This window comes from Myripristis murdjan, chromosome 14 (assembly GCF_902150065.1).
Source record: "Myripristis murdjan chromosome 14, fMyrMur1.1, whole genome shotgun sequence".
Lineage (NCBI taxonomy): Eukaryota > Metazoa > Chordata > Actinopteri > Holocentriformes > Holocentridae > Myripristis > Myripristis murdjan.
In genome coordinates, this window is record NC_043993.1 from 4221877 (window position 1) to 4366055 (window position 144179).

At 41.0% G+C, this 144179-nt stretch overlaps 1 protein-coding gene and 2 long non-coding RNA genes across 3 annotated transcripts; 2 read left to right on the forward strand and 1 right to left on the reverse strand.

Annotated features, from left to right (window-relative positions):
• The first annotated feature begins 1097 nt into the window (after positions 1-1097).
• On the forward strand, positions 1098-89595 carry grk6 (G protein-coupled receptor kinase 6). Its single transcript, XM_030068874.1, has 16 exons — positions 1098-1329; positions 18732-18827; positions 41417-41529; positions 47671-47748; positions 49255-49355; positions 52245-52337; positions 59938-60001; positions 61500-61640; positions 65882-66072; positions 67768-67805; positions 71374-71463; positions 72309-72517; positions 74114-74251; positions 83125-83262; positions 86681-86815; positions 88000-89595. The coding sequence occupies exons 1-16, from the start codon at positions 1278-1280 to the stop codon at positions 88048-88050; spliced, it is 1728 nt and encodes a 575-aa protein (XP_029924734.1). The 5' UTR covers positions 1098-1277; the 3' UTR covers positions 88051-89595.
• On the reverse strand, positions 62360-66828 carry LOC115371473 (uncharacterized). The gene is made up of 4 exons (XR_003929370.1): positions 66726-66828; positions 65903-66046; positions 63311-63397; positions 62360-63007 (listed from the first exon to the last, which is right to left on the reverse strand). It is a non-coding gene; the product is annotated as an uncharacterized LOC115371473 (long non-coding RNA).
• A 22920-nt stretch (positions 89596-112515) lies between the features above and the next one.
• Positions 112516-126886, forward strand: LOC115371823 (uncharacterized). The gene is made up of 3 exons (XR_003929394.1): positions 112516-112599; positions 115619-115622; positions 126875-126886. It is a non-coding gene; the product is annotated as an uncharacterized LOC115371823 (long non-coding RNA).
• The last annotated feature ends 17293 nt before the right edge of the window (positions 126887-144179 follow it).

Here is a 144179-nt window from a genome sequence, read left to right on the forward strand (position 1 = left end):
TGCATACAGGAAGAATTACATCATGATTTCAAATGACTGACAGGCAAATAAATTAATAAAATAATAATAAAACCATGAAGTATGATAATGTTACTGTTGAGATTTATGCCGCCAAAGATCGTCTATTGAAAAGATTTATCACTCGGTAGAGTCAATGACTTCCAAGAGTTAGTCTATAATCTACTACCATGCACAAACACTTTTACATGTTATCCTCTGGGATGTACATATTTTACATGTGTACATACACATGTTTAAATTCGGATTATTTTAACCTAAATCAAATCAGACGGTCATAACTAATTCTTAAGTTTCCTTCAAATTTAAGTGCTTTCCCATGTAACGTACACCTCCGCCTGAGCTGGTTTACTGTGAGACGATGATGACCAAACTTCATTAATTTATTTATTTAGAGTGGGCTATTGAGTTTCAACTCTAAATTAAGAATTGCATCAGTTTATACATTTATTTAGATCACCTTGCCAGACTGTTCTGACTCTGGTATCTCTTGGTGACACTTATTATGCAAATGATAAATGATAAGCTGTATTTTGTGCACTACATGCTTAATGGAATCACGAATGAGAGTCTGGATAAAACATGTTGCTCTAAAGAGAATTTTGAAGATTGTAGGAATTAAATGATTATTTTTGATTTTTCATGTGAGGGGGAGTATTGGAAAGAACATTATTAAAATAAGTAAAACTAAACTAAAGAAGGAGAAGACGTATCTTTTAGTTACTCAATAAATACAAGCACACAAACAAATTAGTTACACCCAAATTAGTAGACTGATCTCTGGTCGGTCGCGCTTTCTGATGACGTTCGTAGTGATCGCGGAAGTGAGGCAGAGTGAGATGTCTGTTATCAAGTTTTCTTAGTTTTTTAATTGCTTCAGTTATGATATCATTATACAGTGTTTATTTATGTTCTGTCTCGAGTATGCATATGTTATCCTTAAGTATGGTACGTTCATCTTCCCGCTAACTTCTTGATTAAAAAAAATAATAATAATAAATAAATAAAAATAAAACAGTAGTCGGAGTTGGGCGCTCCTTCCTGCTGTCAGGCCGGAGAGGCGGAGGGAGGTGCCGGCGGAGGAGTGGCGGAGCTCCATGGGCGGACCGGACGGTGCGAAAGCAGAAGCGGAGGACTGAATTATCCCTCCTCGCCTGGGCGGTGGGAGCTCCGTGATTCGGGGAGGATAAACTCAGGCTGAAGCCGCCCTGCAAGACCCGGAGGTCGGTGCGAAGCTGCTGCTGTGACCCGCAGACATCATGGAGCTGGAGAACATCGTGGCCAACACGGTGCTGCTGAAAGCTCGGGAAGGTAGGGATGGAGATGCCGGATGTCAGGCGGGGTGACAGCTCCTCTCTCCCGGTACCTTGGTACAACCTACGGGAGGAGGAGGAGGAGGAGGGGGCTCGGTCGGGACACCGGTGAGACAAACTGCTGCTGAGCCTCTTTCTTGGGCCGCTGATCACACCTCCTGATGTCGCCTCTCAACATCAGTTACATCAATAAGTGGCGTTCACTCCACCTGCGCGCCAAACTCCATTTGAAAAACTGTCAATTTATAATGTTCTTGCTTATCGGCAGAGATTCAAACCTGCTAGTAAACTGCTTAAGAGCTCCGCTGAACCGGCAGAGGGTTCTTATCAGTTCGTCCCACAACTGCTTCATAAACCGCACGTTTATCCCCCTAAAATCTCAACTTTCAGAATGTGTTCATGGTTCTCGCTAGCCGACCTCTGCCATGTATGTAGTGGGTGCACACTGAATTCAAGAGCGGGACCTACAGGCGTAAAAAACGACGTGAGTTTTGCTCTGCGGTGTGTGTATGTGTGACGGCAATCAACGCCGCATTAATCGGCAAATTTCTGAATGGAGCCCGGCCAGACATCTGCCCCTCAGTACGAGAGAGAGAGAAGGAACGGAGCGTTGGTCGGGGCTCCGGAAGGGGATGCGACTGTGAAATGTGATTGCAGCGGCACATCAGATTTCCCTTGCTGATGTTGCAGCATCGCCGTGTCTTTTTGCGAAACAGGATGCGGAGGCACAGCGGCTGTGCCTCGGCTTGTTCTGTGTGCCCGCAGCTGGCCTTGCATGCTTTGGAGTGCCTCAGTCCTCCAGTTGAAGTGACATTAAATCTGATAAGCAGCCCAGACTAGAAACATTCAGGTTGAGGTAGACTGTCAACACCTTGTGGTTGAGTTGAGTTACAGATTGACATACTGCAGGTCCTGTGGCTCGTTTGTAATGACACTACTCTCTCAGGCATATCAGATCATATGTGTTACTGCAAACAATAGACACAGCAGCTGCGTAACTGTTATTCTAAACAGGAAACAAAGATTGTGGTGACTCATAATCCTGAAGCCATCTGCAGAGGGACAAGAGAAGATGAGAGTCATGATCCCTCACTGTCAGCTTATCTGCTGCATTCAGCTTATCTGCGGTGTGTGTGTGTGTGTGTGTGTGTGTGTGTGTGTGTGTGTGTGTGTGTGTGTGTGTGTGTGTGTTGGGGCGTCTGATGGTCGTATTGGTCCTGGGTCCAAGCCCCTGTGTTGGCAAGCATCCGTCGTGCTGAAGCGTCCTTGAGTAAGACTCTGAATCCCTCGCAGCTCCAGCAGTGCTGCTCTGACCTCTGACCTCCCTGCAGGCCGAGGCAAGAGAATTTGCAAACAGGGATAAAAAAAAAGTATGATATTATTGTAATAGGATATTGTGTTATCATAAGGTAAGATATTATCATAGGATTTGGCCAGATTGTTTTCTTATTAGTTCATCGCCAACACTTGTTGTAGGCTTTGGCACTCTCCTTGAGTATTTCCATTTAGTGAGACTTTCTACCTTTCCCGCTCTACATGTCCGACAGAAATCTTGTACGTTTTACTGCACTATATTTATCTGATGGCTGGAGTTACTAATTACTTTGCAGGTGACGCTTTTCCATTCAAAACATGAAATGTGCTGCATTGTGAGAGTGTAAAGTAGCCAACAGGATGTGGAGCAGTTAGAGCTACAACATGCATCAATAATATAATACTCCGACTGGAAGCATCCTTTTACTTTTCATTCTGAACTACATTTTTATTGGTAGTACTTCTGTACTTTTGCTGAAGTAACATTTTGAATGCAGGCCTTTTAGTTTTGCTGAGTATTTTTTCCAAGTAAATGTTTTGAGTACTTTTCCCATCACTGTAAATTTGTCTTTAAGTTTGGATTTGAAGTCATTTAAATGACACAGAGACATGCCAGGGCGATGCAGAGTGAAACCTGCAGCCACATGATGTTATCATCTTAGCTCCCTGCTCAGCAGGAATTGTGATCTTTAACTATATCAGATGGCTGGGAAGTTGTATGCTCTTGTTTTGAGAGGGCCCTGTTGATGCAGTTATATACAGAGCCAGCAAAACCCCTCCGAGAATGAGTCTGTTGAGTTTAAGAGCACATATATGCTTTTCCTTGACATGATCATGTAGGAATTATTAGTTTGAGCCTTAGCTGTCTGCTTTCTGTTAATAGTATAATAATAATAATACTAGTAATATATATGTAATAATAGTATAGTACACACACACACACACACACACACACACACACACATACGTGTGTATGTATGTATGTATATATGTATGTATGTATATACACACACACACACACACACACACACACATATACAGTACAGTACAGTACAGGCCAAAAGTTTTGACACACCTTCTCATTCAATGCGTTTTCTTTATTTTCATGACTATTTACATTGTAGATTCTCACTGAAGGAATCAAAACTATGAATGAACACATGTGGAGTTATGTACTTAACAAAAAAAGGTGAAATAACTGAAAACATGTTTTATATTCTAGTTTCTTCAGAATAGCCACCCTTTGCTCTGATTACTGCTTTGCACACTCTTGGCATTCTCTCCATGAGCTTCAAGAGGTAGTCACCTGAAATGGTTTTCACTTCACAGGTGTGCCTTATCAGGGTTAATTAGTGGAATTTCTTGCTTTATCAATGGGGTTGGGACCATCAGTTGTGTTGTGCAGAAGTCAGGTTACTACACAGCCGACAACCCTATTGGACAACTGTTAAAATTCATATTATGTCAAGAACCAATCAGCTAACTAAAGAAAAACGAGTGGCCATCATTACTTTAAGAAATGAAGGTCAGTCAGTCCGGAAAATTGCAAAAACTTTAAATGTGTCCCCAAGTGGAGTCGCAAAAACCATCAAGCGCTACAACGAAACTGGCACACATGAGGACCGACCCAGGAAAGGAAGACCAAGAGTCACCTCTGCTTCTGAGGACAAGTTCATCCGAGTCACCAGCCTCAGAAATCGCAAGTTAACAGCAGCTCAGATCAGAGAGCAGATAAATGCCACACAGAGTTCTAGCAGCAGACCCATCTCTAGAACAACTGTTAAGAGGAGACTGCGCCAATCAGGCCTTCATGGGCCAAGAAACACAAGGAATGGACATTAGACCAGTGGAAATCTGTGCTTTGGTCTGATGAGTCCAAATTTGAGATCTTTGGTTCCAACCGCCGTGTCTTTGCGAGACGCAGAAAAGGTGAACGGATGGATTCCACATGCCTGGTTCCCACTGTGAAGCATGGAGGAGGAGGTGTGATGGTGTGGGGGTGTTTTGCTGGTGACACTGTTGGGGATTTATTCAAAATTGAAGGCACACTGAACCAGCATGGCCACCACAGCATCCTGCAGCGACATGCCATCCCATCCAGTTTGCGTTTAGTTGGACCATCATTTATTTTTCAACAGGACAGTGACCCCAAACACACCTCCTGGCTGTGTAAGGGCTATTTGACCAAGAAGGAGAGTGATGGAGTGCTGCGGCAGATGACCTGGCCTCCACAGTCACCGGACCTGAACCCAATCCAGATGGTTTGGGGTGAGCTGGACCGCAGAGTGAAGGCAAAGGGGCCAACAAGTGCTAAACACCTCTGGGAACTCCTTCAAGACTGTTGGAAAACCATTTCAGGTAACTACCTCTTGAAGCTCATGGAGAGAATGCCAAGAGTGTGCAAAGCAGTAATCAGAGCAAAGGGTGGCTATTTTCAAGAAACTAGAATATAAAACATGTTTTCAGTTATTTCACCTTTTTTTGTTAAGTACATAACTCCACATGTGTTCATTCATAGTTTTGATGCCTTCAGTGAGAAAGTACAGTGTAAATAGTCATGAAAATAAAGAAAACGCATTGAATGAGAAGGTGTGTCCAAACTTTTGGCCTGTATATATATATATATATATATATATATATATATATATATATATATATATGCACACACACACACACACACACACACGTCCAATAATAATATAGCACAGTATTAAACTCATGATATTGCGTGGTTTAGTTTCAGGAGGGAAAATCAAACCTCTTGAATGTCAGAAAGGTCAGAGATATCGCCATTATGCTGCCAGATGAAGTGGAAAATTGAGGCAGAGCTGATCCCATGAACCCTGTTTGGTAGCAGAAATAAGCAATTTAGCTCTGTTTTGCTGTGGTGATCCTAAACTTTTGTCCCATTTACAGTACAAAGAAGCATCTTTGTGTTTTCCTTGGGGGCTTCCCACGGCATCAGACACTTACTTCTTGCTTGAGTGGATATGTGAAGTTCAGCTGTTCTTGAAAATGTTCAGCCATTTGCCCTCCTGCTGCTCTTTATTAGATTAAATTAGACAAGAAATGTTTTGAAGTCCTCCAAAGGCCACCCAAACACAAATATGAATCAGAAATAGTCAAGGTAGCAAGTCTGCTGTTGTTGCAGCAGTGGTTACAGAGTTAGTGCACAAAAATGCTAAATAAGGCCAAGTGTCACTGTGCCATGCCAGGGAAATGGGTTGTACATGTGATAGCTATTGTAAGGTGTGTTAAATAGGCCAGAGATTGTTCAGCTCAGTGACGCTGACGTCTGAAGTGCCTCTGCTAACAGCAGGAATCCTCCTTCAGATCTTCTTGCACTGTTACAATATCACCAGACTGGGGTGTGCACCGCAGTGTTGTGTTGTAATGAAATGTTGTAACTTATGTTTTTTATTTATTTATTTATTTATTTTGGTGAACCCACTTCTACTCAAATCTGCCTTGTGGACTCTCCTACATTTCCCAGAATGCTGTGTGTTTGACGTGTATGTTTTATACCTGGTGTGAACATGCATCTCATGTGGGGCTGCAGCTAATGACAGTTATTTTTACTTTTTATTATTTCTGAGTAATCATTTAGCATATGAAGTGTCTGCCTGAGGAGGACCTGTGTGGTTAAAACATGTAAGATTGTCTTTGTCTGTTTGATTCACTATTTGAAGATCTACATTTGTTTAAGACTAAGGGCTTGAATGTACCATACTTTTTTGGCATTTCTGCTTTGAGAGAGAGAGAGAGAGAGAGAGGGAGAGGGAGAGGGAAAGAGAGAGAGAGAAAGAGAGAGAGAGAGAATGGCCTGAGGGCCTGAGGTCAGACGCTGCGATCAGGACTCAGCTTTAACAAGTGGTACACGCTCTACCAGGTGAGCTACCAGGGCGCCCCCTACTGTAGGCTATACATATACAAATCAGGTAATCTCTCTCTCCGTTTATTTTGTAAATAAACTGTCAAAATTATTGAAAAAATACTATTGTGAGGTGATCAGAGCCCAAAGCGATGTCTTCACATTGTGTCTTTAGTCTGAAGAGCAGCCAAAAAAACCCACCAAGAATTAATTTTATATTAACATGAACAGAGAAAAGGTAGACATCGTAGCATTGTTTTCCCCTCACAGGACTGTTATTTTTATAACCGTCATGTATTTGTGACCTTTACATTTGACAGTAGATCTTAGTAAATCTTAGCGTTTTAGTCGTGCTCTTGCTGCTTGTTTGGGTCCAGGCGAGAAACTCTATTTCTGCCAGTGAAGCTGCGTTCACACTGTTTCCTCAACGTCTTCTGTCCTCACCTCCATGATCAGGGGCCTCAACACTGTGTACGCACAAAAGAGGGCGTACGCCACTTTGTAAGCAGCGTTTGGGATATATAAAAAACAAACTTGACGGGAGAATGTGCGCACCTCCATGGCAGCTCTTACCCTGCCGTACGCACAAAATCTGGAGAAACGGGAAACTGGGACGCCAACAGCAGAAGGATGAAATCACAGAAAATATGTGAAATTGATACTTTTGTGTGAAATAATCAAATATTACCCATCACAGATTAAATATGAAGGATATATTGGAGAAAACGAAGAACGAGGCATAACTGATATAGATAATCCTGGGAGTGCACGCCCATGCACGCGCACACACACACGCCCAAACAAACGTGCGCGCATACATTATTGTGAAACTAAAATGTTTGTATGAAATCCATTCACATAGCCTAAACAGTAAGGCAGACAGTAGCCTAACCGTGTTCCCAAAATGTGCCATAACGTTTAAAATGAATAACAATTGTAATTAAAATGACATGAAGCGCAAAACTGCTTATCAATTAGGCTACAGCACCTGTTGCTGTTCAGAAAATCAAGTGATGGGTGGTTATTAAAGGGCCCTCACTCACAATGTGTAAAAACACACAATGGCTTATCTGGCCCTGCTGGAGGACTTGGTGCACGGGAGACTCCGGAGGGAGCGGCTCTTCAGAGACCGGCAGGATCTATTGGCTCACGATGATGAGTGACTCTTGCTCCATCGTGTATTTGCATATTCATCGAGGGTGTTCCCCTGACCTTATATAGGCACCATGTGGGCGGGGTAAAGTGCTTCCTCACGTTTTTGAGCGCACGCATTTCCTAGAGCGTTAATTGATTCAAGTTTTGATAATCAAGAAAAATGCTCGCCTGGTTTCTAAGGCTCAACAATTAATTGAAATATTATCGAAATCACAATATGTCTGAGTGCAATATCCAAATCACAGGAGATGCAATTTTTTGAGAACTGTCAAACGTGTGACAAAACATCGTCATAAATAAAGTGTTATGGTGCTACATTTATGCCATGGTCTACAAATTGTATTTTCCAGATGTATGATGACATGTCTGTTTGGCCCAGACTCCAGAAAAAAAACACACCGTCATCATTTAAATGGGCTCTCCAGTGACAATGAAAATTCTGAGGCAAAAATGATCATTCCTACAAAAATCACAAATCATATTGCACCAGTATAAAACCAGTAGCAGACGGTTAACTGACTGCGTCATCAGGCATCACCGAAACAACAGCAACTGATAGACTGGCTAATTGTTCATCTTTTAATTTGTTGATGCCGTAACATTTCTCAAGATCAGGAGAGATTGTCGAAATACTTTTCACTGCGCACTGTGAAGGCTTCATCAGAGAGTTTGTTGACTGGCTGATTATGATCAAGTCTACCCCCAGGAATGAGAGCGTTCCCAGACCTCAGGAATCACCATGTAATTGAAAACTGTGGGCCTGGTGATTCACGAGGGCTGGACCCGGGTTAGAGAAATACCAAACGTTTCACTAAGATACTAAGATTGTCTTTTTTTTTTTTTTCAGAGATTACTTTTTGGGCTTTTCTGCTTTCTTGATCATGACAATAGAGAGAGTCAGGAAAGGCAGGGGAGAGAGAGGTGATGTCCTGTCAAAGGGTCCGGGCCGAATTCAAACCCGGGCCGCTGCAGTCAGGACTCAGCCTCGATGCGTGGCGCATGCTCTGCCAGGCCTCCGGGGTGCCCAGATTGTCTTAGCTTTCTTCGTTCATATCATTAAAACGTTAATCCTTTGTTTTTTTTTTGGCTGCTAGTCAGATTAAAGAAGCAATTTGAAGACATCACTTTGGACACTTTGGCTAACCTCCATTGAAACTTGATACACGAAATGATTTAAAAAAAGATAATAAACAATGAAATATTCATTAGTTGCAGCCCGAAATGCAAGGTACGCCACCAAAGCTCATTTTTTCTTGACAGTGCTGAAGAGTTTTAGGGATGGATTTGTGCTTCTCAAAGCTGCATTATATAACTTTGTCCATACGGCAGAGAGAGGTAACATGTTGTTTGAACTTCAGTACCCAGAAATCCTGCACGGTGATGTCAGTGAACTGCACACATCTTGCTCAGGTTCAGCAGCCTGGCCAGTTTGTGATGTGTGCACGATGTTGGGTCCAGCTCTGTGCTGACAGGATTTCACTCTGAAGTTTTGATTCGCCACTTCCTGTGGGAGGAGATGAGCCGACACCCAACAGGGTAGCGGGAACGGGGCGCTCCTCTCTGCCGCAGCGCACTCGGCTCACGCAGGTTCAAACCCAGAGCTTCTTCATATGAAAACCCTCCCGTCACACGCCTTGGAGCTCAAGCAGGATGTCTGGCTGCGGTGACGCGTTGCTTTCTCTGCACACCGGTTTTCGCTTTTCACATCATTATGTCCTGTGTTGACAGCAGAGTCAGCCAGGTATGTTACACTGCAAAAAGTCAAAATCTTACCAAGAGTATTTGTCTTATTTCAAGTAAAAATGTCTTATTATTATGTCTTAAGCAAATTTTTACTTGTGACACAAGTGAACAAGTAAAAATTTGCTTGTTCCATTGGCAGAATATGTTTCTTGTTTCAAGTTAATTTTAACTTGTTTCAAGTAAATTTTCACTTGAAACAGGTGAAAACTGTCTAAAGACAAGTTACTTCTGAGGTGATCATGTCTTATTTTAAGTATAATGAGATATTTTGACTAGAAATAAGACATTTTTGACTTGAAATAAGACAAATAATCTTGGTAAGATTTGACTTTTTGCAGTGTAGAAAGCAGATGTGGCTGACGTTTTTAGAGGCAGGCCAAGATTTAAAACAGATTAACTCCAAAGTACTTATCCAAGAAATATTGGATGGAGAAATCCACCTCTGTATCTTGCAGATGAATCTACTTCTTGTTTAATTCCATTTGCTCCTGTCATCAAAACGTTGTAATTAAATGAAAACTGAGCCCTAGCAGTCTGTATCTTTATTATAATTAGCATTATTATTGTTATTGTTATTATTTTTGCCGTATCTTCTCCCTTATTGTTTGTCTGAGAAAATATCTAAACGCTGCCCTCTTGGGATTGCTGTACCTGCAGCAGTTTGTTGGACTCAGATTCAGATTCACTTAGAAGTCCTCATCCTGGTGGAAGGTGTTGGTGTTGATGGTTAGAAACAGACGTTTCTCGCGCTCAACCAAAAAGTGAAAAGAGGGCAGTTTATGATGCAAAAGGCAAGAAAAAGCTTCTTCTATAAACTGAGATTTCACAGAGAAATCACAGATCACATGCTTTCGATGAAGACTTTCAGCTCAGGCTGCACAATTGCAGCAAAATGGATAATCAAATTATTCCTCATATTTGTTATAGCCATTATTAATCACATTTATTTGTCTGAGAGACAACATAATTTCATTGTGCTGTTGCACTCGAACATAGTTTTCCCTTTTCCACTCATTTCAGTGCAATCTTTCTCAAAGAAGCAGCTTGCTTTCACTATTTTACTTTTATGGTGTTATTACAATATTCAAGTAATAAATAATTAGTACTTTATTACTATGTGGTCAGCTCTGGATTTGATTATCATCTGATTTAAAACTCAAATGTCTCCAGTGTCTACGATGTTGGGCTGCTCCAGTTTCTTTCTTTTCCACTTTTCTTATGGCTGCTGTCTGCCTCAGTTGATCCGTGTGAGCTTCCTCTGCTGCTTCTCCATCTGATCTGAAGTTTTGGTCACATGGCCGCGCGTCGCACATGCAGAGGTTGTGGTGACAAACACTTCAGTATCACCGGATTACACGCTTGGTAACTGAGGAAATGTAAAACCAGTTATCTGCGATTGATTGTGCAGCCTGTATGTGTAACCCCCCACATCATCACATGACCAGGGCTATTGTGCTGCTGGGAGAGCTATCAGTCACCGACGCTGCTGCTGTGTGTGTATTGCACGCTGCAAAATGAGTGTTAGCCTCTTAGCATACATCGAGGTGTTTCAAAAGCCGAGTTGAAGCTCATCACTTGCATAAGTTTCATGTTGAATATTGTTTTTTAATAGTGGTATCACAGACTGGCCATAAGAGAGCATTTTATCTTGTTTTATCATCATGGTTTTAAAGACATGCAGAAGTTCTCAGTGAGAGTAGAAATGAGCAGTAAAAGTCATCCTGGCTCTCTCTGTCACTCTCACTTTGTTAGCTTGCAGACTGTTCATATTTCTATTTTTTATATATTCCTCGTTTATAGTGTATATATTGCTTGCTGCTATTTATCATCTGCTTATACTGTGAATTTGGACATTGCCCACATCTATGCACATTGTATACATCGATGCCCACTGTTTTTTTTTTTTTTTTTTTTTTATCATCTATTTATCATCTGGGTGCTATTTATGTATCATCTGTTTATACTGTAAATTTGCACATTGCGCTCATCTATGCACATTTTTGCACATTTTTTGCACATTGGGTACTTAGATCTTTAGATCTCGAGTGTCATCTTTTATTCTTTATTTTTGATTTACTTAATCTTGTACTCTGTGGATACTGCTGAAAACTGTGAATTTCCTTCGGAATGAATAAAGTATCTATCTATCTATCTATCTACTCACTTCAGCTGAGCGTGCACTGTTGGCTAAAAGTTGGGAACAGCCTTGTCAAAATATCAAGATAAATCAGAAACATTTGGCAATAAAAGTGCATTAATCTCTTCAACGCTGCTGCTCCCAAGGGTTGCTTTTGTCATAACAAATGCATGCTGCACGGCTGAGATTTTTTCAAATCCACAGAACTTTATTTGAAATTCTAGTGGAGATCCCAGTGTTTCCAACGATCCCAAACATGGGCTGCTGAATTCCAGGGAAATGTGTATAAAATGATGTATCTATCTGCTGTGACGCTGCTGCCATAAAACAACGGCACCTTGGCTTTGAATATTTCACTCAGTATCAGTGTGATGGAGCCTCATGGAAGCTGTAACCAGCAGAGACACAATATGGATGGGACTCTATTGTACAGCATTGAAAAAAAAATTTTCTAACTTTGAAACATAAGGGGAAATCAGCTGGGTTCGACGAGGTTACACAGTGTCAACTAATGCTAACATGAACTCATGCTGGTTGTGACGAAGTGGCTTCAGTCAGTGGCACGACATGTAACACTTGCAGAATTAGTGTTTCAGACTTGTCTTTAATTATATAGAATCCAGTTACATCAGTTATGATGAATAGTTAGAAAGGGGTAGGTATAAAAAAGTGTATACTTCTTCCTACTCCTTTTTCAAACAGGATACACTATGTTGTTTATCTGTTTCTCTTTTTTATCTGTTTCTCTTTTTGTTGTCCTTTTTTTATTTTTTGTATTTATATATGGAAAACGTACACACACACACACACACACACACATATATATATATATATTATATATTTTTTGTTGTATACTTGTTTGAAAATAAAATTCTTCATTCATTCATTCATTCATTCATTCATGTTGTGTAAATAAGACAGCTTCACAGTTGCTGTAAGGTTTATTTTTTCACTTTGATGGAGCCAGGCTAGCAAATCCCATACATTTCAAGTCTTTATGCTAAGCTAACATGAAATGCTACCCATAGGAACTGAACCACTGGGGCAGTTGTAAAAAGGGGAGTTTACCCAAATGTGTACTCCTCTAACAAATGCATTACAACATTCATTTGTGCAGTTGTTCATGTGCATTTCACATTAATTCATCTTTGTCGATGTTATATTTAATTCATGTCAGTAAATGCATTAGCTAATGGACACTGGTGTTACCAGATCATCTTTTTCTACAGTAAATCTCCACTCCCTTTCCTCTGTTACTGTGTATCCTCCTGTGTGTGTGTGTGTGTGTGTGTGTTGTGCTTCACTACCTCTCTGTCTCTCGCTGATTTGCTGACATTTGCATACTGTTTGCTTTGCTTTGCATGTGCACTAGCATCCAATAAGACGATCCAGCAGCCCCTGTGGTCATCAGCCAGGAGACATGAATGATGCTCTCAGGATGCTGTTTGCATTGTGTTTTTCCAATGATGACAGCACTTTTTTTTATTCATCTTTGCTTGTCACTGACATTTGAATAGCAAATTCTCAAGCCAGGCATTGTGTTTCTCCTTCTTTCAGCAACACGGGCCAAGATGCCTCAGTGCTGTTGGCACCAAAACACTGTGATGTCAAGAAAAAAACATGTTGCTCACTTTGTTTTGTGTTTCTGTGAGTGTTGTCAGGCTCAGTTAACCTCCAAAACGGCCAGGCCTCCTCTTACTGAGAGAGGTTATGGTATGGCTTGGTGCAAACTGGTATTTACAGCTGCAGAAACTGTATTGAACTAATGCCAGAGAGATCTTTACATCCTGGTAGCAGGAAGTGATGCAGTTACAGAAAATGATCTCAAATTTTGGTGTGTTACTTACTTTGGTTGTCAGCGCTTGTGCAAGCCATCATATCGACATCTATTCAAAGTGTTTGCTGGGCTCTCATCCCAATTTCACAATGTTTAAGGCTTTCCAAAAAAGCTGCAAAAACACCTTTGATCACAGGGCTGGCTGATACTGACACAATCAAATATCACAATATCATCACCAAATACCTTGATATTAATATGGACATCATGACTATACTATAGTGGTGATTGGTGCTTTTGCTACTACTACTACTACTACTACTACTACTGCTGCTGCTGCTGTGGCTGCTGCTGCTGCTAACAACAACAATAATAATAATAATAATAACTTTTTTGCATAGCACTGTTTAAAAACAGTTACAGAGTGCTTTACATATATAAAGTGGAGTAAAATAATGAAAGACACGAGAAAAAAAGACAAAAATGTCAGTTAGCAAAACAAGTATGAAATGGGGCAGTTACAATATATAGATGGATATATATAGATCTGAGGAGGAGATTGAGGTCACTGAGACAAGGAAGCTCCTCAAAATGCATGGAGGGTTTCACCCCAAGTCCAGCACCTTGAGGCTGTTCGCTATGCGGAAGGAGGGAGGCAGAAGACTGGTGAGCATCAAAGCCACCATTCAGGATGAAACAACAAAGATCCAGGAATGCATTGGGAAGATGGCCTCCAGTGATGACCTGCTAAGTGAATACCTAAGGCAGCAGAAGCCTTGAGGAGGAGGAGGAAGAGGAAGAGGCGCTATAATGGAAGGACAAGCCCCTGCATGGTGTGTACCTCCAACAGACAGCAGCAGTGTCTGATATGGAGAAAACAGCAGTGGCTGGAAAAGGCTGGACTGACAGACAGCACAGAGGCTCTGATCATGGCAGCACAAGAACAGGCCCTAAGGACCAGATCCATACCAGGTCCACCAGACCAGGCAGGAGCCCAGGTGCAGGCTGTGCAGAGGGGCCCCTGAGACAGTGCAGCACATCACAGCGGGGTGCACGGTGCTGGCAGGAACGGCAAACATGGAGCACCATCACCAAGTGGCTGGCAGAGTGTACAGGAACATCTGCACCGAACTGGGGCTGGAAGTCCCTCCAATGGAAGACGCCTCCAAAGGTGGTTGAGAACAACAGAGCCAAGATCCTGTGGGACTTCCAGATCCAGACGGATCAGCTGGTGGTGGCTGATCAACCAGACATCGTGCTGGTCGACAAACAGCAGAGGAAGACAGCAGTGATAGATGTAGCAATCCCAAGCAACAGCAACATCAGGACGAAGGAACATGAGAAGCTGGAAGAATACCAAGGGCCCACCAGAAAATAGTTATAGCAAAACAATTGTATTTCCTCATCCTCATTATTATAATCATTTGCTCCTTTCTGATCTGTTGACCAAATGTTGTTGCTCAAAAGGCAGCTTAATGTCTTTCCTCTTCATTTCTTGCACAAGCCTCCGCTGTGTTAGCAGGCTGAAGAAGCTGAGCACAGACTGGAGTGCTGTGTTGACCTGACTTATAAGTGCAAGTACAAATACTGTTGGAAAAACAAGGTGAGTCATTCACCCTGACAGACGAGGCAGAGATCCTGATTGTTATGAATAATACAAACTGCTGAAGTTAACAGAGAGCATTATTGCTGCTGTGTGAGGTCAGCGGGTCCACTCTGAGTCAGTGCAAAGAAGCAAAGGGAGGGAGCTGACAGTTTCGCCTGTCCACACAACTAAAGATGCCATTTTCAAAAAAAAAAAAAAAAACGATATCCTGGAAACTGTTGCTCAATGACAAAAAACATTGTTTTCCCGTGGACAGAAGGCCAGAACAGAGAAAAGAAGTTGCATTTTCAAAAACTGTCGAAAATCTGTGAATGAAGACAAATGAATGGAGCCTGTCTGGACAGAAAGGAGGCTAACTTAGCACACCATGAGGAGATCGATTTGTAACACTTATTATCTATTAGTTAGTTGTTTATTAGCGTAAGAATTAGCTCTGTATTAGTCATTATTAACTACTTATTAGCTCATTTGCATGCCTTATTCTACACACTCTAAACTATCAGGGGCTTCTTAAGTAGTTACAGCTGGATTAAACCCTTTATATTTGCTCAGTGTGGGGTTTGAAAGGAATTAATTACACAATAATAGTTACTCTCCTGTGCTGAGACGTAATTAATCTTTTTTTTTTTAATGCCTAACTAAACACTGAAGCATAGATGTTAATTGTATCCAATTAATGACAAATAAGCCATTAAAAATCCCATGTTAGCATTCAGCTTGGAGGCCACAGCTGCAGCCTCGTGTCTCATCGACGTCCCTTTGGCTTTGCTCATCATAATATTGTAGTAGTTAATACTTTTGTGATGCTAGCAGGCTTATAGAGAAGCTTATAGCTGTAAAGGCTGTGTGTGTGTGTGTGTTACAGTGTGGATACCCGAAATTATGTTCCGGTATCCAAACGTTTACTCTAGTGTAAAATAAATAAAAAGGCTCAGGCTCGGGTCGAGTTTGGACAAAAATATGTGGCCTGATCAGCACTGTAGTGTGTGTGTGTGTGTGTGTGTGTGTGTGTTAAAGCACATTGTGCAGCAAGCGAGAGGGAAGAGGAACTTCCTTCAGTTTCTCTGTGCCCGTCATCGGCATGATTGCGTCATGGCCGCTTACTCCCCTTGTTCACTTCTCCTCAAGAGGCTGTGGGGCTGCACCACACACACACGCACACACATGCACATACACACACACACACACACTCACTCCAAGTACCAAAGAAAGGGCAAAGTGTACTGAGTGAGTGCCTTGTTAATGTAGGATTTGATACACACACACACACACACATGCACACACACTTTATATACACACCAACCAAACAATATGGCAAAATACACTTAAATACACAGCAAATACACACGGCACGACCGATTTGCGTCACACTTGCTAAGGAATCTAAAGTGCTGCTTTTCTCTTTTTGTTCATTCATTCTTTTCTCTTATCCACTTCTTCCTATTCAGGGTCACGGACCGGAGTCTATCCCAGCATGCACTGGGCAGTGGGCAGGGAGATGTACACAGTAACCAGACAGACACACACATTCACGCTTGATGAGCAGTCTGGAGTCCTGCAGTGCCGAGTCTGTGTGTTTTTTAGGGACTTGTGAGAAACAAACTGCGCACAGAAAAGCCCAAACCCGGGAATCGAACTCGCAACCACCAAACCGCTTTGCCCCGCTCATGTTGTTTTACCAAGTGCTATTGATTTTTGAAAAACATTTACGTGGACGAGAAGCTTCTTAGCCAGTACTTTTAAGCCGGCTTTACACTGTGCAACTTTCATACAATTACCTGCAGGTTGAAAATAAAATGTTTACTGTTGCTATGACACTAAACTTGTCCAGAACATTCCAAATAATTATGCAAACCCAGATCCTGATATTCATCGGCCTGTAGACGAGGGCTGAACTATATGGTAAAAAAAAAAAAAGTAATTACTCTGACAGATATTGCATTTGTGTAACGGTTCACAATTCTTGTGGGAATGCAGATTGTTGCATCATAATTGTCATTTTCTTTGGAAAAATCTGTTAAAACGATAATGACGTGAGTTTTGCCGGCAGCTCTGCCAAACAAACCAGTTTTTTCACATCAGGAGAATATGATTAGTAAGCCAGGGCGTCTCTGTGGCACCATATTGCTTCATTCAGAATGATACGTTGTCATGCATGGTATCTTTCTCAAAACATCGCAGCTCCTGTGATTAGGATATTGCACTTGATCATATTGTGACTTCAATAATATTTCAATTAATTGCTCAGCCCTACTTGTAAGAGTTAGTACCGTTTGGTGCTCTGTGAAACCATCAAGGTTTCGTTCAATTTGGTGATTGATTATGAAAATATAAAAAAAACTTACAGTGCCTTGTTATTTGTTTTGTCAGTTTATTAAACAGGCTCAGTGCACATCAGTTAACATTTGTGTACTTGCTCCAGAGTTTTAATAATAATAATAATAATAATAATAAAACTTTATTTGTATAGCACCTTTCATACAAGAACTGCAGCTCAAAGTGCTTCACAATAAAAAGAAGAACATTTGAAAACGCATTAAGTAAAACATTAAAAAGAATAAAACACAGCACAGGGTGGAATTAAAAAGAAAAGGCTAAAAATTGAAATAAAATTTGAAATAAAACAAAAGATGCAAGTAAAACAATAAAAGACAACAGTGTGGAATAAAATAGGAGCTAGTTAAAGGCTAGGTAGGAGCTAGTTAAAGAATACTCTGTATTCTTTTCAGTTCAGGCTCAATGCAGTGCTGCTTTATTGACATCGATCCCTCATTTGCCAATTCAAAGCAAGCAGCTGCATTATTGTGTAGAAAGAAGAGATAGGCTAAAGGTTTAAAACGGGGGTAAAAAGAATAGAATATCAGAATACAAGGCAAAGAAAAAGATACAAAAGTGGTAAGAAAGAAGGCTGTGCCATATCAAAATCACAGTATGAAAAGGACAGGCTTATGCATAATGAACCTACATGCTGTGTAAAATAACTCTGACTCCCTTTACATTTACTGTTCAAAACCAAACTGTGTGTTGTGTCTGCTGGCGTCTCCAAAGTCCCCTCACACGTGCTGATATCAGGGTCACTGGAAACAGCATATACTGGGGGCTTTTTGTGGTTTGCCAGTAATTTTAATACTAAACATGACCACTGAGTCAGAAAGGGTGGGACCGTGGGACCGTGCACATGTGTTGCCACCCTTAGCTGAAAAATTTGCATTTGGACTGTTAGTATACCTTTTTTTTATCCCTGATGGAGGCCATGTGCTGAATAAATACATTTTTCTCTTCCTGCTGTTTTACCGGTGTGGCTGGAATCCTCTTGTGTGTCTAGTGCTCTTGACTAGTTTTTGGAATGAAGTTTTGCCAGGTCTTAATGTGCTACAGTTAGACAAAAAGAGCAGTTCTGGGAGAAAGGTGCATGCAGCGACTTCTGCTTTCAGCCCACACTGAGAATAGCATTTACAGCCATGCGCTGTGCAAGTGCAGAAATGCAAACACCAGTGAAAAGCAGACAAAAAACACGGCTATGGTTGTGGCATTTTTCTTATGACGCCAAGATGGCTGGAATTAACTGTGTCATATCTTACTGCGAGGAAACAAACCATAAAACAGATCCAAGTGAAGTTACTGTGGGGGAAGTGTCCTGTCAAAATGCCCTGTAAATGTTCGAACCCCACTCCGATACCAGTAACCAGAGTGCTATGTGCTGTGTAAACCTGTCATGTCCTGATGCTACAGATGGCCGTAAAGGAAACATGCTGCTCGTCAGCTTCAGTTTTAAACCAAGCCTTTTTCTTTTCCAGGAGGCGGCGGAAACAGAAAAGGAAAGAGCAAGAAATGGAAGCAGATGCTGCAGTTTCCCCACATCAGCTTGTGTGAGGAGCTGCGACAGACCACAGGTAGGACCACGGCTCTTCACCTCGGTGTGTCTGTTTTTATTTGAATCCGGCCCGGGACCCCATTCCCTACCCCCAGTGTGTCCCGTCTCTCTCCAAAAACACTTCCAGTAATAGTCTAGAGCTGCAACTAATGATTAATTTCATTGTTTAATAATTTATTGTTTTTTTTTTTTTTTTTTTCAATTTATCTGTTCATCAGTAAGTGTATAAATGGAAAAAAAAATAGTGCCATACTCTCATGGGAAGTGATCAGAGCCCAAAGTGACATCTTCAATTTGCTTCCTAAGTCAGACCAGCAGCCAGTGATATTGAAGTATAGAAATGATATAACCATAAGGCAATATAGCATCTTGGTGATCTTAGTGAAGTTGGAATCCGCAAATGTTTGTGTTTTTTACTTGATAAATGACCAACACAATTAATTGATTATCAAACTTCCATCCATCCATCCATTTTCTATACTCGATGAATCTATTAAGTTTCTTTTAATTGACTACTCAGTTAACTGACTAAATGTTTCAGCAATACATTGTAACTAGAGATACATGATAACACCAACACGTCATTGACCAATATCAGCTTTGAAATGAAATATCGTTTTTGCCCGAAATGAACATTTCTGCTGATACGACATGCTGATATGTGAAATAGGTGAGATTTGCCCGGGTTGTGGCTGTTGTCCGGATTGTCTCAGGGAGAGCATCATCCAAACCTGTTTCAGTAGGATAAAAATGTTATATAAAAACAAATATGGCATTTTTTTAGATAACCTAAGCCAAAGTCGTTGTCTTATGTTGCCCAGTGAATGTGTACATTTTGAAAAGAATTTTGTATTTTGTCTGATTCTGCCAGTGGGCCAGAAGAGTAGGCATAATAAAATGTTAATTCCCCTACAGGAGAGACTTAATTTTCTGCAAATAGGTGAAAGAAATATGGGCAACAGAGTTATTAATATATAAATAAATATTGGCATATAGGATATTTGAAAAAAAAAAAATCCAATCCTTCCAGCTAACCCAGATACACCCCAGAGACCGATCACCCACCTGTGCCGCACAGCGTTGGGTTGCTGAGGATGTGATGCTAAGTGAAGGCAGCTGACCCTTCTTCTCTCTGGAAGGAAAGTCCCAACATTTATCCTCCAGACAGGAAGACTCATGTCTAATTCAGCGCACAGGGTGGCTCTGTGTGCAGCTCCATGCCTCCACTATGCAGTTATCTCATCAAATGCCATATTCAATCACCTCGTTATTTCAGCCATACTGCAGGAAATGCAGAACTTCCTGGGGTTTCCATATGGATCGCACCGCAGCATCTGCTGCTCTAAGAGCGAATCAGCTGTAAATCACATTTTTAAGATGCAAACATGGTTATATGGCGTCTGTATACTGCTCCCCTCCTGTTGCCTGTTGCTACCCATTCCACTTTTTCTACTGTAGTTGAGCACTTTTTTGGGGGAACTTGCAGCCTTAGGGCATTTTCTCACCTCTAAGTACATTTGGCTGGTCAGAATAAGAGTGAAATTGATGCTTTTGCCTTGTTTTCTGTGTAGTCCAATTAGGTTTCACACTGCACATTTGCAGCTGCAGAAAATGCAACCAAAACTGCACCCACCTACCTGGACTCCCTCTTCCAGGTTTATACTCCCTCCCGTCCTCTTCGCTCCTCCATGGAGCGGCGCCTGGTGCCTCCAGCACAACAAGGCCATAAATCACTGGCTAGACTCCTCTCCTCTGTGGTTCCTCTGTGGTGGAATGAGCTCCCAAACTCCGTTCATCCCACAGAGTCCCTCTCAGTCTTTAAGAGAAGGCTAAAACCCAGCTCTTTAGGGAGCACCTGCTCACCTAATGGACTGTGTAAAAAACAACCAAACAAAATATTCTGCCTCTATGCTTTCTTCCTTTCTCCATGCATTATATGGATACTATAGTATATCACTGTATACATTCCCTCTGTGCATTGCCTTGTAGCTCCTCTGTCCTTTGGAGCAGGCTGTAAAGGTTACTGTATAGTAACCTTTTAATTCACTGTTATATAGTAACCTTTTAATTCAAGGTTACTATATATATAGTAACCTTTTAATTCACTGTTTAAATGTCTCTTCTGGCATTTATTCCTGATATTCCTTATTAGCGCATATCAAATCAGATAATGTGTGATATGCATGTGTAAACAGAATAATTCAAAGAACTTGTAATTGACTTTTTTTCTTGTCTTTGTGTGTGTAATCATCTTGTGAATTTTTATAGTGATATCTGAAAGTAAAATTTTGAACCCCTTTCCCCTGTGTGTTAAAAACAGTGTTTTTTTGGTAATATGTGGTCATAAATAGGTGATTTTCAAAACTTTCCACCAATGGGATTTCTTGGGACTTTTTTCCCCTCATTCAGGACAAACTGAGGATACAGAATTAGTTGAGTTTGCTTCTCTTGCAATTTGTCCTAGGTTGACCCCAATTTTGGCCTAAAATTACTGGACTATGCTGTGTGTTTGCATCACCCCGTGGCACGTCCCAATAGTTCAGATCTCATGGTAAATTCCAACATTTTGTTGGTAACATTGGGGCAAAATGTGCAAGCGTGTCTATCCAAATCGAGTTGTCGAGTTGATATAGTATAGTTAAAAACCATATTTTGTGTTTTTATTAATAAATAAATGCCCAAGAATTTTCGAGCTTGCGCCCTCGCGGGCACTTGCATGAAAATGGGACCACAGCATGACTACACAAAAACGTCACCGCTCACCACTGGGTGTTAGATATCGTAATATTGTGATATGGTGTAAGTGTTGTCTTTTCCTGCTTTTAAAAACTGCATTACAGTGAAGAAATTCACATTTCTAAACTTATCTGACTGTTCTAGCTGTTACTCAGTGATTATAAAGGCATTACTGATTATTATTTATCAAAAATCTCATTGTGAAAAATCATTTCTGAAAACACCAATAGCCATCTCCATAATATTGACACAATATGAATATCAAGGTGTTTGGTCAAAAACATTGTGATATTTGACTTTTTCCATCCTGCCCAGCCCCAGTAGCTTGGTAAGACTCCAAGTGTTGAGTAACTGCATTCACCCATCTTATTGGATACACACATATTGAAATGTGATCTCATCACGCTGTAGTTCCCCCATATTTATTTATATTTTTAATTTGGAGAAATAAGGCTATATGATTAGTTTAGATTTTTTTTTTTATCATGCAGGGTAACATTTTCCAGCAGTGGAGGGCCAATGATAGATATATATTTTGTGATCTAAACTTCAGTGTTCAACATGTCTGGAGCACAGAGCATCCAGGCTGCATCCATCAATAATTTTTTAGGATGAGGAATTTTTTTTGATAGAATGATGTATTCAGAAAATGGGGATAAAATAGTTTTGTATTCAAATGTAGCCGGTGTGGTTGTGAGTGTGGCACTTCCCTGTCATGGATGAGGGCGGATGGAGAGCGTTGTGTTTTGTAATCATGAGGTTTGCACTGCATCCTGTGATAACATGTGGACAGTGAGGATAGGCCTCTGTGGCAACTTCTGTTTTTCTTCTCCTGTTTCTTTTCTCTCTTTAACCCGAAGACTCAAAGGCACTTGCAAGAGTGCTACTGCTGAACAGAATATAGAGGAGTCTGATTAAATTATCAGTCAATCACATTTTCCCCACGTTCCCCCGTGGGAAAGCTAGCGTTTGCTCAAAAAGCAACAAGCAGCCAGTGCTTTTCTAATCTCTGACTTGGCCTTTCCTTTCTCCTTTCGCACAAGTTGACTGTGTATCCTGCTCAGAAAACTCAAGTGCAGATCGAGTGTGAAGCCTGATGAACTGAGGCTGGCTGATGCTGCTATGACTTTGATTAAAATTGTGCCAGAGAGGAAACTGCGGCCTGCACAGAAAGAGGAAGTAGACTGGTGTTTTTGCTGAACTCGCGCTGCTCTTCTAACCAGCAGAGCAGTGACTTTCATTTTAATAACAGGTCACAGGTTTGGGGCAGACTCGTTGCTGTGAGAAGAGGCAGAAGAACACAGATGCGGTGAAGCGAAGAGCAAATTCAAGTTCACACCCTGAGAGGTGGCTGGCGAAAGTGCATAAAACGAGACGAGGACAAAAACTAGTGGGAGCTGGTGGCATTGTTGGATTGAGTTAATCTGAAGTGAAAAAACTGGATTTGAAGTTAAACTGTGTAAATGTGTTTGAACCCTCGCCACATGCCTTATGCCTTTCTCTCTCAGCAGCCTGTCTTGCTCCAAAATCTAAGGAAAAATGTCAATAATAGTTCAGGGCTGCAGCTAATGATTGTTTTCACTGTTCTTTTTTTTTTTTTTTTTTTTTTTTTTAATCGCTCATTTAGTTTATAAAGTGTCGAAACAGTGACAAATGCTTATGGGAGCTCAGATTGCTTTAATAGTATGCTTTATCATCAATGCATCATGCAATCATTTATAAATCGTTCAGTTTCAAATGAAACTAATTTTTCCTCTGAATTCAACAGTCCAACATGCACATGACAAATTTAAATGTATGTAATTTAAATAAAAATCTCTGCTGGCACTAATATTAAGGGAACAGTTTTGGCTGCGTTACCACAGGGTTTTGACTTCTGCAGCAACTAGAGTTACGCACAAAGGCAACATTGATTTCTGCCAAATCAAACAGGCTTCTATTGCATGTTTTTATGGGATATTTCCCTCCTATGTCTTGAGGCGCTTGTGCACAGATGCTGGAACCAGACAGTATATCTTCAGTTGTCTTCTGAAGGCCCTGGGGTTGCTCACATACACAAATCTGTAACTTTTCTCTTCGTTCCATATTGTTCTCATGGTCCATAACTGGAGCACGGCCACAAATGCAGCTTTCACAGTATTGTAGGGTTTTTTTCATGAGGAGCAATCAAATGGGGGGGATGCTTTTTTTTTTTTTTTAATGTTTGTTTTCAGCGTTGTCGGTGCCACCGGAGTGCAGAAACAGCTTGGTACAACCAGGAAGTCAGTGAGACGCCTCAGAGTGTCTTTAACAGGAAGAAAGACAAGAGAGTAAGAAGAACAGAATGAAAAACAAAGCAAGAGAGAATGAGGGAAGAGAAAACAAAAAGTAGGAAGAAGTTGAAAATTAAGTGAAAAAGAAAAAGGAAGAGCAGGGAAAAGAAAGGGTGGGTGGATGTGCAGTGTTAATCAATCCATCAATCAGATATTCTTTACATGACACATCTGTTGCATTGATAATAAGTGCAAAGAGCTTCAGATTGGAGAAGAAAAAATAACAAGCAGTGAGCATCATGAATCCTTTTAACATGACCCTGGATGATTTTATAAAGTTATTCACAGATATGCACAATAATATCAGCACATCATCGGTATCAGTCAATATCGGCCTTAAAATGAAATATTGATTTTTGGCCCAGATAATACACGTCGATATGTGAAAAAGGTCAAATTTGCCCGGTTGTGGCTGTTGTCAGGATCATCTGAGGGGAGAGCATCATCCAAGGAGGATTAAGTCGGATGAATCTGACAGTTTTGTTTGAAATAAAACATTGTATGAAAATAAATATGGCATATTTTATATAAACTAAGTTGAAGTAGTTTATTTTTTTATTTATTTTGCCCAGTAAATGTGTAGATTTTTGAAAAGAACTGTCTGCATCGGCTATTGGGCCTTCACAATAAGAGGCATAAAAAATATTAATTCCACAGCAGGAGAGACTTGATGTTCTCTGCAATTAGGTGGAAAAAAATTGTGCATATATCAATATCGGTATTGGCATTCGACCAGAGGAGTTGGAAAATATCAGCATATGAGATATTGATAAAAAAAAAAATCCAATATTGTGCATCTCTGGAAAAAAAGTCTTATGCTGAGTATGAAATGAATTATATGCGGTTGTTTAGTAACTGATCTACAGTTTTGTTTTGAACTTGCATTAAACTACCAATGTGCCTGGAGACAATGTTTTTTATTTATTAGATTATTAAAATTTATGTCAGTGGATCAGCTGCTTAACTTCCTTGGAGCCTTCAGTAATGCTAGCTAACAGGACTCACGGCTGGTTCTACACAGACACATTTCGACTAGGGGTGGGGGAAAAAAATCGATGCAGCGTGGTATGATGATATTTTGTGTGGCAATGTTGTCTTGACACTCAGACGCTCAGTATCAATATTGTATTGCCAAGTATTGATGCAACATTTCTGACAGGTTGATATGACGGAGGTGGTCAGTCTGTCTGCTTGACAGTCCTGTTTTGCTGTAATAAAAGTGATTGAAGAGAGATGAACATCTGTTTTATCTTATCGGATAAAACAGATATTTTCCTTTGGTGACATAATTTGCAGGTGAAAAGGAGAAATAAATTGCATTACATGTTATTGCAATAATCAGAATCAGAATCAGAATCAGAATACTTTATTGATCCCCCAGGGGGAAATTACTTTTTGTTACAATAACAACTCCCACTCAAAGTGTAAAGTAAAAAGAGCAATTAGTCAAGAAAAATAAAGAAAGGAATATAAATATAAATATATATAGAATAAAAAGAAAGAAAAAATATATGTACAAGTGCATGGACATGGACAGGAGTTATTGCACTATAGGTTATTGCACATAAGTATGGTATTGAATATGGATTATTGTACAGGTTATTGCACATAAGTATGGTATTGAATATGGATTATTGTACAGGTTATTGCACATAAGTATGGTATTGAATATGGATTATTGCATATCGTTTTGTGACTTAGCCTAAGTGTCGTGGTGGACCTCTGGTGATTTCCGCCCCTCGTTTCAATGCCTCCGGCTTACTTTTAGATCACAAACATTCTCAGATCTGTTGGTTTTGCTATTTCTGTAATGGCTCACGCTTCGGGTAAAATTCCTGTTATCATACAGAACGTGGCAAAGAGTCGTGATGACGAGCTTGTGTTGCTTGTTGTGGAAGCCTTGATCACCTGACTGATCAAAGTGGCTGAAACAGATTCCAGATTCGTCAGAGAGAGAGAGGACTTTCCCTCTAACCTCCTCAGCCGTGGCGGAGCCGTCTGTGCTGGTCTGACGAGGTTTAAACCGTGGTGCCAGTGTGATGTTGAACACCAGCGCCTTGAGGATGTTTTTACTGGGCGTCAGTTGCAATCCCTTGAGCCCAGACATGTCACACAGGCTGCATTGTTAGGAAGACATTCATAAAAGAAGAGCCCTTTGAGGTTCACTGATGGTGAATGATGAACTCACGAAGCAGCACTGCCTTCTAGGGTGATCCATCCAAGGCCTGATTTGGACCGGAAGATTTTTCAGAGGGAAGTGGGTTTTCCGGGAAAAAGTGTGTCTATAGGGTGCTAGAGAGGCTTGAATTCTCTGTGCATTCATTTGTGTGCGGGCGCGCATCAGTGTCAGAAATTAGCGATGACTTGAGGCAAAAAATGCACTTGAAACTTCGTAAGATGCCTGTGAAATTGAAAATTTGGAGGAGAGCTATGCCTCTGATAGGAATGTCATTTCTTGTATTCCACCCATGGGCCACTGCAGGTTATTTCTGGACATCTGTGACCGGCCGATTCCGGTGCGCTCCAGGCGCGATAAATGGAATAAGGCATTTTGATCAGAAATGAGCTGCCACGCATCTGAGAGCAGCAGGAAATGTGGCACCATGTCGGCAACAGTGGAACAAAATACCAACTGCACACAAACCAAAACACTGTAAAATAAATAAATAAATAAATAAAACCACACATCCAACTCCTTTACTTGGATTTATTTTAAGAAATCAACCAGTGTTTTAGACAGAGCCTTCTTCAGGGTGTCTCGACCCAAGTAGTCACAAGTGGCGTGGAAGTTACATCGCTTGTTTAGCCTGCTGTCCATGTTGTTGGAATAAAACAACACGGTCAAAGATCAGGGCCTAGGGTTCATTCACTTAGAATCCAGCTGATGATACGGAAAAAATGCAGTGGCCGTCCGGCGCGAAGTTGAGCCAGATTCAGCTTTTGCCGAAGCAAACCCTGATGTCACACCACAGTGTCCAATCGCTCAGTCCGAGTGGGCAGACAGCGGACAAAGTGCTGTGGCAAAGTGCTGGAATCGACAGATTGTTTGCCTCTACTAGGGAGAATTTTTCAAGAGACGAGCTACAGTAAAAGTTGCCATTGGCTAGTGTCAGCAAACTTAACCCTAACCCTAACCTAACCCTAACCCTAACCCTAACCCTAGCCCTAATCTGATATCCTCTTGGGTTTGGTCTAGGATTTGGTCCGTGCTATTGGTGTATACTTGTCATTGATCCCTCCCTGCACTCAGTGCCACCCAAACATCCTGTTTCAACAGGAACTGCACAAAATCAAGAGAGTAAGAGTCCATTACATGAGGTTTTTAAAAGACCACCGGTCTGTGTTGGGCACAAACACATTAGAACCCATCACAGGTAAATTATGAGCAGCCTAACTGTCTATTGTGTCGACCGAACATTAGTGGATGTGTTTTCTTGCTGAAAAGGTGACCATGAAGGTTCTATTTGCGCTCACGTTGGATACAGTGGACTTTTGGCAGGTAGCAACTTCTATTCCCAGCACTGCATCTTCAGTCTACCGCCTAAGGCATTGTGGTGCTGCTGTACGAGGCACAAGTATTCAACTAAAAGGCTACAGCAGTTTTTCTGTGTGATGTAGCATTTAATGTATTACAAACATCAAAATATAAATATGATGGGGAGTAATCTTAACCATTTTGTGTTGCTGAATCCCTGGGCTAGTGTAGGTGGATTCTTAAGACTCATTTTTATAGGCAAGCCTTTCCATGGATTTCTACCAAAGATCTTTGGAATAACTTTGAAATGTCCTCTCTGTCTGTGTTCTTTTTCTTTTTTCTTCATATTTTTTATGTATTTGTTTTTCCATGCATTTGTTTTTATTTCCCGCATGTGTGAAGCACTTTGTAGCTGTGTGTTGTAAAAAGTGCTATATAAGTAAAGCTTTACTTACTTACACCCCTCCTCAGAAAAGTGCCACGCAAATTTGGACTGTGACTTAGTCCTCTGACAGTGGTTTGTTGCTGTTGTTGCTGCTGTCTGACTCTCACAGCGGAGCAGCCCAGTGCCAACTTGAGCGAAACCACACTTGATTTGAATAGCCGCTGTCAGGAGGGAGGGGAGAAATAGCAATGAGCCAAAAGAAACTGCAAATGAGCAGAATCATTAGAAAGCAGATTAAGAAACAAATGCAGAGAAAAGCACAAATTCAGAGAAAGAAATCTAGAAAGAAAGGAAGAGGATGCGTGAGTACCGTGAGTGTGTTGGAAATAATAGCATGAACTTGACCGAAACCTGTTTATGAAAGCAGAAAGAAGAGGTGAGTGGGAGTGAGACTTGATAGAGAGAAGGCCACGCAGGAAACCCTCAGCTTCCTTGTTCATCAGAAACACGATGTGTTGTCTACGAGTGCATTCAAGGGAGAAATAACCTGCGCTCCACATCCAGCCCCCGTCTGCACAAACAACTGCAGAAGCTTCACGAGTTGTAATGGCATGAGAAAAAGCGTCGCCTCAACTCTCGTTTGTGTGCTGGATTTCCACTGGCCATCTTACCCCCGTCTGTTCACCATCAGAATGCCTTGGCTGAGTCACTTTTCCTTTTGTTTCCTTCTCCATTTCTGTGTTAGTCAGCCTGACAGAGAAACAGAGGCGTCTAGGAGGCTCAGCGTGACACTTCCTGTGTTTTGGACCACTGCTTACACTCAGTGGCCACTGTGTTTGTAGCACCTCACGGACACCAGGTACCAGCTTCTGCATTCAGGACAACCTCAGCCATAAAGCATCTTTGACGTGGAGCAGCACACAGGGAATAATCAAAAATATTTATTATACAGTATAGTATAGTATATTTATCGCTATATTTATTGTACATATTATATTATACATAGAAAGGTTTTTTTTTTCCTCCTTACTAGGGGTGGGACAGTAAATCGATAACGCGATACATTCCTATACTTCCTCGTGTAATACATTATCGATACACTTGTATTGATAATTAATTTGCGCAGATAGCACTTTTTTCCAGTTATGATTTTTATTATTTGATTTACAGACATCCAGAAAGGCAGTCCAATGCATTTTACAGATGGGTATTCACAAAACATGCACACACCAAAAACAAACTAGCAAAAAAAACAACAAACAAAAAAAAAAAACAGATAAAGAAAAACTACAACAGTAGGTACAAAAATAAATAAATAAGTAAATGAATAAACATTCATTTAAAAAAGGCCCATTTGAGTTAAGACTGTTTGTTTCCTGCCTTCAGGGGGGCGATTGCTGCTTGTGCCTGTTCCAGGGTATTCTTTTTTTGTCGTTTACAGATGACGAATCAGTGATGAATCAGCTGATTATCATACAATATCTTGCATATCACAGAATTCCCGGTATAGTGATAACGTCGCTATTGTGGGTAAGATATCGTGACAGTATTGCAAAATAATTCCCACCCCTGCTCCGTATGAGTATAACTCTTCTACAGAGTCATCGTCAGTGATGTTTTCCAGCCCTCTTACTTGGCAGCTGGTGGAACTACTTTGTTCCTGTATCACTGCCCAGCGGCTTCATCTACCTAGGTGTGTCAGACATACAGCGCTCTTGTGAGAGGCAATGGGTCAAACCTGGATGGATACATATGGAGTAGCAAATACCAATGCATGGGTCAGAACCTGACCCATCACTTCAGGCAGGGAAAATGGAAAATGTGAGTCGGGTCACGTCGGGTTCAGGCAGCCATTTCAAACTCATTCTCTGCTGTTCTATATGTCTTTGACTTGTTTGGCGCTGTGAATCCTCGAGAAGTGTCAGGTCCTCCAGGACTGGCCTGCTCAATGTTCCCAGAGACGGAACAAAATACGGTTTAAATTCCAGGCAGGAAACTTTTATATTCTCTGCTGCTCTCCCTTAAACTGATGCAAATTGCTGATCATTTAATTCTAGGTTGTGGATCGTTGTATACTTTCATCCAGACAGAAGTTTTGTTTGCATGTTGATTTTATATTTCCTATGCATTTTTTTTATTTTCTCATTTTTCCATTTTTTTATTTGTTGCATTTTTCTCTTTCTCCCTATTTTTCTCTCTGCTTTTAAATGTCCTTTTATGACTTTTGTAAAGCACCTTGAATTGCTGTTTTGTATGAAGTGTGCTATACAAATAAACAGGCTTTTGCCTTTAGTCCAACAGTAATTGAGCTTCTTGAACATGTGTGCATGCCTTATACTTGTCATTTATTTTTATGCAGTTTGTGTAACCTGAGATGTATCACTAGGACACTGAGTGAGAAGTCCACTTTGACTCTGTCTTCTCTCCACCCGCTATGTTTTCTAATTATCTTGACAGGAAAAACTGCTCATCCTTGGCTCTGTGCTAGTATTCGTCATGGTGTGGAAAAACCATTTTCTACGAATCCTGAATCCTAATTAAAGGAGGTGAAAGTTGTATTGCTGAGAAGAAAACACCAAAACAAAACAAAACAAAACGAAACATCATAATCATTGTTCTGTATCTGCCCGTCTGTCTTAGTGAGCTGCATGTGTTTATCATGTTGATCAAGAGACACACACCAAAGCTGTTTCCTGTCTCCCAAAATGACTGTAAAAAGAGCTCTGCACCGCCGCACAGACTCATACACCTTACACTCATCATTCCAGCAAATCAACAAGCATGCACAGGCGTAACACACACTGCCACAGGGCATGCCGACACATGTTCAACACACACAGACACACACAGTGCCGCACCACGGTTACCATCGTCTCTTGTGTGTGGTCAGAGGCCTAACAGGCCGACTAGAGCGTGTCTGCCTGAGCAGCCATGCACTCAGTAGAATATTTCACCCATTGTGATGTTCAGTAATGAGTCTGTGCCCTTCACTGCTGCTGGGAAATCTCTGCCGTCATACAGCATGAGGAGGATTTATTTTCTTTTTAAATCTGAAACCTGATTTGAAATGAATGGATTCTCCTCTTGGCAGCTCAGAGCTGTTCTGAGGCGCCCGGGAGCTGCAGCTCAGTTATCGCCTATCCGTCCATCAGAGCTGAAGTTTCAGGTGGCATCTTGGTGCTTTGGTCTGTTGGTGTGAATAATTGCACTGCTTAGCCCAGTGGGTGCACTATGAATAAGGGTAAAAACAGTTTTAATGTGAACACCACTGGTTATGCTTTAATGAGACTCAGAGGGATGATGCACTGACTTATGGTGTTAAAAAAGTATATTGTAGGTAGTAGTATTTGGCCTGTTGGAGGATTATTTGGAAGCTTTTTCATGTGTTTGACATGTTTGAGAGAGAAAGGAGATTTTGGGAGACAGAGGAGGAAGACAGGTAACAATGTCCTGCACTGCAAAAACTCAAAATCTTACCAAGATTATTTGTCTTATTTCAAGTCAAAAATGTCTTATTTCTAGTCAAAATATCTCATTACACTTAAAATAAGACATGATCACCTCAGAAGTAACTTGTTTTTAGACAGTTGTCTCTTGTTTCAAGTGAAAATTCACTTGAAACAAGTGAAAATTTGCTTGTTTCATTGGCAAAATTTGTTTCTTGTTTCTAGCTAATTTTCACTTATTTCAAGTGAATTTTTCCACTGGCAAATTTTGCCAATGAAACAAGCAAATTTGCACTTGTTTCAAGTGAATTTTCACTTGAAACAAGTGAAAATTGTCTAAAAACAAGTTACTTCTGAGGTGATCATGTCTTATTTTAAGTGTAATGAGATATTTTGACTAGAAATAAGACATTTTTGACTTGAAATAAGACAAATAATCTTGGTAAGATTTTGCGTTTCTGCAGTGTGGGTTGGATTTGAATGCAGGATGTTGCACCAGGACCCTGCAGGACTCTGAAATCAGTAAGAAGACACTCAGGGCTCTAGTTTCGCAGACCAGGCGAGGCGGGGGCGTAGCGCTGATGCGCTTCGCCAACTGGGTGTGGCCAGGCGGATTTTTCAAGTTTGGCACGCCGTTCTCGGTGGCGCAAGTACTCCGCCGTCCCTCCTACCGGCGCAAGGGAGGAGAGAAGGTGTGGAGTGGGTTTGACACAGCCGATTCACATTTAACCAATCAAATGAGCCCCTGTCCTTGCCTTTAAAATGCGCTGCGCGAAGGCGTAATGAAAGTTTACACAGCTGACATGGAGGTCTATTGCCGCAGGCGGAGCGGAGCTCAGGAGACAGGCGCGGAGCGGAGACCGGCGAGCAGTGCGGACACGTCACCAAAACCTCACAGGCAGGCTTCCGGAATGTCAGGCACATGAACAATGCCGAAAAAAACACTATTCAATGCTAGGATCACAATCAGCACATACATATATCTCCATATCAACTGTCCCGTCACAGCTGATGTCAGATCAAAGGAGATTGGCACCGTTTGTGCTGATTGTGAGGTTTTGGTGATGTGCGCCAGCCAGCCAAACTTCCACTGCCCCAGCTCCGCTCCGCCTTGCGCTGAAAGTAGACGTGGTTTCAGATGGCGAGCTTTTGGCGCACCTCGGCGAAGCCTTTTGGCACAAAACTGTCACTGTGCCAAGCCGAATCTGTCGGCACCTCCCCCCGCTGCGCCGCCACTCCCATCTCGGCGAACCTCCGCCTGCGAAACTTGGACCCTGTCCGCCTCTGCCGTTTCGCCGGTCGAAACTAGCTCTGCGCGGGGTTCGCCTCACTGCGCCACCCCGCGCTGCGCCGGGAAACTACAGCCCTCAGGCCTTATTCACATGAAGACAGATTTTTTTGAAAATGCAATTTTATTCATCTGTTAAAAAAAGGTCTTTGTTGGCAGTTCAAAAATGTCTTAACAATGTCCAGAATTGTAGTGAAAACTAAGTGGAATTATAAAAAAAAAAACAAAAACAAGGCTGAGTGGTTTATATGAACAGCACAAAATGAAAATAGCATTTTCAAAAAATTCCACCCTGGACAGCATTTTCCAAAAATTAGGATCAAAAGCCCCATTTTTGGTCCAAAAATGTAATCACTTCTTGGCCTACCCATGACCAAGCCATACTTTTTCAGTTCTGCTGCTGACAGAATTACAGAAACAAACAGACGGGCAGAGGTAACAGTAATTACATATCTGCATTTCTGATGTTGCTCCAACTCCAGTGCTGTAAGTTAGACTGACATGATTACACTGATTGCTGCAATTGCTGGTAAATTAAATTCAAACATAATACCAAAGTCCAGGGAAGACCCATTTTGGCACTGTGTTGCATTAGTTGGCCTGAGGAGGCGCTATACTTAAAAATCAGACATCAAACCTTTTATCTGGCACTGTTTAAGATCAAAGGTTCCAGGATGAATTCAACACAAAGCCAATTTATCACATGATGGAAAGCCTCTGCACGGACATATCTAAGGCTTTTAGCTGAAGTGACTGACATTTTTTTTCTTTTTTTCTGCAATCAAAGACCAATACTGTTGTAAACTGAAGCAAATGATTTTCTAAACGGACAGGAGGTGTGTGTATTTAGAAATCCAGATGATTGACACCATGAGATATGCACTACTCTTGCAAAGACGATGCAGTATAGTCATACATTTATTATAAAATCCCTTGTGAAGAAGTCACACACACACACACACACAGCAGGTAACAGGTGAAATCAGATGACATGAGAAAATACAGCCTTCATTCATGTAACAATTTATTAAGCATTAGTTCAGCTAATTCATAAATGAAAGAATGTATTTGCCTATTTACAGTGGAAGAGTTGAAGAAAAAGTGGAAAAACCTCAGGGACAGATATGAAGGAGAGGAAGGGAGTGAGAAGAACTCCTGGCAGAGCTCCTTTGACTTAATGACAGGTACATGGTGCATCTGAAGCTGCTGGATTGTCCGCCAGAGAAAAAGTGCGCCAGAACAGAAAACTAAAAAAACTCTGCGCCCGTCTGTGCCATACCCAGTTAGACTGGGTATGGCACAGACGGGCACCATACCCTTTCACACACCGCGCGCTGTGTGAAAGGCCCTTAAAACAACCAGCGGTGAGCCACAATGGTCTGTTAATATGTTATCACCTCAGAATAATCATCTATCAAAGAGATGCAAGGACAAGACGTGGAAGCACACCAAAAAAGGAAACTTTAATCAGAATTTGCACAAACCTAATCATTTGCAGCAGACAGGCGGCAGTGTTTTGGCTCCAGGATCCTGAAACCTTTTCCGCATGTCAGTGCTGTACCGGCAAATTAAAATAGAATAAAACGAAACACTGAAGGAGCAGGGCTTACACATGAATTAGTAGATCAACACAAAAATTAAGCGAGTATCATTTTGATAATGGATGAATTGTATGAGTCATTTATTGAATAAAAACACCAAACTTTTGCTGATAACAGCTTCACAGACGCCGAGAATTGCTTGGTTTTCTCAGTTTCGTTATGTATAAAAGTAAATCTTTGGTGGTTGATAGCCAGACTAAGGAAGCAATTTGAAGACATCGGTTCATACTACAGCTTATTTTTTTGTTTCTTAAAATAAAAAGTAACATAAGTAAAAGTAGCATAAAAGGTGACCTGGTGGGTGTTTAAATGCAGAGTGGCTCACACCCAAATTAGCATGTACGGTTTTGGCTCAGGCCAGCTCTGACCCCATGGAAACTCAGGGTATCCGCGGGGTCTTGAAAAGTATTAAAAGGTGATAAATCAATTTTGGGAAAATTAAGACCCTTAAAAAGTTTTAAAAAGTCTTATCACGATTTTATAAAGTCTTAAATTTTGAAAGTATTTTTTCTGAACTTAGCTGAAGCGTTTAAGTCCCAAAAACATCGTAAAAGTGTGTGAATTTATTCATTTTTATTAAAAAACAAAGATGAACAGGTACATAAAAAACTAGGCTATTGTGGGTGCGTTCGTAAATTGTCTCTGAGAGCGCCGGACTGAGAGGGCGGGCGGGTGGAAATTCAGAAGCACAAAGTACGCTCTGCTGTATCATAGTGGTCCATAGTCTTTATCACAAACTAAAACTGTTAAGTTAAAAATATCACTGATGTAAATGGTTACAGCTTGAAGTGGCGATGAGGCATTAAAAAATATTGAGAAGGTCTTGAAAAAGTCTTAAAAAGGTATTAAAATTAACTTCAAGATTCCTGCATATACCCTGAAACTGCACCCGCACACTGGCAGCGTTGATGCTTCGCTCCGTCCGCTGAGCTGCATGTAGCATCACGACTATAGAGGGAGAGGGAGAGGGAGAGAGAGAGAGAGAGAGAGAGAGCCGGCCGAGCGAGAGGCGAGCAGAGGTCACTAAGGTCATGATCCAGTTTCAAACCCACGCCACCGTGTTGCAGCGGGCCTCATAAAGGGCGTTTTGTGTATGTTGTGTGTGTATATGATCTGCTGTGTTGTACAGGAGCCTCTTTCATAGTCACTGAAACTCCACTGATCCATTTACAAACTCCATTGTTCCACAACCAGATAATTTGGAAATGGTCCTCCCGGCTTTACAGGATGTTATTCATATTTCATGCACTGAGAGGACAAGTAGTTTGATGAATTGTAATAAAACAAATTTATGGGAACATGCACTTTAAGCTATGTTCAGAGGAGTACCAGAGGGATTTTGGCTTTGTTCAAACGAATTGTTCACAAGATGTGTGGTAAAGAGAGCCAACAACCAGGGGACGCTGCAGTCACCACAGGAGCACACCTGCTTTACTAGATGCTCAGAAGCCTACCGGATGTGTTGTATGTCTGTCATCTGTCCCGTTGTCCATTCAGCTCTGCATTGGCCTTTTCTGCGTTCTGCTTTGCTTCCATTCCCATCGTCCTGCTTTGTTCTGCCCCCGCTTTGGCGTGGTCTCCTCTCTTTACCGCAGGAGGTACGGCAGCTCCGAGCGTACGAGAGCCGAACAGCGAAAAGATAATTAGAGTAGAACGGAGGGGAACAAAGAGGACGTCGCAGCGGAGCAGAACAGAGCAGAACAGAGGAGAGTGAAGTAGAGCAGAAAAAAATCAAAGCGGGATAGAACAGAGCATAGCAACCCAACAGCCATCGTGTTGCCCCGTATGAACGATGCTGTTCCCCTCTCAGGCTGTTGACAAATACGCTGCCTTGCTTTGACCTGTAATTGCAGTGCACACCGTGGGCTAATCAGGACTTGATCTTCGTGACAGTGCGTCTGAGCAGTGCATCACATCGGCTTCATGCTTTCTACATTCCGAATGCCAACTCTGTGCATCCAGTCAACATGTAAACAAACCACAAACAAATAAGTGAAAAGTTTGAGACTCAGTTTAGGACTTTGGCAACAGCAGAATGGGTGAATTCTGCAGGGTGAAATGGGTGAAAGCCAGCTTGTTTCCCCCCTGTTGCTACCTGCATCAGACCTCTTCTTAAAAAGTATGCATTTATTCCATAATCTAATTTAATATTTTTTATACAGAAGTGACGGTGTTGACAATTTATGGTTGTGACAGTAGCAGTGTCCAAAAATATGAAGAGATTTAAGAGAAAATAGCAAACTTCCAGGAGCCTGTGCGGTCTTGAAGCATGCAGTAGAGCTGAAGGTTTGAAAAGGGCTCCTCAGGAATGTAACTGACCTTGTAGTTTTTTTATTATTATTTTTTAAATAAATATCTGACGGTGGTGACCAATATGTGGGACACATTTTGAGCAACCACAAAATAATAGTAAATATTGTTCAAAACCCATCGTTTGTAGTTTTTAATACATATATGATGTACGCTTTCATGTGGTAAAGATATTATTCAATGAAATTATTACTTTTTGTTGTTTTAATCAAGTTAAAATGATTTTCTCCTATCCGAGGACAACTGGTTTTGTAGGCCATGGGCCAATATATAATCATTAAATTAATACAAATTAAAAATAAACCTATAAAGAACCTTACAAATGTGCAAAGGACCCCCTGATTATGCCCTTGATTCTTTTTATTCATTAAAATGTTGTAAATTTTCAGCAGAAATAGCATTTTTCTTAGTGGGACATGATTTATCCAAATTCTCAAGAATCAGTAACAGTCAATGTTGATGCTTCGAGAAAGAAGGCGTGTCACTACCCTTGCAGTCAATCTAGACATTGTTATTGATTATAATGGAACTTTCTGTTTATTTACTTACGCTTACTGTGTCAGGGCCCTGCTATTAGGAGATATCTGTGAGGATATTATTGTAGCAGAATTATTTGCAAATGTGTGTGGAGATGTGACCGAGCAGACACACTCACTACATGTTCCCTGCTCCCCTCCCAGTCTCACTAAGTAGTTGATAAACCTCAGTATTATCTCTCCTTCCCTCCCCGTTTCAGTAGTGAGGCCGGTTGTGCACACTTGGTAGATGTGCATTAATTTACACATACATTCACACAAATGTAGTACTCACTCAGTTGTTTCAGTGTGTTGCATATTTGCCCTGCTATGTCAATGAGTCTGGTTGGCAGAATAGGGGCATAACATTTTCCTCTGTTAAATACTAAGTTCTCATCCACTTTCATGGTCATATGAAACTGATTAATTTTGTTTCTGTTTGTCATGCTCATTCTTGCAACAGACAGCCTGTTTTGGTTTAAGAACATTGTTTACAAAAATATAACAAATCCTTGTTTGGGTTAAAAAAGCTGTAAACACTTATGTGCTTTACACATTTATAGGCATTAGATATGAATGGCCGAAAAGTTTGAGCTATTTTGCTCCAAGAGCTGGAAATGCAGACAAGTCATCAGTTACAGTTTATGGAGGATGAAAAATTACAAAACAATAAATACATAAATAAATAACTACGCATATAAATACATAAATGCATAAATAATTAAATTAATTAATATTTCTACATGTATTTATTTATTTATTTCTGTTTTTATTCATGCATTTATTTATTTATTTATGTATTTATATATTTATTTTACATTTATTTATTTATACATTTACTCATTTATTTATTCCTTCTTTTATTTCTACATTTATTTATTTATTCCTACATTTATTTCTGTATTTCTACATTTCCACATTTATTTATTTCTGTATTTTTGTGTCGTATGTTAATAAGGTGGGCGGTTCTTACATTAGTCTTAAGCACGATTGGTCAACTGAGCGAATCAGACAGAAGCAAATGATTCATGCATGGATGAACGCAAAACTGGAGGTAGTAGGTGGGTGTATGATTTACCACATCATTCGCCAGTGACCATATATCACTGACAATGGCTCTCAAAATGCTTTCCATTGCGTATTACACAGTAGCTAGTAGGGCATTAACGTAAAGGTCGACCCGTCGAAAGTGCCCTAGTAGCTAGCTAGTCCACTACTATCCACTACTACTGCCAGTCCAGGCAGTAGTAGTGGATAGGATCACACGCACAAACCAATCGTACTTAAGACTAGTGTAAGAACCGCCCGCCTCATTAACATACGACACAGAAATACAGAAATAAATAAATGTGGAAATGTGGAAATACAGAAATAAATGTAGGAATAAATAAATAAATGTAGAAATAAATGAAGGAATAAATAAAAATCTAAATAAATAAATGTAAAAATAAATATATAAATACATAAATAAATAAATAAATGTAGAAATAAATAAATAAATACATGCATAAATGTATAAATACACAAATAAATAAATAAATGCATGAATAAAAACAGAAATAAATAAATAAATACATGTAGAAATATTTATTAATTTAATTATTTATGCCTGTATATATTTATATGTGTATTTATTTATTTATTTATTCATTTATTTATTGTTTTGGCATTTTTCGTCCTTCATAACAGCTTGGATATGCCTCTTAATCGGCTGTCTTTTTGCATGTGATTTTTGCCTCAAATTTCTTCAGATGTGTATGATATAGGCTGTATATCACATTGCACAGACAGATGCACAAACGGATAATGCAACACCCCTAATTCTCAAAGCTCCATAACAAAGTAGTGAGATACATCATCACCCCAGGTTTCATGAAAACCCAATCAGAAACTGTCCGAGGCGGAAACTCACAGATGAACAGGAGACAGATCCGTCATGCCTCATGGGGGACGAGGACACAGCAGCTGCAGGACAGAGCGCCTTTTTTCGTCTCCTTGCCCACCAGTATAAACTTGTCTTTACCTTGCTGTATTTTTGTTCTAATGTTTTTGTCTGTCTGACATTGTGCAGCCCCTCGGGTAATGCTTTGTTGTATTTAAATGTGCTGTATCAATAAACTGATGTATGATTTGCGCACTGTTGCCATTAATCGCACTCAGCACCAGCTCACACAGTCACATTTGTTTTTGTGTCTGTTTGCATTCAGCTCACTCAAAGATGCTAATAACCCCAACCACCTCGCATTGTTTGCCATCTGGTCCTGCACGGTGGCTGCCGAGCCCAGAGGGCCTTGCAACTCATAAAACGTATTTCCAGAATGATGAACAACTTCCTCTCAGAATGACGCCTTAATGTGCATTTATTGAATTGCTGATTAAGTGACATAATGTGACAGTTTCAAATTCTGGCTGCACCACAGATTTAAAGAAGAAAAGGTCAGAGTAGGATTTGATTAAGCTGGATAGACAGGCGGAGAAGTAGCAATACAATTTAAAGACTGACTTCCTGTGATTGCTGTGTATCTTCATGTGCTGGTGTGTGTGTGTGTGTGTGTGTGTGTGTGTGTGTGTGTGTGTGTGTGTGTCTGCAGGCTGAATAAGTGAGTCGGTAAGCGAGTGTGTGCGTATGAGTGAGACTACTCACGCAGATCTATGCAAATATTAACACTGAGTAGGTGTTAATATGCGCTACTGCATGTGGTGATATTTGATTATAAAATGGGCCGTTGTTGTTGGCAGTTAGTTTGCATCACGTTGTTCCGATCATTGGCGGGTAATGACGCACACCAGGATTTTTATGTAGGTCCATCACGAGCTAAACTGAGCGACAAACCTGATCGTTTACTGTAAAATCTAAATATTCTCATAATATTCTCTCTTACATTTTGCATATCTAGTATTTGCCTTGAGGTTTGCAGTCCTGGTGGCTCTGCTGGCCCACGTGCATGCCACCGTGTAACTGCAACATCCATCACATGTCGTTCCTTTCTCCATCCTCCTATCTCCCCTGCCGAGTAAAAGGCAAAAATGTAAAAAAAAAAAAAAAAAAAAAAAAAAAGAAAGAAAAAAAAAATTGGGGTAATGACAGACACACTTCTTCCTCTGCAGCTGTAACTGCTCATCCTGTGTGGAAAGCAAAACTGATCCCCGAGCTGCATGACAGTGAATTTTCAGTTGCATGACTGATCTTTCTAGCTTCCACATCGACTGCTGTCATGGACGTCAGCTTCAGGATGATGACGATGACAGGATGGGATGAAGAGGTTCTCATGTTCTCAGTAAATAGTGAATAGTGTGAGAAAGCACATTTGTTTCCAGCTCGCTGCCACACAGTGAACTGTCCTGCCCTTCTTGGGGTTCTGAATCTGGGAGCGGATCTGCTGCCCAGGAGCACGCCACTATTAGTCCAGTCATTTTATGAAAAAACCTAGGACAAATTGCAAGAGAAGCAAACTCAACTGATTTTGTATCCTCAGTTTGTCCTGAGTGAGGGGAAAAAAAGTCCCAAGAAATCCCATTGGTGGAAAGTTTTGAAAATCACCTATTTATGACCACATATTACCAAAAACACTGTTTTTAACACACAGGGAAAGGGGTTCAAAATTTTACTTTCAGATATCACTATAAAAATTCACAAGATGATTACACACACAAAGACAAGAAAAAAAGTCAATTACAAGTTCTTTGAATTATTCTGTTTACACATGCATATCACACATTATCTGATTGGATATCTGCTAATTGGAATATGAGGAATAAATGCCAGAAGAGACATTTAAACAGTGAATTAAAAGGTTACTATATATATAGTAACCTTGAATTAAAAGGTTACTATATAACAGTGAATTAAAAGGTAACTGTATATATAGTAACCTTTTCATTCACTGTTTAAATATGTGTTCTGGCATTTATTCCTTATATTCCTTATTAGCGCATATCAAATCAGATAATGTGTGATATGCATGCGTAAACAGAATAATTCAAAGAACTTGTAATTGACTTTTTTTCTTGTCTTTGTGTGTGTAATCAACTTGTGAATTTTTATAGTGATATCTGAAAGTAAAATGTTGAACCCCTTTCCCTGTGTGTTAAAAACTGTGGGTTTTTTTTTTTGGTAATTTGTGGTCATAAATAGGTGATTTTCAAAACTTTCCACCAATGGGATTCCTTGGGACTTTTTCCCCCTCACTCAGGACAAACTGAGGATACAAAATCAGTTGAGTTTGCTTCTCTTGCAATTTGTCCTAGGTTGACCCCAATTTTGGCCTAAAATTACTGGACTATATACAGAGAGCACACTGTTGGCGCTGACAGAAAACACACAGTGTCCACTGTTAAAAAAGTTGAAAAAGTATTTGAATGCTGACTTTACCGCTGATTACCGTTGCAACCACTGAAGCTTTGTGTCGGCCCTGCCTGAAAGCTCTTTTCTCCTCCGTCTGCATTTGTTTGTCTCCCTTTTTCCTCCCGACAGCATCAATGAAGCTTCAAATGTAAGAAAACCACTAACATCTCTCTGTCTCTCTGTCTCTGTCTCCAGAGAAAGACTACAGCAGTCTCTGCGAGCGACAGCCGATTGGACGAATGCTGTTCCGACAGTTCTGTGATACTCGGCCAGAGCTGAGACGCTGCGTCAAGTTCCTGGATGCTGTGGTGAGAGAGAGACTGAGAGAGAGAGAGAGAGAGAATCTTTGGAGAGAGATGGTGGGATATTTGTCTTTTTCCTTGAAATGCTCCTAAACTCCCTGCTGTGGTCAGAAAGACGGGGAGAAAGGGAGAGGAGGGCATTGCAAATGGAACTGTGCATGTGTGTGTGTGTGTGTGTGTGTCTGTGGTGGTTACCAAGGACGTTTGTGTCTTCCAAGAAAGGCTCCTCCTCAATTCCTGGTAAGAAGCAAGTCACAGACGGAGGAAGGGATGGATGGATAGACAAAGTGTATGTGTGTGCGTTTCTGTGTGTGTGTGTGTGTGTGTGTGTGTGTAGGAATAAGACCTTCTGTACAGTAAAAAATAAAAATACATGAAGGGACAGATGGGGGGTAAGGGGTGGGGGTTGGTGTGCTTTACATGCTTTATTTCTTAAAAACAAAAAAGAAAAAAATGTAAATTTAATAGTAATCATACAAAAAGTTTTGACCAGTAAATGAAAAGGTAAGCCAGAAAAATGAATATGCGCAGATTGACAGAATAATGAAGAGGAGGATTAAAGCAGTAAAAAGAAGCCTAGAAAAGTTATTAAAGATTTTAAAGCTGATTTAGAGTAAAAACCTTCAAAACCTTTCAACCTTTTTTCCCCTCTAATTAAAAAAAAACAAAAAAAACAAGCCATCACAGCAATAGATTGACAATACATTGTTGCTCCAAAATCAATATATTTTCAATATGTATATGTTTTAATCAATAACATCAGACACACCAGGCCACATTTCCTCACACAGTGCAATCTAAGGTTTGTTTTCCCACTATGTGCTATCAATTTTTTCATTACTGAAATCAAATTAATCAAAACAACACCACTTCGTTGATCTGTGGCTCTTCTGCTCACTTTCTGGTGTCAAAACAAGTCATTTTTTTGTAAGTAGCTGTTGAATTGTTCTGTGGGATCAGCGTTAAGCAGAGAAATCAGTGTTTTAGTAATCGGATTATTCCTCACAGGGAAGAGGAAGAGGAGGAGGAAGAGGAGGAGGATAATAGAAACTTAATGAATTACAGGAACTCTTGACTTTTGGGAAGGCCTGTAAACTGCGTCAGCATGCCGCCCTCGTCCCCCTCTGCTCTGCCCCTCACACACACACACACACACACACACACACATACACTTTTGTTGCCCTTGTCCGTCACAGTGAATGGCCGGCTGCTCACTGGAGGAATGTTTAGGTCACATTGGTTTTTTATTCCCACCCAGGACATGGGGAGAGGGCTGTGTGTCTGTGCGTGTGTGTGTGTGTGTGTGTGTGTGTGTGTGTGTGTGTGTGTGTGTGTGTGTGTGTGTGTGGCAAGCGAGAGAAACTGGCTGCTTGTGCAAGTCTGTGTGTTTGTGTGGCTGTGTTTCAAAAAGAGAGTGAAATGTGTGTGTGAATGACATAGAGAGATGTCCCTTGTGTGTGTGTGTGTGTGTGTGTGTGTGTGTGTGTGTGTGGGTTGGGGGGGGGCATGCATGGATATTTTTGTTTTCCGAGTACTACTACTGATAAATGATAAACCTTGGTTTCCTCTCTGCAGTATTATGGGCCCGTTTACCACACACACACACACACACACACACACAGGTGTCAGGTTGTGATTTATGTAGCTGACAACACTGCCTGCAGACTCTCCAGTGTGTTTGTTGTTGTTGAGTTGTTGAGTACTTTTATTGTCAGAATCTCTTCTGAAAATTTTCTTGTGTCCGAGACACTTGTTCTTCGTGGCAAAACAGCAAATATCAAATAATATACACACATACATATAACATATAACATAAGACATCCATCAGACATATAATAATGTGCTATAGGTGCAAATGCCTCAAAGTGGCTGCAGTGCCTCCATATCCTTACACAACAAACTGAATCAAAAATACTCACTAGTAGCAGTTTATTCTTATGAATTATGAATTCCTGCACAACTAAGCCCAGACAGTTTGGTGTATGGATGTAAATAACAACCTGGTTCGGTCCACTGTAAATGAGCCATGGTGCGTTTAGTTGAGTCCATGAAATTGGTTCGTTTGAAGAGGTGGGGACATTCAAACTCTGGTGCAAAGACCAAAAAAGTGAACCATGGCCCACCTGGTCTGGTTCGGTTTGTTGCAAGTGAGAATGTAAACAGACGTAACTAACAGGAAGTCAATCAAATTGCAGAGCATAGCCCACAGAAGTCACACACACAGTGCAAATTCATTTATGTGAATATTGCTCGATATGTTGTGTGTGTGACATTGTAAATGTGTGGCAAGTCGTCACAGGTGGCTAACTACTAAGCCATTAGCAATTTGATTTGTAAAATTACACAGATGAGTTTCAGATTATAGAAAAAATGAGCACATAAGATTATTATCTTTCTTTTTTTAATCTAAAAACAAATGTCCAAATGTTATAAATTGGGAAAACTGCATTCATTTGTCTTATAGCCAGTTGATTTTATGATCTCAAAAATGCTACCAGATCAGAAGCAGGTGCTGATAGGACTCTTGAAGAACACAAGTTCCTGTTGTGGGTTGAGAGTGGATGCTGACTCCTGAAGCTGCTGCCAGATAGACACGAGCTGCCAAAATGAGTAAAACAGTTTCACTACATCGTGAGTGTGGTTTGTCTTGGAAGGAATGCAGCTACTACGAGCAGATGTCTGTGACGGTGATCAGATTTCTGTTTGTTGTGGTGTTCTGAAGATTCAACGGGATTGGTGGAGCGATCAGGCAGGAAACCATCTTGGTCTGTTGCCAGGTCCAGAGATATCTGTTGCCTCTGCAGAGAAGCGTTGCTGACAGATGCGCCATTATTATAGCAATCCACCAAGGTGCAAGCACACCTGGCTTTTAAAGGGAATGAGAGATGGCGCTGTGATTGGTTTATTGCATGTTACGCCCCAAAACACACCCATGATTAATTAACAGACTTTGAAATATGCGCCTTTTTTCCATCATAAAAATAGCAAAAGGGGACTTGGACTAAATGAACTTGTGCCGTGCTCTTCAGACCGTGCTTAGATTATTAAAATAGAGCCCTCACTGCAAAAACGCAAAATCTTACCAAGATTATTTGTCTTATTTCAAGTCAAAAATGTCTTATTTCTAGTCAAAATATCTCATTACACTTAAAATAAGACATGATCATCTCAGAAGTAAATTGTTTTTAGACAATTTTCACTTGTTTCAAGCGAAAATTCACTTGAAACAAGTGAAAATTTGCTTGTTTCATTGGCAAAATTTGCCAGTGGAAAAAGTGAAAATTCACTTGAAATAAGTGAAAATTAGCTAGAAACAAGAAACAAATTTTGCCAATGAAACAAGCAAATTTTCACTTGTTTCAAGCAAATTTTCACTTGAAACAAGAGACAATTGTCTAAAAACAAGTTACTTCTGAGGTGATCATGTCTTATTTTAAGTGTAATGAGATATTTTGACTAGTAATAAGACATTTTGGACTTGAAATAAGACAAATAATCTTGGTAATCTTGATTTTGAGTTTTTGCAGTGTAGTGGTAATGTGCCATTGGTTAAGCCACCGCATGCCAATGGTGGCACGCGCCCTGAGGTTGCCGACCCTTGCTTTAGAGTGACCATTAAAGAGAAGAGCCTATAAAACAAAATAAACATGCACATGTTATGTTTCAAAACTATCAAATTTGATCAGCATTTGAGACATTTTTGTGCAGTGTTGGTTAAGCTGTGACCATTCTGTTAGCCGTCCCATTTCAGATCACGTCAAGATTATCAGCCAGCCAATAAACCGATCGGCCTATTATTTTGCGGTGTTATGGTGTGGTGCAGGCACATTGTATGAGAAGGGGTGGAGCACTTAATGAAGAGCACATCCATTACAATGTGAATGATCTGTGTGTGCCTGCAGGCAGCGCGGCTCCAGTCAGGCTGCCCAGCCCACACAACAGTGTTTTACAGCTTTTAGCCGTCCAGCGGATACGACTCGCATAAGAGGCAATTATGTTGTTTTACCTCACGTCTGCTTCCCGTCTTTTGTGGAAGCACCGCGAGAGAGAGAGAAAGAGAGAGAGAGGGAGAGGCAGAAAATGAGATTTCAACTGTCTCCTCTTGTCACTTAGTGTTAGTTTACAGGCACTGCGAGAAGGGAGGAAGCACTTTTGGGTTTTCCAGGCAGGCTCAGCTTACTGCAAGTCATCCAGGCTGGATGGACGGAAGGAGAGATGCAAGGACGAGCCCAAGGATACAGGGTGTCCGGTCGATTCCCGCTAAACATCTGCAGATTATTTCGATTGTTTTTAAAATGTCGAAATGTCTGAAAGTTTTGATTATTTTTAGTAATAATTTTTAATTTCTCAAGAAGACTAGTAACACTGATAGAAACGACTGCGAGGTGGGTGGGGGGTGCAGAATATAACTAAGAGGGATCAGTCAGCAGCTGTCATATATGATCAAAACTGATCCAAGAAGACAAACTGAATACTCAACACGATGATTTAATTCTTGAGGAAACTCAAAATCCAGTATTCGATGCACTCAACACAAAAGCTGACCAGACTGAATGCAAACAAGTTCAGGCTGTATTCAAACAAAATTTTAGTTTGCTTCAAAGTAAGATCTGATACAGGTCAAGTCTGACTGATAGAGCCCGTTCCAAAGATAGCGGGTGTATGAATTCCTTCATCTCATCCTCAGTACAGAAGCTGGTTGGTTTAAGTCAGGGGTGTCCAATCATGTGCCGTGCCATGGAGGGCCAAGAGGCTGCAGGTTTTCATTCCAACCAAGACCTCCACCAGGTGATTTCACTGCTTAGTTCCTCCTCTCTGATACAAGGTGAGGTGATCAGTGAAGTCACCTGGTGGAGTTTTTGGTTGGAATGAAAACCTGCAGCCTCCCGGCCCTCATGGTTGGACAGCCCTGGTTTAAGTTGTTTCCATGAGAATGATGCACTTATCAGATAAAAAAGCTAACGCTGTCTCTCACTGAGATTAAGATCTCTTAAATAAGACGGACCTGGCCAAGAATGCACCAAAAACAAGAAATGCAGGACAACATAAAAGACTAAAGAACCAATATTCTGTCACACACAAACAACCAGTTAAGTGTATCATCATTGTTAAAATATACATTGAAACCACAGGTAGCCATCCAGATAAATGATGAGGTTTAAAGACACTGGCCAGTAGTGTTGCGTTCTCAATGTTTAAATTCAAAAATGAACTTGGACAGTTGTTAGTGATTCTGTGAAGAGTTCCTTGAGAAGAGGGCGGCGTCTCAAACTGAATTATCTAAATGCCTTGAAAGGTCTTAACCATCCTGTTATGTTCACATTTTTGAACATCTTTTATGTTTGGGGTCAATTTGACCCCTGCAGTTTAAACTTCCACATTATTATAACTAACATTGTTATCAAAGTTTATGTGTCAAGTACTTTATGTTTCTTTGTTGATTACCTAAATAGCCCTGTAAATAAAACATAACTCCCTCCCACCCCCATTTATACATCCAGTATTCCTATTAGGCGACAATGGAAAAATATGCAAATCACCATCAAATCTCACTGATTGACCTAAAACTGGAAATAAATATTAATTTTTGGTGTTTTAATGGCTTTATATTATTTCTAAGTACAGATTTTTGTTATATATAACCAATGCGTTACAAAGTGTGTACAGGACATTGAAAACATATCATCATGTGAATTTCATCTTTACCCGGTAGTGCCCATTACATTAGGAACACTCATTAAATATGAAGCAAAAAAAATTACGTTAATCATTTATTTAGAGACCTTAAACATTGGCTGGGGTCAAATTGACCCCAAACATGATAGGAGGGTTAAATAGACACACATAGCCATCATGTTCTAAATCCAGACAAATCCACACACATGGAAAATCCGGACTTGGGTTATGCTGCATGTCGCATGCTGTTTTTGGGTGATGTATCCCTTTAAAATCAGGTATGACTTCTCGCCGTCACTCAGGCTGATTCAGACCTGAAGCACATTTGGCTGGGTCAGACTTTACAAGCAGGCGGCCGTGGTCTGAGTTGACATCATTTGGGGAAATCCTTTATTTTTAAACCCTGTGTCAGACATTGTTGTCTTTGACTTCTCTGAAAGCTTTATCCTGAAGTGTATTTTTCCTCTGCAGGCCGAATACGAGGTGACTCCAGACGAGAGGAGGAAGGAATGTGGACAGGAACTACTGGACACATACTTCAACCCAAAGGTAGCACTTCACTCGAGTATGTCCATCCAGTGAGACTTTCTGCTTGTCCTGCTCTACATTTCAGAGGGAAATCTTGCAGTTTTTACCGCACCACATATAGCTGATCGCTGTAATCACTTACCACCTAGCAGTATAAGCTTTTCCATGCAAAACATCAAAAAACGTGTACTTTTCCATTATGGTATTGCTCCTTTTAACCAAAGTGTGTGCTTTTTCCACCACTGATTGTTTTGTACAAAAGGCAGAGTGAGGCAGCCCTCTTCTTTGTTTTGTGCTCAAGTCAGTCCTACACGTTTCACTCCAAATTAAATATGCAAGGAGCAGCATGTGGAATAAACTACTGTTCACCACGATGGGTCTCATTATCAACACTTCTTCTGTGGTAATACTACAGTATGCTATTCAAATTAATCTGAGAATGGTGTATTGAGGTTAATGGGATAGATTCTGTTTCTTTGTACACTGCAAAAACGCAAAATCTTACTAAGATTATTTGTCTTATTTCAAGTCAAAAATGTCTTATTTCTAGTCAAAATATCTCATTAAACTTAAAATAAGTCAAGATCACCTCAGAAGTAAATTGTTTTTAGACAATTTTCTCTTGTTTTAAGTGAAAATTTGCTTGTTTAAATGGCAAAATTTGTTTCTTGTTTCTAGCTAATTTTCACTTATTTCAAGTGAATTTTCACTTTTTCCACTGGCAAATTTTGCCAATGAAACAAGCAAAATTTCACTTGTAACCTAGGCCATATTAAAATGTAGATGTACATAATTTATAAATGTATGTAGCACACCCTCACCAAACTCATCACCCTGCTGCAGCTTCTTATCAGCCTTCAACACTCACATACAGTCGCACGTTTGTCTTATTTTGTAAGTTTTGAGCAACTGCTCTTTAGCACTGTGTCTGGAACTACTTTTTACAAAACTCACAGCACATCCCATTCCATTCCAAAAGTTGTAGGTAGCTTAGCCGAGCTAAATGCTGTATGAACGCCGTGACAAAGTTTCATTTCAGCACACGCTTTGAAGACGCATTTTGCTGACATTTCACTGTGCTGTGTGTCTCCTGGTTTTGAGAGAGGGTTTAGAGGCTGAGAAGAAATGTCCTGTCAGGTAGTGTTGAAAGCTATGAGCTTCTCCTCATTAAAGCCAGCGATGAGGTTGTGCCATGACTAGAAATGATTTAAACTGACATCTTAATACAGCCTGGAGTGAAACATAATGAGCCTGTCCTTTAATCCTAATGCTGGTATCTCTCTCAGCTCTGTATCTCAACACTGTAAATGTGTATTTCCTGCACTGCACTCCCTTTCTCTCTCAACGTTTTTCTACGTGTATGTGTGTGTGTGTGTGTGTGTCGGCTTGCAAGCCTGCACTCGTTCCTGTTGAGGCTGATCACTCCCCATCATCACCTCACACCCAGCTCACCCAGCTTTTACTTTGTGAACGTAACACAGTTGAGTCATGTCATGTGAATGAAGCGGCTCTGTTTGTGTCGTCTAGTCGGAGGATCACGTTCCTGAGGTGGAGGAGGCCATGATGGCTCAGTGTGCTGACAGGCTGCAGCAGGAGGCCTGCAAAGAGCTGTTCAAGGACTGTACCAAGTAAGAGCATGCACACACACACATTCACACAGGGAGAGAGAGAAAGAGAACGGGGAACAAAAGCACACAAAATAAGAAAGCAAAACACAGCACAGAAGGAACGCAGTCCATTAGATGTCACACTGGATGTTGTCTGCATAACCAAGAGTGACCCAACACGATTCTAGTGAAACTTCCCAAATGGAGAAGTTGAATGTTTGTTTTTCTTCTAATTGTTGGTTTGAATGACTGACTTGAGAGTTTAAGGAAGTTGCTGTGTATAGCTGAGAGTGCTGAGTAATTTGTGACCTTTTAGTTAAATTCCACAGAGACAAAACATACTTATGGTGTTTAAGATTTAAGAAAAATCAAGTGATGCAATGTGTTACTGGCAGAGAGAGAAGATGCAAAAGTCCAATTTGTGCAGGTAAGCTCATGGTAACATGTGAAATGACTTGCTCAGGTTTTCGGTCACTTTTCAGTGCCATAAAATATTCAACAAAAATGCAGTCCTGCAGTCCTGCCCTTCCCAGTAATAAGGATTTCACTGCCAGACAAAGCGAAGGAAAACCAAGTCTGAGGTGGAAAAAAAGAACATTGGAATATTTCCTGTTTTTTTTTTTTTTTTACTGGTGTTCAGATTTACCAGGAACTACACTCACCGTGTTGAGTAACATCCTCTTTAGTCGATATTCAAGCTAATCATGTGGACGTGACATCAGTCACAACAGTCATCTTGTGTTTTGTATTTTTTTTTTAATCTGAAGATAGTGCCACAACACATGAGAGTATATGTTTTTATTATGCTTTAGTAATAGCACTAACCTTGGCAGTGGGTTGTTGTTTATTTGTAACAGGGTACATACATACACTATGTGGACAAAAGTATTGGACTACCTCCACATTACACCTTTTATAACATCCCATTCTAAATCCGTTGGCATTATTATGGAGTTGGTCCCCCACTCTTCCACTCTTCTGGGAGGCTTTCTACCAGATGTTGGAGTGTGTCTGTGGGGAATTTTGCCCGTTCAGAAAAGCATTGAGCTCAGACACTGATGTTGGACCAGAGGGCCCGGCTCCCAGTCTCCGTTCTAGTTGATCCCAAAGGTGTTGGATGGGGTTGAGGTCAGGGCTCTGTGTGGGCCAGTCAAGTTCTTCCACACCAAACTCAGCCAGCCACGCCTTTATGGAGCTGCTCTGACTCGTCCATCAGACTGCCAGAGAGAGAAGCGTGATTGGTCAGAACACGTTTCCACCGCTCTAGAGTCCAGTGGTGTGCTTCACACCGCTCCATCTGACGCTCAGCGTTGAGCTTGGTGATGTAAGGATTGCGTGCGGCCACTCGGCCATCAAGCTCCCGACGCTCAGTTTTTGTGCTGATGGAGCTCTGCAGTTACTGAGTCAGCAGAGCATTGGCCACTTTTACGCACTATGAGCCTCAGAGCTCGGCGACCCCGCTCTGTAACTTTACGTGGTGCTGCCCCCTGGTGGCTGAATTGCTGTGGTTCCTAAAAGCCTCCACTTTGCAATAATCCCACTTCCAGCTGATGGTGGAATATCTAGGAGGGAGGAAACTTCACCAGCTGACTTGTTGCAGTGGTGGCATCCTATTCCATTACTATTACAGCACCATGCTGGAACTCAGTGAGCTCTTTAGAATGAGCCATTCTTTCACTAATGTTGGTAAAGGCAGACTGCATGGCTAGCTGCTGGATTTTATACACCTGTAGCAATGGGACTGAAAGAAACACCTGGATTCAGTGATTAAGAGGTGTGGCCTGATACTTTTGTTCATATAGTGTACCTTTTTCCCCTTCATTTTATACAAGACAAATGAAGGAACACAGACAAATGACAGGGATAGTAAAAATGAAAAGGGGATGTGTTGTGAGAAGACAGAATGAAATAAAATGACAAAAACACGAAACAAACTCCAAACCTTCCTACACCCTGCAATCATTTGTCACAGTGCCCTGTGTGCACAACATTTCATTCAACATTTTCACATAATACTACCACTACTACTGCTAATAACCACCACAACAGTAATAACAATAGTAATAACAAGAAGAAGCAGATGAAGCAGAAGAAGAAGCAGAAGTAGTAGAAGAAAATGATCACTTTTAAAAAGTGAATGTCTTCAGTTCTCTTTCCGTGGCTGTATTCAGACAGTGTCTTTAGCAAGCAGCGCTCTTCTCTGGAGGTCTTTAAGGGAATATTCCATTGTTTTGGGCACAATGTACCTCTTTTTTGAAGGTAGAGTCATTATAGGAGAAGTTAGATGGTGGAACTGTAACCACTGAGTACATTTTTCCTTCCATCTACTGCCACATGTTGGTCTTTACTTGGTCGGTCCTTTCTTGTTGGCTCACAACTAGTCACCAAACAAATCCAAAATATGTAAGCAAAAATATTTATTTTTATAAATTACTTAAAAGTTGCCAAGTGTTGATTTGAGTGACAACTAGTTAGACATAACTAGACCAAAAAAAAAATAAAATAAAAAAAAAAAAACATGGAATAAGCATGGATTTGTCTCAGTGGCTCTCATTATCAGCCTGCCTTACAAACAGATAATGCACTTAGTCCATATTTTTTGTCAGTTGCCTCTGTGTGGTGCTCATTGCACACCTAAAATAAACATCCTGTGTGAGTATTTAGTGACTAAACTGTTGTAGAAAATCCACTAAAGTCAAACCAATGTTCAGTTTTGTGCTTTTTGTCATTCACCATTTTTTTTTCCCCATCTGAGCAAGCCGACGAACAGATCATAGCCCAAAGAGGACACATGCAGGCTTGTGAAATGGGTTTGAGATGCCGTCTTGTTTTATTTCCCATCAGCAGTCTGGGCGCAGCATTCAGGACAGAGTGTAATCTGGAGAACCCGCCCTGTTGTGTGTTTTCCAGATTGATCCACGACTACCTGAGCGTCGCCCCCTTCGCTGACTACCTCGACAGCATGTACTACAACAGGTTCCTCCAGTGGAAATGGCTGGAGAGGTAATTTCTGATGCAATAGGTCTTATTAACTTTGATGAACCGCCCTGTCTCCACCTCTGTCTGTACAGCATTTTTCTTTGTCTTTCCCTGTGCCTCTAACTCTATTATCTCCATCAGCATACGTAATGTCCTCTTGATGTCTCACACACACACACACATACACACACACACAAACACACAAACCACTTAAAAGCTCACTTAGAGACTCACTTAGAGGCCACATTAGCCCAAGTCAACTCCACTGCAGCACAAGTAATAGCATGCTGGGCGAGTTGCTTCATTCTTCCTTTTCCCCAAGTGTTCCCATATCCCCGGGGCTGCAGAGGCTGCTGCGCCCTATCCACAAGCTTCCTCTCAGAGTGACGTCTTTTATGTGTCATTCAGAGTTATGACGATGATGAAAACGGAGTGTCACTTTCCTGGGTCTGTGAAATGCGGAGTCGGCCAAGGGATTCCCATGATTGGGCGTTGTGGGAAGAAGCATCTCGTAATCATGGCCCGTGGCTCTTACACATTAAAACAAAAAAACTTTTAGAGGGTGTTTTTTTTACTGTGGTAAAGGGTGTGGTGGGGAAGCACTGGGTGTGAGGTGAAACACTTAGCAAGGCTCTATAACCACATTGAGCCATTATTCGATATATTATCGAAATCACAGTATGGCCAAGGGCAATCCAAGCTGCAACACTTTGATGTAAAATGCGTGAGGGAATAGCATGACAAATGAAGTATTATGGTGCTACAGAGATGCCCTGGATATTATTCCACGCACCAGGATGATAAAGTTAGCCAGTTAACTGTAGAAAAGATTATGTGATATCCTCGTGATAATGACTTGAATCTGTAAAACAAATGTTGAATGTTAGGTTTAGAATAATGATCCAGTCATTTGTGATGAGGGTTGCTAGTAATAGACAAAATCAGAAAGATATTCAGAAGATATTCAGTCACACTTTGTCAAGTTATCTGGCTAACTTGCTAATCCTGCCTCTTTGTTTTCCAGTGAAAATGAAAAATGTGATACAAATAGAATCAATCCCACTAAAACTGCGCATCATTTCACAAACAATCAATATCTGTCAAAATAATAGACCTCAGAAGTCATGTTGTTGTGTGTCTATGATTTACTTGTGAGTTTCGAGGATTAAAATTATTAATTATTTGAGTTTTCCAAAAGCCCTTCAATGTAATTTATGACATTTGGATGTTTGTAATTGAAAAGAGAAGAAAATGTGCACATTTTGTTATGAGCTGAACACAAATCAGTGCAAATTTCAAAAAACAAATTGCTAACGGCTAAGTTGTTTACCACATGTGATTCAGCGTGTCACAGTTGTTTCAAAGTTGTAGTGATTCTCGTTGTTTTAACGCTTTTGCTGAACAAAGAGAACAGCCCAAAGAACTGGCCATGCACTGCAAAAACGCAAAATCTTACCAAGATTATTTGTCTTATTTCAAGTCAAAAATGTCTTATTTCTAGTCAAAATATCTCATTACACTTAAAATAAGACATGATCACCTCAGAAGTAAATTGTTTTAAGACAATTTTAACTTGTTTCAAGTGAAAATTCACTTGAAACAAGTGAAAATTTGCTTGTTTCATTGGCAAAATTTGCCAGTGGAAAAAGTGAAAATTCACTTGAAATAAGTGAAAATTAGCTAGAAACAAGAAACAAATTTTGCCAATGAAACAAGCAAATTTTCACTTGTTTCAAGCAAATTTTCACTTGAAACAAGAGACAATTGTCTAAAAACAAGTTACTTCTGAGGTGATCATGTCTTATTTTAAGTGTAATGAGATATTTTGACTAGGAATAAGACATTTTTGACTTGAAATAAGACAAATAATCTTGGTAAGATTTTGACTTTTTGCAGTGTGGCAGCTAGCTGGTAGCTGTCAATATGTGGCAAAGCCACTCACAGAACAGCAACAATGTGTTTAATGTGTCCTGTAGTTTTAGCTTTTTGTTAGCAAAATAATTGTTTTTGTGGTTAAGCAGCACCAAAATGAAGTGGATCCAGTCTTACTCAAGAGAGAATTGTGAAGTTAAAATGTCCAAGTGTCAAACGGCAGCTGAAATCAGACAGTGGCAGGGATGATTATGTGGAAAACCCATGGATTTTCCCCACTGAGAGATCGCATTGGATGTCTGACTCCTGAGACCTGTAGTAACACTAACTCATTTTTTCCTTTTACCATATTACTCAGCCCGACTCTATAATCACACCGATAAACATCTATTGCTAAATAGCAATCATGCATAATCCTAAAACTATCTAAAATCATCTGTTATTTAAAGGTAAATCAGGAAAATAATAATCATAGTTTTTTGTCGTTCCTGAAAAGCTGGAGGTTCAAGATTTTCACATGACAGCCTTGACTTTCTCTGATCTCCGCTGCCAAACAGTTACACACCTGGCTGCGTACCTGTGGCTTAATTCGACTGTAATCCCCCCTGTTGTTAGATGTCATTCAGTACAGAGTTGCTGTTGTGTCGTAGCAGCAGCATGAAATCAGTGAAATTTATGATCAAAGTCTAATTGCTGTTATGAGTTCTCTTGGGCTAACCTCAAGTGAACATAATAACAGTGGGAACAGCAATATAATAACAGTTTTTTGTCCCCTGAGGGGTCCCAGACCTCAGTTTGAGAACCGCAGTGATGATCTGAATATTTTCGCCTGCAGTTTGCTGGATGTTTGGCTTCTGTTATTTTGTCCCATGGCTTCTTTAGGAGTTCTGGCTCCGCTCATGCAACTTTCACGGTATGGTTATCCGTCCCCAGGGAATCCCATGTAGTCATGTAAATATATCAGCTGGGCCCTTCCTGTTTATTTACATTCAGTAAGGCCAGAACACAGTCTGAATCACACAAACTAGGGCTGTCATATCAGATTTTCACATGAATTTTGTGGATAGAAGAATTTACCATAACAATTATATCTATAGGGAATTAAAAAGAAAAAAAATAATATCATCTGTCAAATTCATCTTTCACTTTGTTTATTGTATGCTTTGTCTTTTGTCTTTTTTTTTTTTTTTTTTTGGATAAGTAGTACACTCAAAATATGAGTATAGGGAGGTGGAGAGAGAGTCTGTAACCATAAATAATTTAAACCAAAGTCACTGTAAACTGTCCAAAATTCTAAATGTGGTCTTTTTTTTAGGAAATAATTGAATGCATTAGTATTTACATATTTGCTTTGATTAAAAACAAAACAAACAAACAAACAAACAAAAAAACAGCCCTGACATGAGTATTTTCAGTTATGTATGATAAGCTGCTTAGAATTAGTGTTAGGAAGTTAAACGGGTCATAATTCCCCCTGTTGTACTGTAAAATATATTTTATACTGCTGTGAGAACATCAACAAATTTCTCCCTCAAACAACTGTATTAAGTCACGTTTCTCACCAGAACCTAAATTTTACAGGATTATATTTGAACACATCATAATATCATGATGCTATGGTGCGGGTCATGTAACCGCAGCCCCCGGGTTCAAAGACATGTGACAAAGAGACAAGCATATACTGATATAGTGATGCTATATCAAAAACCATAATGTTCTAAGTCCTGATTGTGCCATAGCTCTTAAGCCCTATTCAGACAGGTGTAGTTTTACATGGGGACTGTAAAGTAATTTTTGTCTGAGGATGGCAGTGAACTTTGCACAATTTGCACAAGAAATCACTAATTAAAGAGACTGAGTTAAAGAGATGTGCATGTGCCATGCATACTTGGATGTCTGGCAAAATATGATAGATCTGTAGGAACAAGCCAAACTGTAAGAACAAGATAAAATAGGACGCTGTAGTAAGCAAATATCTGAACTAAAACCACATGTATTGGCCTTTTTACAAAGTAATTTATGTCTATTTTTCTGGTGTCTTATTGTAAATGCACAGACAGTGTCAGGCCAGTATTTATTGACTGAGCTTTGGCTGAGAAAGGCAGATGCTAAAACGTCCTCATGTGCCTCTATACTTCAGAAAAGTCATGAGGAAAGACCAGTTAACTCCTGCAGGAAATGGCAGTACAAATACTCACGTCATGCAGCACAGAATTGGTATTACCTACTTTTTCAAAGTATTTGTAGAAGGTAAAGGACGCTGTAATCTTTACAGGTGTGAGAATGCACAGTCCGTGTGTTACTGACGTGATGGAAAAGGCTAACATCACAGAGGTGCTCTAGTAATAATTACATAATTACTTAATTATACCTCCTTATGTAAAACAAATCAGGCTTTAGGTGGCCTAAAATTATAGTAAACACTGCAATGAGTAGCTTACTGCTTTTATTGTAATTAAAACAGCTCCAATATTCAATAAATCTGTTTATTTCCAGTTGGTGATTGTAATAATAATCAAATGGTAGGCTACACTTTCGACATGCAGTATAGTCTTGTTTTCAGCCAGTGGACGAAAAGAGGGAGCTACTGTATGTATTTAGTTTCGTGTTTTTTACCCACAACACCAGTGGCAGCGGTTCAGATGAACCAACTACATCCTGCCATCTTTCATCACTGGAAAACCTTGTTAAGAATGGCAACACTTCCTGAGAGCAAGCCTTTTTGTCCTCGATGGAGGCACAGGAAGAGAAAAACGGACAGAGAGCAGAGCTGGGAGAAGACAAGCCAAACTGAATGGCAACTCAGACAGCATTTTAAAAAGAGCACCAACTAGTGATTGAAGCTGAAGAGGTTTGGTGTTGGCTGAGATACTGGAGATGGCATACAAAAGCAGCATTGTATGGCAGTGTTATGGCAATTTGTGTGTAGAGAGCAAAAACGAGCTCTCCGAAAACTAAAGCCAGCATAGCGGGGACGGTGGTGGGCAAGCCACAAAAACAGCTTTGCAACATATTCAACAGTGCTGCATACAGATATCAGATAACAGAAGATAATTCACACCCACTACATTCTGAGATCAAGCTGCTCCCATCTGGCCATCACTTTAGGGTCCCAAGAGCCAAAACAGTCATTTATAAGAATTCCTCTATCCCCCATGCCATGCAGGCACTGGGTACAGAGTGACTACAGGGAACACTCAGTCAGATGATGTGTTCTTGCAGAGAACCTCTTTGCTCCTCCTTCCCTTTTTGCACCATTGTAGATTGTAAGAGAATTTGATCTGATCTGCTTATCTAAAACCCAGAGAATTACTTGAATAAAGTTATAATGAAAGAGTAAGTGAGCAAGAGGAAGAAAAAGCTTCTTGTTCGGCTGTTTAAACGTAACGCTCGGGGTTGCTCACTCCTCAAATGAAACTTGACCTTCTCTTCCTGCCTTTCGTCACGGTGGAACATCATTAAACATGACAACGCTTCCTCGGAACAGGACTCTGCCCCATCCTGCCCCTGGTGTCGGGCCAAACGCTGCTTAAAGACTGGATAAAAAATAATGGGCCTGTGTGTGTGTGTGTGTGTGTGTGTGTTGAGCTTCTTGGAAACACCATGCCTGCAGGTGGTTTGTGGCCGACACAGTAATGATGCAGAATGCCATTAGTTTAAATACAGTCATAAGAGAAACGTAGTTAACTGGAGTTATCTCATTAAAACATTCGTAATGGCATTTCTCATACAGTTGAAAGGGAGAGGAAACGGGCTTTGTTCACACTGCAGGGCAAACCTGGTTTGATTCTTGGATCTGTTTTTTACACTTTTGCACCTCAGACTGCAGAAATCTTCTCTGAATCTTGCACAGTGGCCGCTACGACTTCAGTGGTGGAAAGAGTACTACATATTACTACTCAAGTAGAACTCCTGTTCCTCTGCTGCTATCTGACTGCAGTAGAAGTAGAAGTACTGTTCTTCTGCTGGTATCTGACTGCAGTAGAAGTAGAAGTACTGTTCTTCTGCTGGTATCTGACTGCAGTAGAAGTAGAAGTACTGTTCCTCTGCTGGTATGTGACTGCAGTAGAAGTAGAAGTAGTGCAGTAAAAATCTCCTGCAGTAAAAGTCCAAAGTGTGTCATTTCAAATGTCCTGGCAGTAAAAGTGACTGAGCTCCTTTTTCCAAACAGTAACTGTGTTAGCTGGGATCTTTTCCATGCAGTTAGAAAAGGAGGAGAGAACACGCTGCACACTACATTCTGTTAAAGGGGGATTACGCTAAACTGAAGCAACGACTCTGTAGACTCAACTGATACGTGGAATAAGCACAGAACATGGTGGTTGAGTCTCCGTAATTCTCACCATTGAGCAAGTTCGCTGATATTTTCCCCTTTTTTTTCACACTTATTCCATATTTTTTGCCCGTTGAGTCCACATGGTCCTGGCTTCCATTGCGTCACTCATGTCTTCCCCAGCAGCAAATCTGAGGGTCATGCTGATTGGTCTTTAAAAAAGAAAAGTAAACTGCATTTTTATGCACCATGTAGCAAGCAATGGCACAACGCCTAGTTTGTGTATATATGCGTATATACATATATGTATGTATACATATATATATATATGCGTATATGCATATATGTATACACACACACACACACACATATATATATATATATATAGATAGATAGATAGATAGATAGATAGATGCATATATCTATATATCTATATCTATTTATCTATATATATCTATATATATATAGATATATATAGATATAGATATAGATATATAGAGAGAGAGAGAGAGATAGAGATATATATAGATATATAGATATACATATAGATATATATAGATATATAGATATAGATATATAGGACAGAATTGGGTGGTGTGTGATCTCTTGTCTTTATGTGGGACACAAGACTTTGTGCCGTTGTCTTGAACAAGACTGAACAAGGAATGCAATAGTCTGACCATGTGCACAAATTAACTTAGATCCTTGAGGTCATTTAGACATAAAACAAAGCCATTATTGTTCACTCTCCAAACACACAGACACACACTCACATACATATCATTAAGTCTATTTACTGATAGTAGGTCAGTTCTGAATAACACCCACTAAATATCCTCGGTGCTGATTTATGTGTTGTTAAAATAATGCCTGCAAACCTTCCTTGGGTTTCCCTACGTGACAGGGCAGAACTGAATCTTAATTGTATTTACTACTTTCTCTGTGGCAGCTGGGCCTGTCACAAACAGGCCTCTGGCCAGATTTGGGTCATGGCCTACAGAGTGAGAGATTGCACAGCACGCTGCTTTTCAAAGTGGAGTTCTGGAGGCTCCAGGAGGAGGCCTTGAGGGGCCTAAAGAAAATAGTTTCATTTCACTAGAATTTAAAATTGATGGTTGAGTGTACGTGGCTCTAATTGTGGGACCCTCCTAATAAGATGAAAGGGCCTGATGGTGTGCAGGAGCATCTTGGATGAAAGCGCATTTTTGGAGGTTATTGTAGTAAAATGACTTGTAGGTTTCATATTTTTAGAGGTGAAATATTTGCGCCTCATACTTTACACTAAGCGACATCATATCCCACTACACTCAGCTGCTGGCTCCCTGCCAATGTAAGGTTTATAGGTGGAGACATGGTATGTTGTATTTTGCTCTGTTTGTGTCACATGATTGAATTGATATCCCTTGTTTTCTCAGACCTTTAAAGCCATCATTATGTGTATCTTAAGTGCGAGTAAATGTTTCTCTTTGTGTCCAACAGGCAACCGGTGACAAAAAACACATTCCGACAGTACAGAGTGTTAGGGAAAGGAGGTTTTGGAGAGGTGAGTGTCACCACTTTGTTACGTTTACTTAGACTGAGGGCAGATGTGCAAGTGAAAGCTGTCCAAACGCATGAAAAATACAGCCAGTCAGTATCAAGATCATGATCAGACCAGTGGCTGAGCAGTAATGGCCTTTCAGCGCCCCATCAGGCCAGTCAGTATAATTTTATTGACACTGAGACATAGTGGCAAAATGCATCATCCCCAAGTGTTGCAAAATGGGACAGGTGCTGTCAGATAGATCATGTTTAATGAACGGAAGGAGTTGGATTCATACGTTTTGCTGCACGTCAACAGATGATAAACTAACAAAATTACTAGATCCTCAGAGCAGGAGTCAATATCAAAGTACCAAGATAACAACTATCAAATATAACTGGAAAAATGTTAATTTTAACAAGTCATTCAGTCTCATATTTGGTATTGAAATCTTGTTTTTTCTGGTATTAAGTATAAATGTGTTGAAACAAGGCAGCATAAGGCAGATCAGCCCACTAGGATCAAGAAAATGACCCTTGACTCAAGAAAACCTTTTAACCTTGTTTGAATAAAAACATAGATTTTAACACTGAGGATGGGGCTGAAAGAGTCTTCAAACCAGGGATGGACAGTTTCTGATAATTCCATGGCTCATGCTCCTTAATTAAAATTTTAATCCCCTACAGTTGCATTGTTTTTTTTTTCTTTACTAAAACTTGTCAAGTGCCAAGTGACTACAGATGACTGCTCTATTAGGCTCCATTTGACACTCTAGATAGTTTTAATTTCTAGTTTCCATGATTTATTTGTGCCAAGCTTAGCCAACTGAGTACACTGCAGCCTATGGTATCTTTAGTCAGCAGGCATAAGTACAATTTCCCCCCTCCCCTGAAAAACACTTATTAACAATTAAAAACAGGTATCAACAATGCCTCTTCATGTATGGGCCCATATTGCCTATTTTGATGCTGTGTATTACAGCGTAAGAAAATCCAAGTGTGGATGACTCTTTCAATTGAAGCTCTGTTGATGTCCTGATTTGTTGTCCTGTCTCCTGTTTGATAATTCATTTGTTTCTAAAACTGTCGACTTGCTGCAGGGCTGCAGGTTCCTATTACTGTTGGAAATGTGAAGTCACAAGGTGGACGTTGACAAAACAATTTGTGCATTATTAGACAGTGGCTCGGAGAGCAGCTTTACAGTTGTGTATTGTTAAGTGGCATCAAGAATGAACATTAGTTATTGTGTTACTTGAGTCATGAGTTTTATAAAGCAGACTTGTGTCCAGCAGGTTTAGCGATGCATGTGCCGTCTGCCTGCCTGTCTCATTTTCTGTCTCTGAAGTTCACTTCATGGCACTTGATTCAATTTAGCTGCCTTGCAACAAACAAAAAGAACTAATTTAGCTAAAATGCAGTACTTTGTGGTGGTACGTTGCAGAGTTCATCGTGCATCACATTTACGTCAGAAAGAAGAAACCTAACTCTCTCTGTTGCTCTCCTTTGCTTTCACCCTGCAGGTGTGTGCGTGCCAGGTACGAGCCACGGGGAAAATGTACGCCTGCAAGAAGCTGGAGAAGAAGAGGATAAAGAAGAGGAAAGGAGAGTCCATGGCCCTGAACGAGAAACAGATCCTGGAGAAAGTCAACAGCAGATTTGTCGTAAGCATCCAGGTTTATTGAATGAGTGGTTTGGGCAGTGTGGTTGGCTGAACAGACTGATGCTGCAACTGTGCTGGTAGCTTCCATAAAACATGACTACATTTACACTGTACAATTTTTTTTCTTCTTATTCCTTCTGACAAATAAATAAATAATATTGAAACAAACAAACAAACAAACAAAAAATCATGTCTCTCTTGCAGGATGGCAAATTTGCACCTGCCACCTGCTCAAATGCAGTTAAATATTTGCAGTGGCAGTGACTTTTTTTTTTTTTTTTTTTTTTTTAAATGAAACTGTCTGCAGTTCAAAGGTGATGAAGACCCATAAAGGCTCACTAAAGCTACAATAACAGCAAATAATGACAACAAAGTAGAAATGCAGAAGAAGAGAAGATTATTTAATCAAACGTGGCAAAAGGATGAGTGAGGAAGAGAACAAAACATGACTACAGTGTGCTCACTTTGCAGAGCTTATGTCTCAGATAAGGGGCTGGTAAATTCATTTGTCATGGGACAAAATACTTAAAACTGGAAGCAGTTAAATTAACCTTTTGACTTTTGAGCAAGTTCAATCAATTTCTTTCAGAAACATAGGGGGAAAAGGCAAGGAAAAAAATCAGCAAAAAATAAAAAAAAAAACCCAATTGAAATTAAATCAGTTAAACTGAAATGATATATTTACATGTCAGATCAGTGATGCTAGATCGATGTCAGATTTCGTGTGTTGAAATGCTTGTGAAAGCATTTAAGGACCACGAATCAACTAAGGCACAAAAAAATGTGTGTTGTAAATGTAATCATAATGCATATAAAAAAAAGTGACCCTGCCTCTTAGTGAAACAGACCTGGGTCAACAGTAAAGCTGTTATAAGAATCGTCTGTTCAGCATACAGAAAACCTGTTGCACTGTGTTGTGTTTGCTGCTGCGTGGGACGCTCTGCTTGTTTTCTGCACTGGCAAACTGAACATCCCTCGGATCAATAACTGGTATTGTATCTCATCCTAAAAATAGGCACAGTCTATAATAATTGTGCTGAACAGAGTTATGCATACATGCAATACAACATAATGATTTCAAGCTGCTACATTTAAAACCGCACTGTCCAGATGGAGTTCAGTATGACTGGATCATTTGACCACCAGTCAGCCTCCTTTACTAAATCAATCCATGGGACAAGAACAGAGCAACTAATGGGAATCCAAACAAACAAGAAACAATGAAGTCATTTCTGCTGCTCCTCACTAAGTATTTATCCTCTCCTTTCGACACTCTCATCCAGTGAGAATTACCGCGAGTGAACAACGTAGGTGTTCAGGATGTTGCTCAGGGATGCTTCACATTCTTCAGTCTTCACTAAATCAAACCTGCATAAAATAGCATCACAACATCAAGTATTCTCAGTGAACAGATATGAAGCCATGGCCTCCTGGAATATTGTCAGATTTGTTCAGTTTAATCCAGTAATGATCAGAAAGTGCAGAGAATTTGGACAGAACATATCACATGATCTCCAGCTGATCTCAACTATGTCTTTGACTGGGAGTTAAACTCTGAATTGCAGTTGAATTCATTGTTAAAACGTGTGCTTAATGAATAATCCCGAGGTCACAAATGTCACTTTTTTCATCAGAAACAAAAAAAAGAACAATCAGATCACATCATCATACCTTGAACAGACGTTTTTTCTCTCCTCCTCTTCATGGCCAAAAGAACCACGATCCTTCCTTAAGCGCTTGAGTTAAGATTGAGGCTTCCTAATGCATGCGTATGATATTGATGATAAGGTATGATAAGGTTATCTTGTAGATTTATCAGTGAAAATACTATAAACTGCTTTGTAAACAAGTGATGAATATAAAAAGTAAATAAACTTATATAACTTATACAACTTTTCTTAGCGCCTTTTTAATAAACATAAATAGCTTTTACCTTAAAAAAAAAAACTTAAAACAGCTATTTAAATGATCATGAATAATAATAATCATCATCATCATCATCATCATCATCATAATTATTATTATTATGCTACCAACCAACTCGTTCACTCTGATTTGAGTAAGTTGTCACATGGGAACAGAATTAACGTTTCCAAAATGTAGAAATATTTTATGAAGGCAGTTTAATAAAACTTAGAAAGCAGCAAGAGTAATTACGTTTTTTTTTTTTTTTTTTTTTTCCCTTTTAAGATTTGGAACTTTAAAAAGTCTGTTGGCTTTTCTGTTTTCAATTTGCATTTAAATTGGAAGGGTTCTATTGCAAAAATAGATATCTACCATTCGGAAATGAAGAGACACCAACTGAGTCAAATCATTGCTGGGATGAAAATCCAATTCAGTAAGCATCAGAGTATAAGACAGATAACTAGCCCTCTTCAGCTCAACAGTAAGAAACAAACCACATTTTCGAGGGTGTATTCATGTCTCTTCTGAACACGTGGACCAGGACACATCAGGTACAGGCATTTCCCTCTTCAAAAATGGACATATAGAGCATTTATGGTGGGAAATCTTTTGTATGTTTGTTCCTAAGGCAGCTCTGTGTATTTCAGTCTGACCTGAACTGCGTGCAACATTAGCAACCTCAATAATTAAAAGACAACAACAGGGTCGGCCTCTAGTTTGGTTTGACTCCATGCCAGATGAACGTATTTGATTTGGACACCTATCAGTAAGCTGCCGCAGGCTCCCAGGCGGACAGTGGACTTAAAAAAACATTCCCATTTCCCACACGCACTTCCTCTTGGTTTCTCATGTAAAAATACACAAGCGGACAATTTTGTTCAAAATATCATTTAAAGAAAAATAAAATCAGGGGTTTATGAGTAATTCCTTTTCATTGTGGGAACATGCAAGCAACAGGATGATGACACTGAAACGCAACTGGTGTGTCTAGTCCTTCTGGGCCCATTTGGTTGTTTGGTGTTGATGATGAGATGACACATCAAAATAGAATAAAAATAATCCATCTTGAAAATAGGCGGGTGGGGTTTCCCTCTTTGATGACCTTGTCTGTGCAACTCTGCACTGCAAAAAGTCAAATCTTACCAAGATTATTTGTCTTATTTCAAGTCAAAATATCTCATTACACTTAAAATAAGACATGATCAGCTCAGAAATAACTTGTCTTTAGACAATTTTCACCTGTTTCAAGTGAAAATTTACTTGAAACAAGTTAAAATTTGCTAGAAACAAGAAACTTTTTTTTTTTACTTGTTCACTTGTGTCACAAGTAAAAATTTGCTTGTTCACTTGGCAGAATATGTTTCTTGTTTCTAGCAAATTTTAACTTGTTTCAAGTAAATTTTCACTTGAAACAAGTGAAAATTGTCTAAAGACAAGTTATTTCTGAGCTGATCATGTCTTATTTTAAGTGTAATGAGATATTTTGACTAGAAATAAGACAGTTTTACTTGAAATAAGACAAATACTCTTGGTAAGATTTTGACTTTTTGCAGTGTGAGGAGTATTTCTCGGTTTCAAACAACATCCTCTTCTAAAGAGCACCTGTCCAATCCATAGTAATGACCCGCTGCGCAGCCGCTTACCCTCTGTTGTCTCTTTAGACAACCTAGATACAGATGGGTGACAAGTTAAAGGTAAAAAAAAAACACCATCATTTAAAGTGTCTTAAAAAGTTTCAACAGCTTCAACGCACCTTTGCATTGATTCTGCAAGTTTATGGAACGATACAGGCCTGAACCCCTAACCCCTAACCCTATACGGTTAGGAGGTCCACTGGCTCTGTTAAGCTGTGGGGAGGATTTTCCTGGCATGGGTTAGCTCCACTTTGTCCCGTAGAGGGAGGGCTCACTGCAGATCAATGCAAGGTTATTGTATGTGATCCCCTTTATCCTCTGATGAAAGGTTTCTCTTGTGATTGGAGTGGTCTGACAAAGCCCCTGTCCACAGGGCATGAGGGCTCACTGAATGCTTTGATGAGGATGAAAATGATGTAAATTATTTGCTATGGCCTTGGCAGCCACCATATCTCAACTCAGTTGAAGACCTGAGGGAGATTTTGGAATCTACCACCGTCATCCAAACACCAAAAAAGGGAATATCTGTTGGAAGAGTGGAGCTCCATCCATCAAGTGGCGTTCCAGAGATTTGGAGGATCTATGCCAAGGAGCATTGAAGCTGTTCTGGTGGTTTTTGGTGGCCCAACACCTTACCAACACACTTTATGTTGGTTTTTCCTTTAATTGATCACTCGTCTTTACTCTGCTGCTGTGTTTGTAGGTAAGTTTAGCGTACGCTTACGAGACGAAGGATGCCCTGTGCCTTGTGCTGACATTGATGAATGGAGGGGACCTGAAGTTTCACATCTACCACATGGGAGAGGCAGGCTTCGACGAGAAGAGAGCCGTCTTCTACTCGGCGGAGATCTGCTGCGGCCTGGAGGACCTGCACCGAGAGAGGATTGTCTACAGGTCAGCAGGCAGTGACGCTACAGAAATAGACTTGTTTTGAAATCAGAGAGGAGGTTGGAATGCTTCTTAGCTTCTCATGTCAAAAGGCTGTGGTGTTGGGCAATCTTTAGATTACTGAAAAGTCCTGTAGTGATCACATGGAAAATAGAGGCCTCCAGAAGTTAAAATACAAAACAACCAAAATACAAAATACAAAACGAATATATTTTCCCACTTGCCCCTTGTACAATCTATCCATCCAGATAGTTTCATGACTTGGTGAGGTTTCAGATTTTCCCTGACCTTCACTGTCTCCCAGCACCCCATCACAGTTGGGCAGGGTGTTTGGAACTCAAACCATCATACATTTACCTGTAAAAAAACTGTAAACAGTCTCCATAAACAATGATACCTGACATAATCCACATCTCATGGGGATTGGCAGGAAATAGATCCTGACTTTGCCAAGTCACACAGAAACTATCTGGATGGATAGATAGCACTGTGTTTTGGGCAAAGTGTCTTTTTAAAGCTGCACTGGGCACAACTGAACTGCAAGATTGTTTTATGTAAAAATACACCCAGCTTATTGGTTTTCATAATGAAGTGTGGCTGGAGCAAAGACTACCAAGTCAAACCAAAATGAAATTTGGTCTACAGAAAGCTGGACTCACCAGCATTAAATCTTTAACCACTCTCGTCACCAGCCTGGCCAGGTTGGTGAACAATGCAAGCTGTGTGCCATTTACTGGCATCACCATGCAGGATTTCTGTAGCCTGACACAGTCAAATTGTGATTTCCTTGCTGCTTTTTACTACAGGAAACACAGGGCGTTCACAAAAATATGTAGCAGGCTATTGGATCTGTCATCTGTCAATCATTAGTTAACTGTCCAATCAAACACTGCAAAATCTCAAAATCTTACCAAGACTATTATTCTTATTTCAAGTCAAAAATGTTTTATTCCTAGTCAAAATATCTCATTACACTTAAAATAAGACATGATCACCTCAGAAGTAACTTGTTTTTAGACAATTGTCTCTTGTTTCATTGGCAAAATTTGTTTCTTGTTTCTAGCTAATTTTCACTTATTTCAAGTGAATTTTCACTTTTTCCACTGGCAAATTTTGCCAATGAAACAAGCAAATTTTCACTTGTTTCAAGTGAATTTTCACTTGAAACAAGTGAAAATTGTCTAAAAACAAGTTACTTCCGAGGTGATCATGTCTTATTTTAAGTGTAATGAGATATTTTGACTAGAAATAAGACATTTTTGACTTGAAATAAGACAAATAATCTTGGTAAGATTTTGCGTTTTTGCAGTGAACCTAGGCCTACCTCTAACAGCAGAGATGCATTACAATATATCACCACACGATCAATTTGGTTTGCATAGATTTCTGACATGTGCCACATGACTTTCAGTGTCAGATTTCAATTTTAGATTAGATTTTAGAATTATGTTTTACTAATGACCAGCTTTACTCTGCTAATGGCCAAACATCTGATAGATTATGTATTGGTGTATCACCTCTGGGTTTAATCCAGCTGCATTAGATATCAGTGCTGTGGGTTGTGGAGATAGATTTGGGTTTTTGACATACAAAGTGAGGTTAATAGGTCACAAGATAAAGTTCCTGTTTTCCTACTCAACTGCTCATCTAGCATCTCTCTCTCTCTCTCTCTCTCTGTTTCTCTCCCTCTCTCTCGCCCAGGGACCTGAAGCCAGAGAACATCCTGCTGGACGACCACGGTGAGTAGCAGCATTGACAGTAAAGTCCCGTCTCTCAAACCGAAGCTTGTCTGAATGCCATTAACGGCCGCGGCGGCATCATTAGCAGAGAGTAATGGTGACCAGCTGCTGTCTGCAAATCAATACTTTCATTTCTCGCGGTCTGTCTTGCCTCGCTGCGTCTCTCACGCCTGGGAGTCTTCCTCTCACCAGTGTCTTATGACGTAAGCCTTTTGATGGATGCTTTTATCCAAAGAGCTCGACTGTATCACGAGGGCATTCATTGTTAATATTGGTCTCGGTTTTTCATAAGGCTGTGCCATTCAGAAGTGGGCCACTTGTCAAACGGTGCAGCATCTTAAATATTTCAGTCGACTAATGCTCTCAAAAAAAAGCTTTGAATTTATTTATATATTTATTTGCTTTATGCGCTTTGCGTTTTGACCATTTAGCTGAAGTTTAATTTGCAAAAATGCAGCAGTGTTACCAGCCTTCAGGGTGATGGATTACAGCTCGGTGTTAGAGAAGCACTGGGGAACTTTTATCTCTTTATGTGCAGCAGCGTAGTGTGAGATCTCCTACGGGACCCCGTGCAAGTCTCATGTCCTGTTAAGTCCCCGAGGTGTGCAGCGCTGTAGCTCAGAGCACTTTTTGCCGCTCTGCTGTTTTCCTGCAGAACGGCCTCCGTCTCCTTGCAAATGAAAAAGTGCCCAGTCAAAGCTGCATTTAAAAAGGGAAGTGCAACTGTTCTTATGAAATACACTGAGAAGCCGTCATCATTAAACATGCACGCTCTCCCTCAGGGTGTCAGCGGGCATCTTGGTTTTGTCTCGTTCCTGTTGAGTCATTAGCATCCATCAAGGATCGTAAGGGAAGTAAGCGTATTGATTAATGCTTTGAATTTGGAATTGACTTTAAATCAAACCTCTATTTTAGGCATAAATTACTTGAAGACATGCAGATGGCAAGCTCATTTTCCTTTTGTTTAAAAAAAACCCCTCAAAAACCATGTGCTTTTAACTGCTAAATTTTATGCTGACTTGTTCCTTTTTTGTGTGGCTATGTTTTTATTCTGACTGCCTTCTTCTTCTTCTTCTTCTTCTGCTTCTTCTTCTTCTGCACATGGTTATTATTATTATTAATGTTATTATCATCATTATTGTTGTTTTTGTTGCTTATGCCTAATAAGCAACAAATAACAGTATCACAGAATGGGAGACTTTTTTTGGTGGCTGCTGCTGTTATTTGTTATTCCTACTGCAAAACTGAATAGAATCCTCCACTGAGTGAACAAAAAAAAGAGTGTACTTCCATATTTGCAGTCAGGCATGTTTGCCTGGGTTTTCTAGGCTGACATTCCTCTTAATGTTAATCAGAAGGTTTTGCCTTGTATCTGGCATCAAGCTCCGCTATGAACCTTTCACTTCTGCTGAGAGTCACAAGAGGGAGCCCCGACTCCACGGAAACACTGAACAGAGAGGAAACCACCATGAACTCCAGGGAACACATGGAGAGCTGCTCTGCAAACCAAAACCTGTCTGAGCTTCTACCTGTAGCCCAGCCATATGGAAACACTGAAAGGGGATACATGTGGAAATGTCTCCGCTGGGGTCAAGGTGTTGTTGCAGACTGTTGGACTTAAATAAAATATACCACTCATTTAAAAAGCAAGGCAAGAAAAATACATTTAACACCAGCAAACAAAACAACAAAAGTGCACAGGTGAGCAGAATCTAAATGACAACAGAACACAACTTGGAAGAAAATAATAGAATGACAGTAGATTAGCAGGATAAAGAGGAGATGTATTGTGTATTGTGTCAGTGAAAGTTATTGCACCTACTCGGCAGTACTGTTTTCGATTCTCTGTCTGTGCATTACCAGTAACAGTCTCAGAAATTTGGCATATTTCACCTCAACATCTACTGGAGCTGGGCAACAGCATCTCAGACTGTCGAAAACTGAATGGACTTCCACTTGGGATAGTGAAAAGTGAGAAGAAGATATTTATAATTTATCTGAGCTTGGTTGCAAGCAACTGGAAATGATATGGGGGTGGGGGGAACCACACATTTCAGTGTACATGGTCCACACCAGTGGCGGATACAGAACATAGCGAATTCTGGATGAGCCTGTTATTTCATTTTGTTTATTTTTTTAGATAGACATGTATAAAATGATATGATGAAAGAAAAAAAAAAAAAACTCTCGGGCCCGTAATAAATTTTGGTATGCAATTTCCTAGTAGGCTACTCATTTCATAATACTACAGACATATCAGTGAGCCAGTCAGATGACAGACAGTGATGAATCCACCACGGCATAATCCTCGTTATGACAACATAAACAGACAAATGAATGTTACTGAAACCACGGAACCACAGAAATCATAAAATGCCACGGCGGGCCAAAACAAAAATAAATAAATAAACACTGGCTTACCTGCTGCTATGTTGCACAAGGCGGAGTCTTCTTGGCCTTGCGTTGAAAAGGTTAATTATGTCATCATAATCTGTCCTGTCAATTAGTTCTCTTTCAAATGACAACAGTGTCAGATTGTAACGCAACGTATTTTTTTTTCTTCCTTTTTTGTTTTTGCTGTCTAGCCTATATACCTGTTTGCATATTTGTAAACGAGCATAAAATAAACGTTGGAAAAAGGACATTAAAACATTTATTTATTTAGTTCGTTATTTTTTGGTCTTGAATCTGATAGGGTGGGCAAGCTGTCAATCTGGGTGGGCCTACGCCCATCCAGGCCCACCCGTAGATCCGCCTCAGGTCCACACTAGCCCCCTCTTCAACACGGCCCCGACTGTGAGCACCAGTTGTGACGTCACTACTGTTTTGGGCAAACAACGCAAAAAGGTTTCCCTCCAGCCGTCATCGTGCTGCGCTGTGCTGTGTTCTCAGAAATGCTTCAGATCAAACACTAAACTCTCTTCTATCATAACTTGGATCGATCGATCACTGTCTGAGGCTGCCGTGGGGCGTGATGCTGCAAATGTGTCAGCCTTTTTCATAAATCACAAGATATCCACCGCAGTGTTTTCACCCTGGACTCCTCACCAGGCGCGACGTGATCGCAGATGAATGGCTCTGCTTGTCCTCGGTTGTCTGTCTTCATATCTGTGCTGTAAGCTCTGTATGTGGCATGTCATATGACAGTGAGCTGTGGAGGCTCTGGGTGATCATCCGTGCTTGTGTGCTTTTGCATGTGGGCGTGTTTGTCCTCATACTGACAAACACACAGAAAAACAGAATTTTAGAATGATTTACACAAAGATATTTAGAATAACAGCAGTAGAATAATAATAGGAGAAAAAAAGGATTGCATCGAACGACATAAAATCATGACAATGGCATTAATGATTAAAATGTGTAGTAACAAATGTGTACAGGATGTGTGTGAATGCGTGTGTGTGTGTGTGTGTGCGCCACTTATGGAGAACTATCCCAAAATATTGTTCTTAAAGTTCCTTTTAACATAGTTGTCATTTTATTTCACAACTTAAACACAACTTAACATTTTCTGTATGTACCCATTCCTTTGTGTGTGTGTGTGTTGTGTGTATGTGTGTGTGTGTAGGACACATCAGGATATCAGACCTGGGTCTAGCAGTTCATGTACCAGACGGACAAACCATCAAGGGACGGGTGGGGACCGTAGGATACATGGGTAACTTTATTACACCATCTTTTTTTCCTTGTGTGTGTGTGTGTGTGTGTGTGTGTGTGTACTTCTGCCTTCTGTGTCCACACCCATGCCTCTGAATTATGTTTTATACCTAAGAATGCCTCCAAACATCAGTGACAGACACGCGTCCAAGCTTAAGACCTTTTTAAATGAACTGTTCTCTCAATAAAATACAACATAAAAATATTTTCCCACTTTCCCCCGAGTGCAATCCGTTTATCCACATAGTTTCTGTGGGATTTGTCAAGGCTTCCCAATCTGTCTCCCTTAACCCCAATACAACGGAGCTGGAGGGGTAAAAATGGAGGTGAAAAGGTCAACTTCAGCAGTTCTTTCCAAAAAAAAAAAAAAATGACACAGATATCCAACATAATTTTACATCCCTCAGGGATGAAGGGTTTTTTTGGGAAGTATTTCCTGCCAGAGAACACTGTATCTATTCACACCCAGCGAGTATAAATTTGGGACTGGTGGATACAGTTAGCCGGTGTTCTTCGTCAGGAAATAGCTCCGGACAAAAGTCCTGTCCCCTGTGGATTTCTTTGGGTATTGATGTCATTGATTTTGGAAAGAGCTGATGGATACACAGCCACACATGGGAAAATGCGTCAGTCCACTCAAGTTTCACATTTCACAGGATTTTCACTCATCTTCACATAACAGTGAATCAGAATCAGAGATGCTTTATTGATCCCTGAGGAGAAACTGGATCAGTTACAGTTACTCAGACGTGGAGAGTAAGAGGATGTGTATTAGTGTGTATTAGAATTGTCAAAAAAAAAAAAAAAAGTGCATTGTGATGAGAATGCTGTCCCCGTCTCCCGCAGCTCCAGAGGTGGTAAAAAACGAGCGCTACACCTTGAGCCCCGACTGGTGGGCGCTGGGCTGCCTGCTGTACGAGATGATCGAGGGCCAGTCGCCCTTCCAGCAGAGGAAGAAGAAGATCAAGAGGGAGGAGGTGGAGCGGCTGGTCAGGGACGTGGAGGAGGAATATTCCAGCAAGTTCTCAGAGGACGCCAGGTCGCTCTGTAAAATGGTTGGTGGTTGTTGCTGTCGTCTGTCTGAGTGGCTGCCAGGTCTGTGAACTTTTCCGTTTGTGGTCTCAGTTTGTGGGGGCTGCAAGTAATGATTGACTGATTCTTGAGAATGTGGATAAATCATGTCCCACTAAGAAAAATGCTATTTCTGCTGGAAATTTACAACATTTTAATGAATAAAAAGAATCAAGGGCATAATCAGGGGGTCCTTTGTACATTTGTAAGGTTCTTTTATAGGTTTATTTTTAATTTGTATTAATTTAATGATTATATGTTGGCTTATGGCCTACAAAACCAGTTGTCCTCGGATAGGAGATAATCATTTCAACTTGATTAAAACAACAAAAAGTAATAATTTCATTGATTAATATCTTTACCACATGAAAGAGTACATCATAATATGTATTAAAAACTAAGCCATTGACTTGAGTGGTATAAATTTTGGAAATGTATGTTTTAATGAGGCCACTGTCACCACCGTCAGATTAGTGTCACCACCGTCAGAGGCAGTTATATTGGTTTTAAATGAATATGCTTACAATATGTTTCTTTGGTGCTGTTGAGTTATTAAAGTAATAGTCTCTTTAATACAAAAATATGTTTTTCAAATTAAAAAAAAAAACATTACGGTGACAGTGTTGACAAAAACAAAGTAGCCTAATAACTGGAAAAACCTATTTTATGAAAAAAATACAAAATGAGGAGGTTGCACCGGTACATTGCTGAACAGCCAAGACCTTGGCCTATAATGATATACCTTCAGATTTTGTAATTTAACACACTTTTTTTTTTTTTCAAAATTAAAACCTGTTTTATCCAAATTCCCAAGAATCAGTGGATTGTTTTCATTATCGATAAATCTCTCCAACTCTTTACTTCACCGGTGCATCGTTTAGCTGATCAACGTAGCCTCGCTCCTCTTCCAGTTTGGATCGGTTGAGTCTGTAGTCGTCACATCAGCAGATTTTCAGTCCGACGTGCAGCAGCGTGATGGAGTGTCGTCATGTCGGCGGAGCTGCCACAAACAGCTGGAGGCTTTTTGTTGTGGTGGAGCCGTCACACAACCGTCCTTCACTTTCTTCACGCCTGCCCACGCTGGGCCTTTGTGTGGCTTTGATACATAATTGCTACTGATGACATAATTGCTACTGAAAGCAGTTTCCTAGAATACATAGAGCACAGAATACCACCAGGCAGCACAGATTTCTTTCTGTTTTTTTTTTTTTTTAAGGCACCAGAAATGCCTTTGATCGCTGAAGAGCAACAACTACATGGGTGGTGAATGTGAGAAAATTGACATCAGTGTTCATTTGAAGCCTGTCAAAACTATCACAGGTGGAGGAGCAGGTAGAATAGAGTTTAGTAGCATTTATGGGTCTCATTTGTTGAGCTGACATTTAAAAACACAAGGAATAATTCACCCGTTTGTTATCTTTGGAAAGTGAAGCGGCTTATTAAAGTCCATCACATACGCTCAGAACTATCTTCACAATGTGTCTCAGTGTGAGAAAAAATGCCACTAACTTTACTCATATTTCTCATATTTGCTTTCTTGCTGTGGTTTTAACCCCTCTGTATATGTCTGCCCCTCCCAGCTGCTGGCCAAAGACCCCACCGAGAGGCTGGGCTGCCAAGGAGGTGGAGCTTCAGAGGTCAAAGGTCATCCCATCTTCAGCTCCATCAACTTCAAGAGGCTGGAGGCCGGCATGCTGCAGGCTCCCTTCATCCCCGATGTAAGTGATCATTTGCCTTGTGTTTATCATCCTGATAAGAGTATTGTTGGTATCGTCATTCATTTATCCGCACATCTGTTATGACTTGGAACGAAATACCCCTACATATCAGATCGGCCACCTCCGTCACACAATTTAAACGGCACTACACATATTTTCTAGCAATAAACAAAACTTGCACCCACTAGCAATTAAAAACTGATGCTCACCCGTGGTTATCAAAGAGCTCAAGTTTGGTGGATCTCTAAAATAGTATGGCTATATATATATCCATGTATGTATTTACATATGTATGTATGTAGGTATGTCTGTGATATGTACAGGGATTTTAGTATATGTAGACCGTATGCATAGATAATATATTGTATGTATGAGCTATGTATGTATGTACATTCATTGGATGGATGAGTGTAATGTGCATATGTGTTTGTTTGTTTGTCCGTGTGTGTGTGTGTGTGTGTGTGTGTGTGTGTGCTTGTGTGTGTGAGTGTGTGTTTGTGCATGGGTATGTGTGTGTAGACATTAAGTTTTGGTTATAAATGTCTCTGGATGGGTAAAGGTGAAGTTCAGTTGGCCGTAAATCACAACACAGGCCTAAACTATGTACTGCCTCTTATTGTATACCCAACCCTATGCCCATCTGTTCTCTTCTATGTTTATTATGCACTTAATGAATTTGATGTATTGTTTTATCATAGGAACCTGCTGAAAAACAGTTCTTGAACTGAGTCAGGCTAGTCTGCATGGAACTGTAATGCTGCATTGTGACTTTCCTTTAAATAAACTTAACTGTCATTTCAGGTTCATCACAGTGTCTCTAAAATTTAGGACCCAGTTACAAAAATGTCTAATCATTTTGTCATCAAAGTATTTCATTTATCCCACTATTTCTAAAAAGAATCAGAATTTTTTCTGCCAGTCGTTTTGCAAGAGCAGGTGAAAAACAACTTAATTTGCTGTTTGGTTGGTTACAGGCAAGTCTGCTTTATTAATTAGAAGTAAAACTTGATTTGAATGGCACATTTTCTGAACAGAGAGAACCTAATGTGCTTCACGTGTAACAACCTGAAACAGTAAAATAATACAAATAAGCACACAGATATTCATTCATACATAAAAGTCCACAATAAACAGCAAAATTTCAGAGAGTAATTCTTGGGGGGGGACATAAAAAATTGGCTGTCTGGCATGACTGTACCTCCCTCTTTCTCTCTTATGCTCCTTTGAAATTTCCCGTATACAGTGCTGAACCCTCAGCATGTTCATATGTTTTAAATAATGATATTAAAAGCAGTAATCTTCTAACCAAATTTCTTTACTCACTGTTCTATTTCCACTACAGTCCATCAAAGTAGCTTTACAAGAACTAGAAACTCAAAATAAGCTCTAAAACTAGAGAAAATACCTTGAATAATCCAACTACATCAAACTGTTCTTCAAAAAACAGATTTATTGTAGTGTCAACAAAAACAAAGCAAGATATGGCATCAAATAGTGACATACAGTATATGTTTGAGCTGTGCACTGTCCCTTTTAGATTAAATAAGAAAATGAAATGAAACAATGGCACAAAATAATGGTTTAAAATGCAAAAAATAGATATCTATCTAGAGACAAACTGAAAATATCAGTAAAATATGAACTATTTCTGACATTAATATCCTGACAGACTTTTTGAAAGAATAAAGAGCTCAGTATTTGCTCCTCCTGTGGTCTGTCCTCTCTCCTTAGCTTGTAAACAAAGTTAGCTATTAGCTTAAACAGTGAGCTGAAAGAGGCAGGTTTTGGACCAAGCAGGGAAAAATATCGCTTTTCAGCCTTGTGCTTGGTGAACAGGTGTTGTGATAAATGACTCACTGGCTTTCACTTGAGGAGGTTTTCTTGCTAGTTCTCATCAGGCTGCTGCCTCTCAGGCTGACGGACTGAAAGTTACCGAGCTGCCGGCTGCCGCTCTGCCGGCAGCAGGATGCGGACCAAACCACTGTGAGGCATGGGGGGGTCATAACATTTTAACACTTAAAAACACACCATTTTACACTTATAATTAGCACCGCTTGCATTGTGCTTTCATTGAATAATAATATATTATTCAAAATTTATGGATGGAGGGGTCTTACCTGTCAGATCCGGCAGACCTGACCGGGTGGGCGGCCGGTGCCGCGGTAGGAGTCTAACATGGAAGGGCACAAGCCAGTAATTTGGCCTAGGGCGGCAACATAGGCAGAACCGCCACTGTTGTCCACCATCCTTTTTCCATCATCATTGTATGTTACAGGGAAGCCAAAATGCTCCCATACATGCGACTTAAATGATGCAGGAGCTTTTTCAAGTTCCTCTGCTCCTCCGCTAGCCATGATTACTGCAGCGCTTGACCAGTGTGGATTGCGCATGCTCCCTTCACGTGAACGCGCACAACTTTTTTTTTCATCAACCAATCCGCGGACCACGCGCGTGCCGGATCGTGGAGAGGGATCCGTACGGATCTCGGATCAACGATGATCCGTTGCACCACTAATTACAAGCCATCCATTGTTACATGCTGCTGTCCAACCTTTCTCTTCGCCCTGCAGTACGATACATGCGCCATGCCGCTGTTTACTACTGACACAAGCGCTTATGTATATTCTCCCGCTGGTGACGTCATGAGTTAAGACCTTTGTGTCTATGTGTGCCGACCTGTATATTCTCCCGCTGATGACGTCATGAGTTAACACCTTTGTGTCTATGTATGCCGACCTGTATATTCTCCCGCCGATGACGTCATGAGTTAACACCTTTGTGTCAATGTATGCCGTACAGTGGCGGCTGGTGAAAAAAATTGTTGGTGGGGCTGGTGTGCCAACACATTTCCCTGCCTAATCTAGTATAAGCATTCAAATGAACAGTTGGAAAATTACTAACAGTTCCACAATAATATTTAATTTCCTTCTCAAAATCAACAATTTCAAAGATAAAATAACAATTTACAGCTATATTAGACTTCATGCTATCAAATACTATACAATACAATACAATAATGAGATAAATTTACAGAAAGGCATTTCAGCTGAATCTATTCAAATCAGCAGTGTGAGTGAGTGAGTGAGTTTACAGCAAAGTTCTTTTAAAAAATTAAAACATAATCAGATGATTTACCCTATCTGATCAAGAAAAAAATGCAACATTTGCTTGAAGAAAACAGCATCAGTGCCAAAGAAGCAGCAAAATTTGTCAGTGCATGTCACAAACACAACAAAACAGTCTCCACAACTACACTCTGCCAACAGAACATAAAATACACTTTAATGTAAAATATTGAATGTATCTGTGTGTGTGTGTGTCTGTCTGTCTCTCTCTCTCTCTCTCCCTCTCTCTCTCTCTCTCTCACACACACTCTCACACACTCTCTCTCACTCTCTCTCTCTGTGTGTGTGGGTGTATGGGTGTGTGTGTCTCTCTCTCTGTCTGTCTGTCTGTCTGTCTGTCTGTGTGTGTGTGTGTGTGTGTGTGTGTGTGTCTGTCTCTCTCTCACTCTCCCTCTCTGTGTGTGTGTGTGTGTGTGGGTGGGTGTGTGTGGCTCTCTCTCTGTCTGTCTGTATGTGTGTGTCTGTCTCTCCCTGTGTGTGTGTCAATGGCGGTTCTGCCTATGTTGCTGCCCTAGGCGAAATTACTGGCTTGCCCTTCCATGTTACTACTCCTACCGCGGTGCCAGTCGGCCACGGCACCGGTCGGCATCAGGCGACCGGCGCCCCAGCGCCCCCTATGGGCCAGCCGTCACTGGTGTCGTACCTGTATATTCTCCCGCTGGTGACATCATGAGTTAACACCTTTGTGTCCATGTGTGCTGTACCTTCCTGCAGGAGATCAGATCATGGTAATAAAATAAAATGAAAATAAATCAAATTCTTCCGTTCTCGCAATAACATTAATTTTAGGAATGAAACGCGCAGGAATGTCAGGCAGCCAAGTACAGGGCAGACATCGGCTGATTCTGAGCGGATGGGGGCGGGGCTACGAGGGCGTGATGTCACGTGGCGCGTGATGTCATGAGCCACAACGTTATCAAGGGTCAGAAATCCATAAAATAAACTTTAGGACAGCCCGCAACTGCCCCCTAACCATAACCTCGAAATGACTTCCAGAGACAATACCTGCAGTGAACCCATGGAGTCGCTGAATAAGCAACTCCATGAGTTGACTTTAAAACACAATACCTCTGAGCAGGAGAGGGAGAAGCAGACCATCAAGGCGAAGGCTGATGAGGGACAGATCACAGCCCTCAGCCAGCAGGTGGATGACCTCCTGAGGCTTGATGACAAGTCCTCCTGCCCAGAGAGAAAGACAATTGATCAAGAAACAGAGGAGCTCGTGCTCCAGAAAGAGAAGGCCCAGAAGGCAGAGGAAGCACCCCAGCAAAAGCTGGAGGTGCTGCAATGCCTCAAAGAAGAGCTGACCTTGATAAACCAGGAACAGGACAGCAAGTTCAAGGCAGAGGAGGAGGAGAAATACACCCTGGAAAAAGAGAGGCAGGAGAATCACCAAGAAATGGAAAAGCTAAAAAAGGTTTTGGCAGAAACAACAAAGAGCAACAAGGAGCTCAGTGTCAACCTCAAGGAAGAGACAGCCAAGAACCAGGCCCTTCAGGAGAAAATCTTCACACTGGAGGAGAAGGTACAGAAGGACGGAAGGAAGAATGAAGAGCAGAAACAGACTGGGGACTTCACTGACAAGCTCCAAAAAATGAGTGATGAGGTGGATAAGCTCCAGGAACTTGACAACAAGCTCAAGGCAGAGATGGAGGAGAAACAAGCGCTCCACCAAGAACTGGAGAAGGCAAAAACAATTCTGGCAGAGACAACCCAGAACAACAAGACGCTCAGTGTCAACCTCGGATTGGAGACAGAAGAGAAAGCAGCCCTAAAGAAAGAGATTGAAGAGCTCATTGACTTACTGGAGAAGGAGACAGAGGAGCAGAAAAAACTCTTTAAAGAAAAGGATTTGAGAATTGAGGAGCTGACATCAAAGCTGAACACCGAGACAGCTGAGAAGGAGGCCCTTGGCCAAGAGAAGACAGCCCTCTCCAAGCAAATAGATGATCAAGCCAACAGGCTGAAGACATCTGAAATGGAGAGGGAAGCTCTCAGGCAACAGGTGGATGAGCTCCAGGAAACTGACAATAAGCTTAAGGCAGAAATGGAGGAAAAACGGGCTCTGGAACAACAGAGGCAAGCGCTCTACCAAGAACTGGAGAAGGTAAAAACAATTCTGGCAGAGACAACCCAGAACAACAAGACGCTCAGTGACAACCTCAGATTGGAGACAGAAGAGAAAGCAGCCCTGCAGAAAGAGAAGGACGAGCTCACTGACACTCTCCAAAAAGAGATGCACATGGCATTGGAGAAGGAGGTGGCAAATTGTAAAGAGATAGAGGAGCAGAAAAAACTCATTAAAGAAAAGGACTTGAGACTTGAGGAGCTGACTTCGAAGCTGAACACCGAGACAGCTGAGAAGGAGGCCCTTGGCCAAGAGAAGACAGCCCTCTCCAAACAAACAGATGATCAAGCCAACAGGCTGAAGACATCTGAAATGGAGAGGGAAGCTCTCAGGCAACAGGTGGATGAGCTCCAGCTCCAGGAAACTGACATTAAGCTCAAGGCAGAAATGGAGGAAAAACAGGCTCTGGAACAACAGAGGCAAGCGCTCCAACAAGAACTGGAGAAGGTAAAAACAATTCTGGCAGAGACAACCCAGAACAACAAGACACTCAGTGACAACCTCAGATTGGAGACAGAAGAGAAAGCAGCCCTGCAGAAAGAGAAGGACGAGCTCACTGACACTCTCCAAAAAGAGATGCACATGGCATTGGAGAAGGAGGTGGCAAATTGTAAAGAGATAGAGGAGCAGAAAAAACTCATTAAAGAAAAGGACTTGAGACTTGAGGAGCTGACTTCGAAGCTGAACACCGAGACAGCTGAGAAGGAGGCCCTTGGCCAAGAGAAGACAGCCCTCTCCAAACAAACAGATGATCAAGCCAACAGGCTGAAGACATCTGAAATGGAGAGGGAAGCTCTCAGGCAACAGGTGGATGAGCTCCAGCTCCAGGAAACTGACATTAAGCTCAAGGCAGAAATGGAGGAAAAACAGGCTCTGGAACAACAGGGGCAAGCGCTCTACCAAGAACTGGAGAAGGTAAAAAAGATTCTGGTAGAGGCAACCCAGAGCAACAAGGAGCTCAGTGTCAGCCTCAGATTGGAGAAGGACGAAAAAGCAGCCTTGGAAAGAAAGTGGGGAAAGCTCTCTGACACTCTCCAAAAAGAGAGGGACAGGATCAAGAAGGAGCAGGCTTTGGTGCGCAAGGCATTGGAGAAGGAGGTGGTATATTGTAAAGAGATAGAGGAGCAGAAAAAACTTGCTGAAGAAAAGGATTTGAGAATTGGGGAGCTGACCCTAAAGCTTAAGCCAGAAATGGAGGAAAAACAGGCTCTGGAACAAGAGAGGCAAGCGCTCCAGCAAGAAATGGAGATGCTTAAAAAGACTCTGACAGAGACGACTGAGAGCAACGAGGAGCTCAATCTTCAATTCGAATCAGAGAAGAAGCACAATCAAGCGCTCCAGCAAGAAATGGAGATGCTAAAAAAGACTCTGACAGAGACGAGTGAGAGCAACAAGGAGCTCAATCTTCAATTCGAAGCAGAGAAGAAGCACAATCACGCCCTAGAAGAGGAAAATAAAGTACTGATTGAGAAATTGCTCCATGAGTTGATGCCAGAGAGAAACACGGAGCTCAGCGCCTCACCTAAATTACAGATGGATGAGAAGGCAGCACTGCAGAGTGAAATGCCCCAACAAAAGACTGCCATGAGCAAGGAGGAGCTGGCTGCGGTGGACACAACACTGGAGTGGGAGTTCACATCTGATGATGACAACAGTAAACCGGAAGAGGTGATCGAGGTGCTCGAGGTGCCAGACTCTGGAAAAGAGGATGTTGAAGATGGAGATATCCAGAAAAAATCAAAGAGACCATCCTTCTTCAGAAGATGCATCAAGGCCTTGACTCCACGAAGAAGGAAAAAATCAGAAGAAAACAAAGAAAGAAGGAAAAAATGCTCCATTTTCACATGTTGCTTCAAAGCTTGACTCCACAATAGAAAAAAAAAAACATCCCTTATCCCATCCCTCACTCCCTTACCCCATCCCTCACTCCCTTACCCCATCTCTCACTGCCTTACCCCATCCCTCACTCCCTTACCCCATCCCTCACTCCCTTACCCCATCTCTCACTCCCTTTCCCCATCCCTCACTCCCTCTGTCTCACTTCTGGTTTCCTTCAATACAAAACCCCCCAAAATAACACACTGCCTGTTGTTCTATGTCTGTGTCACTGTATTCAACACATTTCAGACAGCAGCAAAGATTTGTAATTTGTATGGTTTTGGAATTAAATGCTGCTCTTTAAGATAGATCATTGTAGATAAGAACTTTTCGATAAGTTAGATAACGCTTCCCAGTAGTAAAACAGCAAAAGGGATCATGTTTCATACGATGATTTACAGCCCTAAAAAACGGTGGTACTTTACTGCATGTTTTATTGTATGTTACCCTGTCTTACTATTGTATAAAAAAAAGATGTAAACTATGGAACCTCCAAAGTATAGTATAAAGATGACTGTTGCGTAAAGAATATTAATAATACCGTATTGATCTGAATATAAGACGACCGTGATTTTAAGACGACCCCTCTTTTTCAAGCCCCTTTTTTGGAAATATACTTTTATATGGACATTCTGCGACACCAGCCCATGCTAGCTTTAAACTCAGCGAGGGGTATGTTGAGTTCTGTGGCAACTTCAAGTGCTTTTTGCTGCATCACAGCCCTCGTAACGCGCAGTCCTTCACGATGTTTCTCATTCACAGAATCGCACACCCTCCCAGGGACGGTTTTTGCTATGGGCAATGTGGGCAACCGCCCGCCTGGTGCCGCGGCCGACTGGCGCTGCGGTAGGAGTAGTAAAATGGAAGGGCGCAAGCCAGTAATTTCGCCTAGGGCGGCAACATAGGCAGAACCGCCACTGTCCCCTGGCAACCTGTTGCAGCGACTGGAGGGAAAAAAATGAGAAAGAGCAGCTTGACGAGATGTTGATTTGATCGTGACGCAGCTGCAGGAGTTTGGATGACCTGAGAGGTTTAGACGGCTCCTCTCAGAAACGTATTTTGGAGCGAGGCCATTTTGCTCTTCAGAAACAAGCAGCAGAATCTGAAACTCACAGCAAGCCGATGTGTTTTTCACATTTTAAACGATGTGTGAAACTCTTCGTTGAATTACATCTGTTACATCCCCGCTGATGAGAAGAAAATGTTTGTAACGTTGCTTGTAACTTTTTCACCTTTTTTGCTCATCCAAACTTACTCACTTACTACACACATATTTCACAATTTATGCCAAAAAATGACCAAAGTTTATTGTCTTGTATTTTTATACCAACTATCTCATGATGTTTTATTACTTATGTAGCAGGGGGTGAACCTAAAAACTCAATAACCTACAGCACCATCATGTCTCTGCACCTTCCATCAAATAAAACCAAATAAGCAATGCATATATGGACAAAACTGAGTACCGAGCTCGATGTCCTTATAAAGAACAAGTGGCCTGTGTTTTTCATCTCAAACTGACGGACTTGAAAAATGACAGTGGAATGATATAAGCAGCCAGATGGCGTACATTTTGCCTACAAACATAAAGTGTCCCACCCCAATATCCTATTTCAACAGGAAGTACATCACATTAAGGAAGTAAGATGATCTCAAAATGCCTTTTGATTGAAACTGTAATTAATACTGCAAACTTTGACTTTGTTTGTGTTTGTGTGTGTGTGTGTGTGTGTGTGTCACAGCCTCAGGCCATCTACTGCAAGGACGTGCTGGACATCGAGCAGTTCTCCACAGTGAAAGGCGTCGAGCTCGAGCCGAAAGACGAGTCTTTCTACAGCAAAGTGTCCACAGGCTGCGTCTCTATTCCCTGGCAGAACGAGGTCAGAGACAGACAGCACACATACACACACATCACTAAACACACACACACACACACACATCAGTATTTCAAATAACTTAGTGACTGGATGCTCCACGCAGAACTTTTTATTAAGCAGAGATTTTAAAGGACAGTTCCAGGTTTTTTTCGTGTTCATGCTGACATTCTGCACTCCACATGTACGTCACATTACTGCTCACCATTTTTCAAAGTGTATCATACTTCTTTAAATGTCTCAGTGGGAGTTTTTGCTTTCAGGTGGTTATTTGTTTCGGCTCATTTCAGTATGGCCCAAAAATCAACTTATTCAGAATTTATGGTGAACACACAGCCATAAATGATTTTTGTCCAAATGACATTACCTTTGTATGTGGTGATTTTAAAAGTCCTCTGGTGCATTCAGGTCCCAGTGGAAACCTGCAACATCTGGGACTTCTAAGCCAGCTGTGAAACAAAATTGTGTTCACATGGTCTTTGTCCAGAAATAAAACCCAGAAGACAAATGATCATCATGATCATCAAATATGGACACACACACACACACACACACACACACAAACACAAGCCAGTAGAGATGGAAAGATGCCCATTTGCAGCCATTAATCCCTGCAGTCCATTTGATTTCCCCTGCTCTCACACTAAAATCCGTCCTCCCTCTTCCTCTATTTTCCCCCAAATTCTTCCAACCACAAAAACATAACAAACAGCCACAAACTTGTGTACTGTCTGCCGTGGGAACTATTTCACAAAGCCACGGCAAGGAACCACATGTCCTCATAAAACTTGTTTACAAGATCTGCATCGTAATGCTTTAGTCATGCTGATGTGTTTGCCTTTCACTGATAGTGTCTCTGCTCAGGAGGAATGTACAGTGCAGGGTTATTATGGAAGCACAGAGAGACAGAAAAGTGTCATGATGACATATAATGAATGGTAATTACCATCTCGTATTAGTGATTCAACACAGACTCCTTGTTTCAGGATTGGCTGAAATGGCTTCATTAAAATGTTGATTCCCATCATTTATAATTAATTATACAAGACAATGTCACTGTCAGCTTTAATGAGGAGAAACTTCCCTCTCTGCTGCTGCTTCCTCAACACAGTCCAGCAGGACAAGAGTCATTATAAACCTCATTTTTGAAAACAGGAAACTCACAGTGCAGACAAATATGTCTTCAAATTGTCCAGCCAAAAAAAAAAAAAACACTTGCAAATTCTCCTTTCTAGTTTTGCTTTCTAACACATTGCGTTGTGTACATCCGTTCTGCTGCTAATTGGCTAAAGCTGCATTCACGGGAACACAGACCTTAGAATTTCCATCCAGTGAATTTCCGTGCAGTGTTGATGGTACGAAGGTAAATGGATGCTCCTTCCTTTGAAATTACCCATTAAGGAAATTTCAGATTTTCTTCTCCTTTTTGTAGCGTTCGTTTACCCCGAGCTGACGCCGTGAACACTGTTTTGTTGCAGGCCGGAAATTTCCAAGAGAGAAATGATAAATAACAAGCTCTAATAATCAAACTTCTCTTAAACTGTTAAGCCTAAAGAAAACAAACAGTATCACTTGATTTGGAGTTGTGATCATAAAACTGACATAACACTGTCATAACCATGACATGGCAGATGCCAAGAACATTAAAGACTGTTTATGACTTCTTGTCATTAAGGGAATCCAGATCTTCAACAGCATTGCATCATTACAATGTCGGTAGTCTGTGCATATGAACAATGTTTATTTTCCCATCATGTTGCCTGCACCCAGAGCTCCCTGTTCACTTTCATTTGTTGTTGTTCATAAGTGAAGACATTTTTAAAAGGGTCTGATGTTTTACTGAGTTTTTATTGCACAATACTTTTCCTGATCTTTTTGCATCTCGCCCAACAAATACCCCAAATAATTAAAAAAAAAAAAAAGACTAAGCTGCTTAAAAAATAAATAGACTGCTTTAAAATGAATTAAAACTACACTGAAAACTGAACTGAAAACAAAAAGTCAAAAAGAAATAATAATAATAATAAAAAAAAAACTAATGAAAAATGCCAAACTATAATAACCTTGGACGGCGACAGTGTTTTATTCCATTCCTGTCATGACAGCGTTACACGGTTTCGTTGAGGCCCGTTCAGGAGTAGCCCAGCACATACATCAGTTTGTCACCAGGTGGCGCTGTCTGCTGCACTGCATTCTGGTTGTTGTAGTTTTTGTACCTTTTGCGCCAAAGCATACCACAGCACTTTTGTTATTGTTGATGCTTTTGTAGCATCACTTTCAAAAATATTTGCACCTTTCTACTGCATGGCTCAGTTTTATGAAAAGTATTCCTTTAAGCGTCATTCGGTGCATTATGTCACTTTCCCTGCAAGGCTGACATCCGTCTTCATCACAACAACTTGACATCAGCTGAGACAATGTCAGCTTTTCAGGTGAAGTGATGGTGGTGCTGGTGATGCTTAGTGTAGGTGTGAAGGCAGCCTGAGTGAACAGCAGGTAGTCCCATCCAGGTGGAGGGGAGTGTGTTCAGAGAAGACAAGATGAGCCACTTGGACGCCGTCTTGCTCCTTTCCCTGCGACTCCACCACTCGGCTGCCTGACTTCATTTAATCAGCTTTTTTAATGGCACCATCATATTTTCACACATCGCAAATTGCTCTCTGGGATGTATTTGCAGAACGACGGGTCTCTGCTGTTGTTTTGGTCTCTCTCTTGCACACAAAGACACACACACACACACACACACACATCCACACACATTCACCATGGTAACTGCTTTCACTGGCGTACGTGACAAAAAAACGATGCGTCTCTCCGGTGCGTCTCTTCATTTGTCTGTCTGTCTGTCGCTCTCTTTCTTTCCCACTCTCTCAGTCTCCCTCTCTCTCTCGCTCTCTCTCTCACACACACACACATGCACACATGCACACACACACACACACACACAACTGCTTTTGTTAAATGTACCCAAAAAATAAAGTACGAGTCGTGCAAGTGTCACAGAGAAAATATTCAAGAGTGACGTTATACTGCAGAATACACACTCCTGCTCTCTCTCTTTCACACACACACACACACACACACACACACACACACAATAGGGCTGGGTATTGGCGAGGAGTCAGAGTCATATGTATTCCATTACTTTGTAATAACTTGCAGAACTGACAATCTATAAATAGAGCTTAAAATGCAACCTATAGAAGAACAACAATAATAATAATAATGATGAACCTTATTCATATAACACCCAAAACAGTATTTTTAAAGTGCCTCACAGAAAAATAACAAATATACACATAAGCAGACATACATAATAAAATGACATCAGATGGATCAGATCAAAACTGACAAGTTAGTTATAATTACAATAATTATAATCACTCCTCGTCTCTAAGCCATGCTGCTCTCCTCCCGCCTGCAGATGATCGAGACGGAGTGTTTTGCAGAGCTCAACGTTTTCCTGCAGGACGGCTCGGTTCCTCCGGACCTGGACTGGAGAGGCCAGCCGTCTCCTCCACCCAAACAAGGCCTGCTGCAGCGGCTGTTTGGCAGACAGGTCAGCCAGGCAACACACACACACTGTTACTTGATCAGTTTTACAATTAACCATGATGAAATATCCAAGGGTTTGTATCGCCGTTTCCTATTTTAATTTGTGGCTGCACTGCCTAGCATCAAGAAGTCAGTTCTTCTCCTTTATCTAACTTGCGAACAGCATTATATAAACAAGTGCATTATGGGAACAGGGAAATACTTTACCAATACTTGGTAAACTTTTTTATTTACAAGCCTTAGTTTGCTTTTAACTGTGCAGCGTGAACCTAAACAATCCAAATTAAAAATTACGTCAAAGAAAATATTTCCTCTGTGGTCCGGGGCAAAAAAACAAAACAAAAACAAAAACAAAAAAACAGACCACCAGCAGCCTTAGATTTCAACCTTTTACTCAAAGTAAGCTTGTGAAGTGTTGGTGAAGATAATATCCTGTAAAACCTGGGTTTATTTTTTTGTAACAGCATTATATAAATTATATTTATTTAACCAGGCAAATCAGTAAGAACAAATTGGCGCTGTCCACTTACCTCCAATTTTGGTGATTTCCATGTTTTTACTTAATTTGAGAATTTACCTTCCCTTCTATCAGAATGTTTTACAACCCTTGGGTTCATTTAGCATTTTTCAGAGCTAAGTGGCTAAACCTAAAAGTGTACAACTTTTAAGCTAGAAAGAAGACTGTTTTTTCTTTCTTTGTTTCTGTATAATTTACATATTTTGAGTAAATAGTGTAGGGCCTAAGATCGAGCCCTGGGGTACACCCGTATCGACCGAGAGGGGTTTAGAGAGGAGATGTCTGATTAACATGTTGGACCCTATCTGTGAGGTAGTGGTAATGTCACTGAGGACTTTGAGGGCTGCAGTGACACAGCCATAACCAGGTCGGAAACCAGCCTGAACACCAGCGTACTTGTAAATAAAACCAGACTTGATTAAAAATGTATGTACCTTATCAGAAACTATGATGTCCACATTAAATGACAAGGTCAACTTGTTTTCAAGATTTCCTCTGTTTTCCAGACTCTTTTTGGATCAGAGCCATAGTGGGAGAATTTTTCTTTGAAATAGCCAGCTCTAACGCCATATGGATTTCTATGATTGTGTTAGATTCATGCCAAAAATCATGTTTTCCTCCTAGTAGATCTCAAACTCACACACTCTGCATGTGTTTGTCTCCCTCTACAGGAGTGCTGTGGTAACTGCAGCGACAGTGACGACGAGCCAACCAGGCTGTGACACACAAACACACGCACACACACACACACACACACACACACACACACACACACACACACATATTTGAGATCTCATTTGTTTACAACTTTTGCACATTTGTATTTGTAAGATAGTATCTCTGAATGTGAGAATGTATATTTTCAGCATAGCCATAATGTTTAATGTTATTTAAAACGGGAGAAGCAGCGCTAGAGACTGTGGAGGAGTTCCAAACATGATGGGTGACAAACAGGCAACTGCTGCCTTTGTTTTTTTTTTTAACTTTATTTATCCAGGAAAGGGTTTGCTAATGCTTTCACATTCATGCAGTCACACACATTCACACCCAGAGCTCCTGCTGCCGGCCACTGAACAGTCAGAGGTGAAGTGCCTTGCTCGCGGGCATGGCGGCAGCGAGCAGCAGTCACTCTCTACATTCGCCCACGTTTTCCCAGTTTGTCCGGGGGATCTGCCCATCAGCCTGCTGCCTTCCTCGAGAATGTGACCACAGTTCTACTTCCTGCCACCAAACTTGTTTTTTTTTTTGTTTTTTTTTTTCTCTATTCAAAATCTGTCTGAAGAGTGAAACTGCTGTAGAAAGTAACTGCTGTTGAAATGGCAAAGCCAGAGCCATGAAGTTATACACATCCACATATATTTTTTGTATCAATGATATTTTTTAATTTTTTTGTTATGGATTTTTAGAGACAATCAATTCAGTGTCAGTGTGGCTACAGTTACACAGTCAGTTTTGAGGTGCGACGATACCCATGAAATTTTACAAGGTGACACTGCTGTGTGTTACCTTCAAATGTTATGTTTCTCCATTTTACAGAAGACTTGAGAGGCAACAAAACTTCAACAAAAAATGGATTCTTGTTGGCTCTGATCACACACCCTTTTCAGTTTATCGTTGTGGCAGTCATATGTCTCCTCCAAACTACATGGCTTATGTTTTAGTCAACTTTTTTTGGTGCTTCCCTTACTTTTCTAAGTTTTAGTTCTGAAAGCATTCTGCTGCACTGCATACTATTTCAATGCAGATACAAAACAGGCTACAGTCCAGATTTTGAACAAGTTACCTCCTGTGTTATTATTAATTATTAATTACAGTAGAGAGTTGTGAAAATCATGAAATACCCTTGTGCTGCATAAGCCCCCAACTGCACTTTGTGTTTGTTATTCTTATAAGTTAAAAAAAAAAAAAAAAAAAAGCAGGTGGGAGATGGCAGTCTGCACAGCGCTTGTTGTTTGTCCTCTGTGGTGCAGGGAGTCAGTCTCCTGAAAGATTCACGTCAAAAACAGATAAAATTCCCATACATGCACAGTATTGTCAACATATTGATTTCTTTCAGTCAACATTTTGATCAATCAGTGGCCTTTTTCAAGACATGTTAACACACAGGAAGTGGCATGTGCTTAAATATAAGTAATAGATAATGTGATCATTGCCTGCAGCTGTGTTTGGGGACTGTCCTTGGAGTTTCCATCAGATGTCAACAAACATACGCATCTCAGAAGCCAACAAAAGTGACACATCTCAGGCCCCGCATACAGAATGCCCCCTGAATTAGAGTTCTCATATTCTGCCCGAACCCGACCCGACCCGACCCGACATTTTCGGGTCGGGTCGGGCCTAAAATTTACGTGAATTGGGCGGGTCGGGTCGGGCTTCGGGTTCTGTGGGGGATTTTTTTTTTTTTTTTAAATAAAAAATAGAATTATGTGTTCTGTTATTGATTATGACGTTTCATTTTTATGTGACTGCTGGAGAGTGAGAGACTGGATTGGATTTGGAGGCTAAACTTTCAGTGACAGACAGACAACCAGCTGTGCGAGCGCAGCGCAAACAAGTGAGAGAGAGTTGCAGCAGTATCCGGCTGTGCTGGCAGACTCGGCAGCAGGGACGGTTTCTGCTATGGGCAGTGTAACTGCCCAGGGCGCAATCTACTTGGGGGCGCACGAGAAAAAAAAAAAAACTCCAGTTTTCTAGGCTACTGTATTGACCCGCACATGCCGCGGCACCATCAGTCGGCATCAGGCGGGCCAGCCGCGGCACCGTCCGATACCGCGCCCACCCGTCAGGTCTGCCGGATCTGACAGGTGAGCTGCCTGATGCTGCCCAGTGCGACCGGCTCTGCTAAATAATGGCGAATATGGCGATTTTTTTTTTTTTTTTTTTTCTCGGGCTTTATCGGGCTGTCGGGCCTAAAGTTCGGCTAATTAGTCGGGTCGGGTCGGGCCTCGGGCTGGCCCAGTCCGGCCCGGGTCGGGTCGGGTCTTAATTTTCAGGCCCGATGAGAACTCTACCCTGAATTCCCATACCCAAAGATGAACATATCTGGAGTTAATCAACAATATAAAGAATTTTTTATCTTTGGCTGTGGGGATTCAGGGGCATTCTGTGTGTGGGGCCAGTGGTACTGCACCATATCTGAGAAAGCTCAAGAAACCTCAAGTGAAGGAAATCAGCGTGTTGGCAGTATGTTTGGTTTTATGTTTTTCTTGCTTCTCAGGGCTTCTGCCTGCATCACTGCTATTTAGTACTGAAATGTTTGGATCGTGTCAGATGCAAATTGCATTGTGAGTGTGACCACTCCTACATCTGGTTTTGAAAATCCGATGGCAGCACAAGGAAATTCCAGGATGTTTTGCATCAGATAATTAAAGTCATACTGAAAGTATAACTGTAGCCGTTGAACAGTGGGGTCGACCTCCTAGGTCATGTGAAGGCTAAAGACAGAGAAGCTGATCTGTACATAACGATGGTGAAGCAAGTCAATGGGTTCACAAAAAAAACAAACAAAAACAAAAAAAACAAACATGGCTTCCTGATGTGATGTTATTAAAATGCAGTACCTCTGATTTTCAGATTTATTTTTGTTATTTCTATGGTCTTGGACAACACAATCTATATTTGTGACAATGAATGACTCTCAGACACCAAAGTCTCAAAACTGTGATGTCGTCAAGATGTAAAATATGGAGCTGCTCCACCTACAGGAGGAAGGAAACTACGCCCCTGTTCTCAAATTTTGGTTTTGGTTGAATTGCTGACAACTATGACGTCAGAAAAGCCCCTTTCACACATGAATATTGTGCATTTACCTGTGCAGGTGGCAGTTCCTGTTCAGACAAAACACGCCTTTTATGCATGCCACAACGCCATCATCTGCAGCATTGGCAACACTGTTAAATTCCTCTGCCATTATAGCCCGGAATTTCCTAGAAATGATGTCTAACCTGTGCATCAGACTCTGCAAATCTCTTCATCAGTGTTGGGGAAACTAGTTACTTTACCAAATTACTGCTTTGAAGTAGTAACTAGCTAGTTTTCTGAGTTACTCTTTATTAAAAATGATTTGTTAAAGTACTTTCAAGTTGCAGGTTAAGTTACTTGTTAGATTGAAAATGTAATCTGATTATGGCAACTCATTATTTAGAAACTCGTCAGCCCAACACTGCTGGAAATTCCTTATTTCCACATCTGTCCAATCAAAATGCTTCCATGTAACTGGTTTGATGGAGCGTCCTAACGTTGTACATGTTGTCACATTAAGGGAGGACATGTAAACGCATATGGTTGGTAACTTGAGCCATAAAAAAGTGGCGTAGCTGATTTTCTGGCATTTTGCCCCCTGGCTGCCGTCCACCTATGACCCCATGTGGCAGCATATTAATGCAACCGCCTCCATGTGTGAAAGGGGCTAAAACGTGTGGCATTCCCCTTTAACTGCGCCACAATGCAAAGTGTTCAGATGCCACTATCATTTCATACAGTTTGGGTATGTTAAGTGTGTGTTAAAGAGTGTGACTGACCCGAAGCAGGGCATGGTGGATTTAAGTAGCACCCGATTCTCTGAAACAGAAAAATAGAGTATGAGGTCAAGCGTGGCTCATTCAGAAGGGTGCCGGGTTACAGATTTAATGAGATGGGTTTTCAGCAGCAGAGGAATGCAGTGTTTCATCTTGTAATTATTCACAGGCAAGGTGTGGGAGGTCATCTTGCTTTCAGGTTCATGACAGCACTGATCTGATCCTCGTTTTCAGTTGTAGTGCCTCAGCTGTTTGCAGATGGAGAGCTTAAAATGAAGCCCATCATTCAATATTTCTAGTCCACAGGGGATGCACTCTGTAAACGTGTCAGTGTTCTGCTAACCAGGAGTTTCACCTTCTATACTTTAAAAAGTGCCATAATTTCATTCATTTTTTTTTTCTTTTTAAATGAACATCTTCAATTTTAGATATTGTTACTGTACTTTTTTTGGCCAAGCTTTGTCTTTTCTTTTTCAGAAGGGGTTCCACTGTTCATGCCATGGCAGCACATAAATGGAACATTTTCAGGGAAGCCTTGAACCGCATCACAGCATGAGCCAAGTGTGAATGGCTGCCGTGGTACTAATCAAGCATCTCAGAGTAATTATGTAAAATCCCTTTTTTGTATAGCTCCTCCTGTCCCCAAAGTCCTATCCTGCTGCTGTTTTCCAATAATACTGCAGCAGCAACTGCAGCCTGCTCTTTCTCAGATATAAATCTTTCAAACTACCACCTACTGTGCCACTCTTTGCACCATCTGATGGCTGAAAAAGAAACAAAATTAGAATTTAATGCACAATTCCTCTCAGACCTGCAGTAAAATGTGTGGTTTTTACAGTAGCTCTATCTGGACAGATTGTGATGATGTAAAGCTGACAGAAGTTCTGCAAGCCTGTATACTGTCTATTAAACTGGACACAGTAAGATTAGATTTTCAAAACTTATTGATGTTTAAGGGGCATTTCCTGGCACTCCTTCATTTTTGAGTCACTGAAAAGATGAGAACATTTGCAAAACAAGAAGACAGAAAGTGTTTTACATCCAGAAATCTCAGCACATGCCAAAATTATTGTGCTTAGTGACAACCCATCAATCCCCTGCAGATATAGGAGAGGAAAAATCTACTAAACCTTTAAACATCAAATAGTTTGAAGCAGGTGTACTCGGAGTGTTTTTGATAAATGAACTACCATTAGCCTTTCTCCTTAATCATCCTCCTCCCACTCTGAGAAGCTTGATAGATGCTAACGCAGCTATTTTATTGTCTTAAAGCTTTTGCCTGTGATAAAAAATGAATCTTGCTGGTTGAAGGTTGAACTGTGGACAAACTGATCAGCCTGATCCATACTCTACACAAACGATCCATGCAACAATGCAAAATGCGACACACAGGGCATTTCCTACTTTGTTGCATAGCAAAACATCCCGTCCAAAATTTCTAATGCGACGCATATGTGATAAACATGCTCGTCCACAGACAGTGTGCCTGAGCCAAGAGTTTCCGTTACAGTGTGTGTGTCTTGTGTGGAGTATGTCGAGGCCCTTAGGTCACCACCCTGGTGGTAACAAGGATGAACTCCATGTAAACCAAATGGAAATTGTGACTCTGCGCAGTGTGTACCGTAACCATCCACACACACACCAAGGGATCTTAGTAATCTGTAAACTCCATTTTCAAAAATAAGGAGAAAAAGCAAAGGTTTTGTCTGTGGAAAAAAAAAACAAAAAAAAAACCTTTATACGTTGTTTTTGTTCAGTTCCACATGCCCTCTTTAGCTGGTGTGGATGAAGAGTCACTGATTGATTGATTTTGTTTGAAAGAATGAGACTTATATGAATATAGGCAGAGCTGGACTCCACAGTGCAAATACTATTGTTACAGTACAGTTTCTTATGAGGATAAAAAAAAAAAAAAAAAAAAAAAAAAAAAAAAAAAATACAAAAGGTCCCTTTATTGCCAAACTTACAAATCATAAACCCCATTCTTTTTCTTCTGACAGACATTGGCATCCAGGTGTCTGCAGCGCTAACGTCACATTGTCATTCAGGATAGATTGCATGCAAAGTTTTAAGAAAAGAAAAGTGAGGATAGCCGAACATCCACCTCTGAATTGTTGGAATTAACTCCCCTGTCCATTTTTAATAATTCTGTTGCCAAAAAGGACATTTTGACCGATCGATCTTCCACTGTTCAGTTTTCTGCCTGTAAAGCTGCTTTAGGCTTGGAGCTTTTGACTTGGATTTTAGCGAAGCACTCATGACCAAAACACATTAGTAAAATATGTCAAATGGCGAAGTCCTTCCCACCCAAGGTGCCTTTGGTCTTTTAAGGTACTCATCTAGTGTCCGCTCGACTCTTTTTATACATCTGTACATGTGTGTAAATGTGACGGAATCCCACAAAGCTTGCTGCGGTAGCTTCAGTTCACTGTCTGTGTGTCTCGTCCACTGTGGTACCTTGTGTGTTTGCCTGTTTTGCTATCTGTGACGTCGCCTCTCTCCACGAACACACGAGGACAGCGAGACTGAGGGACTCTTCGCCCTGAAAGAAAAGACTGCAGAGCTCCGTGAAGCTCCTCAACCGGATAGCTCTGGGCTCGACTGTCTTTCCCAAACCCCCGAACTCTGAACTTGGAACTCCCCCCCACATGATTTTATACAGACTGAGTCTGAGAAGTCAAGGGGGAATATGGGGAAGTCCAAGGATTTCATGAACAAGCTCTGTGGAAAACAAAAGCAGGACTGTGGACTTTGCTGTGTTTCCTCAGTGTACCAGTAACACCTCTTCTCCTCTGATGTTTCCTTTGTGTCGGGGATGCACCCATATTGTCATCAGTGAAAACAGAAGATGAATATATAATAGATACATAATAGAACAGAATCAGATATCCCTATCCAAACATTTATGCATCACCAAAACCTGATGGTGTGTCTAAGTTGAACTAAAGTGATTTGGCTTCCTGCCTTTAACGCTCACACAACACATGTTGGGTGAATTTATTTGATATTCATGATTTTTTTCCCCATCATTTCTGCCCTGTGACCCCAAACTAATCCTCTGTTCAGTAAGCACGACAAGTCGTATTGGGATTTAGTACTGCAGGAGAGTTCGGGTGCTTTCACACCTCCCTCGTTTGGTCCAGTTTACCTGAACCATGGTGTGTCCACTCTGGGCGAGCAGTTCGCTTGGAGACATGGGAACATTCAGCCGGAAAATTCAGGACTTGTTCTTGTTCCAAGTGAAGCACGGTGCAGTTTGTTATAATCGTGCACACCTGTAGCTGCAACATAGAGCCAGAAGTGCTGCCACAATGAGTCGGGACAAACATGGAGTATAGAGTATAAATATGGGCTGACAACAGTGTTTCATGATGACTTGTTTTCATGCGGTCGCCCTGCTGTTCCGATATTGCTGCAGTTTTGTCTGCGACTTGTATTTTCTGTTACCGTGCAAGGCAGCTGGAATCATGAGATCACAGTCAGGCGAGGATACCAGGCTTCAAGTGATGCTCTTGTGGCTGAACCGCAGTGCTTCTGACCAATCAGCGTCCTGCCAGCAGCCACAGGCGTGGTTTATGAAACGGCAACAGTGCCGGTTGCTGAGGAGGTTAGCAGGGTTAGCACAGATGCTGCTCTAGCATCAGTTATCAGAAGTGGAGGGGATTTCTTCATTGACTAGTCATTGAATTCAAAGGTAGCTACACCGGCTTGCTTGCTAGACTGTAGGTTAATTTCCATCCAACTATATCGAAATTTTTGAGCGAAGTTTGTCAAAATGGGCAAAAGAAAATGAGAATTTATGCCTGTTTCCATTAGGTTTGTTTTGCGATTATTGAGAGGAGAGTGCGCCGTGAGATGATGTCATAAGATAGCGTCTGTGTGTCGACTGAACAACAACAAACACTCAGCTGACACTCAACAGCTGATCAGGGACAGATTCCTGCTGAACTTGTCGGCTCTTGGGAGAAGTCGGCTTACTATTTTGGCAGCGCTAACTTCGTACCGAACCATCCTAAATAAGGAATAAGTGACTAATAATAATAATAATAATAATAATAATAATAATAACTAATAGTGTGTGTCTAAAAGTGTGACGTGGTATCCGGTCCAGTCATCGTTTATTCGCGAAACCTGTTTCCACAGCAAAAAGTCGTATTTTCTTTTATCGATACGCTGAGAAATCCGCCCCCTCCAAGCGGAAAAACTTTTTTGCAAATTTTCGGCCGTTTTTCGAATTTCTGGTGTTTCCATCCAAGTTTTTTTTTTTTTTTTTTTTTTTTTCGCAATTTCTGAAAATGCAAATAAAAATAGGTGGATGGAAATCCAGCTACTGGCTTGTGGTTGTTTCCTCTTCTTTGCTCTCCTACTACATCTCACTGCAGAGTATGATGTCGTTGGTTCAGCTGGTTGAAATTATCCAGTGAAAGTCAGGTTCATCCGATCACCTGGCAAGTATCTCTTGAAAGTGCCTGCCCCTTTTCCAAAGAGTTTCCGATGACGACTCCTCAGCTGGTTCTGTGTAACAACCCATCTGGCGAGTCAGGTTGAGTTTCCACCGGCTCGACGGCGTTTTGGTTGGCTCATCACGGCGCTGTGTGAACGCTACCAAGACACGATGACGGATGCAACAAAGCAGCACCTTCACATCTGAGCTGGAACCAAAACAAGCCAAACCTCCTGTAGGTGTGAAAGCGCCCTGAACGCAGTTTAGTACTTGGCTGTGATAATCAGTGAAAGTGTGTGAGACAGTGATGTTGGTGCATCCCTGCTGTGTGTGGCTGTGTCCTGATGAACTCATGTACATTCCAGTTGGCGTGCCGTCCTGTACACTGTAAACAAATGCTGTTTTATTGTTTGGTTGGATTTTTTTTGGGGGGGGGGGTTCTGGGCTTCTTTTAGCAATAATGTTTTTTACTCATTTAAAATTAACAACTGCCGCTGGGAGAGTAGAGCTGTGTGTGTGTGTGTGTGAGTTTGTGTGTGTGTGTGTGCGTGTGTGTTTTGTTTTTGGTTTTTTTTGTTGTTTTTCTGCCGCCAATGTTGTTTTCCTGAGCCAAGCTTGTAAACACTGTGAGAAGAGAGAGGGAATGCTTTTGTTTTGGACCATCAATACTTTCCTCTTTCAGAGCACTGATGGTGTGTGTATGTATGTGTGCGCGCATGTGTGTGTGTGTGTGTGTGCGTGTGTGTGTGTTTGTGCGTGCACAGTGCATGAGCATTACCATAACCACTGTCTCACTGCCTGATGACATTTCCTTCTACTAAGTGAATCTGCTGCCGTCCTGAGAGACAGCTGGATCGACAGACGTGTTCAGACCCGATCATCTCAAAGGAAAATTCACTTTGGTGCAACATTTAAATGTTTCCAAAAGGGCAGAAATAATCTTACTGTTTGTTGCTGTATATTTCAAGTATAAACTGATCTTGTCTGCATTTTTTTCCATTGTGTTAACAGCACTCTGATAATGAACATCTACACAAGTGATAACTAGCTACGCATTAGTTACATGCGTGACAGCTCTGAGCATCTTAGCAAATAATGTAAAATCAAATCACCAATAATAATCGCTTACGCCACCTTTGCATCTTACATCACTTCACATATCTTCACATATGCTTACAATGCCCTGTTATGCTAATGTTATGCTATCAACAAAGGATTAAGACCATTTGATGGTCCAGAAGTCCAAAAAAAAAAAAAAAAAAAAAATGCAAATCCTAAATTAAACACATTAATATTAAAAAGTGATGTGAAATAGCTAATCAGGAAACTTAAAATTCATCTTTTACTCGGACAGTTATCTGCAGCACAGGCATTTTCAGACACTTCAGCAGTTAGTCTGTGGGATTACCTGTCACATTTTCAAATTGGTGCAAGCCTCATCTTGCAGCTTTCTACTCAAAAGATTTAATTGGAGACAGGCAGAATTACTTTGAATTACCTAACATTTTTTGGACCACAAATTAAAATAATATCATTGGGGTCTACTTTTTACTCAGTGTTGTATGAATGTTAAAGTGTCTTTTATACAGCTGACTGAACTAAAAATGCTGTTGCAGAGCTTGATTGCTGAATGCTAGAAAATGTTGGCTAGAGACTATAACATGATCCCGATTGAATTGACTTTGTGTCTAAATGTGTTATAAGTGGCTTTTTTCACATTTTAAAAATGAAAAAGAAAGGTGTATTATGCTGCAGACCGGTGTTAATGATTAACCATTCCTAATTTCCTTAAGAGGTGCACCTTTTTGGATCTGTAAATGTTCTGCCAAAGTGAAATCTCACCTTGAATCAGTGAGGAGAATATAGGGCCCTATCTTGTGCCACCCGCTATCCGCTGCCACGACCCGCTACCCGCAAATTGCGGATTTAGGAGCTTCCGCTATCCCTAAACGGTATCTTGTGCCACCCGCTACCCGCTATCCGTTATGCCGACTGCATCATTTGCGCCTGGAGGTGCGTCGTGGGCGTGTTTCATGCGCTATCCCTAAAGTTGCTATCTTGCGCACACACTTTAGGGAAAGCGGATAGCGGGTGGTCCTGACCACCCGCTATCCGCTTTCCCTTAAGTTTGGGCTGTTAGGAGAGCGCGCCCAGGCGGCTTCAATGCGCGCCCCGACGGAGCCTCACCACGCACACGGTCGGACTGATACCGGGACGCCGCCGGAATGGACTGAGTATATTACTCACATAGACTGTTTAGAGGAAAGACTGTTTTAATTGGACACTTACCCCAGCACGTTTTATTGTTTTATCATAAGCCAGCAGCTGTGCTATATTTTTATTATTATTTTAATATTTTATTTGCCCAATCTACCTTGTCAATAAATTAGTTTACACATAGTTCCACCTCTGCCTCTTGTGTGTGTGTGGTGTGTGACCCGGGGATTTTACTCAATCAGTACAACCTTGTGACACGTCCACTTGGACGCATAGCTCCATCTCCCGAATTAACTTGCCTATAATATAATATATAATATGTATATAAAGCCACCTTGCTTTAGCCTCAGTATAAGCCCTGAGAAAATCTACCTCCCTCTCTCCATCGCGGGTTTAGGATTTAGGATTTAGGATAGCGCATCCTGCCCTTAAAGGCAATGGCACCTGGCACACTGATTGGTTTAACTGGCGTAACGCCCAAAACACGCCTATACATAATATAGCGGGTAGCGGAGGTGTTTTGCGGATAGCGGGAGGTGCACAAGATAGCAATTTCACGGGGGAACGCCTCTTCCTAAATCCTAAATCCGCAAATAGCGGGTTTAGGGAGTCTGGCGCAAGATAGGGCCCATAGTGTCTGAGACTAAGGGCCCTATCTTGCGCCAGACTCCCTAAACCCGCTATTTGCGGATTTAGGATTTAGGAAGAGGCGTTCCCCCGTAAAATTGCTATCTTGTGCACCTCCCGCTATCCGCAAAACACCTGCGCTACCCGCTATATTATGTATAGGCGTGTTTTGGGCGTTACGCCAGTTAAACCAATCAGTGTGCCAGGTGCCATTGCCTTTAAGGGCAGGCTGCGCTATCCTAAATCCTAAATCCTAAACCCGCGATGGAGAGAGGAAGGTCGCCACGTTTTATGGAACAGGAGGTGGAAGTGCTCGTGCATGAGGTGAAAGCCAGGCAGAGGAGGATCTACGGGTCCTCCTCAAGGCCTCCCAGAAGAGATGAGGCAAGGCAGGCGTGGGCTGAGGTAGCGGCGGCCGTTTCCGCGTTCTCCGGTATCAACCGTACTGTTGATCAGTGCAAAAAACGGTTTGATACAACGAAGAGAACGGGGAAACAAAAGGTAGGCTGGTCTCTCTCGCTCTCGCTCTCTCGCTCTCTATCTATCTATCTATCTATCTATCTATCTATCTATCTATCTATCTATCTATCTATCTATCTATCCATCTATCCATCCATCTCATTTATAAAGTAACGGAAATAGCCTAAAGCCTTAATTTATACTAGTGTTTAATCCATTGGGATTTTCCCTTTATTTTATCATACTGCTGTACCTTGAAATTGTCAATAAAATATTTCTTCAATCAATCAATCACTCCCAAGGCCGCCTCTAACAGACGTGAACGGCTGGCCACAGGAGGAGGACAGGCTACGGTGCAGGTTCTTACTCCATGCGAGGACCTCGCCGCCTCCACTCTCTTCCCCGAGAGTATTCATGGCATCGGGGGACCAGTGGAGGTTGGCGGGGGCGAAGGAGGTAATTAAATAATTTTGCCAATTGCACCTGGTTTTGTTTAGGTCCATTTCTTGGCAGTAAGGCCATGCTTGCGTAAATTATGCACAATCATTGGACAGTACTATGCGCAATCTCTGTCATTCCTCATAACACATTAATCAGAGATAGGCCTAATCATTACCGCCATGTGTAGGTGTGGAGGTAGCCTATTCAGGCCAGGTGTGTACACACACAATTCCAACGAAAAGCAAAATAACTAAGGCAGCACACTTGTAATCCAAACGAAAACAGATCAAAGAATTATTCAAGATAATAATCACACGCTAAAACTCCACAAATGAATGTTCATTAATTAAATATAGTCAAAATGGGCATCCACTTAAGTCATTCACAAGCTACACCTGCACTAAGTTAACTCTGAAAATAATGTGTGATCCAAGTTAATTAATTAATGTCAACGCAGAAAAAATCACCATATGAAATCCCATCAGATCAAAATGACTACATTAAACACTGAGGCATAGGCCTCTTTTAAAAAATATATTTCAAACATGTGAAAGCAAGTGGCAAGTATGCTACAGTATCAATTACAAAGGGGAAAAATTAGGCACATGTACAAATTGAATGAACATGAATTATAATTTATTCTAAATAAACAGATGAATAGAGTTATTGATGATTAAGGATGATTTTCCATCATTCCCGCAGATGAACCAGTCCATCTAGCCACCGTAGCTTGTCCTGGCGACGAGGAGGAGAATGTGGACCAGGAAGGAACGGGGGGAGAGCAAGGCGAGGAGGATCCTGGCGAAGGGCCGTCTGGTCCAGCAGCAGCTACGCAGAGACCCCGCCGATTCAGGAACGTGATCCGACCTGAGGACCACCCAATTCTCGACATCCAGCAGGCGGGGTTCCGCATGCTGGAGCGGGAATTGGGTGGCCTACGGCGGGGTCTCTGCCGCATCAATCATGCTATGAGGCGGCATGAGCGACTCCTGGGCCAGGGCGTCGTGGCGCTCCAGAGGAGTGCTGCGGCACTTGAGCGCTTGGCTCACCTGGGGCCTCCAGCTCCGATGGCCCCAGTGGAGCAAGGCGCTCAAGTGGCCCAGCCGCCGGGAACTCCTGCGCCTCAGGCTGCACCATCTCGCTCTCCTCCCAACACCAGAGCGCGCTGCCAGCCTCCCACTTCTCCTCGTCGTCCCTCCTGTGGCCGGCCGTCTCGTCGTGGCCCACGCCTGCGAGTGAGGGGAGGAAGAAACTTGAAGTGACCTCATGCACGAGCATCTTCATTTTTTTTTTTTCTTCTTGTTTTTTATTTTATTTTATTTTTTTTTTCTGGGATTTTCATCAGGGTACTATTATTTTAGATTAACACATTCTTCACTGTTTGGTAGGCTACGTAGGCCTAATAAAAAAAAAATAAATCAATCAATCAATAAAAAATCAAGCCTACCCCTTGTGTGATGGAAAATTAAAAAAAAAAAAAAGAAAAGAAAAGAAAAAATGCGTTTCACAATGCAGTTCCAAGTCCCCCTCCCGTCTGAAATGAAGCATACAACAAAAAACATTTTAGAAAATACCCACAGCCAATTAAATGCATACATTGCCTGCAACAATTTACACTTTATTCTTTATAAAGCGACTTTGAGTAGCCTATTTAATGAAATGCAAGGCCTATATGAATTACATGTGTTATACTGTTAGTAGCCTATACTGATTGCACAAATTACTTACCAGGTAGGCTGCAGATGACATGACTAGTGGTGTACCAGGTCCGCTGCCAGCTGGTCCCTCATTTCCCGTGCTACTGCTGGCACTATATCAGCATTTGGAGTCGGCACCTGCACTTCAGCTTGCCGCCTTCTATAGTCCGGTAATAATCTATCCTCAAACTCCAGCATCATTCCATGGCGTAGGGCAATGTTGTGCAGCACACAACATGCCACAAAGACAGATGCTACTTTCTGAGGACTATACTGCGAGACCCCACCTGACCTATCCAAGCAGCGGAACCGCATTTTGAGCAGGCCAAATGTTCGCTCAATGACAATTCGTGCGCGTGAGTGTTTTCTATTGAAAGCGAACTCACGCACACTTGTTGGCGTCATGTATGGCACCATGCACCACGTCTTTAATGGATAGCCATTGTCACCCAACAGCCACCCATCCAGAGGGGGGTCCCTCTGGAAGACTGCAGGAATGACCGACTGTTCCAATATAAAAGCGTCGTGGCTACCTCCAGGATGATTTGCGTATACATTCAAGATGTAACCCCATGCATCGCAAATCACCTGGACGTTGATGGAATGGGTTCCCTTCCGATTCACATAGGCGCCACTGTTCAGAGCCGGAGCCCGAATCAGAACATGTGTGCAGTCGATGGCACCCAGAACCCTAGGGAACCCATATCTTGCCAAAAAATCCCGCTTTACCCTGCGTTGTCTCTCAGGTGTCACAGGGATGCCAGTGATGTACCTACTGGCATGTCGGACTATGCTGGCAGTGACTGCAGTTATAGCCGAGCTTACGGCAGATTGGGTCATGCCTCCAATTGAGCTGAGTGGGTGTTGGAATGACCCACTAGCATAGAAAAATAGTGCCACAGTAACCCTAACAGCAACGGGCAAGGCATAGGGACAGCTGCCAGCGGTGTCTACATCATCTGCAACCAGATGACATAATTCCGTCACTGCCTGACGGGAGAGGCGCAGTTTTGTGACACATTCTCGTTCTGTGGGAAATAATACTTATGTTGTATTATTATTATGATTTCAGATTATTATATCTAATAGATATCATTGATATGTATTAGATATAATAATTATATCTTATTATAAAAGCGGAAAAATGATTGATACAAAATACAAACAATATAGACTTACCTGACAGGCCCAGGTAGCTGATGCGCCGGCGGTACACGCGTTCTGGGCGTCTTCTGTTAAATTCCTGACGATCAAGGCGATCTAGAATGATTTCTGCCATTTTCTCAGGGGTTCAACTGAGGCTAAAGCAAGGTAGCTTTTTATAGGCGAGTTAATTGGGGAGGTGGAGCCGCATGAGCACGTCCACCTGTGTCCAAGTGGACGCGCACTGAAGCCGCCTGGGCGCGCTCTTGTAACAGCCCAAACTTTAGGGATAGCGGATAGCGGGTGGTCAGGACCACCCGCTATCCGCTTTCCCTAAAGTGTGTGCGCAAGATAGCAACTTTAGGGATAGCGCATGAAACACGCCCACGGACACACCTCCAGGCGCAAATGATGCAGTCGGCATAAGGATAGCGGGTAGCGGGTGGCGCAAGATACCGTTTAGGGATAGCGGAAGCTCCTAAATCCGCAATTTGCGGGTAGCGGGTCGTGGCAGCGGGTAGCGGGTGGCACAAGATAGGGCCCTAACAGTCCAGTTCTGACCTTAACATCACCAAAACACACTTCATCTTACCTCAACTGATGGAATTGATGCTGATGGAATTGGATCGATCACAGGGTGACGCTGACAACCCCTCAGAGAAAGAGGATCATTTTCTGAAATCTGCAAGGGTTTAATTCATGCACATCAGTGGATCAGAATGTCTGGAAATGAAAACTTGTGACGTACTGAACTTGCTTTTATGTGAACTGTGCTCTCTCTCTCTGATATTTCTTTCTTTTTTTTTTTTTTCTTTATTAATGCGTCTTCCTGGCCACTGTCATTATTTGGTTGAAGGTTTCAGGGGAGATAGCTCGGAATATGTCTCAGTCGTGTTTAACTGCTTTAATATTGGTTTTCTGTTTTTACACTCTTGCTACTAGAACATTCTGTAAGCCTAAGAGCCTTACACTGACAAAACAGCCTCTATAAATAAATAGATTGGCATCATTCATTGTGGACGTGGTTCATTTAAAAGGAGAATTACTGCCACCGCTAACATGATGTTCATAGATTTTACTTTTCTAGTTGTTGTTTTTTTGGGGGGGGACACTTTAGATCAGATATGAGAAGCTTTTAAAGGAAAAATCCACTGTAAATGCAGTTATAATACAGCTATTAGCAATGCACCTGTAGAGATGTATTTCTGGACCTGTTGTGTTGTTTGGTGTATTTCTGGCCATTTGTAGAGGACATGATGTCACATCCAGATATTTCCAGCAGCAGAAAAGCAGAAAACGTTTTCATCTAAAATATCAGCAGTAACAGTGAACCATCATACTGGGAGAAATCCATCATAGAAGAGATTTGTCCATCAGAGGAACAGTACACAGAGAAAAATGTGATTATAATATTTTTAACTGTGATTACACTGGTGTTATTCCTAAATTTACACAAAATTTGCTCACCAATCCTCCATTTATGTCATACACTGCTTCAAGATTTCTGACTCCGTCTGTATGGCGGCACAGAAGTGAGGATGATTATGCTCGTTGTTGGTGACGACGGTGATGAAGAGGATTTCAACGACGCTCAACTACTTCAGCTCATAACGATTTTCTGTTAGGCAAGGCAGAGATGTACACACACACACACACACACACACACACACACACACACACACATGAAATTCAGCATGAGCACACCAGCAGACACATGCACTTTCCACAACATACTGCATAGTATGGTTAAAAAAAAAATCAATTTGCTTTGAAAACAACATCTCTGCTATCAGAAAGAAAATCAGCTTCCGATTTCACAAAATGAAGCGAGGAGCTCTGCATTGCTATGGACATCGTCTTCCATTTTGCTGCTCACATCTCTATATTTCTGTGGCTGGTTTCCAGAGTTTTTTTGGCTATGGAGTCTGTGACTGCCAAATCATAAAACACAACGTGGTAGACAGACTGAGCACAAAACAGCATGTTGCAGAACGGAGAGGCTTTATTCTCATGAAGCGAGTTCAGCATCTATCTTTTCAGTAGCTGGCGAGCTCATCACACTTTGCCAATCCAGGATTCTGCAGCCGAGCTATTATTTTTTTTGTGACCAAATTTTTATTATTTTCCACAATTAGTAGCAGGTCAGTTCACATATTTAACATACATAATTCTTATACAAACTCGTCAGTCTCCTATGTAGTACGTGACTGCCCGACATCCCCTTCCTTCCCATCTCCTTACCCCTAACATCCTTAGGTTCCTTGTAGGCACCTTCTCAAAAAAGAAAGAAACATCTAGGCAGCCGAGCTATTAGCGAATTCAAATAATGGCGACTGCAGACTATGAGATCTCAGCAAGTTTACAAGTCTATTGCAAACCACAGTGTGTGACATGGAATAAGCTTCTGTATGACAAAATGTATTTAGACTTTGTGACGATCATACCGACTAAATCTTACTGGCTACGAAAGAAGTCAACATACAAGAAAACATCATCGGCGTACGTGATCCATCTATGTCGCTGTAGTGGTCAGCAAGAAAGTAAATTTTATTTGTAAAGCCCTTTTTAAACACACATTTACAAAGTGCTTCACACTTGTGGAAAGATAAAAAACCATGCATTGAAAAACCAATACATTAAAAAAAGATTTTTTTGTTTCTTATTTCAAGCAAGGGATGGTTAAGAGGTCGAGATGTGATGATCAGCATGGTCGAAAAGTGAGTGGTGTGAGGAATAAGGAGGTCAGCGATAAAACTGCGCTCAAGATCATGTAGTGCTTTGATGTAATCATCAGAATCTTGTAGTTTAATTGATAATTAAGAAGAAATTAATAAACTTGTCAACAAATTAAAACTGTGAGAGGATATACGAGATATATTTAAGTATAGACTTGACAATAAAAAACACTGGTCAACCTCAGACTGAACTAAAAGCATGAGAAAAAAAAAAAGGTGGGGCTTTAATTTGATTTGGATTTGATTTGCTTTAGATTTAAATATGTCAGTGGCGGGACAGGACTTAATCTGGGACAGGAGGTTATTCCAGAGCCTGGGAGCAGTGACAGAAAAAGCCTGATCACCTTTGGTTTTTGAGGCATGAGTGAAGGACTGAGAGGGGCTGTAGTGATCTTGGAGCAGAATAAGGAATTAGCAGATCAGTATCAGATGTATTGTGGAGTAAATCCAGGTTGGGCCTGGAAAAACGATAATTAAATTTTAAAATCAATTCTGTATTTCACGGGTAACCAATGCAAATGAGCCAGGACCGGTGTGATGTGTTGTCTTAACACTCCTGCAACTGCCGGAAAGGACAACTGAATATAAGCACTAACCAAGAACAATAATAATAAACTTTATTTATATAGTAATGACTATGGCACTGATTCAGTTGCCTTAACTGACAAAGTGTCAGTTAAAGCAAGTGATACTAGAGCAATTACAAATATGAACATAAAAACAATAAAATAAATAAAACAAACAGACAAAGGGTAAATAAATCAGTAAAAAAACAAAAATAAAACCATCAGATTCTAGAATTTAAAGCAGCTTTATACAAATGCGTTTTGTGCAGTGATTTAAAATGGGGTGCCGAGCAGCGTGCCTCATCTCCTCAGGCAGGCCATTCCAAAGTCTGGGGGCTCTAAAAATAATAATAAAGCAATAACAGACGGTCACGATCCCTGTCTCGAACTCTGTTTTGGACTTTTTGGTTTCGCTTTGCATATTTTCTGCTTTTTGCCTGTGTTTCTAGCATTTCATGCGTCCCTCCAGGCCTGCTTGTTTGCTCCTCCACACCTGCCCTGAGTTTAGTCTCATTAGTCCCACCCTGCACACACTGCTCTCCCAGCCAATCAGCTCGCCTCATGTTCTCCCGTCTCCTCACCTCTGTCTGTTCTGCTCATTAGTTTCAGTAGTATTTAAATCCTGCTTTCACTTTAGTCTTTGTTGATACATTGTGTCTTGTTTCCTTCCTTTGTTCCTGTTTACCTGCCTTCATTTATTTTAAAAGATCTTCACTTAAAGGCTGCTTGCCTGCCATCTTTTGGTCCTCCTGCTCTGTCTCATGCATCATAAATTGGATTATGCAGGCCAAAACCTATGTTGCAGTTGTTTTCTATATGTGAATTAGAGAATAACTCTGGGAAAAAAAAAAAAAAAAAAAAAAAAAAACAGTAAAAAGTGTTGCTGTCACTGAAGCCAGAGAGGATTGCTGCATTGCTTAGGAATCCTGTGAGAGAATTGTAGCCCAATTAATGGAACGGAACGGTAGGTCTAATTTTCATTTATCTTCATTCATTCATTCATTCATTCATTCAGCTATTGTAAGCTACATCCTATTTGTTAGATGCTGTCTTTCACAGAGTGGGCTGATGCCATACAAACTGTGCTCTAATTAATCATCATAGAAAGCAAAATAGTTCTGCTGGCCTCTAAACATCGCTTCACTTCTTGTTACTATGTGTTAATTCATCAGTTTCTCTCTGTTCAGTTTTTTTTTAGTGTTTGCCACTCTCTTATGAATGAATGAGAATGGTGCCGATGGTGCCAGTGAATGGTGTTTTTGTTCACTCAAGAGCAGATTGATGAGGTGGTGCATTTGTGCATTTTGATCTGAGCCTCAGTTTAACCTGCTCCACAGCATAAACTACCTTGCGATCTAATGAATACAATAGAACAGAGAAACTTTATTTTCCATACATGAGAACTTGAGTCTTTGACAGCTTATGGTATATTCACCTAATAGGCACCCAAAACGGAAGTGTTTTTGTTTAGGTGTAGGGAGAAGTAAAACCTACTCCAGGGTTATGTTATGGCAATTGCATCTAAATGTTTCAACTTTATTTCTGAGGGAAAAAAAAAAAAAAAAAATTCCATTAGCTTGGTTTGTTAAATGGCACGACAGTACCCATGAGCCTCAGCAACTGTTACTACACTGCAAAAACACAAAATCTTACCAAGATGATTTGTCCTATTTCAAGTCCAAAATGTCTTATTACTAGTCAAAATATCTCATTATACTTAAAATAAGACATGATCACCTCAAAAGTAACTTGTTTTTAGACAATTTTCACTTGTTTCAAGTGAATTTTCACTTGAAACAAGTGAAAATTTGCTTGTTTCATTGGCAAAATTTGCCAGTGGAAAAAGTGAAAATTCACTTGAAATAAGTGAAAATTAGCTAGAAACAAGAAACAAATTTTGCCAATGAAACAAGCAAATTTTCACTTGTTTCAAGCAAATTTTCACTTGAAACAAGAGACAATTGTCTAAAAACAAGTTACTTCTGAGGTGATCATGTCTTATTTTAAGTGTAATGAGATATTTTGACTAGTAATAAGACATTTTGGACTTGAAATAAGACAAATAATCTTGGTAAGATTTTGTGTTTTTGCAGTGTATGGTGCAGACATCAGCTAAAAAGTTCAGATAGATTCAAACCTGATTGTCACCAAACATTGTCTTTGGGGAGATGAATGGGTTTTTTACTTCCAGGACCTGGAGCCGCCCAAATAACCCCACCCACTCTGTAAGTCAAGTTCACTGCCTCCAGGTCTTCTGGAGGTGGATGACCTGCAGGCGAGCGGCCACCACCCCTCAGTGACTCTGGACGATGCAGTGGCCAGTGGAGTGAGGCCTCCCAAACACTCTGGAAACCACCCCGCATGATGCCCCACTTGCTAGCCAGAGCAGAAACACCAGGGTCTCGAGTGTGGCACCACATCCATGTCGGCGCTCCTGGCAGAGAAGGTCCTTTAGCACTGCCAGGGCCTCCCTGCTCAGCCGAAAATCAGGCCGCGTGTCCTGCTGGTCCAGAAATCTGTCCCGCACAGACACATTGAGGTTTATCCTGCAGTACAGGGGTCTGGGCTGGTAAACTGTTAAAACAACAAATATCAAGTGTGGCGAGCTTAGATAGAGAAGGCTTGATATCTACACTATATTACCAAAAGTATTCGCTCACCCATTCAAAAGATCAGAATCAGGTGTCCTAATCACTTGGCCTGGCCACAGGTGTATAAAATCAAGCACTCAGGCATGCAGACTGTGAAACAAGACATTTGTGAAAGAATGGGCCGCTCTCAGGAGCTCAGTGAATTCCAGCGTGGAACTGTCATAGGATGCCACCTGTGCAACAAATCCAGTCGTGAAATTTCCTCGCTCCTAAATATTCCACAGTCAACTGTCAGCTCTATTATAACAAAATGGAAGCGTTTGGGAACAACAGCAACTCAGCCACGAAGTGGTAGGCCACGTAAAGTGACGGAGAGGGGTCAGCGGATGCTGAAGCGCATAGTGCAAAGAGGTCGCCGACTTTCTGCACAGTCAACTGCTACAGAGCTACAAACTTCATGTGACCTTCAGATTAGCCCAAGTACAGTACGCAGAGAGCTTCATGGAATGGGTTTCCATGGCCGAGCAGCTGCAGCCAAGCCACACATCACCAAGTGCAATGCAAAGCGTCGGATGCAATGGTGTAAAGCACGCCGCCACTGGCCTCTAGAGCAGTGGAGACGCGTTCTCTGGAGTGATGAATCACGCTTTTCCATCTGGCAATCTGATGGACGAGTCTGGGTTTGGAGGTTGCCAGGAGAACGGTACATTTCAGACTGCATTGTGCCGACTGTGAAATTTGGTGGAGGAGGAATTATGGTGTGGGGTTGTTTTTCAGGAGCTGGGCTTGGCCCCTTAGTTCCAGTGAAAGGAACTTTGAATGCTTCAGGATACCAAAACATTTTGGACAATTCCATGCTCCCAACCTTGTGGGAACAGTTTGGAGCGGGCCCCTTCCTCTTCCAACATGACTGTGCACCAGTGCACAAAGCAAGGTCCATAAAGACATGGATGACAGAGTCTGGTGTGGATGAACTTGACTGGCCTGCACAGAGTCCTGACCTGAACCCGATAGAACACCTTTGGGATGAATTAGAGCGGAGACTGAGAGCCAGGCCTTCTCGACCAACATCAGTGTGTGACCTCACCAATGCGCTTTTGGAAGAATGGTCAAAAATTCCTATAAACACTCTCCTCAACCTTGTGGACAGTCTTCCCAGAAGAGTTGAAGCTGTAATAGCTGCAAAAGGTTGACCGACATCATATTGAACTCTATGGGTTAGGAATGGGATGGCACTTCAGTTCATAGTATGAGTAAAGGCAGGTGAGCGAATACTTTTGGTAATATAGTGTATCTAAATATTTAGTAAACCACCTTCAACAAAAGGTGGCCTAAATTCTTGCAGGACAGGGGAAGGTGAGGACTGAATCGGTCAACAATTAGCCTCGATTGTTCTGAACTTTATGTAATCCATTTATTTCATTGTTATTTCATTCAAACTGACAGAAAATGAGCCAACCTGATTATTGATGAGATTTGGAGAAAAGGATCCGGAATATTTGTGCTCCCGAGCCTGAAAAGAAGCTGTGAAAATAAAACAGCACTTTAATATACAGTGCTTGAGCAGGGAGGCCAGTGCTAACTTTTCCATCAGAATTACTTTGGGTTTTGATGGAAAGTCACATTAGCTTAAAGCACATAGCTCTCTGAGTGTCCTCCACTGTCTGATATATATATTCAACAGTCTTCAGTTCTAGCTTTCAGCAACGCATGCACGCACGCACACACACACACACACACACACACACACACACAGTGTTGCAGGGTTTAATACAGTTGAGATTATATAGTTTGAGTCCCAGTTCTGTAGAAGCTTTTAGCTCCTGTTTATACATGCTGTGTTGTTCTGGTTCTCTTACTGCATTATTAGCACTCTGATTTGCACTGCAATCTGATGGTCAAAAATATTATTAATTGGTTTCAAAATGTCCATGTCTGTCTTGCTCTGTCACTTTGGTTCAGTTAGACTGTTGACATGACTGCTTATAAAAAATATATATATATTTCTGCCAGGCTTACTATTGAAAAAAAATCTCAAGAGCTCATCTCTCCTGCTGTCCTTTTCTGTCCTTCCTTTTCTCTGTTTTTCTTCCTTGGTTCATTTCTTTATTTCATCTCTTGGTGTGGTTTATTAATTCCTTCCTAGTTGCAAAAACAAAAGCATTGCCAGGATTGCACTACTCCAAAATGAATGGAGTAGATAGAGACTGGAACTATTTTATGCCGTAAAATAGTTCCACCATTTTGGGTGCCCAGGGGTTGAAAAGAGCGCTGAAAGTGAAACAAACAAATGTATGTTGTTGTGCATCCCTAAAACAATTTATCAACTTTGTGCCAACACTCAGAATAATCAGTGTTGTTTTTCGGTCTGTATCTACTCCATTCATTTTGGAGCGGTACACTCCCAGTGAAGCTCTCTCATTCTCACGGTAGAGAAGGAGTTTATGAACAAAACATTAGATAAGAGCAGAGAGTCAGGCAACTGGTTGATGCAGTGCAATAAAAAAAAAATTGTCATCAGTGCAAAATGTGACCAGAGGCTACATCGTTTCATGTGACATCATTCCTCCTGTCTCCTGCTCCTCTTGCATCCTCCCTCTCATCTTCCCCTGTGTTACCACGGCAACTCAAACTCAAGAGGGGTTTCAATGAAGTGAATAAGTGTGGAAAACGCACACACACTCTCTCACACACAAACACACACACACACACACACACACAGGGCATGTATTACTGCCATTTATTATTCTTCATTTTGTGCTGAATGTTCTGTCCACTGGCGACCTGTTCTGTCCTGAGCAGGTGAATCCAGGTGAAATCTTGTTCAGGTCTACATTTGGCACTTATTAAATCCACTCAGCGGTGACAAATAGTTCCTAATGGTTCATACAATGGCCCATTGTTAGTCTCTCCAGCCAGCCTCCCTTCTCCACAATCTTCAAATTCTGCAAACCGTTACTTTTGAGTACGAGATGAAACCAGAAGCTGTCATCTTCCAGCGTGGAAGCTATTCAGGCCGGAACCTTCCCTCCAAAACAAACCCAAGCTGGGAGATTACAGTGCTAGCAGTGATTTGCTAATTTATCAGCTCCCTAAATAGTCCAGTAATTTTAGGCCAAAATCGGGGTCAACCTAGGACAAATTGCAAGAGAAGCAAACTCAACTGATTTTGTATCCTCAGTTTGTCCTGAGTGAGGGGGAAAAAGTCCCAAGAAATCCCATTGGTGGAAAGTTTTGAAAATCACCTATTTATGACCACATATTACCAAAAAACACTGTTTTTACCACACAGGGGAAAGGGGTTCCAAATTTTACTTTCAGATATCACTATAAAAATTCACAAGATGATTACACACACAAAGACAAGAAAAAAAGTCAATTACAAGTTCTTTGAATTATTCTGTTTACACATGCATATCACACATTATCTGATTTGATATGCGCTAATAAGGAATATAAGGAATAAATGCCAGAACAGATATTTAAACAGTGAATTAAAAGGTTACTATATATATAGTAACCTTTTAATTCACTGTTATATAGTAACCTTTTAATTCAAGGTCTGGACAACTCTTCCAACTTTTCTAGCAGAACTGAACTGTTTGCTAATCCACCTTCAGCATGGGGATCCTTGATGATTTCTTGTTTTTTAATGAGACAGAAGAAGTTCTCAGAGGGACGATCATTATAGTCAGGATATGGAGAAGTATGTAGCTGCTTTGTGGGTCAGTTCAGCAGCTTGGAGAGGCGAAAATGGTATCAAACGTTTGTCTCGGTCTGGGTAAGATGGAAAAAGGGCATTTTACCCCGAACATTGGAATATTCCTTTAAAATGTTACGTTTTCTAAACTGCTAAAACAATGAATCAGTCCAGATTTCTCCTCACATCACACAGGCTAATCCAGGAGAAATTCTGCTTTGAAACAAAACCAATCTCCAGCTATGGCAGATCGTGTCTGAAGTAAGATTTTCTCATTTGAATCTTACTTCTAGAACTGCCAGATAAACACTTTCCTGCTCCATATCAACTTCCAGCATGGAAAATGCAGATGGACAGGCAGAAACATTTGGAAAAATGTGGCGGCATTAATCTTTTGGCATGTAAGATTTATTTGATAGCGATAGTGATAGAGAGAGACAGGAAAGGCAGGGGAGAGAGAGGGAATGATATACAGCAAAGGGCTCAGCTCAGAATTGAACTGAAGCTACTGTGGCAGAGAGTTAGCCTTGTTGTTCGTGTAGCATTCCCAGCAAAGCGATCTGAATTTCACTGAATGAATGTTGAGCCAGTTTGCCACAGACATGCTGCAGGCCTCTGGAAATTATTTTCACAAATCTGCTACAGCTCCATAGCCCTAAATGGCCAGAGCCTTAATTGCTGCCATCTTGAAACTCACTTTCCAGCCTGTGCTCTTTAGTCAGTGCCAAACCGGATTTTTTTTTTTTTTTTTTTCTGTTCAACCTTTTGTTCATGTTGCAGATCACCATGGCATTGCTTGTGCCGAAATGTGTGGGAAGGGCACCGGCGGGAGTTTCAATATAAACCGGGTGGTGCAGAGCAATACTGATAAAAACAATTAGACCTATGCTTGCTTGCTCTCCCTGCACTCAGCCCGGCATACACAAAAACCTGTTCAAAAATCACATTAACACCTTTTTTCAACACGTCCCCCAACCCATTATGTATAAAGTCTCAATATGTGCATTAATCCTACAAGTTATTACAACAATAAATACAGAAATAAGAAACTGAGCATATATAAAAGTATACCTATATACAAAGGGATACTGCGTGGTTGAGTTGTTGCCACATCCTACAGGTATCCTACAGGTATACATTATTGCACAGTTGTGATTTCTTCTGTTTTTGTTTGTGCTTTGTTTGGAGGTAATAAAAGGTGGGCACTGCCGTGTTGAGTAGCCTTGATGAAGCTCCCCCATTTCCTTGGACTTATGGTTTTCAGAAAGGAGACAATTTTGAGCGTTTCCATTTCTGCTTCTTGCCCGAGCTGTAAAATATGTTGACCCAGGGAACACACAAAGTGAAGTGTGGAGCTCTCAGAGCCAATATTCAATCAATCTGTTGAAGAGGTGTGAAGAGTCTCTCTACTCTGTGTGGAGGAGACAGCCTCCACAATCTACACACGCATACACACTCACCAACACAGAACTATAAATGCTTCCACTGCCATAGACAACTGCAGTGTGTGGTGACCGCCGGACACTGAAACATTAATTAACAGTGTGTTCAGGCTAAGTGAGCTGATTCTTGCCAAGCTGCAACGCAGAGTGGGACACATTTGGGAAAAAAAAAAAAAAAACATCTCCCTTATCAGCCTTCACTTTCACTGAGAACATTACAGCATACAGTGCTTCACAAGATTTTTAAAGCTAACTCCCCTGTTATTTTTAGACATTATTTCTGCACAATCTATTCTCCAGTGGACCTCCATGATGGAGCCGCTAAGAGATTGGTGATATAACTGCAACGTCTCTATAGAAAATGCAGAAATAGTTTAAAAACTAGGACGTGTGTTCCTGATGAACAGCTTTGGCACAATAAAGCACAAGTAGGAGAGAGGAGGCAATTGGCAAGGAGAAACTCTGCCTCAGCACCACACAGCTTTGTATGTCCTTTTTTTTTTTTTTTCTCCGTTGCTTTCTTTTTTTGACCACTGGAGACTGGGTCAGTGATGGGAAGGCCTCTAAAAATAGCCAAGAGATGAAACACTTCCATTTATAGCAGCTTGGTTCATCTCCATTCCCTCAGGCTTTATCATTTATTGGAAAATGAGTTCTCAACTTCACTTGGAGAGCAAAACACGGTGGGCGAGTGGCCATCTACAGAGATGGACTTCTGCCTTTTGAATGAGCTGTGTTTTTTTTTTTTTGGATTTTTGTTCCCTCAAAATAACTATTATTATATCGTACTGCATCAGACATGTTAAATTAAATATACAGTTTGATTGTTGTGTACAACTGTATGGTGGATGTTTTCAAATCAAGTGCTTAGTCATCTCAGTATGATTTAAATGTATGAGCTAAGTGTAGAAATGTTAGTGCTCTCAAGTCAAGGTTTCTTCAGGTGTGCAACATGTATATAACATCACGAAAAAAAAGGCCACACATTCACAAAAACACTAAATGTTTCCGTCATCAGGCCATCACCAGCACAAACTTACACTCTACTAGTTACATGCAGTTAAACAGACACCCAGAGCATCAGCAGTGATGGATGGATGGAATGAGAATGAGGCCAGCTGAGGGAAAGAGAGCCTGTAATTAATTATCTCATAAACAGGCAGGCTACGGACGGATAGCCTGACCAGGAAATAAACATGTGAGCACACAAAAATGTAGATCAGGAGGCAATGATCCACATTCATTTAGCTTTTCAAGAGATAAATTACACAGTTACCCCATAAATACATGGTTGTATATTGTATCAATTTGTAACATGATAGACTCAGATAGCAACTATGGAAACTTTTCAGACATACAGAAATGATCTATACACACACATCTATATGTAGACCTATATGTAGACTTATGACAATACATTGCCTTGTATACATCTACACTGTTCTGCTGCTAGAGGCTCATTTATGCTCCTGTATGAAAATAAATATATACCATCACTGCCCACATACTTTCAAGTGTCCTTTATGTTTGCGTGGATGTAAAGCGATAAATCCACTAGAGGGCAGCTCAGAGTCCAAAGTTAACAGTAAACATGGTGACGGTGGAGGAGGTCGTAATAATGGACCTGCTGCAAAGAGGCAGAGGGGGAGGTGGTGTTATACAAGGTGGTGGTTTGTGAGGTCATTAAACACATCACCACAGGAGGATGGAGAATTGTTTCCTCTTATATTGTTGTTTAAATAAATTTCCTCTCCGTGCCTCACTCATAGATAAGTCTCTCTTGAACTACTTGGTGGCACCGCCCGCGCAAATTTCCAGTGCTGCTGCTTTGTTTTGTTCATATCTGTAAGCTTCCTGAAAACATGCAGAAATACGGACAACATGAACTCGGACGGACAGAAGGCTATTCATATATGGAATTAATGTTGAGCATAATTTAGCCAGAAGTTGGCTAATGTTGTGTTCAGGGTAACATGGACCTTGGAACTTCCATCTTGTAAATGTATGACCTGTCAAATCAGGAAAAATGAATGCTCAGAGAAGAAGAAACTGAACTCTCAGCAAATATCAACGAAAAAAGCATCTAATATGCTCAGTTGACACCCTGAACACAATGTTGTCAAAGCTCACAAGACAGAAATTTGGAGGTCTGAGTGCACCTGACTTATGCTCACTACGGTGTCCACAGCATGAACGATGCAAACGGCAGAATTACACACTTACAGCCATGCCGTGCACATCGCAGTTTTGGAAACAGCACAGCCCAGCATGATGGTCGCCGTACTGGATAAGCAGATGTTGATTGGTTGAAGTGACCAGGAAGGGCCGGGAATTTTCCAATAAACTCTTCCGTGATCAACAAATGGAGGGTGCATTTGCTCAAGCCGTTTGAGTCTCAAGAAGCATGATTAGCCTGCTGTTTGAACACACTGTGCCGCGCCATTCATGTTGTTAGCACCGTCAGAGCACAAGTCAACTTTTATGGTGCTTTCACTTCAGGGGTTTTTGCTGCCAGATCTGAGAACCCTTGGCCCCAAAGTCCAGTTCGTTTGATTACACTCTAAAAACACTTGGGTTATTTCTTTGACCTAATTCCTGTGTTACTTGTGTTGGGTTACATTTCTGGGTTATTTTTCCAGAGCCATAACCATTTCTTGGGTTGTAAGGATTTTATTTTGACCCAATTTGTGGGTTTTTTGAGTTGGGTAATATTTCTGGTTTATTTTTTCTGAGAGTAACCCATTGTTGGGTCAAAGACTTGGGTTTGATTGATTGATTGATTGATTGATTGGATACTTTACGAACAGTTTGTGTAACGAAGAGCACTTCATTACTAGTGACTGATAGCTTTGCTTGTAAATATTGCACATGGTTGGTAGAAAATGCACTTTAAACAGACAACTTAACTGTGCACTGTAATAATGGCACTTGGCACTTTAGTCGTAATATTTGCACTTTATTATTGGTTTGCACAGAATATTTGCACATTACATATTTGCACATTTTATACAGACTATTTATTGTCTATTTATTGAATAATTTACAACTTATAATAATATTTAATATTTAATTTAACAATGTAAAACCGTGAGTGATGTGTGTCTTCGGGCTTGGGTTGTAGTCAGGGCTTGGCTCCACCTCTGAGTATACAATTGAATTCACTGCTGACACCGCACTTGTGTGTGATTGCCTATTCAGAATTGAATAGCGTTGTGTGTTAGCGTCTGTAACACTGTGTGGAAACGTGCAGTAAAATCATATAAATGTGGAAGTGCTTAATTAGTAAGAATACTGCCCACTCAATTTTTGGGTTGAGTGGGCTAAATGAATATGACCTATAAGTTGGGTTATATTGACTACAATCCTGGGTCATGTTAAAAGAAAAATTGGGTTATTTATTTAATCCAGATTATGGGTCAAAATGCATAACCCAGTTTCTCGAGTCAAAATAACACAGCAAGTAGTTGGACCCTTTTTGACCCAGGGGTTGGGTTAAAGTTACGTTATTTTTTAACCCAGCAGTTTTTAGTGTGTAGTGTAAACTCTAATGCGTACTGATCCATAAAAATGTGATCCAGTGTACTCGGTGTTTAGATACACAAGTGTACTTGGGTACGGAACATCACTAATGTGAGAGCTTACCAGCAGCAGAGTGGAGGGGGAGAGACAGTCATACTCAGGCATGGGAAGAGGCAGTTGTACCTGATGTGAAAGCCCAGCAGATTGATGTGGATTGTAAATGCTAAATAAAACCTGTTAATAAAACCTGAGCAGCGTTTGCCACCACTTTTTTGGGGGGTGGACAATTTCAAGACGTATTTGATTGTGCTGTGAGTTTTCTCCTCGATAAACTTAGCAGTGACATCGTGCTGTGTACAGTTTGTCAGTATTACTTCTTTTTTAACATTGAGTGGAATGCATTGGATTGAAGTGAAGTGAATCAAGAGAGAGAGAGAGAGAGAGAGAGAGAGAGAGAGAGAGAGAGAGGGAGAGAGAGGTGGAAAGAGAGAGGTGGAAAGAGAGAGGTTACTGGGTGTTTGAACGGACGTTCCAGTACAAAGACCTCCATTGTGTGTGTGTGTTGTGTGTGTGTGTGGACCGTGCTGCGTCACTGATCGTTTCTGGATTAGACGTCATGCAGCATGTGTCAGTCACACTCTCACTCTCACTCTGTCTTACACACACAGTTTGCCCACACATGAGTACACAAAAAAGACACACACTGGTGTCACACAGACACAAAGACATATTCTTGCTCTTATACACACACACACACACACACACACACACACACACAGGCTGAACCCACACAAAACCATTCATTTTTCCTTTTTACTCTCTTTCTCTGATTCACACACACAGACACACGCACACACACACACACACACACACACACACACACACACACGCACGCACACACACACATATTGTTACTCCTCTGGATCAAGTCCCACACTCGCTCTCCTGCTCCTTCACACCAGCATAGTGGCGTCACACAGTGAGTGTGTAATACTGTAGTACTGTAATATTGTAGTGTTTAATCAAAGTCACATTTTCCTGAGTCACACACACACACACACACACACACTCACCCTCACATCCACACAGTCACACAGTGACTTGACCTCTGCTTTTATCCTGACGCTGCATCACCACATTTAGCCCTGGAGTGACACAGGAAAATGTAATAATCCAGTACAATCCTCTGTTTTTCATAGCAACAAATCAAATGATTCAACCTGAGGCCATGACATGAACGCTTTTACGTTTTCTGTCTTCCCTCTGGTCTGGTCATTATTTTTCTATCACACAACCAAACAAACAATTTAATAATGTACATAAAATATACAATCATTTAACATCTTTGAAGTCACATACTTCTCATACGAAGCCAGTGGCCTTTATTAATAATTAAACTGGCAACAGTCAAGCTGAAGTTTGTTCCTAACCACAAAACCCTGCTCTTTTAAAGCCCCGGTGTTGGGTTGCTCCTCTTCTCAACAGGCTGGCGCACAGGAAATGCTGCTTTTTCTGCATTCCTGGCTTGTATACAGTTAAAAACAGAACAGTACAGATCTTTTTTGTCCCAGAAAGGGAAATTTGGCTTTCAGCATCGCCCAGCACTCACAACCCACACAATCAGTCAGTTAGTCAGAACAGTAGACAGGATTTAAAAAAAAAAAAAAAAAAAAAACTATCAACAGATAAGAGACAGTTAAAACAAAATCAGTGAGTTAAAACAACTAAGCTGATGACAAAGGACATAAATGATTAAAATTATGTGGAGTGATGTGAACAAAGATTCCCCCAGATTACTTATTTACAGTAAGGATTAATTAAACCGGTCATTTTTTTTTTTTTTTTTTTTTAAATATAGAAATTATTGACAGATATATGTGATCATGTGAACATGAGATACATGAAAATGTGTGTGAACATAATGTCACAGCATGGACAACGTCAGGACGCTCTGGAGTCAAACCAGTGTACACTGAGGCATTTTGAGTGGACAGATGTGGAGACAAAGAGGCTCCTCGGTGTCCAGGTAGATGTAAAGCATTTTGGGGGGAACCAAGCTGCTAGAATAAAGTTTAGTGTGAGACAAATGAATGCCTATTCCAGTCACCACTTGGGCTCAGGTTAAGAAAAAGCCATTATTTTTCAGGCTCTGGTTGGGTTTGGAGACAGCTTTTTCAGGCAAGGTTCAAGTTGGGTTTTAAAATCTGGGCCTGAGTTAAATTCTGCTTCCCCAAAGCAGAGCACACTTCAAAACCACCGCTTCCTGTCAGTGCGACCTGAAAGTACCACCTAGAGAAACTCAAACTCCATCAGCAGAAAACCCAAGGAGAAAGATGGCACAGCTGTAGAAGATTGCTGCAAGTCTGTGGCACATTTTTTTTTTGTCCTTTGCACTGATTACCTCACACCTCACAGGGTAAATTCCCTCAAACATGCTCTATGGTGATCTTGCTGTGCATTTCTACAGTAACAGATCTGATTCATCATTGTTCTGTAATCCAGTTACTGTAATTCCCCCACATGTAATCCCTCCCTGCCCAGCCCCGGCAGCGTGGCCTGTGGCTCACAGCGTGGGCCGATTCCAACAGTGGAAAAGCACGTCAGCCGCAAAACCACTTCAGAGGAGTTCCCACACTCATCGTGGCTCTCATCCTGCTGGGAGCCAAGAATAGCTCACTAACAACTCCACGTTTAGATCTGTCTAAAAACAATCTGTTACTACACAGTTTCTCACCACGGCGTGGGGAATGGACACTTTCTAGTTCCTGTGAACACACACTTTCGTTGTCGGGATACTAAAACTCTGACCTTGGCACCAAACCCAGCCCAGGTATGGTGGTTTTGATTATAAAACCCTCCTGTGACTAAAATGAAAAACATCCTAAAATACCAACAAGACTTAGCTGTTAGATGGGAGATAAACCATGGGGGACGGTACGTGTGGGACATATTTTGGTGATGTACAACTTTCCCCACTCTTGGCTGATAACAGAGCACAGTAATGATTTTTTGATAGAACTGATTATGACCTGAAACTCCACAAAACCACGACAACACATTGATTGTTTATATGAAATAAGTTTTTTTTTTTCACATTTTGCACTTGACAGAGTACTTATGTCTTCTGTCACTGACACTGGAGGGAAAGACATTCACAGAAAGCGAATAAAAAACACTGCTTTGGCAATAGTGGTGTATTTTGCACTTGATCACCAATTTGATGTAATTACCTGCTGTCAGTGAAACACAGCAGCACTGGAAGTCCATGCCCCAAACACACCAAATACCACAATGCAGCAACAGAAACTTTAAGGCATCAGACTGGATGTGATCATATTCTGCATGGCTGGTTTACAGGTAAGGAACTGTGGTGAAATGACAAATATGACATATTTCAATTAAATAAACTCTGCTCCTGTGAAGCCGCTGCACAGAGGTCAGTAGAAGAAAGTTGCCTGTTTGACTGGTAGGCCTTCAGATCTGTCATGTAGGGCCCAAGGTTTGTGCTGGTTTAAAGGTTATTTGTTCTCCCGTAATTGAGTCAGTTTGTTCCTGCATACGTATATGTGTGTGTGTGTGTGTGTGTGTGTGTGTGTGTGTCTGTGTCTGTGTGTGTGTGTGCGCGCGCACCGCAGCCACAATAAATGATTTCTTTGATGCTGCTATTGTCACAAAGTGGTTGCAGACAACTGTAATTTTACTGACAGGCTGACATGTTTGTTACGTGGTTTAAAAGCTGTTTGTACCACAAAAGTGTTTGGAAACATGTTAGTAATACATTTAATTAAAAATTTTTCCTCCTAAAAGGTTTGGTGTGTTTTTATGCATGTTTCAATCATCTAAAATCTCAGCTATCTGAAATACCTTAACTCACTGTTTTGACTGTTTTGGTTTGTTAGTATTTTTTTAAAGTCAGTCTTTTCGTCTGTAAGTCTGTCAGCAGGATAACTGATTTGAGTGATTTGCATCAAACTTGGTGAGGAGGTTGGTCATGGACCAACGTGGAACTTTTTGGGCTAATAGGCCTAAAGGGGACATGGCTGTAGGCGGGGTGTAATACAAAAAGGTCATAGTTTCCAAATGTTTCCATGTAACATCATGAAACATAGTTGGGGGGGCTGGTCATGAGTGAAGGGGTCCTGACCAGCTCTCCACACTCATTTGCCAAAAAGGGGCGTGTCCTGTGACAACAGCATTGCTGAAAGGGGTGTGATGTAGCACAACCACAACCATAACATCCAGTTATGGTTGTGTTTGCCACCATGTTATGGTTTTAAACATGTCACTCTGACTGATGTCCACACAAGACCTGGCTCACACACAATGCTCCCCAAAAAAGTGTCATATGATCACAGACTTGTCGGTTGTCAACAGATGATTAAGTGACAAAAAGAGGGTCCAGTGTTGTTCTTCAGTCACTACAGTTTTTAATTGTTTTTTTTTTTTTTTGTGTTTTTTTTTTTTTTTTTTTTTTTAAATCAGAAATGATCCACAATTAGCACTTTCTTTCTGAAAATCTGAACAGAGCATATGCTTATTAGGCTTGTTTGGGCTTGTTTTTGAGGCAAGGTTGCTTATTTCTCTCACGAGAGCTGGCAGCCCAAATCTCAGTGTCAATCTGTGAAGCTGCATGAATGTGTATTATCACTCAATCAGTGCTAATAACTTACAAAAAATAAATGATGGACGTGTATGTGTGTGTGTGTGTGTGTGTTAGACTAATATGTGTTTTAAAGCCTGGCACTAATACCCTCCCTCCCCTCCCCTCCCTGCAGCCACAGCAAAACCTCATGGGAATGGAGAGCAGTGGTTTTCATAGGACTGCTGGTCGTGATCGCCAAGGGGATAAAATATGACTCATTATTATGACAGGCTGCATTAATGAAATAATCTCAATATAGAGTATTATTCATCTGTCAGGAAATTGCATGCATTCTGAAAAAGGACATTTTCATTGCTTTTGAGGGCAGTTTGAGAGCCAAAACACTTAATGCCATTTTGAGAGACGGTTGCTACCTGACATTTCATGCACATTGTTGATTCGGCGCTCACAAACACACCTCTTTTGTTTCCATAGTTGATTTAGTAGTAGTTGAAATAAACTTTAATTTCATGCCACCAATTGCCTTAATAAGAAAAAATATGCTTTGCAAATGGTGTTCATCAGAAATTGGGATAGAAGTCTTTTTATTTCAGTCATAACATACTGTAGGTTGTATCAATATTTGTTAGGACAGCAGCTGTAACCTGAAAGCCATTTTGCACCAAGGTTCAGCAATCATACTGAGAGAAACCCATCCTACAAGAGGACAGAGACCAATGTCTCCTCAACAGGAGCAGCACAAAGACCAGAATGTGATGCAGCAGCCTCAGTAGACCACAATGCAGTGCAGCTGCGAGACACTTGGGTTTTGATTGAGGACATGACAGCAGCTGTAACCTTAAGAGCTTCAAAATCACATCCTGTGCTTGCTCTGAAAATCCTGTTGTCTTCTTTGTAATCCTTTATTTCTGTCCTCCTTAGAGAAACTAAAAAGTATCCTGCACAAGTTTTGTAGAGTGTACAAGTGCTGGTGTCGGCTAAAGGGCTTTGTTGAGCCTTTGATATGCCCACTTCTGCTTTTACCAAAGCACAGGTCAGACTGTGAAGACAAGAGGAGAGCAAGCATTTTTCAGAGTAAAAAGAAGAAGAAAAAAAAGTCTCCAAGGGGAATTTCTTTTGGACTGAAATCTTCCCCTTTTGCATGCAAGCCGCCGCACGCCTCAAAACTGAACAGTCACGTTTCCCTGCCGAGAGAAGGAAACAGCAAAGGGACTTGAGCAAACATGAAATCAGCGCTTTGGCGTCTCATCAGCATGCCACCAAAGCCTCTTATCTGAAAAAACATTGGCTTTTGAGGAACACAAGGAAAAAAGTATTTGACTTCGCCTTTGACTGTCAGACAGCTGGAAAACTGTGAAGCAGAGCAGAATGAAATCCATCTGAAGACACAATCAGAAAGCAGCTACTTTTTTTTTTTTTTTTTTTTTTTTTTTACATTTCTGTTGTATTTTTCCTTCTATTGCCACAGCTAACATGCCAAATGAAGACATCAGGTCCAGATATTTTCAGCTGCTCCAGTGAAGTTTGATAGCAGAAAATGTTTCAACAATCTAAAACATCAACGATAAACGTCATGTGTTCACAGTCAAAGGGGAAATACTAACTGCATACATTGGGTGTGCATAAAATTTGTGGTCATCCAATTCGGAAACCTCCCAATGTGGATCATGCTTGCACAGGAGAGTGAGATTTGGTTAGGGTGGTAAAAATTGGGACATCCATGATATACATGCTAAGCGGGTGCATTTAGCATCTCCCAAGACAAAAGGCAAGGGCTTCATTCTAGAGCTGCCATTTTGCACCAAGGTTCAGCAATCATACTGAGAGAAGTCAATCATACAAGAGGACAGAGACCAATGTCTCCACAACAAGAGGAGCAGAAAGACCAGAATGTGATGCAGCAGCCTCAGTAGACCACAATGCAGTGCAGCTGCGAGACACTTGGGTTTTGATTGAGGACAGACTCAATTTTTCTCCACAGGAAAAACTCTTAGCATCTCTATGGTCCCTCAAACCACACTCTACACCCCGGCCCTATCCACTCCTGCTCTGTTTGGGTGTTGATGTGGCAGGTTTGCCATATTAGAGCCTGTCTCAAACAAAATTAGCAGGGCTTGGAAGTGGACTGTTATGATTTGAGGCAGGTTGAGGCTCATCAACAGCAACAACAACCAAAAAAAAAAAAAAAAAAAAAAAAAAAATCAATTACAATGCCTCACCATAACATGACTCCTGGAACATACTGAAGGCCACAAACTGATGATGTGTAAACAGCGATTTTTCCAAACACAAGGCAATTCAAAGTGTTTTACACAAGATTTATGACAATAAGAAAAATAATTTAAGACATAAAAACAACATTTAAAAGACACAATTCAATAAAGATAAAAATAAAAATTAGCATGAAATAAATTAGATTTAATAAAAAACTGTAGGGCATTACAGTTGCAGTGCATACTTTAGTAAAATGCAGTAGCAAACAGTAAAGTTTTAATGTTGGATTTAGAAACAGAGTTGGAGCAGACCCCAGATCTGCTGGAAGCTGGAAGCTCCAGACATGTGGCGCATAGAAACGCATAGAAACGCATAGAAACGGCGAAAAAAAATGCTTCACAATATTTTGTTTTAACTCTGCATGGTAAGCAAACCTGTCCTCTCACTATATTTTTTAAAACGAAAGTTGGCTGATATTGTAATTATTTTAAAGTGGTTGTTAAAATTTATGTCTGGGTCCATCACTACACCAAGATTTCTGACTTGGTTTGGAGTCTTTAACGATTGGGATAAACAATGACTTTTAATTGTTCCTCTTTGGCTCAAAAAACAATTATGTCAGTTTTGTCTTTGTTTAATTGGAAGGCATTATGGCACATCAATTACTGATTTGCTCAATACACTTATTTAGAGACTGAATTGGACCATAGTCACTTGATTATAGCAATACATAAAGTGTTGTCCACACAATTATGGTAGGATAATTTGTTTTCTGTCTCAGTTAGTGGGAACATGTAGAAGTTGAATAGAAGAGATCCAAGAGTGGACCCTTGGGGAACTCCACAATTCATATTTGTGTGCTCAGATGTAAAGTATAATACCTATTGACAAACAGTAACATCTATCCCAAAGATAGGCTGACTGAGTGGAATGTAGCACTGAAATCCAGTAATACCAGAACTGAAATTTTAACACCTTCAGTGTTTTAGGAAACGTCCTTTAAGACCTTAATAAGAGCAGTATCAGTGCTGTGGTGTGGTCGAAAACCAGACCAGAAAAAATGAAACTAGTTGTTAAGGGTCATGAATGCATAGAGTTGTTGAGAAGCAACCTTTTCAATGATTTTACTTCAAAATTGTAGGTTTTAGGGGACACCCTGGTGGCTCACCATGTAGAGTGCATACCATATAATAAGGCTAAGCTGCAGCAGCCTTGGTTTGCAAATGCCTTTTTTTTTTTTATTACATTGTAGCCTTTTGTGGCATTTTGTTTGAGCTCAGTGGTGGACCAATTCTGAAAACTTTTGTCCCTATGAGGCCCCTGGGGCCTCATGTATAAAGACTTGCGTGGATTTCCTACTAGAAAATGGCATACGCTCAAATCCAGAAAACGGCGTACGCCCAAAAAAATCTAGATGTATAAATCTGTGCGTACACATGAATCCAAGCACATTTCCTTTGAACATCCCGATCAACGTGGAATTGAGCGCACATGTTGGCGTACCTGACCCCTCCCTTTCCACGCCCCCATTTAAATATGCATATTTAAATGAGCCCGGCACCTGAGATTGCCCTCTCTGCGTGATCAGAAAACTACAACCCTTGACATGAATAAGACCGAAAAAAGAGAAATTTCACGGAATGTGAATTAGAGACGTTCCTCACTGAAGTGTAGGCGCGCAAAGATGTCCTGTTTGGCACGCTGTCCAACACGAAACGCAAGAGGAGTGAGCGGGAGAGTGTGTGGGGCTGTCGGTGCTGTGGGGTCGGAAAGGCGCACACACGCTGAATTAAATGCATTGGTGAATACGTGAATTCTGTGTCCTTGCCTCTTTTAAATGATTGAAATCGAATGTTGCCGGGCGGAATGACCTCCCGGGTAAGATGTGAATTCACACCACTTACACGGATCTAGTTGTAAATGAATGTAGAAGTGCGCTGGGGAAAAGGTGAGGATGATTAAGACATTTCACACTTTACGCACGGGTTTATTATTTTTTTTTATTTTTTTTTTTTTAGCAGTTCTGCTTTATTTGATAGTCACAATAGAGATAAACAGGGGACGACATGCAGCAAAGGAGCTAAGGCCGGATTCGAACTCCGGTCGCTGCGATCGGGACTGAGCCTTGGTGCATAGTATGCGCTCTTGGCCGGTGAGCCACCGGGGCGCCCGACGCATGGGTGTATTGACATGAATACTTTACACACAGAGACAATCAGAAAGCTCTGAAGCTGTAGTTTACCCAGCAAAAAACAGCAAGTCACTAACTTGAACCACAGACTGGTACTGATGCTGTTAAGACACGATCATATTTGGGGGCGCACATGGTCAATGCGCATGAGGGGGCTTAATATTAGGACAATTAAACGAATAAATTATTTACTCACCAAGAAGCCTCCTATCGCGCACAGCCAGTTTGTAGTCTGCTCCCTCAGAATGGATGAATCGTGCGTTGAACCAGGCCACGGCACCAGTATTTTCATCACTTTGACATGCGGGTGTATTAATTGTTCATCAGTTTTAATTGTTCATGTGTCTGGGACGAATTGTTTTCATATTATCAACAGTTTCCCAGCATCACCTCTAAGTGTCGCCAAAGGAACAATAGCTGTAGAAACGTGTGTACGCCAGCTATGAAGTTGGCGTGAGGCACCGCACATTTCCACGCTCATTTCACTCTTTATACATCTGAACCTTGCCGTGGAAAAGGGCGTACGCCACGCTTTTGTGCGTACGCACTCTTTATACATGGGGCCCCTGGACCCCAAAAGGCAGAAAAATAGGGCCCAGGTTGAAAAATACTGGAATAATCCTTTATTATTTGTACTGACTTTGACAGTGTAGTCATTGTTGGTGATTTTAAACAGCAGTTTGGCAAATTTGTCAAAAAAAAGTTTAAGTGATATTTGGCAGCCTGTAGATAGTCAGGAACATAACTCAGCAGGAAGATTTCAGCTGGAGAGCAAGATATTCAAAAGATGAAAACTTTCCATGTGACATCTGTTTGCACTGGGAAACGATATTAAACAAAACTACTCCACCTCCTTTCTTATGTACTCTAGTCTCACTCAGGCTCACAGTTGTTTTGGTTTAGCCAAGTTCCAGTTAAAAACATAAAAATCCGTGCTGTGCTTAGTAATTAAGTCATTAATTTATAGTGTTTTTCCTGCTAAAGACCTGACATTTAATCAAGCCAGGTTTAATATATTAAAAACATACTTTGGGGGTGACTGTGGCTGACAAGGGACAATTATCAGAATGTTTGAGGTCTGAAGTAAGACTATTTTTTCTGTCTTCTTATCAAAACAGGAATGTTAGTCGTCACCGGAGAGACATCAGATCCCGCCCCAGTATCGGAGCAGTAAGGAATGCTGTCGCCACAGGGGCGGCGATCCTCATTACATCACTTGGTCTCTTTGTTGCTATCAGTGCTGTTGGTACAAACTGAGCTTTCCCCTTGTTTGAGGTTTTTTTTTTATCAATGCTTTTGGTACAAACTGAGCTTTCAGCATTCAGTGAAGGTCAGGGTGGTGGTGGACGTTGTGGTGGGACCTTGGATGGTTCAGCTGGCCGAGACTGAGGGGGGAATGAGATGCTGTGGTTTGGCTAGGGGACAAGCTGAGGGATGCTTGTTGGTGTGGCACAGTAGTGGGGAGGCAGGGGAGAAGAAAAGTGGGAGAGGGATGTGCTGGGGAGATGGGGAGCGGGTTAGGGGGGCAGGGTGGTCTGGGGGAATAACGAAATTGTGGTGAGGTAAGCTGCTTGTCCTTTGACACAAGAAGAGCATGTTTCAGTGCCTGGGATCAGCCAGGGACTGCTGAATGGACTTTGTGGCAGGGTGCAGTGGCTTTGGATGGGTGTCCAAGACTAAAGAGAAAAATTTCCATCTGCATTTTCTCTCCAGAGCTGATGGAATGGTGACCACCTGTCCTGAAGAGGTGTCTCCGTCCATGGAACAGATTCAAGTTCGTAAAGCAAGTAAAGTTTATTTCCAGAGCACATTTAAACACAGCTCCAGCTGACCAAAGTGCTTTACAAGAGGACAGCACCAAAAAGAAGTACAAAGGACACTAAATAGAAAGTTAACAGTGAAAAATAAATCATCAACAATAAACAACAAGGGACAAATACAACATTATAGACATGATAATAAATTCAAAGGTTAAAACTTGATTCCTCTGTCAACCGTTGGTAGTGAGCTACTGATTAAAAAACTGAACCTCCAGTTTGCTCAGACTCAAAAGCAGCTGGTTCCGTGTTTCTTTTCAGGTGTCATTACTTCCCATCTGCATGATGATCTGATTAACTTCAGTATGATCAGTGTGTTTTGGTCGTCTGGCCACCTGTATTTCTAATGAGGGAGTCACCTGAGCGACAGAGCGACAGGTTCTGCCAACCCTCTCTGAGGATGATGCAGCCTTATTTTTTGTTCACACTATATTCTATGCCAGCCTTCTTTTGCTTTTTTTCCTCTGTTATAGCCTCTTGAGGCAAGGTAAAGTGTTGATTTTGGTGTCACTGGTGTGTATGCTCTCGTCACTTAACAGGCAATTTCCCAAGAGTTTCTTGGTGTTTTCCTTTCTTCCAGTTCAAACAACAACCCAGACCTATGTTTCTGCACTCTGACAGTCTGAAGTGCTGTTTGTTATCTCTCTCACTGAGCGAAAACAACAAAGGGCTTAAAAAAAAAAAAAAAAAAAAAACAGGAAAAAAGGAAAATGTGTGGTATATGTGCGTGAAAGGTAATGAAGAACAGACAGACAGAAATAAAAAGCAGTTCATAGCTCTCTCTGTGCTACAGCCTTGGTAACTCCCTCGCCCTCCCTGAGAGCTGTTGTCATAGCGATGCGATCCTCCGCGGCTCGGCTCTGTATTGTTTTATTGCTGTCGTGTTGAGAGGAAGCCAATTAGAACGATAGGTCATCCAACCGCACAGCATCTCCCATAACATGGCTGGGTGGGGGAGAAAAAAAAAATTGAAGAAAAAAAATATTAAAAATTCTCTTTCCCCGTTGTGGAGTCCAGCCTGTCGTGCTGGAAGTCACCTGTGATGAGGCAAATAAAACAAAACAACACAAAAACACAGACTCACACACAAGCAATCATACACATACAAACAGCTCATTTGCAAAATGTGAACGCACTCATAATAACATGACACACACACACACACACACACACACCCGCACACACAAAGGACACAATTGAACACAATACACAAATTCTGACCTGCTTTATTGCTCATAAACATTACTCTGTAATGCACACACACACACACACACACACACACACACACACACACAAACAGTGAACAGAATTGGCTATGCTAAACAGCACTACTCTGAAATGCACGCACACAAACACACACACACACGCACACACACACACAAGACACAATTGGACACAATAGACTATTTCTGACATGCTTTGTTTCTCATAAACACCACTTTCAAATGCAAACACATGCATACACACACACACACACACACACACACACAGTAAGGCACGACATGATTACAGACTCACACACAGTTATGTCATTTGTCAGAGCCGTTACATTTCATATTTTAACAGTTATTCAATATTTTAAGCAGCCTACAACATAGCTGCCACTCCTGCGGGAAGCAGGGCAAAGGTCACAGCCTCATATTCCTGCAACAATACAACCGTCATGTAAGAGATGAAGTGATAAAGGAACAAAATGAGAGCTGAGCAGAGAGGTGGTAGGGATTTCTGCACAGAAGGAACAAAGCGAGTGAGAGGTGGAAGACGTGGGGGAGCAGGACGTGAGGCTCTTATTAAAGAGTCGAGTTTTCAGACCACAGCAGAAGAGGAGGAGTGACTGAAGGCTCTCCAGAAGTGATGGAGGGATATAACAGGGCGGGACGAGTGCTGAATATTCATCTCTGCCTTTCTTGTTCCCACTTGGCCTCTGTCTGGCACAAAAAATGTCCACAGACAGTGTCTCTCGGCATCTTTCGGCACACAATTCCTCCCATGCTGCCGAGACCCTGGGCACCATGGTCCTATGGCAGAGGAGTAACACCTGGGTGGAGCTGCATGCAGACCTGGCACCAAGGCAAACTGAAATGCACATACTCCCCAATGGAATCCAACATGTTGCATTTTAAAACAACATGCTCCTCTTAATTTGTGGCTCCCATTCCTATTAGAAAACATTTTTGCATGTTACTGTACCAGAAAAACAGCATTATTTCTTGTTTTACACATTTGAAAAGTTTCCATCCATGAGTCTTTAAGAACAGTTCAATGGTGTGATCATGAACTCCAACACTATTGACCATCCTGTATGGCCTTTTTCTGAATGCCATCTGTGTTACACCATACCCTCCATGCAGTAACTTAGAGATGTTAAGACTTTGTTGATACAATTTTTTTGGGTACTTTGGATCCTACATACAGTATCTTGCATGAGGTTTCCAACATAGTGTAATGTCCAAAATCACACCAAAGAACTTATTTTTATATGCATGTTCAATATTGACATTATCTACCATCATTTGCATTAGAGAGTTTATCCTGGGCCTTACAAATAATATAAGTTTAGTTTTATTCAAATTTAGTGATGACTTATTCCTGTCAAACCACTACTTTAAGCTGTTCCAAGACCAAAAAAAAAAATATAATAATAATAATAATAATAATAATTTCTCCTAGTTATTTGGGATTAGTGGGTCCTAATAAATATAAAAAACGAAGCATTATCTTAGTTACCCCATAAATCCTATAAAACACAATAAAGTCCCCATTGTGTGACAAAGTAGACAACTGTTTATTTTAATGCCTAAACTGGGCAAAATCATTCTGCAAACAAATTGCAAACAGGGCAAACCATCTCCCCATATTCCACATTCATAACACTGGCATGGATTCTCTCCTGCGTATATTCTTCTAAGTCACTTTCATGAACATCAAAACATGTTCTCTCATTCCTCACACTAATATGCAATCTCCTCTGTGTGGATTCTTGTGGTAAGGCACACAAGACATCAAAATTGATGCTCCAAAAAAAATTGCTGTACAGTGAGCAATGAGATTCATCAACTCTGTGTCAATGTGCTGCTCCTTATAGTTCAGTGGTTGCCAATCTTCTCGCTCTTCTCGCTTGTCATCTTGAGCCTCACACTGGACCAAGTCTGGAGTAAATGCACTACACTTCCAGCGATCTTCACGTCTAGTTTTGCTAGGTTTTGGCCTGGGTTCAGATGCATGCAGATGGTGTTGTGGCTCATTGTCAGTATCATCCATGCTTTCCTTGTCACTGTCAGTGGCATCCCAACTCTGTTGATCAGATTCTGGTGTATCAGATGGACAGTAATCTTCATCACTTTGATCTTCTGCACTTAGTTGTTCCATATCAGGATCAGGTCCTGGCCTGGGCTCCTCGTGGCCATTGCTAGGTCCTGGCCCGTCCATCACTGCAAGGTCCTGGCCTAGGCTCTCCACATCCATGAGTGTCAATAGTAGGTCCTCATCCAATACTAGGTCCTTACCATGACTGTCAACACTTTTACGACGCTGACGTTTACGCCCATGTCTTCTGGATCCCACAGAGTGACGTCTATTAGGTCCTGGCTCATAATCAACATCAATACTTTTATCACTCTGACATTTACGGCCACGACATCTGGATCTCTGCACAGGTTCACTATTGCTATCATCACTGGTCTGCTGATCAGATCTATCATCACTGCTCTGTTGTCCAGCATCTCCATCGATTGCAGGATCAAGAAGATCAGACAAATCTTCCACCTCAGAGTTGTCTCCTACTATTGCATTCAGCAGTCTTTCTGCTCTTGACAGAGTAATGTGCCCTGGAAATGAATCGCATAAAAATAAAAATTTTCCCAAAGTGTTTTTTTTTTTTTTTTTTTTTTTACTTTTACACAGGTTCACTTTGCATGAAATAAGTCCTAATGTCCTCATACAGGTGCTTCTTGATTAGCTGTGTCGTAGCTAAAGTTAATTACAAAGTCTGAGTGTCCTCATACGAGTACTTCAAGTTTAGCAGCATCGTAGCTAGTTAGAATTGCTAAAATCTGTCAAAATTGTATGCCATTTCAAGCAACAGATACTAATAAGCATAAATACACAAGTTTCAACCAAAAAATTGGAAGAGGTTTTGTACCTTGCCCACTTTTGTTTAGGGACCGGCCATAGAAGCATTTTGCTGATATTCCCGCCATCTTGTTTTCTCACTTTTTTGTGTCTTGTGCATCAGAAATAAGTATTATGATGCAGGGAGGCCAAAATGTAATGTCCCCACATGCGGACACTGGGTCTCAGGAGGATACAGAGTAACACATTTTTTGGACCTAATATTGACCCCTGGGGGACTCCACGCAACATTAATAGATTTTGATTCATACTCATCAGCCTTCACAAAATGTTTTCTATTCATCAAGTAATTTTTCAACCAATTCAGCACCAAACCTCTGATACCATACTTTTCCAAGTAATACAATATAATAATAATGACTAATAGTATCAAATGTTTATTCATACCAAATTCCTCTTCAATTGGATCTGTTCTTTCTTCTATTAACTCCATTAATGCCATGGATATTGACCTATTTGACCTAAATCGATATTGACTATCAGTCACCAAATTATATTTATTAGTGATATTGTCTAACCTTTTTATAAAGACTTTTTTTCTAATACCTTGGAAAACTGAGGCAACAGTGACACAAGTCCATAGTTAGTAAGGTGGTGTCTAAAGTGGTGTTTCATCATTTTTGGAAAGTTTCCAAAATGAAAAGAAAAAAGTCCCTCCATGGTGGTGATGATACTTCCTCATCTGTTCAGTCTCTCCTCAAACCCATCCGTTGCTTCATAGACAATGATTTTTCATTACATGTTTCATTACACGTTTTCATTACTTTACAACAAGTCCCACTGAAATGAAAAACAACTTTTTTTTTTTTTATATGATTACACCGTACACTTACCATTTATATCACACAAACAATTTAAAAAACTTTGTTATCAAAATCTTGTTGTTTAATTCCTGATTTTCCTAAACAGGAAACCTTTAGTGGAGACGTCACTGTGTGCATCACTGATTATTTTTAACAGTCCCATCACTCCAAATAACACAGTGTTGCTCTCCCTGGGTGAACTGTTTAGATGTTTGGATGATGCAGTTGAATGATCCTGTTTCAACAGAAAATACATCGCATTAAGGAAAGACATTCTGAAAATGCGTCACTGTGACTTTATTTAACAGGGCAATCTCTAAAATAAATAAATAAATAAATAAATAAATAATTTAAAGTTCAACTCTCCTTTTATTGTACTACTCACTGAAATACAAGAAACTCATGTGGACACTGCTATTACAGAAAATGTCCTCCCATTATCAAAAGTAAATGCACAAATTCTTTAGTAGTTGAGCAAAATCTGCTCAAGTATTAAAAGTATCAATTAAAGTAAAGTATTGCTGGATCGCTGTTGGGAGGGGCGGGCTCCTTGTACCTCTTTGAAAGTGAGGGGGGAAAAAAACACCAATGCATGCACTTGTTCCAGCAGCAGTCAGCTGTGTGACGCAGAGGGAGCAGACCATAGTCAGGCCTCCAAGGGGGCAAAAAGGCAACGGGGGCCAAAAGTGTGTGTGTGTGTGTGTGTCTGCTGGGCTCAGAGAGACGAACAGACCCATCTTTATGATGAAGGAGCTGGAGGAAGACAACAGACTCAGTGTTCGTCTCAACAGGCTCTGGAAACCAGCGGCTGGAGGATATTAACTGATCAAATGCTCCGTGTGCGTGTGTGTGTGTGTGTGTGTGTGTGGTCCCTTGTCTGATCTTGACAATGGTCTAGAGGGACTCCAACTTTAGACACAGATAAAAACGTCAATCAAACGTAGTACTGAAATAAGTCATTCCCTGTAAATGATGTCACGTGTCTGAGCCAATTACAGATGACATGCATTATCCATCTTCAAACACCAGAATGCAGTATGAAGATTAATGAATCATCCCTCCAATTTTGGGCAAAATCAGACCAAGAATGTAGCAATTGTGGCCTTTCGGAGTTAGAAATTTAGAGATTTTGATCTTTAATTGTAGCGAAATTAAAAGCGCAGCGCCAAAATGTGTCCTCCCTCCAAGTTCTGTCAATATTTGACAGGTGCGAGAGATAAATATGAAAGTCAAGGGCTGTACAGTAGCTACAGTAATTAGAATTGCCACGGGTTGATCTGTGAAGACTGTTACTTTACTGACAAATACATGCAACACAGTAAGCACATAATTTGGATGTACAACAGCTCAGTCTGTATGGCTCTCGTAGTCGGCCTGAGAGCCAAAATGTCAGTTTGTATGACAGTTGAGTCTAAATGGTCCTCGTTTTCATGACCTCACTTACTGTGGCTTTAAATGAGAACAACACTGTCTGAAATAAAGCTACAGTAAGAGTCCATTTCTGTCCCCAAAGGCACAGTCTACACAAACGTATCCCCTAGGGCTAATTAGTGGACCTCAAGCTAACCCGAACCAATGACTAAATCAGGCACAATATTAACTCAAGGCAGATTTTAACTTGTAGGCTATGGTTGAATAACCTTGTAATGAAGTACGTTTTATAGATTCATGAAAACTGAAAAAATAGGTAATACAGTTATCCAGTCAATATTATAGTTATAATATAGGAACAAGACTGGCCCCTATAAGGTACAAACCACAAGGGGATATATGAGAACCCAATGTCAAGGGTGCAGAAGCTGCACCTTAGAGGGTAGTGGCCTGCTGACAAGCCGCTGGACCCCTAAAGGTTTGATCATGTGCTTTATTTTCTAAGAGTGAATGGAGCGGTTTAGTGCCACAGCCCATTTATTTGTTTATGCCTTCTTTTCATTTCCCCAATGCCACATCATCTATCTGTGTATCTATGTATGTATGTATATATCTATCTATCTACAATATATATATATATATATATATATATATATATATGAGGCAGCATTCAGCTACTATTCTACACATAGTTGGAACAAATTACAATAAAAGACTTGCTCCAACTCCACTCATTAGTCCAAGCTAAAAAAGTTGATGTTTCCCACTGCCTTCGGCTAAGCTTTTATATTCAGTGCAGGGACTGTGGCCCCCCGGGGATTTTTAAGCTGTCTCTTGATGTCTTTCGTCTATTGTTCTTATTATGCCTTTGTTTAATTGCTCTTATTCTTCTTTTATCTTCTTATTCTGAACGTCTTTTTGTGCCTTATATGTGAAGTGCTTTGAATTGCCTCCGTGAATGAAATGTGCCATACAAATAAACTTGCCTTGCCTTAAAAACTTTACAGTGTCAAAGCTAGCTTGAAACAAGCGGCGGTCCCAGCTAACAAAGCCATGCAAGTTAAAAACCTGACCGAGACTTTCGTTTCTTTCTGTGGCTATCAGCTGATTGGCAGGAAGCTTGGTGGAACGTGATGCAAACACTTGAAATCGGGAGAAAACACAATCTCCTTTTCACCGGGATGGATTATCTCACTGTGTGGAAGCTGTTTTTCACACCGTACAATAACAGTAAATGGCAGCAAAAATCATCTTCTGGAGGACAAACACTAGACCAGCGGTGTGCAGGCAAGCAGGAAGAAAGAAAAGGAGCACTGCAAAAACACAAAATCTTACCAAGATTATTTGTCTTATTTCAAGTCAAAAATGTCTTATTCCTAGTCAAAATATCTCATTACACAAGACATGATCACCTCAGAAGTAACTTGTTTTTAGACAATTGTCTCTTGTTTCAAGTGAAAATTTGCTTGAAACAAGTGAAAATTTGCTTGTTTCATTGGCAAAATTTGTTTCTTGTTTCTAGCTAATTTTCACTTATTTCAAGTGAATTTTCACTTTTTCCACTGGCAAATTTTGCCAATGAAACAAGCAAATTTTCACTTGTTTCAAGCAAATTTTCACTTGAAACAAGTGAATTTTCACTTGAAACAAGTGAAAATTGTCTAAAAACAATTTACCTCTGAGGTGATCATGTCTTATTTTAAGTGTAATGAGATATTTTGACTTGAAATAAGACATTTTTGACTTGAAATAAGACAAATAATCTTGGTAAGATTTAGCGTTTTTGCAGTGAGGAGAAACTAGACTATTGGTCCTAACTTCCAGAAATGCTGGTGCAATACTGTAAGGTAGAGCTTTGTTTTGAATTCTACTCTCTACAAGCTTCTTTGTGGCCCTGTGACAGTGTCCAGAACCCGCTAACATCCTGTGTTGTCACTTTTAATACAAGTTGATTATATTTACAATGTGACATTGCATTTGTTAGAGAGCAATTTTAACACTCGCCACGATGACATTCACTTGAACCGGCAATAAAGCCAGCGTGTGATATAACCACTTAATTTAACTGAAACGCGGTTGACCTTATTGTAGAATGTGCATTTGTCTGCCAGCTTTCAGTGTCTTGTTTTCAGGCGGCTGCTGGCTGCTCGCCATGATTTGAATTCAGTCTAATGGAGGAGTGACGGAGTTTGGCAGTCAAATAGCAGCGTCGGGCTGGCAGGCAGGGCGAAGCTCAGCTGCTGAACTTTAAAGGTTTGGGTAGTCGGGTCTGTTTGGGAAACAACGCTCTCTGTCACGTAACACAGATGACTAACGGGGAGTCACATTACCTCTAATCACAGTTGGCATATTATCAACACATTTCCTTCACGGTGACTGACTAATCCAGCATGGCATCAATTATATCCTCACACAGTCTGCTCCACCTTTGCTGTAGCATGAAAAACAGCCCAAGGACAGACGGCTCACATGTACAGTATGTGCTGATACATTTTTTGAAGCAGAATATTTTATTTTATTAAACTTTTAACATCCAGGCAAATTAGTAAAGAACAAATTTACAATGAGGCTGGGCAACTGGGGGGAACTGAAGTTAGGTGAAAGCAACAAACCTTTTAATTCAAAAATACACAGAATTTCCTAATTCTGTTTTTTTTTTTTTTTGTAATGAGCTCTGTGGAGAAAACAGTTGTGTTAAAAAGAGGGTGTGAAAATGTGTGTGTATGTGTCTGTGTGGTGTCATTCCTGTAATGAGCATGTGAATATTTAATCAGCTGGTGAGCTGCTGGTTATCTGATAGCACCTGACCAACTGGTAATTTGATGTGTTCAGTAATTACAAGGCACATCTGTCCTCTGCTGTATAAAGTGGCTGTGGGAGGAATGTGACATTTTTTTGTATGTTTTGTTTTGGTATCCCAAAGTCACCATGCCATTCCATTAAGTGTTTTTAAGCATTATTTACTATTATGCTATTTTTAAGTATATTATCTCACATATTAAATATGCGTATGACATTGAGTGACCACCCACTTGTGTTACCGTGAGCGTGATCATCTCTAGCCTGGGTGGTCCTGAGGGAAATGAACCTGTAGCGTGAGTGCTTTGCTGTGCTGCAGATACTGAGCGACACAAAACCACAACTCATGTCACAGTTTTGAGGTCTTTATAAAATATTCTCCTGATCCACTGCATTTATTCAACAGCCACCGCTGCTAGTTACATTTACAGAAATTAAAAAAAGATCAGTGGGTACAAATATGGGTTTTGTTGTTATTTTACTCAGAACCAATCATCTTTTTTTTCATATGGCCTCAGTAGATCAGTAAGAGAAAACATTTTTCTTTTTTTTTTAAACTTGGGATGAGAGAGAATGGTATTTGAATGGTACATAGCAGCCTGTCTGTCTTATATGAACAGACCACAGCTAGTGCTACAGCTGATGGCTACATATGAGCCAAAGCAAGGCCAATATGCACGCTTTTCATAAGACACAGGAGCAGGGGTTTCTAACATTTTTCATGTTTCTGACCCCCAAATAGACACTGATTAAGCTGCAGAGATTTTGCTATGTGCACCCTGATATGAAAAGATATATTTGTATGTCTTAGGTATACAATTATTTAGATGTCACACTTGAACACTGACTGAGTTACACTGGGGGGATTAAAGTGTTGAAATAATGATTTGTGTTTTGTTTTTGTGTTTCTGTTTTCATTCCTCATCTTGCTGATGACCCCCGGAAACTCTTTAAGGGTCCTTGAGGGTCCCCGGACCCCAGTTTGAAAACCCACTGCTGTAGATGTCAAAATCATCCAAACTGCTGGTCTGCAGTGTTGGCATGGAGAACCGGATACACATGGATGATTTTGGTGTCTGCTCTCATCACACGACAAGTTGACTGCGTGGCTTATCTCCCAAAAAATCACTACATGACAATACAACATGACATTCAACTACATGACAATCAAATGATTAAGTTATAACGTATACTGTAACTGTAACTGTGTATGTGCTTACAGTGTTGGTGGTGCGGTGCTCTGTTACCACAGGGCAAAGCTTAACATGAAACATGACTTTCATGATGACACTGGATTCCTGTAAGGGCAAAAGTATTTGGGGACCTTTACTTGCAATGTAATTAGTTACATTAATTCATAACTTTTTGTTAAAAGTGAAAATTACTCTTTATGAAAGTAATTTGTTAAAGTACTTGTTTGTTACCCACCTCAAAAAAGGCTGCAGCAACATGATTTGTGGTGCCAAGTGTGTTGTAACTCACTGTGCTACACAGCAATACAAGACTTTCTCTGTTTTTAAAACAGCAAGCCAGTGTCATTTATGTAAACCACACTTGCTGTTTCAGCAAGCCGCATGCTGTCTGCATCAGATGCCTGCGGAGCTTTGCTTTTTGCTTTGCTTTTTTACTTTTTTATTATCTCTAACAAAAATGAACAATCTGAAAGTTAAATAAAGGTAACATCACTCTGACTTTAGCAAGTATCTAATAAACTGGGCAGACTGGGCAAACAGGGCACAGGCCCCAGACCACTGCAGGAAGGTTTTGTTTCTTTTAAAGGTCCCCACCAGTCATTTTGCATTATTTAGTGTAATACTGTTATTTAGTGTAATATCTACAAAATGTATAAACTTCATCTTTCTACTGATCTTTTCCCAAAGTGAGCAGAGGTAATTTCAAACTGTGATATTATTTTTCCTCCCATTTATCCAGTCAGTGGTTTCCATTCATTTCACTGTGATATGAAAATGAATTTTCGGAGACTTCAAACTTTCTTCACACCTGTATTCCATCACTGCAATGAAGTCCTCCACATCAGTTTCCCTAAAAGCAACAGCACTGTTGTATTTTGATGACTTGAAAATGGTGCAGAGTAAAAAAAAACAAAAACAAAAAAACACTTGAATGAACCTTGACAACTTTGTTAGCCGCAGAAGCAGAACATTATAAAGCAGCTGTTTCAACCAAGAAGTCACATCTGAAAACCAAGGGATTTTTTTTAAAAATTACATATTATGAAATCTTTAGTATGCTTGCCTGATTTGCAAAATGTTTTTTTGTAATGTAAAATGTGGGTAAATTGTAGTAAACTGGCCAAACATTCAGTTTCACTGTTGTGATCCTTTACTGGGAAGTTACAAACAAATGTGTGGATTTTATAAATGTGTGTATAGTTTAGTTTGTGTACATCGTCTCATTCAGCTTGGGCATGGTGGAGGGGGCCCCACATGAAGCGGAGGGTGCCATGGGGCCACATGTCCCTATGATCCGGCCCTGCTGATAAACCAACTCAGTCACCAAGAAGAAGCACTTCAGCTCGCACTTCAGAGCAGCCTCATCTGTCACGTTGCAGCCCTACACTGACAGAAACATCACCAAGGATCAACACAGTTTGCACAGAACCTGAGGATGGGACAAATAACCATGTAGATATTTATCCTGCATGCTCATCATATGAATACAGGCATCATGGATGTGTATGAGTATACACGACATACACAGTCCGCTCCAGCATCTATCTCGCTCCGTCGCGCCGTGCGTCCTTGGAAAACCCTGGCGGCAGGATTTGATCTGTATTCGCTGGGAGCAGCAGGCAGCCTGGGAGTCACGAAGCGCCGCTCCTGCTGATGAGAGGAGGAGACACTGAATGAAGGAAGGCGGGAGGGATGGAGGGAGGAGCCAGGCTGTCAAGGTGAACCGATAAACCCTTTTTTTATGTCTTTCTTTTTTTTTTTTCCTCCTTCCTCGATGTCCAAAACACGACGCGCAGCGCCGCGGCCGCCGGGAGGAGACACCAGGAGACCGGCGGGGAGTTCACACCGGAGCCGGGCGTCGCATCGTCTCACCGGCGTTTATCTGTGGCTGAATGGAAGGACTGTAACGGAGAGACGGTGAACGGGAAAAGTGTTGCTGCTGATAGTGTTGTTTTTTAAAAAAAAATAGTGGACAAAAACTTCAATGGCACGGAGTGAGGGAGTGCGTCATCATCTCTGAGACGACAGAGGACGAATTAAAGGTGAGTTTCCCCTGTGAAAAAAATCAACATGATGACCCTGTAGCATTCACACAGGGAGCTGGAGTGCGCCTGGACCTCATAGTGAGTTTGTTTGACCTTATCATATGGCTTTCTTTAGTCCCTGCCTTGTCACCACATTATTCTAATGATATGGCCATATAGGTTGTAATAGGCTCTAAATCATAAACATAAATATCTAGAAAAAGAACAATGGAGGTTTATTGACAAAATGTGACAAAACATTGTGCTGCTGTTCTGATGGAGATAAATATAGAAAAAAAAGAGGCAGATTTAAAAGCCACAGTGCGTCTGATTCTGCTGGAATTCTGATAAGCTCCACAGATGTGGCCATCACTTTATGCTTTGTGTGACTTGGCTCAGGGATTATTCCATTTATTTTAGTAGACACTGAACGGAGCTGGTGAAATGGGGGCGATGATTTTTTACATTAGAAGGAGTCAAGGAATTTGTGCTGTTGTTGGTGGAGCCCTTGACAGCAGTGCCTGTTAAATCCTGTGTGCCAGTGGGCACCAGGTTCCCATGTAGATAAATTTGTAATTTAAAGCTGCAGTGGGCAAAAATATTCACAGAGGTATGCCATTTTTTTCACCCTGAATCACAAATTGGGGGAGCAACAGAGAACAGTGTCCCATCCCTCCTAACTGACAGTCATATTCACCCAATTTTCAAAATAAATAGATACATTTTTTTTTTTTTTAATCTGATGTGCAGGGTGTGATGACTAGTGGGAAACCCCCTTGGTGCACAGGAAGTGATGAGTCAGATGAATGAGAACTTTATGGCAAAATACAGAGCTGTCTCCGAATCAGCATCAAGTGAGCCCTCAGTCCACAGGAAAAAAACTAAATTACAGTCCAAACTGTGTACGTCTCGTTTGTGCCTTTTTAGGTGCTGGTGATTGCACAAGCAAACAGTGTCCATACGTAACAGGTTCACCACACACCAATTATTCTTCAGATGGATTCCCTTCAATAGTTTTCCATTTTTCTGTATTAGCAAGTTAGACACTTTGAGCAAACAGCGTGTTGCATGTGCTTATTGAGGTTTTCTTAAAGTCTGAGAGCAAACTTGAAGAAGCAGAGGATGGAATGCATCACTTGACATGTCTGTAAGTTGCTAAAAATGAATAACTTAAAAAAAAACAACTGATCTGTCTGAAGACATTATAATATGCAGTGAATCTGTTTCTTATGTTTCTGTATCTGTTTTCTTATGAAAAAAAAAAAAAACAAACATCTTCACTCCTATAAACCTATAAAGAAGTTTAGGACAGCAGAGTGTGCATACTGAAGTCACATTGCATGATTTTTGGTTTTTCAAACTGATAAATTCACTTTTGACCACTAGGAGCTGGCAGAGATGTCTAATGCTTTAATTTTTAAGTTGCCCAAAATTTGCATACTACCTTAAAGTCAGAATGAGTAGGATTTGTCAGTTGCAGTTTGTAAAAACAACATTCAAAGTTGGCCCCTGCTCGCTGGCCAAGCTAACCGCCGGCAGCCAGTTTTGTTTTATAGGATGGTGACAGAATGAAATGACCAAATGACCCAAAATGTAACATCCCCTAACGGCACCTCTCTGTCCAACAGAAAACAGGCCAACTCTGTGTTGCTCTTCATCCTCCTCCTCTCCCTCAGTGCTCTCCTTTTTCCGCGTCCACAATTTTCGTAGCATCCTATAGGATGTTGTGCTATTGATGTGGTATTGTGCTACACTGTGATTGGCTGGGAGCTACACATCCACTGCCCAGTGGCCGATGCACAGAAGAGTCCCGGGCTCAGTAAAACAAGAAACTCCAGGCAGAGGGCAGGGTCTCTGCAGACACACACACCAACACACACTGCTAGTGGCTCACAAGTGTGTCTATACATTGATTTTTAGGAAAATCTTACTTGTTCTCCCTTTAACTATCTTTAGTAGAAGTACATTTCAGGTTTGACAGGGCAGCAGGACAGTGTTAGCAGGGGCCCTAACCCTTTTGATATGAAACATGTTTTTTCTTGCTCTTTTTAGTTGTCTTTTTTTTTTGTTTTTTTTTTAAAGACAGTACCTCATCTTTTTATTGTGCATTTGCCATATTCTTTGTTCATTTTCTTTTTCCAAACATCATAAGATTTACTCTAGTAATTGTTACTATGTTTTTTTTTTTTTTGTCTTTGCCACAGTAATTTTTTTAATACTGGCACAATATATCTATTGCTACTGGCAGCTTCAGCTACAAAAAAGAAAGAAAGAAGAAGAATCAGTATCAGCCTTTAAAAAATTATATCAGTCTAATGGTATGTTTGATCAAACATGGAATTCATTTGTGTTGATTTAAACCAAGTGGAAGGGAAAGACCTGAGATGGTACATTTACAAATATGTTTGTGCAGACGGTGAAAAAAAAGTTAAGACTGGATGTCAGGGATGATAAAACGCTGTGTTGCAGACGGTGAACTGGGATGAACTGTTTTAACTTCAGCTGGAAGTAACGCCAACATTACCAAGCAGCTGTCCTGCACTGTTAAACAGGCAGGAGGTAATTTGTAATCAGGTACATTTTGGAGAGTAACCTCCCCATCTGTGGAGGCTTGCCTGTCAAAAGACATCTTCATCCTGTCAGCTCAAATGAAACTCTGAGCTTTGAAAAAGAAAAAGAAAAAAAAAAAACACGCATTACCGTCATTCTACATTTCCATTGCATTTTACATCTCAGGCATTTATATCTGACAGCCTCACCCAAAGAGACTTAGTGAGGAAAGCGGGCTGGGCCTCAGTGCCTTGCTCGAGGACACTTGGACGGGTCACGTGGCTGCTGATGCTGCTGGCTCACATCAGCTGCTGGTGAAGGGATGAGGACATTTCAGGACAAGGACGATTCAACGTGTTTGACCGGCGGTGGCGGCTGTAGGAACAGGAGCTACGACCTTTAGGTTACGAGACAGTCTCCTAGAGCTGAAGTGCATTCTACTTGGAGGCTTCAAAATATATTTTACACATAAAAAGTACACGAGAGACTAAAAAATGAAAATCTTGATTAGCGCCACCAAATTTGTCACTGTTTTGTCACAGTTGTTAAATGTGCTGAAAATCTTATATAATTACTACTAAATACTGAAATCAATCCACTGTATTTCAAGATCACTTTTATTCATCCATCAAAAAAAACCTTTTGAAATGTGCTTATCAAAAGCAGTTATAAGTGATTAGTTAGTTATAAGTGTTAGTTATAACTGAATTAACTGAACAGATATTTCATCATGATCTGTAGTAAAACTGGTAACTGTTCTCTTGCTAATGAGAAAACATATTAAAAAGAGAGTGTGTATGAAAGGAAAGTGCAAACATAGCATGGACAATAGACCCAGACGAAACTGAGTGTTTTCCAGTTGATTTGCTTTTTTTTTTATTTTTAATTGGATGTTTATCTCTTCCTTTGCATTCTATGCCCATGAAATCTCATTTTGAATGCACTGCAGAGTTTAAAAAAAAAACAAAAAAACAACGACACAAGGACAAGAACAGGGTCATTTTCCTTTAAAAATGTTTGCTGTGGTTTATTACCAGACACCAGCATTATGTGGCTC

Excerpts from the sequence above, each read along its gene's own strand:
- grk6 (XM_030068874.1), top strand. The coding sequence starts at position 1,278 with ATGGAGCTGGAGAACATCGTGGCCAACACGGTGCTGCTGAAAGCTCGG. Across the intron at positions 41,530-47,670 it reads TCAAGTTCCTGGATGCTGTG|GCCGAATACGAGGTGACTCC; the intron begins GTGAGAGAGAGA and ends TTTCCTCTGCAG. Across the intron at positions 47,749-49,254 it reads ACACATACTTCAACCCAAAG|TCGGAGGATCACGTTCCTGA; the intron begins GTAGCACTTCAC and ends TGTGTCGTCTAG.